Below are 136,523 nucleotides of genomic sequence, written 5' to 3'. Positions count from 1 at the left end.
AAATCTGGAAAAGCAAAACATAAAATGACCTGCAATGTTTAAAACAAAAAGTCATAAAAGTGATAATCCTCCTCACCAGTTCATTCAGTTCCATGGAATTAATTCTTGATCTTGACCTTTTGTTAGTAGTTTTATGAAGCCATCAGTTTCTTCAGTAGAGTTCTGTAAATTCTTACCCAGTTGAATGATATGATCTAAAAGTTTATCAGAAACCTGTAGTCTAGAGAAAGTGTCAGATCCCTTTACATGAATCTCTCTGAAGAGGAAACATTAATAAAGACCAGAGTAAAGCAATGTGTATAAATGAAAAAAGACTTAAAATGGCTGGTTAAAGACCTGATCGCAATGCAATTGACAAGGAAATTAAGTTATTTCACTGACATATAGCATTTTAAGATAATAACTAGAATTATGACTGATGACATTATACCAGGATATACCAGATTTCCAGAAATTTCACATAGTTTCAGAAACATACTTAACATATACCTACACGGACACAACATAAAGGAGGCTTAGTATTACTTCTTGTTTGACAATGCTTCCCGTGTAATTTAATATATCAAATAAGCCTAATTTGTTTAACATCTCCTTTTTATAAGGAGAGAGAACAAATCTTTGAGTTATTTCAGGGGCCCTCTGAAACATCTCATACCTCAAAGTTAGTTCTAAGTCAAAAAGACTTCATTTAGGGGCTTCCCTGGTGGCGCAGTGGTTGGGGATCTGCTTGCAGATGCAGGGGGCGCGGGTTCGTGCCCCGGTCTGGGAGGGTCCCATGTGCTGCGGAGCGGCTGGGCCCGTGAGCCATGGCCGCTGGGCCTGCACGTCCGGAGCCTGTGCTCTGCAGCGGGAGAGGCCGCAGTGGTGAGAGGCCCACGTACCGCAAAAAAAAAAAAAAAAAAAGTCTTCATTTAAAATTTGATTCGGGGAATTTTGCAATAAATACCAAAAGTTTTTAAAAAAACACTTGGTCAAATAGGATCATAGGTAACTGTGAAGCAGTGCTTAGTTATCCATTTAACCAAAATAACAATTAAAGACTTCACAGGCAAATATAAAAAGTTATGTATATTGTAAAAAGCCTGAGCTATACAATATAGAATCTTTGTTTTTCTAGACAGATTACATTAAAGATAAAGAAAACCTTTGTCTACAATTTCTCATTGAGATCAGACCAATAATCTAAGAAAACTTTTCCTTTCAACAGAGAAAACAAAGTTTAATTTTGCACCAGCTTGCTTTTGATATTAAAAATCATTTACTTAATTGAATTCATTCCAATGTTAGCCAGTTCTGACCATATAGAAAATTCCTTTCTAAACGTTCGCTTTTTTGTTTCATTTCGTTTACAAACCTTCTATAACTTCCTATATCCATATTGTTTGTCCCCTGTTTTCTTTCCCATTTAGAAATTACCAGCTTTAGAACAAAGTCACTTTTTTTCCCTTAACAAGATGCATTTCCATTCCTTAGACTTTTTAAAACAAATTGCCTTGCATGTGAAGATGTTTTTCTTATTAATTTTGGTAGTTTTAATTACATATATTAATTAGAATTTTAGCCCTTAGAAAACTTAATTTCTAGTAAAAATTAAGAAGTAGGCAATTATGGACTGTCTTTTACATTAGCATTCTGTAGATTGGCAAATTTATAAATACTTTTTACAATTTCTAGAAACATGTACTTTCTCACAGATAATTACTCCGGGTGGCACCAAATATATTTACTAATAGCCCCAAATATCTTTAGTTTCTCTGTACAAGGAAGCCTATGTTCAGTAATTAATGTTTCAGCATCTTATTTTGGGGGGAATGATCTAGATATTTAATAAATTTCTGTCATTTAACCTAACAAAACTCTAAAGTTTCCAGTTACCAAAAAGAATGGAGAAAATATTTTTAAGTATCATAAAACATAAAGAATTCACCTAACAACCCTTATCTCATTTACATTTAATTCACTTATGAAGAGATCATCATACCAACTTTTTTTTTCTTTTGGCTGACAAATTTTATAACAAAGATAACATGAACTTTTTGACTTTTAGTAAACCTAGGTATTGATACAATAAAAGTATTATACTTAATGTTGATGCTGAAGAAATGTCTATATTAATTAAACCAACAAACTTAAACTAGTTTTAATAACAAATATTAATTTAATACTGAAAATTTCCCAGATCACATGAACCTGAAATTCATTTGGTTTAGTTTCTATTATATTTCTAAAAATTTATATAAGCACTTAATTTTCTTTAAGTCAATTACATAGAGCCCTTTGACAAGTTAATTTTGGCAATACCCTCCAGAGGTAGAAACATACCATATCCGTAAGTACATACATAGACATTCACACAGTCACCCAGACAGACACAGACAGAGATCTCATAGTTTCCATTTTAAAACTTTTGTCATGAATCACGTACAATACAAAACTCACTAGTTTATAAATAACAGTTGGAATAAATTAAGTCTACTCACTCGGATGGCTAAAGTCTTTTATTATCTGTGGAGAACACTTTTAAGATTTGTATTTGCCCTTGACAAAAGGCAGGTCACCAGGGGGAACAATGGTGTGATTAGAGGAGGGGGCTGGGGGTTCAGTTCAATCACCAGTGGCCAGTGATTTAATCAATCAGGTGATGAAGGCTCCAAAGCACTGAAGAGGACCGGGCTGTGAACACACGGAGGTCTGGGAGACTGCACTCCTGGAGATGGCATGGGAGCTCCTGACCCTTTCCCCACACATTGCCCCAGGCATCTCTTCCACCCGAGTTACATCCTTTTATAATAAACTGATGATCTAGTGAGTAAAATGTTTCTCTGAGTTCTGTGAGCCACTCTAGCAAATCAAACCCCAAGAGGGGATCTTAGGAACCTCCAACCTATACCCAGCCGGTCAGAAGCACAGGTGACAACCTGGATTTGGGATTGGCATCTTAAGGTGGAGATGTGAGACTGAGCCCTTTACCTGTGGGGTCTGATGCTAACTCTAGGCAGGTAGTGTCAGAATTGAATTAAATTTGTGAGACACCCAGGTAGTGTCTCACAGGAGAATCACTTGGGGGTGTGGAAAAAACCACACATTGGAATACCCAAGAGAAACAAAAATATGTCCACACAAAACTTGTAATATTCACAGCAAAGTTATTCATAACAGCAACAAATGGAAACAGCCCAAATGCCCAGCATCTGATGGATCAATAAACAAAATGCTGTATCCACACAATGGAATGTTGTTTGGCCATAAAGAAGCATGAAGCAGAGATGAAAGCAGGCTCTCAAACAGGTACTTGCACACCTGTGTTCACAGCAGCATCATTCACAACAGCCAAGAGGCGGCAACAACCCAGGTGTCCACAGATAGATGGACGGATGAGCAAAATGTGGTCTGTGTGTACCGTGAAATATTATTCGTCCTTAAAAAGGAAGGAGATTCTGACACAGGCTGCCACGTGGATGACACTTGGGGACACTATGCTCAGTGGAAAAAAAAAAAAAACAGAGACAAAATGTCACACACCGTAGGGTTCCATTTATGTGAAATGTCCAGAATAGGCAAATCTAGGAGGCATAAAGGAGATTCGTGGTTGCCAGGGGCTGGGGGCAGGGGAGGGAGTGGTCTATGACCGCTAAGGGTGCAGGACCTCTTAGGGGTGGGGGATGTGCTCCAAAGTGGATGGTGGTGATGGATGCACCACTCTGTGGATCCGCTAAAAGCCGTTGAACTGTAGGCTCTAAATGGGTGGGTTATATCTCAACAAAGCTGGGGGAAGAGGGGAGGGGGAGGGAAGGGAAGCAAACCCCGGCTGGAGGGCTTGGTGGGCGGAGCCCCGGAGGCTGGGATGACCCGGTGCAAGGTGATGTGGGCGGGAGCGGGGGACGTGGGAGGAGGGGAAGACTGGGGTCTGGTGAGACCAAGAGCCACGACGACAGATCCTGAAGAAGGGCTGCTAACTGACCACCAGAATCTCTCCTTCCCTCTTCCTTTAATCAACTAGTTAGGAAAGACCTTCCCCAGGGACTCTGTTCTCTATATAAAGAGAGTGGCCACGTGCTGATGAAGGAGTGGGTTCTGACCAGCCCTGAAGGGAGAAGTGTTCTGGCCACTACTTTTTCCTGGCGGGACTGACCAGCGGTGGCCAGACACACCCCCACCACCCTGCACTGGGAGGGTAACGCCCTGGGTTGGCAGGGCCGTAGAAAGACCCACCAGGGCTGTGAGAGACATACCCGTTCCTCTGGTTTTGGTGTCTGTCACAGCAGAAAATCTTTATTGTGCATATTTTAAAGGTCATATTTGTAATTTCTTACCCCGCTGGCCTTCTCTTTGACCCCAGCCTGAATTCTGCTCTCCTGTGGCTAATACCTAGAAGCAAGAAGTGTGCCCTGGTGTGGTTTACGGGTAGGCATGTGAAAAATGGCTTCTTTTGTGAAACCTCACTTTCTGCAAGCTGTAAGCTGGGTGCCCCCTTGTGTCCTTACTCAGCTCTCGCCCACCTGGGCATCCATTAAGGACATGTGCCTCCTGGGTGCCAGCCTGAGGACTCCCCTGAGCGCGGTCTGGGCTTCGACCTGTCCCTGGAATGATGTAGGTCATTTTTTTTTTTTTTTTTCCGTAGAGAAGATGCAGGTGCTGGCACACTGACCATGAAGGTGGTGAGGGACCCTCTCTGTGCCTCTGGATCCCAGAGGGGTCCTGCATCCTGGGAGCAGGATAAGACCCCCTGAAGAGCGGTGTCACTCTCTCCACAGACCTTGCCCCAAGCAGCTTCAGCTGGGCTTCCAGAGTCGCCTGCCAGACGGAGTTTGTGTTGCACTGAACAATAAAACATCCTGAGCATAAAGCACCATAGTGCTGCTTCCTGGATGGAGAAGAGAAGCCGGTGTTCCATGCCAGAATGTGACTTCCTGGTGATACACAGAGTCCAAGAAGCAGCGGCCAGACTCTTGGGGACCAGAGCCACAGCGGACCACGCTCTCCAGATTCCAGGTGGAAAGACGCGGCAGAGGTGGGTCATTTCACTGGGCCGTGTCAGTGCCCAAGCAACCAGGACACAGAAGTAACCTGTGATCAGGAATAATGTGGAGTGTGGGTTTCCTGGAGCGGCCCTAACAAAGGCCTACAGATCAGGGGGCTTAAACAGCAGACACTCACTGTCCCCAGTCCTGGAGGCTAGAATCCGAGATCCAGTCGTGGGCAGGGCTGGTCCTCCTGAGGCCTCTCTCCTCGGCGTGTAGATGGCCATCTCCTCCCTGTGTCCTCACGGGGTCGTCCCTCTGTGTGTGTCTGTGTCCTGATCTCCTCCTCTTCCCAGGCCTATGGGATTAAGGCCACCCCTAATGGCCTCATTTTACCTTCATCACTCCTTTAAAGACCCCATCTCCAAATACAGTCACATTCTGAGTTCCTGGGGTTAGGACTCCAGCGTATGAACTTGCAGGGACACATTCAGGGGTTAGGGGTAGGGTTAGGGCCTAACATCAGGCCATGACTTAAGACATTTTGTACAAAAGCAGTGAAGCCCCATGGAATCCCGAGTGCCAGAACGTGCAAGTCTGTGTTGGCCGGAGGGCCTCTGGGCCCTGTGCTGGCCCTGGCGGGGACACCTCGCGGACACCCCGTGAGCAGTGGCCGTGCACTGAGATGCTGCAGCTTCAGGTGGCGCGCTGCATCCCCTGGGCTGGGTGTGTGGGGAGGCTGGACCTGCGCCTGAAAAGAGCGTCTTTGGCCAAAGCCCCCTTAGCAGACAGCAGATTGCCACTTCTCTCTTGGAATCGCTTCCAGGGGGTGACGTCGGGTCCGTCCTGCCCCGGGTGTGGCATCTCCTGTCCTGGCCAGCCTTCTCCAGGTCGCTGGTCACCACCTCCTGTCCCCTCTCACAGCAGCTCTGTTCCTGACGATCAGAGAGGCAGGACACAAGACAAGAGCCATTCTTCCCTGGAATGCGTCACCGTCCTGCGGAAGGACCCACTGGAATCTTGATTTTATGCCCAGGAAACCTCTCCCGCGCTGACCCCCCACCAGCTGCGAGACCCTCCAGCACGAAGCACAGGTCACCTGGGTGCCCCTGAAACAGCGCCCGGGGCAATGTTAAAGTGCCTCCGTCCCTTCTGTGGAGCCAGAGAGCCGGCAGGTGATTGAATGCGATCAAAGAGTGGATCTTCACCCATGCCCGACTGGCACCCACGCGTGGCAGCGGCGGGACCCTGGCCCCCTCCCTTGGGCTCTAAGGCTTCTTCGACGCAAAACCTACCCACAACACCAGGGCGCAGAGTGGGGCTGTGTCTGAGTGAGAGGCCCCCACTGCTGTGTTTCTTGCTTTCTCTTCTTCTTTTCCCCACTGTAATAAAATACACGTAAGATTTAACATTTTTAAGGGTACATTGTCCTTAAGAGCACTCACATTGTGTTACCATCACACCATCATCTCCAGAGCTTCCCATCTTCCCAAACGGACACTCTGCCCCCATAACACTCACTCCCCTCCCCTCCCCCAGCCCTGGGCACCCACCGTCTACCTCCTGTCTCTATGGATGTGATGACTCTGGAGACCTCATGGGAGTGGAATCACACAGGATTTGGCCTTTTGTGTCTGGCTAATTTCTCTGAGCATAACGTCCCCAAGGCTCATCCAAGGTGTAGCCCGTGTCAGGATCTCCTTCCTTGTCAAGGCCAGGTAATGTGCATTGTGTGGATGGACCACATCTTGTTTACCCCTGTTTTGCTCTTAAACAGCCTCTTACAAATCCCAAAGGTGAACCCAGGGCTGTGAGGTGTCAGTTAGGTGGAGCGGCAGCTGCTCCTTGGCTCAGGAATTTTGCCCCGGGATGACTCATGCGCTGAGTACCCGCCATACCTGATTTAGCAGAGATTTGTATGAGCTCTTGGACTTGGAATCAGTGCTGCAATGGGGCAGGACCTTTGGGGGTGGCGGGACGGGGGGAGCACAGTTGCACCCCGGGATGTGAACGCCGAGAGGGGGGAATCCTCCTTGGAGCAGGTGTCCGTGTACTTGCTGGCTGCTGGGGCCGCTCCTGGGGTCGCCCTCCCCGTGGCCCAGGCTCTCGCAGGTCAACAGGGACACAGAGATGACCGTCTGCTCCCTGGGCTCTGCTCTGTGCTTCCTTCCTGGGAGCCCCGTGTCTTAAGTCCTGTGAAAGGTGTCCCTCAGTGTCAGCCTCTCAGCGCCCCGAGCTGACGTCTCCCCACCACTGGGATTTGGCCTGAGCAGCATCTGTCTCCAGACCTTGTAGGCATGGGCACCCCTACCCCGGGCGTCCCCCCCACACGAACCCAGTGTCAACCCCACTCGGGACACCCTGCCCTCCTGCACCAGCCCTCCTGTGTCCCAGCCAAGGTCACAGGACTCAGGGAGCACAGAACAGTGCGTGTGTGAGGTGAGGGAGCACCCATAGGTAAACCTGCAGGTCAACAGGGGCAGAGGTCAGGGCTCACGTGACCCAGGGGGGCTGAGGGGCTCCCTGTCCAGCGAGACTTAACAGGAGTGTACTTAACACGGCAGTGTGACTTTTCCAAGGGAAAAATGTGTGTGTGTGTAGTGTGTGCGCACGTGTGTATGTGTGTTTGGGGTGGGAGGGAGTAGGTCAGACTTGGAAGGAGGACTCGAGGCAAACGTGCTGGCCCCGGTGTCAGAAGTCCTGACCCGAGGACTTGGGATGGGCAGGGCCAGGGTCTCCCACCCCTGGGAGGCGTTATTGGTGGCCCCAAACATAGTCCACATCTGAACCCCCAGAACCTGAGGTGACCTTTTTTGGGAAAAGGGTCTTTGCAGCTGTGATCAAGCTAAAGGTCTCGAGATGAGGTCATCCTGGCTCACCAGGGTGGCCCTAAATCCAATGACAGGTGCCCTGATGAGAGACGAGACAGAGTGAGGAGGAGGCCCGTGAAGACCAGGCCGAGGTCGGGGTGACGCGGCCATAAGCCCAGAGATGCGTGGGGCGCCCAGCAGCGGGCAGAGGCGGAGCGTGACACTGGGACACCTCGATTCAGACTTGGGCCTGCAGGATGGGGAGAGGATGAACCCCTGGCCATATTCCAAGTCAAAAGACCCCAAACGCACCCCTAAGAGTGCCGACCGGCCAGAACGAAGATGATCTGACGGACACTGGATGGTCCACGTGTACGTCTGCTCACAGAGGGAGGGTGAGGCCCCGCATCCTGGGTCCTCTGGTCACGTGGTGGGGTGCTGGTTTTCCCCATCAGTTTCATGATAACACAGAGCTCACATTTCCTGACCCTGAGCCAGGGTCCCCAAGACGCTCTGCAAAAATGACCGCATTTGACCTTTGTGGAGAAAACCCCATGGGGTAGGTGTTCTCTCATTTTCACAGGTGAAAAATCAAGGTCTAAAGATTGGCACCGGGTCATGCAGCCTGTGGTACAGAGCCCAAGTCAGAGCCCACCTGTCTCCCCTTTTCAGTGACGTGGCAGAAAAACACAGAAGCTGGCATGACCAACTCCCGGTGACCGGGGCTGCCATCTCTGTAGATCTTTGTGTCTTTGTAAGAGGTTAAACAGCCTGCCCAGCCCCAAGCTCCCTTCCCTGCTGGTGTGGGCACAGTGGTCCCCGCGGTGGGTCTGCTCTGTAGCACCCCCAGGCCGCAGGTGCAGCGTGGAGCTGCTCAGCCTTCTCTCGCCCGAGGCAGAGTGTGTGGCACACACACTTCCCTGTGCACACGTCTTTGTGAAACGTGTGTTTTTTGCACTTCTTTAGACCACGTGTGGAGGTCCAGCTCACGTACAATGACGGCACGTATTTAAACTGCTGGTTGATAAGTTCTGGCTTTTGCAAATGACCCCAAAAGCATCGCACAATCAAGATAATGATGTATCACCCACTCCCGGAAGCTTCCTGTGCCTTTGTCGTGCCCCTCCTGTCTGTCTGTCTGTCTGTCTCCACCCTCTCTCTGCCAGCTCCTCCCCACTCATCCGCTTGTGTCCTCACAGAGGAGTTTGCATTTTCCAGAATTTTACGTATTTATTTTTGGCCGCGGGGCTGCAGGATCTTAGTTCCCAGACCAGGAGTGGAACTCCTGAGAGCGCCCAGCCCTAACCACTGGACTGCCAGGGAGCTCCCCAGAATTCTACATATATGGACCCATACACACCGGCAAAATCATTTTGTGATTCATCTTTGCTGCTCTGTGTGCCAACAGCCCCTGCCCTCAGGTCACCCAGAAGTACCCCGCTGGGTGGACCTTCCAAGGTTTCTCTCTCCACACTTTGGTGCACATTTGGGTTTTCTCCAGTTTGGGACCATTACAATTAAAGCTGCTGGGAGAATTCTCCATGTGACACATGCTTTCGCTCTCTTAGGGAAAGAGCCTGGGGTGGAATCACATCGTGGGCGTAAGTTTAACCTTGGCGGAAACTCAACAACAAGCAAAGAAACCTTTTAAGAAGCTGCCCGACTGTCCCCCCACCCCACCCCACCCCGTAGTTGCACTTAGTTCTTCCACGTTCTCTGGGCATAGGCAGTCTTTTTCGTTTTAGAATTTAGCCATTTAATAGTGTGTAGCGGCACCTCACTGTGATTTTAATTTGCATTTCCCTAATGCCTAATACGTTGAACACCTTTTCACATGCTTATCTGCCCCTATATACCTTCTTTCATAAATTATTCAGATCTTTTGCCAATTTTTTATTGTGTCGTTTATTTTCTTGTTACTAAGTTTAAAGTTCTTGACATGTTCTGCATACAAACCCTTTACTAGATGTATGATTTGCAAATATTTTCTCTTGGTCTATGGCTTGTCTTTTTATTTCTTTAACCATTATTTCTAATGGTCTTTAGAAGAGCAAAAGTTACTAAGTTTACTTAAGTTTACTAAGAAGCACAGTTTACCATTTTTTTCTCTTATGGATTGGGCTTTTGCTGTTGTATCCAAGAAATCTTTACCTAACTCAAGATTACAAAGATTTTTCTCCTATTTTCCCCAGGAAGATTTATATTCTTACATTTTACCCATGGACCTATGATTCATTCTTAGTTAATTTTCTATAAGATGTGAGATACCAATCGAAGTTAATTTTTTTGCATGCAGATATCCAATTGTATATGGATACCCGGCACTATCTGGGAAAAGACTACCCTCTCTTCTGACACACTGGAAGCTTGGAAGTTGCCGTTCTGTGCTAACAAAAGTAAAAAGCGGAACAAACAAAAATCAAAAACTCTTCTTTGATCCATAGAGGAGCGAGGTCACAGGGCAAACTACTGTCCCCCAAATTGGAGAGACAGACAGGCGCACAGAGGGAGTCGGGGTTTACCAGTGCAGCTGTCTGCATGGGAACCAGCACTGGGGTAGGAAGTCTGGACTGGAATTGATAAATGGCTGAAGGCTCGGTGTGGACAAACCTGAGGGATGAAAACTCCAGGGGCACTCGGTCAGAGGGTCCCCTGACCCTCTGAGGGAAGAGGGCACTCGGGCAGAGGTCAGAGGGCACTCAGTTAGAGGGTCCAGGAGATTCACCTCCAGGAGCACCACCAGGTCCTCACAGTAGACACTGGAGAAAAATTCCTGGTGCTTCCATCAGGGGGAGGGAAAAGGATCCATTCTGAAATGGATGGAGAAAGACACACTACGCTAACCTGAAGCAACGGAAAGCAGGGGTTGCTGTATTAATTTCAGGCAGAGCAGACTTCAGAGCTGGGAAATTTATCAGGGAAAATGATAAAGCATCAATTCTCCAAGAATACATAATACTCCTTAATGTGTATGCACCGAACAACAGAGCATCAAAACACACGAGGCAAAAACTGATGGACAGGCTTCCCTGGTGGCACAGTGGTTAAGAATCTGCCTGCCAATTCAGGGGACATGGGTTCGAGCCCTGGTCCGGGAAGCAACTAAGCCACGTTGCAACACACATGCTGCTCAGCAACTAAGCCTGTGAGCCACAACTACTGAGCCTGTGTGCCACAACTACTGAAGCCCGCGTGCCTAGAGCCCATGCTCCACAATAAGAGAAGCCACCGCAATGAGAAGCCTGCGCACCACTACAAAGAGTAGCCCCCGCTCGCCACAACTAGAGAAAGCCCGCGTGTAGCAACAAAGACCCAACTCAGCCAAAAATAAAATAACTAAAATAAAAATATATAAATATTTTAAAAAAACAAAAACTGATGGACCTGCAAGGCGAAACAGATGAACCCACTGTTACAGTTGGAGACTTCACACCCCTCTACCAGAAATGGACAGATCCAGCAGGCAGAAGACAAGTGAGGACATAGCGGAACTCAACAACACCAGCAATCAACTGGATTTATCTCTGAGTATTTAATTTCGGGGATGCTTTTGTAAATGGTATTGTTTTTAATTTCAGTTTATGAATGTTCAGTTTGTACTGCTAGTATATAGGAACACAGTAGATTTTTGTTTACTTCCTTTAACGCTGCAAACTTGCTAAACGCACTAACGAGTTCTAGTAGCTGTTTTGTAGGCTTTGTAGGATTTTTCAGGTACATGATCATTCTGTCTGTAAGTGAAGATGGTTTACCTTGTTATTTTTCAAGTGGGATGCCTTGGTTTTTTTTTTCTTGCCTGATTGCCCTGGTACTACCTCCATTCCACGCTGAATAGACGTGGTGAGCGCAGACATCCTTGTTTTGTTCCTGTCTCAGGAAAAGTATTCAGTCTTTCACCACTAAGTATGATATGTCAGCTGCATGTTTTTTTGTAGATTCCTTCTATCAGATGGAGGGAGTTCCCTTCCGTTCACATGTGCAGAAAGTTAACATATGGAGTGGAGTTTGGAGTTTGTCAAATGCTTTTTCTGCCTTTATTTGGACAACCATCTGTTTTTTGTTTTTTGCTTTTGTTTTCAGTTTATTAATGTGGTAGATTGCATCGTATAATGATTTTCAAAAGTTAAACCACCCTTGCACTCCTGAGTTAAATGCCACGTTGTCGTGGTAAATCATCCTTCCTATATGTTGATGAATTCAGTTTGCTAAAAATTTTGTTAAGAATTTTGCATCTAGGTTCATGAGGGATATTGGTTTGCGCTTTTCTTTTTTGTAATGTCTTTGTTTGGTCTTGGTACTAGCATAATGCTGGACTCGAATGAGTTGGGAAGTATTTTCTCCTCTCTTCTTCTCTAGAAGAGAATTTGTATAGAATTGATGTTATTTTTTTCTCAAATTTTGGTAGAACTCAGCAGCGAAGCCATTTGAGTCTGGAGTTTTCTTGGTGGAAAGGTTTTTAATTTAATAGAGAACTGTTCTTCATGAGGGAGCTTTGGTCATTTGTATCTTTCAAGGACTTTGTCTATTTCACTCTATTTCATTTAACCTAAGTGAAGTTGTTCATAACATTACCTTACTATTCTTCTAATGTTTGTAGAATCTGTAGTGATGCCAACTTTATCATTCCTCGTATCGGTAATTCATATTTTTTAACTATTTTTTTTTCCTGATCAGTCTGTTTAGTGGTTTATTGATCTTCTTTAAAAAATGAGCTTTTGTTTTTACCAATTTTCTCTGTGGTCTTTCTGTTTTCTATGTCATTGATTTCTTCAATGACTTTTTTTTTTTTTTTTTTTTTTTGGCTGTGGCCCTTGGCATGTGGGATCTTAGTTCTGTGACCAGGGATAGAACCCGCACCCCCTGCAGTGGAAGCACAGAGTCTTAACCACTGGACTGCCAGGGAAGTCCCTCTTCAATGACTTATTTCCTCCTTATTTTCTGCTTACTTAGAATTTAATTTGCCTTTCTTTTTCTAGTGTCTAAAGGTGAATGCTGATGTCAGTGATTTTCTAACGTAGGCATGGATTTCCCCTATGTAATGCTTTAGCTGAATCCCACAAAATGTAATATATATTTATCTTCATCCAGTTGAAAATGCTGTCTAACTTTCCTTTTGGTTTCTTTGATACATGGGTTATTTAGCTGTTTGTTATTTAGTTTCCAAATATTTTGTGCCTTTTCCAGATACCTTTTAATTATTGATTTCTAATTTAATTCTGTTTCAGTCAGAGAATATACTTTGCATGATTTGAATCATTTTAGACTATTTTCTGGCCCAGAACATGGTCTATCTTGGTAAGCGTTCAGTGAATACTTAAAATTGTGTATTATGCTGTTGCTGGATGGAGTTTTCTACAAATGTCAGTCAGATCAAGCTGTTGATGGTGCTGTCCTGGTCTGTCATCCCTTTACGAGGCTTCTATTTGTTCCACTGAATACGGAGGGGAGGGTGTTGAAATCTCCAACGACAGCTGTGCGTTTGTCTCTCTCCCCGCAGTTCTATCCGGTTTTGTTCCAAGAATTCTGAAGCTCTACAACTAGATGTATAAACTTTTAGGATTTTTATGTCCTCTTGATAAGCGTATCCCTTTACCATCTAAAACGACCCACTTCATCCCCGGCAATTTCAAGGCAAAGCCTTTTGCGTACTCTACTCAGTGCCCTGTTGGTTATGTGGCCTTTTACCCTGACTAGTGGGAACAGGAACTATTCCTGCCCCGTTTGGCTAACGGTATTATTTCTGTAGCTCTTTCAGGTGGCGCTCTCTCCTGCCTCAGCAGTTTCATCCCATGTGTGCTCCGGTCTGTATTCAGCTGAAGTCTCCAGGGGGAGTCTCTGCAGATAGCAGTCCCTTCTCCGTGCAGGAACTCCCCCCGGCGAATGCCAGCCTCCCCGGCCTCCTCAGGCTCCCGGCCAAGTCCCCTCAGCTCAGGGAGACCACTGCCCTGCCCCTTGGTCACCCTCCCTGCCCTGCAGCCGGCAAGCTCTCTCCGGGCAGTGAGCAGAGGCCGTCCTACAGCTGAGCTCACTTGTTCCCCGTCCCGCAGGGACCACTGACCCTCATTGCCTGATGTCCGGTGTCTTGAAAACCTGCTGCTTAATTATCTTGTGTGGATTTTAAAAATTCATACAAGCTGTTCTACAAAAAACTACTTTATTGTTTCTCCCTGTCGCATTGCACCCATAGTGTGTATGTATCACATTCTACTGATTCATCCCCCTAAAGATGGGCAATCAGGTTGCCAACTCTGCTACACAAACAACAAACAGCCTTGAATGCGTCTCTTGTGGGTCAGAGTGAGAATGTTCCGGAACATATGCTCAGGAGAGAGCTCCTGGGGTGTGTCTAGTCCACTAAGCCCAGCTGCGTTACTCCTCAGAGAGCCTCTGCCAGCCTCACAGGAGCCGCCCTTGCCTGGGTTCTCACCTGCCCTTGGTCTCCCTCCCCTCCTAGTTGTTATTTTTCTGATGGATGTAATGTGGTGTCTCATTACTGTTTTATTTCTCTTACTCTTAGTGAGTCTGAAAACCCCTTCCCATACCTGTCGAGCCTTTGGGCTTCTCCTTTTTGAACAGCCAGTTTACAATATCTGTCCATTTACCATCTGGTCTCCTGTTTCCTTGTGATTTATGGGAGGTGTTTCTATATTCTGGACATTCATTACTCGTTGGTGTTAGACACTGAAACATTTTTGTCCTTCACTTGGCCATTATCCCTTCTGTCAGGCAGATGACAAACGCATGTGCCTCATGGGACCGTATTGTAAATTAAATGAGATAATACACACCGAGCACTTAGATCAATACCTGACACCTGTGAAACATGCAAAGGTGTTATTTATCATCACTGTTACTCAAGAATCCCATCCAAAGACATACAAAAAAACTATCAGGGGCTCTTGGTACATTGGGATGTTCCATGAATACTGGGACCTGTGGGTGCCATTGTGAGTTGAAACCTGGACCCAGAAAGGCCACGGAGAGCTCACCTCCCATGACAACATGGAAATGGACTGGGGAACAATGAGGATTACACAGGTAGATGACATCGCCCAGGTGACACACAGGGTCAGGGTCCTGAGTGTTGGTGTGGGGTCTCTGAGCAAATGTAAGCAGTTAGGGGGAGGAGCTGGTGTTTAAGTTAGAATTCCCTTCACAGTCTACATTTTCTACAGGAATTCACTTGGCTGGACCCCTGGCCTCCAGCTTTGTCCCTCTTGCCATTCTCCTGCCAAGGATGTCTTCTCTGGCCACCTCTATGGCCATACCACTCCACTCGGTAAAGCTCCATGAGGATGGCTCACTATTACACCTTGCTTTGGTCCTAACCCCCACTCTAGGGTTGAAACCTCCTTTTCTGGCCCACCTAACTCTCACTTTTTCTGCCCATCAGCTCCCTCTGCCTTTCTCAGGGATATGTGGTCAGCACCCTGGGGGCCAGGTGGTCCTGGTCTGCTGAACAACTTGTCCTCATGTTTGACTTACCAAGTGTCTCTCCTTTCATCCTACATGTTCTCTCCCAAGACTTCAACTGCGGCTCAACCCTTCCCAGATGGAGCAGAGGAGGTGCCACCTTTTTTTGATTTAATCCTTTACCTGACATAGGTGTTGAATTCATCAAATAGTCACTGGATCAGTTCCACCAGGAATTGCTTTTTTGTTCAGCATAAGGTAGGGGTCCAATTTCGAGTTTTTTCCTAAGTAGAGCCAATTGTTTTAGTACAGAGTATTAGAAGATATTTCCTTTCCCAACTGCTCAGCAGTGCCAACACCCTCATAAATCAAGTTTTCAGATTTTGTTCCATTGGTGAACCTGTCTATCCCCATATCCATACCATAGGCTCAATTACTGTAGTTTTTGAGTACATTTGGACACCTCCTAGGACAGTTTCCTCCTTCTCCTCTTTCTTCTCCTAGAATGTTTTGGCTATTATTCAGCCATTGTTCCTCCATATAAATTCTAGAATCAGCTTGTTTAATTTCTTTTAAAAAAAACCTGTTGGGATTTTAATGAGAATTTCTTTTGTAGAGCAATTTGGGGGAGAATGGACATATTTCTGATACTGAGCCTTCCTATCCATGAATATGGTATACAGTTCTCAACTTATTCAGGTCTTCCTTACGGTCTTTTAATAAAATTTTATAATTTTTCTTTAACACTTTAAAAAAAGTTATATTTTGTCTCTTCTTTTTTTTTTGCCCTTTTCAATGGTATGTTATAAAACTGTATCCTCTGGTTATTGCTGATATTTAGACGCACATGTAGAAGAGTCTCTGTTTGGCCTCCCAGATCCTCTCCACCTTTCTCTGCCTTTCTTTGTGCCCCAGGAAGTGTTTGTCTACAGAAGGCATCACCTGGTTAGGTTAATGGTAGACACCTGTAGAGATTAGAGATGAGAGAGGTCAGGGTGTTTATTTCCCCAGGTCCCTCCCTGCAAGCCTGTGGTTGGCAGTGGCTTCACTCCTCTGCTGAGGAAGCCTCTTTCCCTGATTACTGCTTCCTCCTTTCGTCCTTTCAAGGCCAGGAGTGGTGGCCACTTCCTGAGGCTAAAAGAAGTCCCTCATGCTTTGCTTATTCACTGAACTCTGCCCCTCCTTTGTAAACTGCAGGGATTTGCTGACAGCCCTCCGGCGATCTTTCTGTGCACGCCATCTGTTTCTCGCCAGGACCATGACGGATACCATAATTGCCACCAGAAGTGGCCCCAGAAAACAGACTCAAAGTGGGATGCTAGCATTGGGTTGCACATATATTTGATGGGCATGTGGCTAAAATCCTTGCCCCGGGAAATCGAGTACCAGGAGCCTGTGTCATCCAGGGGCACCCCAATTCCTCCAGTTATCACCAATGGTGGCATGGGATGTGGTGCAAGTGGAGGGCAAACAGATGTGTGGCCAAGCGGATTAGATATTTAGTCGCTATGGCAAATGCGGGGTTACAAAGACTATGCAGTGGGCTGGCAACTTCTGAGGGCTCTGGGAAGTACACACAGGAAAAGGACAGTTCACACCTTGGGTGTGTCAGTGCCCTCCAGGCAGGCCACCAGGAACACACCTGTAACTCAACAAGCTGGGATTCTTACTGGTTGCAGCTGAGACCACACACCTGGGGGATGCACCCGGGGACTTAGAAGGTATTAGAAAGGACTCCTTATAGAATTGGGGCTTTTACAGGTGATTCTGGGAAGGGTTTAAGGAAGCGGGGTTTTGCTGTGGATTGGATGCTGTCTGGAAGCTTCTTAATAACTCCCATCTAGAAGGTGAAGCTGTACTGGGAAGTGGCAGCAGTGTCCCAGCTCGGGTGGCGGAGGAGGTCCACCCGTGACTGGAGTGGCCAGCAGCCCTGTCTGATCGTGGTGCCTGGGAAACTGCTTGTGTCAATAGCAGAACACCAGGCCTAGGGGAAGCCAAGCCTCTCTACCTCCTCCTCGGACGGACAACAGCAAAGCTCCGTGGTCTCTAGAGGAAGCTCGGCCAGCAGCCTCGGGGCAGGCCCTGCTGAGGGGCCGGCGGGGAGCAAGGGGCGGAGTGGTCAGCGCGCGGCCTCACCGCGGACACACACGGAGGGCGGCCGCCGCACCGAGTCACTCCGGTCACTCGGCGAGGCGCGGCGGGGCCACAGAACCACTCCGGTCGCAGGGCCAACCGGAAGCACCAGCACCTACAGTTCGCGGCCCGGCCCCACGGCCCGCCCCGCAACAGACCGGCGCGCATGCGCACACTGCCGGCTCGGGAGCCATTTCACGGGGCCGAGGGGCGGGGAGCGACTGCGCAGGCGCCCGCGCCGGAACGGGCGGGGCGGTGTTACGCCTGCGCAGTTGGCAGTGCGGGGGCGGGGCCGGCCGTCAGCTGACTGTGGCGGCGGCGGCCTTGCGGGGTAGTATATAGATCGCGGTTCCGCGCGGAGCGTCGGCGGCGCGTCACCTCTCGGAGGGCGAGGCCTGAGGCCGGCCAGACCATGGCGACCACCGTCAGCACGCAGCGCGGGCCGGTAGGCTCCGGCTGGGGGCGGGCTCCGCGGCCTCCGGGCACAGGGGAGGGCCCGACGCCGTGCTCCGGGCAAGCGGAAGGGAGTCCCGGGACGGGGGCGGCCCCGCACCGGGTGGGTCCCCGTGTTGGGGGAGGCCCCGCACCCAGTGGGTCCTCAGAAGGAGGAGGCACCCAGAGAAGCACCCTGAACCCTGGACAGGCTCTTGGATGGTGGAGGCTCCCAGGCCTGGCTGTGTTCCTCGGTTTCTTAAGTGACAAATGAGGGGTTGGGAGCCGCGAGCTGGGAGTGCCCTTCCGCCCAGCCCTCGCGTCCTGTCTTCTAGCTCAGCTTATGGTGTCACTGCGGGCGAGCGAGTCCAGACGGGCGCGGGCCGGCTCCTGGGGACTCGCCTCCAGCCGGGCGTTCAGACTGGGTTGGGGCGCGTCCTCAAGAGTAGTGTGAGGTTTTTATCACAGCGGCTTGAAACGTACAGTAGACGAACATCTGGGTCCTTCTGAGTCGGGACGAGGTTCTGTGGACACTTTGATGTGCCTTCTCTCAGAATGCCGCTGCTGAGGGTGAGCCCCCGGCTGCCGGGGCTCCTCGCCCTCGAGTCGGGGTTGACAAGTCTTGTTTGTGTTTCTCCCGACTGGAGAGGAATCCACAGAACGTTTTTCCGAGTTTGAGGAAGACCAGGTCTTGTTAGAAGCCCCCTGGACACAGATGCTCGTTCTGAGCGTTTGAATGGGACTTGATGGGAGTTCCTAGCCGACTTGGGTGTGGAAACGCCCCAGAGTCAGTCGAGTATTTCTAGACTCGGATTCTCAGCGTTTCCACGTCTTCACCTTCACTGCGTACAGTGAGTTACAGCAGGCCGAGTGTCCGTCAGCACTTTCTCATTTCTATGCACGTGGCTCATCAGAGCAGCACAAGGAGCAAATTAGTGTCTCCCCCGGGAGGGGAGCGGTGGCGTAATGGGCAAGCGGCCCGGCCCCGGTCCTGGCCTGTCACGTGTCCTCAGCCTGCTGGGAACTCAGATCCCTTGTCGGGAACCACAGGCAAACACACACAGCCGGCTCGGGGCCAGGCGAAGGGAGCGCTTGGTGAAGGTGGGCCCCTCCTCTCACCAAGGGGGACGTTGGCCATGTGCTGTGACAGGGCTGTGACAGGGCCGGGGCGGTGGACGGTGTCCGGACTTGGGGCCTGTGCTGTCGGGGTCTCGATGACCCGGCTGTCTGGCCCTGTGCGGTGCTTCCCGGCGTGTTCTCTTGTCGAGTGGTCGTGGGCCTTCTGTCCGTGTGTCGTGGGCCCCATGCGTAGACCAGCAGGTGTTTGAGGGCTGCCCTCCATGACCTGTGCTCACGCAGTAAGGTTCGGTCTGGGCCAGAGCTGCTGGGGGCTCAGGGGTCTTGGGCGCCCTGGAGCCTGTGCGGCTTGCTCAGCTGGCGTGGGTGCTCTCGGTATCTTGGGTGGCACCGTATGGTGACGCCTGCCATCAGGGTCTCACAGAGCATCCACTCTCAGACCTCGAGGTCTGAATTCTAGTTGGGGTGAACGGTGGCCTGCCTGGGCCTGGGCCGGGGTCGGGGTGAGTAAGGGTCTTGGGGCAAGGGTCTCTGACTGGAGACCTGATGGGGGAGCAGGAGCTGTGGGGTGGTGGGAGGGGAGAGCATGGAAAGCAGAGTGGGACAGGATCTGGGAGATGGCGGGCTGCTGCTTCAAGGCCAGGAAGGGTCCTGAGCAGGGGTGTCTGTGCCAGAGGGCGGGGGCTGGCCAGTGTAGGTACATCTGGCCTTGAGTTTGATCTGGTTGCTACAGTGTACTGTCTACTGGTTTTTCTTTTCCCCCCTAATGTTTTTGCCTGGTACACATCCCCGCGTTTACACATCTCCCCGCTGGCCCACCCTCTCTGGGTTAACTGTACTCGTAAAGGCTTTTTTGCCAGTTACCAGGCTTGGAGAGCCCTTCCTTTAGTGGTTTTCGGGGTCTGGTGGAGACCTCTTCCTTTGCCAGGTGTACAGACTTGGCGTTGAAGGAGCTCCCACGTGCTGTCGTGTGTGTGGTGCGGTGGAGGCCCCGCGGGACGGCGTGGTTTGTGGCAGAAGCTGCGAGTCCCGCTGGGGCATCCGGCAGGTGCTCCCCATGCCGGGTCCTGGCTGGGCGGCTCTCCCGAGTGTCCGCCCTCGGCCGGGGGGGCCCCAGCCCTACCCACACAGGACGGGGTTCAGCCTCGGCCCAGGGTCACTCAGCAGGGCTCCCAGGGCCTGGATTCACGCTCGCTTGGGCTGACTCTGAAGTCTGACCGTCTCTTCCCGCTCGTGGTGAAGGAGGGACAGGCAGAGTCTTCGGGCATGTGGAGCAGAAGGGGGGTCCCACGGGTCTGGGGAGGTTCCCTTTGTCCCTGAGAAGGGGAGCCTGAGGGGCTAGGAATTTGCTTACATTCCAGGAGACGTGGTGTTTGCGCCTGCGGGTTAGTCTTTCCCTGAATGGCCGCTGAGCGATGCCCAGCCCTGTGCTGTCTGTCTGCCCACTTTCAGCAGTGCTGGTGTTTCTGTTCTGACAGCCCTTCTCCATCCCGTGATTTTGTCTGGTCCACGAACTATTAAAAAGTACCCGATGGACACCCACAGGAGTACCTGTGTGGGGGCCCCTGCCTTCTGAGGTAGAACTCGGGTCAGGGGAGGTTTGCGGGACCCGCTGCTGTTGCCCACAGTGCTGCCGGCCAGCTCGACGGGACGGCGGCCAAGGCTTGGTCACAGGCTAAGATGTGTGGTATGTCCCATTGAGTCCAGGCCAAAGGGGGCCAGTAGGGACCACTTGTCCTGCTTTTGGAGATGCTGGTTGATCAGTGTGGCCCTTCCTTCCTATCACATCTCTTCCCTCGTCAGGCCTGAGGGTGAGCTGTCTGGTGATGCCTGGGTGGGCGGGGATGTCCAGGTCCTCATCAGCCTTGCACAAATGATAATTGACTTCACTGGGGATGGCAGAGGGTGATAGTTGAATTTTTTTTTTTTCCGGCTGCGTTGGGTCTTTGTTGCTGCGAGCGGGCTTTCTCTAGTTGTGGCAAGTGGGGGCTACTCTTCGTTGTGGTGTGTGGGCTTCTCATTGCGGTGGCTTCTCTTGTTGTGGAGCATGGGCTCTAGGCGTGCGGGCTTCATTAGTTGTGGCACGCAGGCTCAGTAGTTGTGGCGCACGGGCTTAGTTGCTCCGCGGCATATGGGATCTTCCCGGACCAGGGCTCGAACCTGTGTCCCCTGCATTGGCAGGTGGATTCTTAACCACTGCGCCACCAGGGAAGCCCCTGATGTTTGAATTTTGTCACTTGTTCTGCATTTATTAGCTGGACCTGTTTGTATAGATGAAGGCTGTCTGGTTGTCCTTAAATACAGTCTGTATGGGAAAGGCAAGACAGCTGCTTAGTTCTTTCTCTTTCATTTCCAATGATCAGAGGAAGGAGTTGTTTTTCTTTTTAGGCCTGCGCTTGACCTTCTCTTTTTCGGGTACAGTTGTGGACCCGCACTGTTGGAGTCTGGACCATCGCCCGTGTCCCCGTGAGCGCTGCTCTGGATTCTCAGGGTGAGTTAGGAGCACATCCTGGTTTAGGATGGCCCTGTCTTCCTGTGAGTTGGACCTTTTTGCGTGTGGTGACCCCTCTGGCCATGCCCAGGCCTTTCTTGTTTGGTCTGATGCCACGTGGCAGCGCCAGCTTTCTTCTAGGGAGTGCTTGCCTGATGGGGTTCTCATCGTCGGACCACATCTTTCTGACCATGTGCGTCAGGTTGGTCTGTTGTCAGCAACGTGGAGCTGGAGTGTTAAAAAGTCAAATCTGAAGTTTGTCTTCTTTGTTTCTTAGCTGGAATGTGTAAGATAGTTTTATGTGTATAGTTATATACACACACTTTTTGTTCCTAACGCTTTCTTTTGTGCTTTTATTTGTCTGTTTTTGTTTCTTTTTCTCTCCTTGCCTTCTTTTGGATTGATCAAATCTAGTTTTTTAAGTTCCATTTTTTGATTTCTGCTTGTTTGGAAAACACATGTTGTCATTCTGTTCTCTTGGGGTCACCCTGGATATGCTAACGTATGGACTTCACGCTGCAAGGTTAACCCTCGTAACCGCCCTCCTCCTGATGGGTTGCTGCCTCGGGTGGCCTCTGCCCATCCTCCCAGGGGCAGTGTTACCTCGATAAGCTGGTGCTTGCTCACAGGCACTGAGACATGTGCTGCTTCCTCTAGTTCCTGAAAGGTGTGTTTGCTGTCTGGGATTCTGGGCTCACAGTCTCCTTCTCTTGGGACGTGAACGTCCCTGTGTGGCATCTGCCATTGAGCTGCTGGGGGCAGATTCGCCTGTGCTCCAGCCCTGTGCCTCTTCCCGCATCTGAGAGCACCCCCAGCCCCTCTTCCCGTTCCCCCGCTCTGCTGTCTGTCGGTGTCTGTGGCATCCGTCTGGGCATTGTGGCCAGCAGCTCTGTGCCCGTGCCCTCCCGTGTACACGGCCTGGGGACTGCCCGGCCCCTGCGTTACTTGTTGTTTCCCAGACACCTGGCCGACTCCTCGGGCTCCCCGCGTGCAGTCCTGCCTGCGTTCCTCCTGTTCCGCCCACCTCCCTCTGGTGATTCTGCTTCTCCACCAGCTGGACAGGAGCTGGGTGGGAGGATGGCGGTGCGGGGCTCGGGGCCCAGGAGGGGCAGCTGCCTCAGCCGACAGTGAGAAGGTCCTGCAGGGCGGGGAGCCGCCTGTGCTTTGCGAGGGGCGGGGGGACCGAGTTGGGGGGGTGCTCGGGCGGGGGCCCCGCAGCGGCTTGTCTGGCGGGTTCATGGTGGGCACGGCCGCGGCAGTGGGCACAGGTGCGATGGCCTCTCCCTGCCCAGGGTCGCGTTCTTCACACGGGTTTCCTTCCACGGCTCCTGCTTCTTTCTGTGCATCTTGCTCCCTCGGGGGTCTTGGGGGGTGTCAGCGCCCACCCCACTCATCCCCAGGCTTACCATCCTGAGCGGCTCCCTGTCTCCCAAGAACATGGCACACGGACCCGCCCTTTCCTTCCCTGGGACCCTCTCTGGCTTCCCCGTCCCCTTGGGCGGCCTCGGGTCTCCTGCCCACTCAGCCGCTCCTGTGGTTCTGCCTCCCAAGCAGGTCCAGAATCGGATTCCTTCTCGGCCTCTGCTTCACCCACACCAACCGCACCCCTTCGACTGGTCCCGCCCGCCCCCACGCCACCCCCAACCCCCACTGTCACACGCTGGGGCCGGGCGCCAGGCAGAGCCAGATGTGCATGCGCGCAGCACCTCACCTGCCCCAGCTGCTCACCTGCCCCGGCACCTCACCTGCTCCCTTCCTCATCTCTGAGTCAGAGCCCATCAGTGGCCTTGGTGCAACACTCCTGTCCGCCGCTGCACCCTCCTGCTCTCCCTCGCTTCCTCTGCTCCTGCCACCTCCCTGCCTCAAGCTGCCTGGCAGGCTCCTGGCCAGGCCTGTGCACAGGGCCCTCCCGGGCTCTGCATGCCCGACGCCTTCATGCCATTCAGGCCTCTGCTGAGGTGGCATCTTCTCCCGAAGCTGCCTCAGCTGTCTACACCGTCTTACCTCACCGGCTGCTCACCTGCCCCGGGGTGCTCACCCTGTGTTTATTTACAGCGCTGCGACTTTCAGCAGTTATTTGTCTTCTTTTGTTAAGCTACGAGCACCACGGGAGCAGTGATTTCCCCCCAGCATTTGGCGTGAAAATCCGCACATACGGTGAAGTTGAAAGACTTGCAGTGTGATGCTCGGCCCCGGCGCCCCTTGGCCCATTACTGGCTGTTTCATCTTACTCAGATGTGGACAGGGTGATCCATCTTGCTCGCACCCGGACCCCGGGCTGGTGTGAGAGGCTTCGGAATCCCTGGGTGAGGCCCCGTGGAAGCCGCTGGCTGGCCTGTCAGCATTGTGGTCTGGTCCTCATTTGGGCCAGTGGCGTTGTCTCTTTCGCTGACCCTCCGGCGTCCTCGTGCTCAGTTAACGCCGTGTCTCGGTCCCCTCGTCCGGAGTTTGTGTACACTGTGTCCGGCAGGGCTGGGACAGCCAGACGTTTTGTCTTGAATGGCCTACCCAGGTTTGGGTCATTTAGAAAGCTGGGGGAGGCCTGAGGGATAGGAATAAGGGAGGAGAGCTGACACAGAGGTTTTTACAGTGAAACCTGGAAGAGGATTGTGGAGGGAGGGGACGAGGGGGGAGGGACGAAGTGGCACCCTCTGGGGAGCCCCCCACGGCGCTGGTGGTCCCACCCTTCCCTCCCTGTTGCTTCTGGGCTTTTTCCTCTTTTCCCGTTTCTTGAAACCAGGTCATCGGCAGGAGGTGCTGGAGACGTGAGGAAGGAGCAGGGTGTGTGTGTATGTGGGGGGCGGTGACTCGTGCGGAGACCCATCCCCGTGGCTGCAGGTGTCGGCTGGCAGTTGGAGTTTTCCTCGTAACTTTCTTTGGGAAGATGCTGAATTGATGGAAGAATGTCAGTGACCCGTCCCGTGACTGGCAGGTGTCCCTTAGGCCTCAGCGGGCATGTCCTGGGGCCTCTCTGGGGTGGGATGCGCTGGGATGAGCGTGCAGCCTGCTGCTTGCCGCAGGCCTCTGAGGCTGCTGTGCAATGGGGCCTATTGGCTGGTGGGGCAGCCGTCAGCTGCCCCGGGTGCTGAGCCCCATCACCCTGGGCCTCGACCCTGCTGTTGTCTCTGGCGGGCGGGCCTAGGGCAGGTGTCCCCAAGGTGCCTTCAGCGGGTGGCCCTGCAGACCTGGAGGCTCCGGGTTCAGTGTTGGCTCCTCCTCCCTGGGCTAAGGTCCCCCCTCCCCCGCCCCTCACAGGCTCTGACCACGTGGGATTGGTTTGTTGTGCTGTGTCCCCCTCCCTTGAGGCCTCAGCGTGGCCCGCTGTCCCCACGTGGCCCCTGCGTGGACTGTGCTGAACCCCAAAACCAAGACGAGTACAATAAAGAGGGAACATAACCCCTAGGAGTTTCATTTCATTCTAGTTTCATAACCTCTAGGAGACAGACGGGATCAGTGAAGGAACAGAGACGCCTTTCCTGACCTGTCACTCTCGCCACTGAATGTCCCCACGCGGCCTGCTCCCTGTGGGGTCCTTGGCGCCGAGGTGGGCAGTCACTCCTCAGACCAGCAGGCGGGGGTGTGGTCTGTGCACCAGCGACCCCTGGGAGAGTCATTTCTGTAAGATGAGCACCGGGCAAGCGGGGCTGTGGGCAAACGGCAAGGGGCCCGAGGAGCTCTGGATGGGGTGCGTCTGGGGGGTCACGGGGGCCTGGCCTTGGCGCTGGCAGGAATTGACAATTGGCGTGTCCCCGGCATCTCAGCCCTCCTGAGGGCTGTGGCCCACGGGGTGTCACCACCCGCCTTCCTTTGAGGGCCCGTCCTGGAACCCACTCAGCTGCACTTCACGTCCAGGAAACGCAGCCTGCGATGCCCTGTGGGGGGGGTGGAAGGCACCGCGCTCCTCTCCTGGCAGTGCCGGGGCCTCTGGGGGGCAGCCTCCGGGGGCACCCTCCCCTGCCCTGGGCTGGGTCCTTGATGCAGCGGAGGTGTGAGACGCACAGCTGGCTCCCAGACAGAGGGTCTGGCGGGGCGGTGGGGGGGCGGTGGGCACGACTTGCTTTTAGAGAGAAGCAGCGGGAGCGCTAGGCCTCCGGGTGCAGTCGGCGTGCGGGCTGCTGGGAGCCAGCGAGCGCCCTTGTGTGTGCTTCCATCAGCCTCGGTGGGAGCGCATGATCTCCAGGCCCAGACTCTGCCGGGGACCTTCGATAGGAAAGGTGCTAGGGGCGCTCGCTGGGGGAGGTGCTCTCCCAGGGGTGCTGTGAGCTGGGCGGGTGGGGTGCTGTCTGGGCCCCTGCCTGGTGCCGTCTGGTCCGTGCAGGAGAGACCTCCGTGTCATGCGGCGTCAGGACGTCAAGTGGTCCCTGGCGGCCGCTATAAGCGCAGTTGCCAGAACTCGCTGTGACACGCTGGGGTCTTTCTTTCCGTGTTCCCTGAAACCGCCCAGTTCTTCAGGGCTCCTGGCTGGGGTCTGCGACGTCCCCTGGGCGGCTGAGGGGGCCTGTGGCTCCGGTTTCCCCCCCAGCGGCCAGACCTCCGTTGTGGGTCCTGTGGCTGCTCCCTCCCATTCACCTGGGCTCTGCTCGCACTGTGGCCCCTCCAGGCCCGCACCCCCCCGCCCGGGAGCGAGCAGCGGTGCAGCTGTCCAGGGCTCTGAACACCGGGGGGTCAGGCCGTCTGGCTGCGGGCCGTCTCTCCGCGCGTGGTCTCCTGCGGTTTTCTTGGGAGTCGTCACTTTTGGAGCCCCCAGGCTCTACCGGGCTCCACACTCAGGTGTGTCCCTGGGGGCCGGCGCCTCCCCATCACTTCACCTGTCCAGGGCCAGGTCTCCGGGCTTCTGGTGGTTAATCTGTTGGGTTCTTGGTCTCTGGGGCGTTTTTGCATGTGAGCTGTTTCTCATGGAGACGTTTGAAGGGTATCAGCACAGAGGCCTTTCCAAGTCACTGGGCATCCAAGCTTCAGGTTTCACCCCGCGAACAGCGCTCACGGTGGACAGGCCTTGCTTGCGGCGGTCCTGGTCCTGGGTAAAGGATCATGGACACGCGGACCAGAGCGTGTGAGGTCCCCAGGCCCAGTGAGGACGCGAGGCCTGCTTACAGGGCGGAGATGCACTCGGGCCTCCTCAGAGCCCCCCGTTTGCTGAGCGTCCTGCTCCTGAGAGCGCAGGCCCTGCGAGGGGCCCGCAGGGTGGGGATCCTGCCACGCGGACCCTCGTCCTGTGGGGGGGTGGCGCCCAGCTCTGACCGCCGTGCTCTCCGCAGGTGTACATCGGAGAGCTGCCTCAGGACTTCCTGCGCATCACGCCCACGCAGCAGCAGCAGCAGATCCAGCTGGACGCACAGGCTGCGCAGCAGCTGCAGTACGGAGGGGCACTGGGCACTGTGGGCCGCCTCAGCATCACTGTGGTGCAGGTGGGTGTGGCCGCCTGCGGGGGGGAGGGGGCTGTGGGGGGAAGGGGGCCGGAGCGGGCGGGGCTGGGCCTTCGCCGTCATAGCATGTTTCCACGTGGACGGGTGGGGCTTCCTCTGATCCCGTTTTTCCGGAAACATACCTGGTGGAGAACGATGGATGAGAAGATACTGACGATCCCCCGGGTTTTGCCAGGAAGAGTTAGAGAAGGGGTCCCGCCCTGCCGGTGCTGGGGAAGGGGCAGCGCAGCTGCTGCCGGGTCATCCCGGCCCCCTGGAGAACCAGATGTGCTGTCAGGATGGAAAGGGCGTTGCCACGTTGCTCTGACGGGCTGCGTGAGGGCGCGGGAGGCAGAGACGTCTGTCCATCCGTCCATTTGTCCGCAGCAGACACCAGGGCCGTGCCTGGTGGGTCGTTGTGCCCAGTAAGCTTCGGGGTGACCTTCCTCAGACACTCGTGTGCCTGCAGCGCAGCCCAGTTGATGTCTCAGGGGAGCCACTTGGAAGCGGGCAGGCCAGGCCTCCGTGTCCCCTCCGTGGTGCCGGGGGTACGGGAGGAGAGCACGGTGGCAGACGGGCCTCTGCAGAGGGCAGCAGCTGTGAGCAGAGCGTGGCCTTGGGGCCAGTCGGGGTCCAGGTGAAGGAAGGCGCCTCCCGCACTCACGGGCAGCTGGCCTTGCTCAGACCACGAGCATCGGATTATTCAGGTGGAAAAGCCTTAGCGGCTAGACAAGAGACAAAACAGCTGCCTTGAAGCTATTGAAAATCAAGCCCGTTTCAGACTTTGCTGCTACATGTTTTCCAGAAAATACCAGGGCAGCTTCTAGGAGTTTTGGGGGGAAAATCTGCCGTCCTGAGAACTGCTCTAGTGACCTCACAGTGAAGACAACAGCATGTGAGGGCTGAGGCCCTCTCCCAGGCGCTTTCGGGAAGACATTACCCGTGTGATCCATGTTCGGTCTTGCAGTCATAGGAGCAGCAGGAAGTCAGCGGGTGAGGAGGGCAGGGGCAGGATGGCAGTAAAAGCCTGCGTCGCCCCGAGGGATGGAGTACGGTGCACCGATGGCGAGCTCCGAGGGCAGGTGTGGAGCGGCCCAGTTACCGTGGAAAGTACAGCTTGAACAGGAATTGCCGCCCTGTGCCAGCGCTGCTTCAGGGCCAGGCCCTCCTGGTGCTGCCAGCTGGGGGTCCTGCGGCCTTGGGGCTCGGCTCTGAGTGGGCACCCTGTCCTGAGCTGGAGTTCAGGGCTCCCTCGGGGTCTGTGTCGGGAAGATGTGGGCGAGGCTGGAAGGCCCTGCGCTTGGTGCTCCTGGGGGAGAACCAGCCGACTTCGGGGAGCACCCACATAGGGGCGGGAGGGTGTGTGACCCCAAGGCCTGTTGCCAGCTCCCAGGGGATGGAGGAGCCTCAGCCAAAATGGGGGAAATTACAGGAGGAACAGGCCGGGAAGGAAACTCGCGGTTCCGTGTCGGACACGTTAAGTCGAGGATGTTTTAAAGGTGAGGGGCCAAGGCTGGGAGGCTGTGGACTTCAGGGGAGAGGTCCAGCAGTGATACAAGGCAGGCGTCCTGAGGGGCTCAGCCTGGTCCTGCATGGAGGGGTGTGGCTCTGGGACGTGCGGTCATGGGCAGCCCCGGCCAGAGCTCTGGGGAAGTCAGCATGAGAGGGGGGGATGCGGGGGCAAGGAGGCTCGCAGACAGAAGAGGGGCTTGTGCGGAGCCTTTCAGAGGGGAGAAGAGAGAGGGTGTCAGTGCAGGCAGCAGGGCTTTGGGGAATTTTTTGCTGTTTTTTTAAAAATTGACCTTACTGAATATGGTTTAAGTATGTTAAAATGCACTGATTTGAATTAGCCTGTGTTCCAATGACCTCTGACCAGCCTGTCCACCCCTGTAATGAAGAGAGCTTCCCCAGCAACACAGATAGTTCCCTCTGCCTGTCGGTGGGCCTGCCCTTGACTGCAGTGCTGACCAAACTCAGCCCCCGGGGCACTTCCCAGAGTCTGTCTATTGCCCAGCAGGGACGGGGGTCCCAGCCCCGAGCCTCTGTGAAGCGCAGGCTTCTGTGTGAGCGTTGAGTTCCCATTTCGGAGTGGACTCCCAACTCCCGAGCTGGGTGGAGTCTGCTTTGGAGAAGCTGCCAGGCTGGTCCCTGCACAGCCGCACCGTGGCTTCTCGCAGCTGCCTGCGGGGCTCCTGCGCTCTGGGGGTGGGCGGCTTGGCCCGGCCGGGCTGGGTCTGAGCCCGTCCAGCAGCTCCTGTGGCCTCATGGGCTTCTGGTTTGCGTGTCTCTGATGACCAATGGCGGGGCGCATCTTCTCACGTGCTTATTGGCGTTGAGCTTTCTTCTTCAGGTCTTTTGCCTGTTTTTTAATTGTGCTGTGTTCTCATTGCTGAGGTTTGTGAGTCCTTTACATACTGGACACGGGTTTGTGATCAGACTTGATGCCGCAGACGGGGCTGGTCTGTCTTCCTCCTCACAGTCCTCAGGGAGCCGCCAGCTGTCCTTCCTGGGTCATGCTTTTGCTGACCTTGCCTAAAAGATGACAGAGACTTCTTCTGGTTTTTCTTGTGCAAGTTTTATAGTTTGAGGTTTTACATTTAAGCCCATAATCCACTTGAGTCAGTACTTCCTGACCGACAGCCTGATGAGCTCATCGGTGTTCACCTTTTCTCCTACAAACGCATCCCGGCCATCCCGAGCAGCCCGTCTGGCTTGAGGTGGGCCTGTGACCTATGTGAGATGTGGGTGGGCTCCGCTGGGATGCCCAGGATGAGTCGCCTGCACCCCTGGCTCCAACGCAGCACTGGGCAGGGATGGTCACTGCCGAGAGGCTCCTGCGCGGGAGGGGAGGCTGGGGAGCCAGCACGGCCACTGTCCGAGGGTGCAGGGAAGGCCTTGGCTGGGCCCTGCTTCTCCGGGGTGGCCCCCGTCCCCCTGCTTCTCTTCTCGGTGGCTCTTGGCTCTGTCCCGGGACGGCCTGCCCTTTTCACCCTCCTCCTCTGGGTGGGGATCCAGCCCCTGCCTAGCAGCAGCCGGTGTGTCCTGAGTGTCAGGCACGGCGCCGGGTGCCTTATCGCAGAAACACTGGACCCAGCCTGGACTTTCTCCTCCCTCCTGGGTCCCAGAGCATGGTCGTCCCGGGGATTGGTTCTGGGACCCCACAGATACCACAATCCAAGGATGCTAAAGTCCCTTATATAAAACGGTGCAGTTTTGCACGTACCCTACATACATCCTCCCGTGTACTGAGAGTCAACATTTGATTACTTGTAACACCTAACACACGGTAGATGCTGTGTGCATGCAGTTGTAATACAGTGTAAAGCTATAAAAATCGTTGCTGGTGTGGCCAATTCAAGTTTTGCTTTTTGGAACTTTCTGGAATGTTTTTTTCCTAATATTTTCGATCTGTGGTTGCTTAAATCCACAGATACGGAGGGCTGACGGTTCAGTTACAGCCGTGTTCTGGTGCGTCGGCACCCAGAAAACTCTGGAAGCCGTGAGTGGAAGGGGCAGCCCACTTAGCTGAGCTGCGGCTTCCACTGTGACAGCCGCTGCCCCGTCTCATACGTTGGCTTTATTTCAGGCCAAGTTGGCAAAGAACTACGGCATGACCCGCATGGATCCGTACTGCCGACTGCGCCTGGGCTATGCAGTGTACGAGACGCCCACAGCCCACAATGGCGCCAAGAACCCGCGCTGGAATAAGGTCATCCAGTGCACGGTGCCCCCGGGCGTGGACTCCTTCTACCTGGAGATCTTTGACGAGGTGGGGGCCGCGCGGGGGCCACTCAGCCGCTCCAGAACTTCAGGTTTCTTGTGGCTTTGTGACAGGCGTCCTGGTGTCCCCAGCATAGTGAAAAGCACGTTTCCCCTGCAGAGTCTTTAGAACTTGCATTCAGACACGTCACCACCCTGTGTCCAGCGTGTGGGCGTCACCCGACCAGGCAGGTCAGGCAGCCGCTATCTGTACACAGCTTGGGTGTGATGTGGTCAGGGCCCGTGGCTGGGTGGCGTGAGTGGCAGGAGCCTCCCGAGTGTCCCTGGGCCATCGGGTGCCCTGGGCTCTAACTCAGCCTGGCCCTCCGAGGGCCTGTCTGGGTGTGTCCCACCGCTCCTGAGGCCGGGTCGGCTGCCCCCTCACCTGTGGTCGGCTGACGGGGCTGGGGGTGTTGGGGTGGGCAGCGGGGCTGGGAAGTGGCCACAGTCCCCAGGGTTCTGCCTTCCTCCCTTCCTCCTGGGTCCTCCCTCACACCCGGCCCCATTGCCTCTGGGGCCCTGGGGTGGAGGGGAGGAGGGGAGCGTGTGGTTCGTGGGGGAGCGCACGTCCGCAGGCGCCCGGTGGAGCCTCCCTCCCCCTGCACCCACAGGAGGTGGAGAGTGCGGGGTGGCCCCGGGCCATGCACACCCTGCCGGGAGGGCTAGGGGAGTGGGGCGGCTTCCCGGGCAGCCCTGGGGTCACCGCCATCTCCCGTCGCCCCCCAGCGAGCCTTCTCCATGGACGACCGCATTGCCTGGACGCACGTGACAATCCCCGAGGCGCTGAGGCAGGGCAAGGTCGTGGATGAATGGTACAGCCTGAGCGGGCGGCAGGGCGACGACAAGGAGGGCATGATCAACCTGGTCCTGTCGTACACGGTGAGGCCGGCCGGCGGGCCCGTGGCCACTGGGGTGCCGTTCCCGGGCTTACTGGCATCCCCGCCCTTACTCCCAGGTGTTTCTGGCATGTGGACGCCAGGAGGGGGTGCAGGGACCCCGGGTGGGACCGACTGCCCAGCCTCACAGCCGCTGCCTCTGGCACCTTGTCTCACCCCCTTTCTAGTGCTGGACTGATTCACAGCAGGTCCCAACATCAGTGAGTTTACTCGTGAACGTGCCATCGTGCCTCTGTAACAGACGTTTCTACGTAGATGGCAAGCCATCGTTGTACTTTAGTAACTAAAGAATTATAAACAGAGAGAGGCTGTTTGACCCTGGAATTTAAGCTTAGGTTTCCTTTCTTGAGCGGGGTTCTCTGTTGGTCACGTCTCAGCCGTGGTTCAGCAGGTCTGATGACACCTTCTACCCAAGTCCTCCAGCAGGGGAGCCTTTGGGGTGTCGGTGTGGGCAGGGACTTGATGATGCTGGATGGGGTGCAGGGCCTGGCTGGACCCGCCTCGATCCTGGGTCCAGTGACTGGGCTCCAGGCCCTGTGCTGTCCCTCCCAGGACGGTTTTGGCGAGGCTGGGCGTGATGAGGTTCGGATGTGTGCTGTGTTCTTCTCTGACCCCCTGAATGTCTTTGGTGTGTTTCAGTCGCTGCCGGCTGCCATGATGATGCCACCTCAGCCCGTGGTCCTGATGCCCACTGTGTACCAGCAGGGCGTCGGCTACGTGCCCATCACAGGTGTGTGCTGCTCCTCCTCCCCGGGCGCGTGCCCTTGGGTGTTCGAGCAGGGGGGAGGCATGTGGGGACTCGGGGTGTGTGCTAGAGGCTGGACCTGGTCTTCAAGGGATGCCCGGAGAGGAGAGCCTCCCAAAGCCAGGGGTCCGCTGTTATGTTGGAATGTTACATGCACGTGTAGGAAATAGGGTTTGTTTTTTCTCTGTCGGCACGAAGAAGGTGAGTTGAAATTTATGGAGATGTTGAAATGTGATTTCTAAGCATTTTGAATCACCGCAGCACGAGATCACTTCCTGTTGGGTGGATAGACCCCGGGCTCCAGCGTTACTGTTTCTCTCCCGTCTTTTTACCTTTATGAGGTACTTAGCTTACACGGTGGTAACTTTTCTGAATGAGTGGTTCGCACAGCACAGCAAAGTCAAGTTGGACTGTGGCTCTTCCGCCTTTGGATTTTTGAGCCTTCATGTCAGCCTGTGATCGGCTCCCACCCTGGGCCGTGACGGGTCCTGAGCTCAGCTCGCCCCCCGCGTGAGCCACCATAAAACCGGGCGGTGCATGGGCAGCGGGAGGCTCGGGGCACCGGAGAGACCAAGTGACGCCGAGGATGCCTTGTACACGGTGGTGGCCACGTCCCCGAAATCCTCTGAACTCCGTGCAGAGCGAGGTGAAGACTGTGAGGCCCCGAGTTAACTGCCCTAGGACCGCCCACCTCCCACGTTAAAACCCAAGACCCTCCGGGTGGAAGGGGCCTAAGGAGAGCCAGGGTGTCTCCTAAAGTTTGTCTCGACTGTTCCCAGAAGTGTCAGAAATGCAGGCAGTGGGAGTGTGGCCTGGATGCGAACCAGGCAAGGGCGGATGGCGGGGGCTCGCGGAGTAAAGCTGTCAACCATCCCCAGTCCTGGGTTCCCTTTCCCTCCTCCCCGTTTCTAAAAGGCGGTGGGCGAGCACCTTCCTGGGCTCATGGAACGACCTGGGGGCCCTGGCCTCACCGGGTTTGAGTGCCCACCTGGGACCCAAGCGACCTCTCGCCTCTCAGGACGGCCAGGACTAAAGGCCGGTGGGCAGCGGGTGTGGGCACGTGCTCGGCCCGGCTGGCCGAGGAGGGACTCGGAAGGGCTGGGCTCTGCTGCTGCCTTGGGAGCACGTCCCGTTCCCTCCGTCCCTGGAGGCGGCCGTATGTGTCCAGCGCAGCCTCGGTCGCACACCTGCAGCTGATGCCACCTCGTCTCAACACTTGTCGGCCCTTCTGCCAGTTTTGGTTTGGACAGCGTTGAGCTGCCTTTAAGATCTTCTGACTTCAGACAGGAAAGGAAATCATGTCCTAAACTTCTCAGTCCAGCACTCCTATCCTGATTGGGCAGATTGTTGGTGCTTTTGAGTTTATAAGAACTAATGGTTTTATTTTATTTTATTTTTAAAATTCATTTATTTATTTTTGGCTGCATTGGGTCTGCGTTGCTGCACGCGGGCCTTCTCTAGTTGCAGCGAGTGGGGGCTACTCTTGGTTGTGGTGCGCGGTCTTCTCATTGCGGTGGCTTCTGTTGTTGTGGAGCATGGGCTCTAGGTGCACGGGCTTCAGTAGTTGTGGCCCCCGGGCTCAGTAGTTGTGGCGCACAGGCTTAGCTGCCCCGCGGCATGTGGGATCTTAGTTCTCGACCAGGGCCTGAATCCGCATCTCCTGCATTGGCAAGCGGATTCTTTTTTTTTTTTTTTTTTAATTAATTTATGGCTGAGTTGGGTCTTTGTTGCTGTGTGCAGGCTTCAGTAGTTGTGGTTCGCGGGCTCTAGAGCGCAGGCTCAGTAGTTGTGGCACACGGACTTCGTTGCTCTGCAGCATGTGGGATCTTCCTGGACCAGGGCTCGAACCCGGGTCCCCTGCATTGGCAGGAGGATTCTTAAGCACTGCGCCACCAGGGAAGTCCCAGAACTAATGATTTTAAATCCCTTTCTACTTTTCAGAGAGGTGTTTGACTAGGCTCTGTACTCTGTTAGGCGTGAAGTCTCTGTTAACACTCTCCTTCCTTACGTTTGTCTGGGTTCCCCCACGAGACCATCTCAGGACAAGGAGTCAAAGCTTTGACTTGGGGTCCGGTGGCACCAGGTGCTCGGACTGAACCTTCCAGCAGTTGAGATGCCGTGAGGTTCTCAGTTGTCACCTGTGTCTAACAAGGGAGTGAGGGGACATGGCTGGTGTGAGGGAGTGATACCAGGAGCCCCTCGTGTAGCTGGCGGGGCTGGGCATCCGGGGCCAGCCCGGGGCCCCACGGCCTCTGCTCAAGCACACAGACCCCGGTGCGGCAGTGCTCGTGAGCGCCTCGCCTCGTGGGTTGTCTGCTGCCACGGGGAAGGCTGGGCACGCGCTGGGCGAGTTTTCTTTCCTCATCAGTGTCTGTCTGATTGTGATGTGAGTGCCAAGCTGGGAAAGTCTGTTCTGGAACGTATGACAGAGGAAACGGCGTGAAAGTCTCAGGTGTTAGGGCAAAGGAGCATAGACTGTGTTTGCTGTTTCATTCTCAGGTGGAGGGGACTGTTTTGTGGCCTTTGATGGATGAGAATTGACCCCTGTGGTGTAAATGCACACGTTCTTAGGCTTGTTTTTGCCCCTGCCACCCCCGCTGTGAAGTGGGCTCATGTGAGATGCCGGCAACCGAGTGGCGGGGGGCTGCTCGCCCCTGGTTTCTCACAAGCGTCTGGCCAGTTTCTGAGGTCACATTGGGAGACAAGACCTGGGGGGCCATCCCCCGGGGCGCTACCACCCGCGCGTCGGGGGCGCTGCTTTCCCTGAACCCCGTCTCCTGCTCGCAGGGATGCCCGCCGTGTGCAGCCCCGGCATGGTGCCCGTGGCCCTGCCCCCAGCCGTGAGCGCCCAGCCCCGCTGCAGTGAGGAGGACCTGAAGGCCATCCAGGACATGTTCCCCAACATGGACCGGGAGGTGATCCGCTCTGTGCTGGAGGCCCAGCGGGGCAGCAAGGATGCGGCCATCAACTCCCTGCTGCAGATGGGCGAGGAGTCCTAGATGTGCCCCGCCGCCAGCCCTCCTGCCTGCCTGCCTGCCCGCCCAGCTCCCAGGAGCACCGTCCCCAGCAGATCCCCGTGACCGCGCCCTGCATAGCCCCTTCCTCGGACGTCTGTGTAGCCCAGTCCACACCCTTGTTCAGGATGCATGTGGTTTTCGGTTCCTGCAGCCGTTCTCGACGTGGTCGGGGTGGGTGGGGGCCTCTCCCGCATTGGTCGGAGGGCCGTGTCCCGTGTGCGCGCCCGCCTTCCCGCCATCCCGGGAGGCTCTCCTGGGAACAGCTGCCCCCACCAGGGCCTTTGTGCCGAGCCTCCTCTGGTTTGATTGGTGGCCTGCGGTGACGCGACCTGATCGGGTAGGCCCATTAACGCAAGGCACACAGAACCCACTGACCGCGGGTTTGGGGTCCCTTAGAAGTTTCAGCTGAAAACTTATCTCCTCCCCTTGGTGGTGTTCGTGGGCTGCTTACCACCGTCCAGCCTCGGCTGCGGAGCCCAGCCTGAGTGCAGAGCAGCCGGGTCTGGGCGTGGTGTCGGGAGCCCTGGCCTGAGCCCAGGGCCCTGCGTCTCTCCTGCCTCGCCTGCCTCTGTGTGACGTTGTCCCGAAGGGTCGCCGCTCCCCCCCCGGGACGCCCTCTGGCAACAGAACTAAAACTGGGGCTGTAAGAAACAGATCCAGTCTTTGTATTTGCTTATTATTAAAGGGCATTTAGGAACTCCTGGCTTACTACCGATGTTAATTTAGGGAAACTGGGTCGGGCCCAGTCCTGTGGATCAGTTTGGGTGACAGAGAGGGCAGCCTGGTGACCGTCAGTGCTGGCAGGTCTTCCCAAGAGGCAGGAGGCGCCCTGCCGTGTGGATGGCGCCCTGGCCCTGGCTCCGGCCGCAGACAGAGAGGACGGGGACAGGCTGGGTGATGCCCTGTGGAAATCAGAAATCTGATTGGTGTCTCCGAAGTGACGCACTGTGCTGTGATCACTGCGGTCCGTGGTCCGCCGCGGTCACCGCTCTGTCTTTGGAGTCGTTGCCCACCTTTGGACACAGAGGTGGATCCCAGCTATGTGGACACCCGTGGAAGGTCAGCCCGAGGAAGGTAGGAGGACTCAGGCTCCAGTCCTTCCCTCCATGTAGGTTAAGTGTGGTGCCGCTTTCTGTCTCCCCCGGGCGTGCCTGGTGGCCGCGGGTCGGGGAGACCTGCGTTGGTTGGTGGGTTCGGACCACTTGTGCCTTGGCCGCAGGCTCTTCTCAGATGCTTGAGAGCGATGGTTCCTCGGCTGCAGCCCTCGACTGTTGGGCGGTGACCTGACCACACTCAGCACAGCTCCACACAGGCCGGGCCCCCAGCCCCAGGTGACCCCACGCTGCCCCAGCCGCCCCGCCCGGGCCTCCGTTCGTGGGAGTCTTAGCTTCAGGGCGGCTCCAGACCTGCCAGCTCTCACGGTCCTTTTTCATGGCTGCTGCTGCTTTACTAGGTCAGAGGAAGGTCGTGCCTTGTGAGGCCTTTGTTCAGGCAGACGCTCTTCCTGCCTCAGCTTCGCCTTCCTGTCCGCGCTCGCCATCCAGGCGGCCCCGGGCGGCGGGGGGTGCTGTCTGGCTCGGGCGCCCGTGGCTGCTGGGCCCGGGGCCGGGGCACCGTGCAGCTGGCTGCTGCTCTGTGCTGGTGAGGAGAGAGGCGTTTCCAGCAGGCCTGCCCTCCCTCCCGTTCCAGGCGCCCTGCCGGGTGTTGGCAGAAACGGTCCTCAGAGCTTGGCGTTTCTGATCATTCTGTTGGGGTCCAGGGTCCAGATTCCTCCTTGATTGTAAGATACGTTTTTACTTTTCAGCCTTCTAATTTAATAAATGGTCTGTGTAAAATAGAGAAGTCAAGTTCTCCAAGGAGAGTTTACTATTTTTGTTCTGTTTTAACTCGGCTCGTAACAAGCAGATGGACAGCAGTCGCAATAAACTCACCAGCAAACTAGTTACAGGGCTCGGAAGTGAAGGCAGAGAGGGCACAGGCTGGATTCTGCCTGGGAGCCTGAACTATTCCCATGCAGCGTGGGTTTGGTTTCCTGGTTGGGCTGTGGAGGACAGGCCCCAGACGCTGTGCTCCTCTCCTGGTTCCCGAAGCACCGGCCTCTCGTTCCTTTGTTGTCCTGTTTGTAATTCTTCTCCAGGCCATCCCGACCCGGGAGTAGGAACCGAACATGGGCCACAATGTGTCTCCCCTTCTAAGAGGGCCCACGACGCCCGCCTCAGAGCCAGACCCCGAGTGCAGGGTCCGGCTCGGGTGCTGGGCCCCGCGGCCCTGGAGCGCACAGGGGTGGGGCTGGCCCAGCCCCGAGTCAGCAGGCACTGGCCCCACTGAGGATGTTGCGCAGCCGGTTGGGGGCTGGGAGGGAGGGGACCCACTGCCTTCGGGTACGCACCCCCTCACCCCCGTTATTCCCCTGACAGTTTTCTCAGGCACCCTCCTGCCCCGGGTCAGTGTCACAGTGAGAGCTTGTGCCCAAGGCTGAGAGGAGTTGTGTGCGGGTGGGGCCCGGGCACCAGGGACATGACGCAGAGGGTAGGGTACGCTCAGCGCTCGTGTGTCCCGGGTGCTCGGCCCTGCGTGTGGGGCGTGAGCTGCCGTGAGGCGCAGCCTTGGCTGGTTGCAGTGCTGGCTGAGGAGGGGACTCGGCTCACAGAGGGAGGGGGGAGCCCCTCCCCACTGCGGGCCCGTGTCTGCACCACTTGCAGCCCGGGGAGCTCCAGGTGAGAAAGCCGCTTGGTGGAAGCAACAGCGTGTTGTTTCTGGAGGAGCCAGTGTCAGTCCCGGGGCGCCAGCTCAGACGCAGGCGAGCGGGACCCCGCCCATCCCAGCCGCCAGCCTGCCCTGGAGCAGCACGTGAGGACCTGCAGTGTCGTGGAAACAGGATAAAATGCAAAGACCAAGAGAGTTAAAAATACCCACACAGAAATGGAGAAGAACAGATAGAACTGTTGGAAATGCAGATACAGTCATTGCAGTTGACCCCTTGGTGGGCAGGCTTTTGGCAGATTGGACGTTGCTTAGGGATGGTGGTCCAGTGAGGGCTGAGGAAGCCCACTGCGCGCGGGGCCCAGAGGAGGTGGGGGGACGGTTGGTGCCTCCGGTAGGGAATCCTGGGAACCCCAGGGAACACGAGGTAGATGTGCATCGAGTGTGTGAAACACGCCTGAAACTGCCGAGCTGGGTGTGGGCGGGGGTGTTACTTTGGGGTCGGCTGGTGGGGCTGGGGACGGGACGAGGACGTTACCCAGGTACGCGGCCTGCCCACGTCTCAGGGGCCCGCCACCCCTCGCGTGGGCGTCCATCCGCAGCCGAGTGCGGGCGCCGGGCAGTGGGTACCGGGCCGTGGTGGTGACACTTCCGTCTTTCACGTCAGAGGTCAGAGATGGCCCTCCTCGCGGCCAGCCCATCCCAGTTACCCGTTCCAGGGCTGGGGAAATGACCAGTGGGTAGCTGAGTGGCCCCATGAGCCCCAGTTTTAAAGGAGCCTTGGCCTTGCTTTGGGCCCCTGCGGTCAGTGGTGGCGCCTCTGCCCTGGGGCTGAATGCCGTGAGCCCCTCTGGGAGGGGGTAGGGACCACCGTCCTGTCCACTTGCCCTGGTGCCTTGGGGCTCTCCCGAGGGAGCCCAGCCTCTCCTCCAGCCGATGGTTCTGGTCTGAGGGCCGAGCAGGTCTGGACCCTGGGGGAGGGGCCGTGGCCCCCACGAGGAGGCCGACAGCTGTCTGTGCTCTCACTTGGTTCTGTCCTGAGTCCACGGGCTGTCAGCGGCCCGTCCACCTTGCCCCCGTCACCGCAGGAGCCACTGCTCAGGGCGTCCGGTTGTCTCTGCTCCTCAGCGCCCCGCCCCCATCACCCTGCTGCTGGGGAGCCAGCCCCGTAACGGCATCTGCTGTCTTCAGCCGCACTGCAGGGGTCAGCCGCGCTGGTTCTCAGCTGTGCAGGCGCCCTCTCACCTGTGCAGTGTCCCCGGGGCCCTGCTTAGCCTCCACATCCCTTCCTCAGCCACTGCGAGGGCCCTTCTGGGCTCTCCACCCAACGCTGACTGCAGCCAGTTCCGAATTTCCAGGAGCCCACCCGGCAGCGTGGCGAGTCTGCTCCTAGGACACTTGCTCCTGGGTCACAGCCAGCCCCCCAGATGCTTTCCCAGTGCCTGCAGCTGCAGTGTCACCCCCCACCCCAGGGCCCACGCTGTCCCAGCCTCCACGCTGACCCCCCTGCTCAGTCATGGGCAGCGAGGAGTGGGCTGGCCCCGCAGCCATGGGGGCTCCGAGGATGGCTATCGCAGGTCCAGGCTCCCTTCCTCTCGGGGCTTCCTGGGGTGGCAGATGCTGCTGCCCTTACGTTGAGCTCCAGTCCCAGTGCTCAGGGCCCCCCCCTCAGGCTGCAGGATGATGGCTTGTCCTCAGCCGGCCCAGGAGGCCCCTCACTTCCCACCAGGAAGTCTGGAGACTCTAATGGGTCGGCCGAGCACCCTGGCAGCGGCTCTGGTCCTTCGTCTGGGTTCCCACGTCTCCTGAGTGCTAGGAGACGGCACAAGGCCCAGATCCTCACCCACGTCCCGGCCAGCCCTGCAAAGGGAAGACTCCAGGACCCAGGAGCTCAGAGAGGCCTCCTGCCGAGCCTCCCGTCCCCCTGCAAGGCTCCTGACCTCCACCTGCTCCCCATGGCTAGCGGGGCAGCTTCCCAGCCTCTCTGGCAACTCCCCGCCCTCCCCATACCCAGCCTCTCTCGATTGGGTCATCCAGACGCACCCGTTCTCTTTCCTCTGCTTGGTGTCCATCCTGCTGGGATGCTGGGCGGTCAAGCACGGGCTTCTGCCCGCACAGCAGGGCTTGGTCAGCACTTGTTGGACGAACAAATGCAGGAGGGATTCTGAGCTCGGCCAGTCCCCCTCCCCGCCATGGCCCCAAGGGTGGCAGGACCTCCCTGGACTGGGCTTCTGGGTTCACGGGGCCCCCAGAGCGCACAGAGTCTGGGCCTTCAGGGCCGTCTTCCCTGTGCTGACAAGGAGAGCGATTTATTATCGTTTCTCTTCCATTTTTATTTTCAGAAGTAATGTTCAGAGCATCCCTTGGAACTGCTGATTTCTGAAAAGCAACCTTTGTGGAAGCAAAGGTTGCAGCCCAGTTTGACGTTTGACTTGTTCTGGAGGCAAAGCCCTGCGTCCAGGGCCGTAGTCCCCTAGCGCTCAGCGAAGCTGTGTCCCCATGACCCCGAGGGCGGAGGGCCGGAGACAAACCAGCGCGGCGAAGCAGAGCGCGGTGCTGCTTGGGATGAGCATGTCAGTGGTGGTTTTGCTTGAAAGTTTTCTGTGCTAACGAGTCAGTCTAGTGAGAAACACGCGGTTCCCTGAGTGCAGGCGTCACTGTGAAGCGCATTAAACTCAGTGATAACAAAACGTTCATTCAGTAATTTGTAACGTTGTCACTAAGGTAATTATCTTCGGTGTCTATTAACTGTTAGGTACTGCCCAGATTAAAGCAATAAACCTCATTTAGGACAAAATGGAAAAGTGAAAAATTACAAAAATTGCAGTGCAAGGGTTATTAACTCCGTGTGGAAGAGCGGTTTTCTTTCTGACATACAGCTGGCCCGCTGTTCTTCCTGTGGACACCCAGGCAGGATGGACAGAGCGGGTGGCCTTCACACCAGCGCAAGGAAACGCGTCCGGCGCTGGCCGAGGGGCGTCCTGGAGGAGGGCCCGGCTGGGGCCTTGGTCTGGGAGGGGCTCTGCTGAGCTGGAGCTGTGGACGGACCGCTCGGCAGCCAGGCTGAGCCCTGGGCTTGTGGGCGGGAGCTCCGCCCCCCGCAGAGCTCCATGACCCCTGCTTCCACAGCTCTGCTCTCAGGCCCCAGACAGGCTGGGAAACCAACGTGACTTGGGTTCAGCGAGGGAGCAGATTGGAGGGCGAGCGAGGACGTGACCCCAGGGTACCCGGACAGCAGGAAGATCCGTGCCAGGCGCCCTCCACACCCCTCCTAGGATGGAGCTAGGATGAGTTGTCTCGTAAAGAGCACTGGCGGAGTTCTGGAAACGTCTGTGACCTGCCCGGGCCCCACGCCCTCGGCCCATCACGAATCGCACAGGAGCTGCCCCCGACGAGCCTGGCAGCAGAGCTGGGTCCACCCAAGCTGCAGAAGCCCATGCGGGGTCCAGGCGGGCCGCGACACCAAGCAGAGGCTGAGGGCACCCGGCGTCCGCTCTGATGGGTCAGGGAGCCCAAGTTCTGGGTGGGGTGGCACAGTGGGACCCCCATCAGGGCCCTGAACTGAGGGCTGGACCTGGCTGACCAGCGGTGAGCCTTGCCTGGAGCAAGATGGGAGCACAGAGCCGCCCAGGGCTGAGAGGCAGCACCTGTCGGTCCCAGGCCCGTGTCTCAGCCCCGCTCAGTGACTGGGGGTCGTGGCCTCTGGAGGGAGGTGGGGTTGCAGCTCGTCCGGCATCGACTTCAATAATAACATAGCCAGTTGTTTCACCAGCCAAAGTGAGTTTATTCGGGAATAGCAGAGGAATTGCAGTTCAGTATCTGTGAACCATGGTGGCCCACAGGCACATCCAGAGAACAAGGAGGGGGATCTTGCTTTTATGGGGAAAAGGGGGAGCTGGGAGGGGCTGTGATAACCAGAGCCCATTGGAGGAGCTGGGGGTCCGGAGTAAGGAAGCTTCCTGTGGGCTGGGCCGCTGCAGTCTCTGGCTGGGCTGCTGTGGGAGGAGAGAAGTTTCCTTCCTCCTGCTGGGTGGTCAGGTAGAGATACCTTCCTGTTGGGGGCGTGCAGGGGGACGTCTCTTCATGTTTGGAGTAGTTGATGATGCACTGAGGGCGTGAGAGCTTCCCCTGCAGGCCTGTCCCGACTCCAACTTTAGCTCAGTTTCCTTAATTAATTCCACACCAGGCAGAGAGCGAGCCTGCAAAGAGCATATCTGGGCACTGGTCTCCAAAGTGAGCTCTAGTCTGTGACGGGTGAAAACACTTCACACACGTGAGCTCTGGTCTGTGGAGACGGACACTCATTTTACAGGTACCTTGGAAACACGCTTAGTTTTGTAAGAGGTACGTGGGTTTAAGGAAGCAGTCGTGCCCTGAGAATGACTGAGGTTTAGGAAATGCTGTTGTTTTACACGTGGGTTAACAAAGACTAAGGCTGGGGCATGACTTGGCCACAGCCCCCCACCCCCATCCCAGGAAATCAGACTGTGAGACACAGCAAGTTGACAGTTGACTCCAGTGGTGACCAAGGGGGGCAGCCGGACTCACCTGCAGTGTGTCTGTAACCTTGTCAGCCCTCCTGGACCATCTCCGGCCCAGTCCCAGGGTGGCCTGCCCTGACCAGACCTCGGTGACATGAGTAGGAAAGGCCACTAAAGAGACCACAGGCCCCGCCTTCCCTGGGAGCTGAGGACCCCCGCCCATGGGGGACAATGTAAATCACTGTGGCTGCCGTTCCCTGGGTGGGCAGGCGCGCACAGAGCGCAGAGGCAGGTCACGTGATGCAGGAGGCCCCCAAAGCCCCCCGCCCCGCACACGCTCTCCAGGCTTCCTTGGCCCTGGCCAGCACCGCCTTTGCCTCCCCGGTGGAAGCCCCGCCCTCTCGTAGCTGCCCCCCGCCCATTTGGACACTCAAGCCGGGGCACCACCCCACTCTTGCCCCCAGCTCGTCCCACCCCATCCTGTGCTGGCAGTGTTCACTCTGGATGGGGCAGCAGAAGAGAAAGGCAGCAATTCCTGCCCTTGGTGGAGAGAGAAGCGAAGGTCAGATACACGGCAAGTTGACGTGTGACAAGTGCCTGAAGGAGGTGCCCCGCAGAGGCGCAGGGAGTGCTTCCCACACTGGTGACCTCTGTGTCCCCCCGTGGGCCTCCCCTCATTGGCTCGTCCGGTCTTTCTGCAGCTGTGAACCAACTTCCTTACAAAACCCGCGTGTTTGAACCTTCGGATGACCCCTGACTCTGGCCAGTACTCCCACAGCCCAAGACTGACCCTGGGGGCCTCTTGCCTCCTGCCCCGCCTGTCCCTCCCGGGGGTCCAGCAGGGGTGTGGCTCTGGACAGCCGGGCCCACACATGGAGGGGAGAGTCGCCAGGACCAGGAAGTGTATGTGATGCTCGGTGTTTATTTTCAAAGACTGGGGCTGGGTGAGCAGAGGGGGTGCTGTGGGGTGCCGACCCCACCGGGGCCCGTCCCTTGGCCCTCGTAGCCTCAGGCCGGGGTCCAGACGTGGGCAGGTAGCTGGCCTTGCCTGGACAGGCCTCAGTCTGCGCTCAGCTGCAGGAGGTGTCACCAGCGGGCACCTGTGCACCACGGGGCTTCGAGGGGCAGTGGGGGGCACACAGGCCCGCCGTGGGAGCAGCACAGTGGTGGGTGTGCAGTTTTCTCTGGGGCATCCCTCTGACACCAGGACGGGGGTGAGCCTGGGTGGAGTGGGTGCTTGTGTTTCAGATGAGGGTCAGGTCCCGAAGGCCAGGCAGGTGGCCAAAACAGGCAGGAGGGGCTCTGAGGGCAGCCCCCCCTCACCTGGGGTCCTCCTCAAGCCGACCCTCACTACGCTGTCACCCTCCAGGGCCTGGGTTTCACCTGGGGCAGGTGTAAAGTGGGCGGGGACAGTGGTATCCACGGAAGGTGTGCGTGGGCTCCCGCGGTTTCCGTGGTTGGGTGGTGGGTGTTCTGGCTCCAGATGGGGCAGGTAGGGTGGGCGTGCGGGTGGGGGTGCGTCAGACAGTGGTGGAACCATAGATCGGGAAGCTGGGGGTGCTGTCCTCGGGAGCCTGGGCCGAGGAGACGCAGGATGGGCCACAGCTGCACTCGTCCACGTGGGTGTAGGTGTGCTGGAAGGCCGTCCCGTTGGGACACTGCATGGTCACCACCTCCTGGTGGGCCCTGGTCTCCTGGCAGCAGAAGCACGGGCACTGCGTGGCCCGGGCCCCCGTGGAGTACCTGCAGATGCACGGCCCTCAGGACCTGCCCACTCAGCCACAACCGCCCGGACTGCCCGGCTCCTGGTTTCTCGGGGGTCGGGAGGCAGCGGCCCCGTGCCTGTTCCCTGAGTGCTCGGGGCTTCTCTGTACTGGCCCGGGCAGCACTCTCGGTCACTTTGAACCCCGACCTTCCCCAGCCAGGCCCCCTTTCTTTCCCAAAGCAACTCCTCTGACTTGCTGACCCTGTCAGACCCCTCCTCCAGGAACCTGCCCGGGGCCCTCCAGCCAGGCCTGGACCCATCCTCCTGCCTCTTCCAGCCCGTCTGCTCACAGCTGGCTGCAGCCCGGGCATCGGGGGTGGGGCGGGGCTCTGCCAGCAGCTCTTCCCTGACAGTCTGGTCCCCCTGGGTTCTGTCCGTCCTGCACGTGGACTCTGACCTTGGGGTGGCAGCCCTGGTGCCCTGCCCCACGTGGCCCTGCCAAGCTCTCCCAGGCCGGGCTCTGGGGGTCAGGGAAGGCCCCAGGGTTGGTGCAGCCCTGTTGGGGCGGCGCTTCTTTCCTTCCTGTAGCAAGCTGGGCCATCCAGCCCCAGCCCCGTGCCAGGTGTCCGGCCAGGGACACGGACACGTGGGGCACCGGGTGGTGTCCCCGTGTGTCCCGGGGGTGGGGGGAGGCGCGGGCCGCTCACCGGGACGCTCCCGGGCAGAAGCCCTCGCAGAAGGGGACGCTGACGGCGGCCTGGGTGGCGCAGCCCCGGTGTCGCAGGACCGTCATGCTGGCGCGTACCTGGCAGGAGTCTGGGCAGACGAAAGGCGGTGGAGGCGCATCTCTGAGGTCCCCGCCCGCGCCGCACCCCCACGTAACCTCCCGCTCAGGGTCGGGTTCTGGCGGCGGGATTGGCTTCGGGAGGAGTCAGTGGGCGGGGCGGGGCGGGGCGGGGCTGGGGGGCGCGAAGGCGGGCCTCGACTTACCCACTTCCTCACAGGAGTAGCAGCAGCCGATTTTCTTAAGGATGCCCTGCGGGGGAAGGGGGACAGAGGGCGAGCTGGGGCAGGCGGGGCCTCCTGGGGTGGGTGTGGGCGGGGCTCCCAGGTGGGTGTGGCTCTGGGCGTGGGCGGGGCCTCCGGGGCGGTCCTGGGCCCCAGACACACACCCTGCAGCTGGACACGTCCGGGCACGCGACGGGCGTCGGGGTCAGCATAGGGGGCCCGTTTTCAGCCTGGCAGTGGTACAACGTGCAGTTGTCCACGAGGCTGTTGACCCAGGTCTCGTTGGGCTGAAATAAAAGGGGGAGAGTGGGGGCCGGGTTGAGGATTATCTGGTGGGCCTAGAGGAGCTGGTGGGGAGGGTCTCTGGGGCGTGGGGGTTGAGACTGAGCCCCCCTTACCTGAACCAGCCGGCCGTCGGACGTGAGGCAGGCCGTCTGCACGCACTCCCCGCAGCACTGCCCGGCCACCCTCGAGTACTGGAAGCCCTGGGTGTGGGGGTGGGGGGGTCACGTCCCTCAGCCCCAGCCTGGCTCGTCAGCCCTCCTGCTCTCCTGCCCATATCCCAGGGGCCCAGGGCCTCCCTAGCAGCACCTTTCCTCTGTGAGGCAGTGTCCCTGCCCTGCCCCAGTGTCCCCTCTTGGCCTCACCCCTGCTTCCAGCACCTTCTGCACTTGTGCCCTCCAGGAACCTGATCCCAGCAGCCTGCAGGTCCTGCCCCTTGCCCAAGACCCCTTACACCATCCTCCTGCTTCACTCCCTCCCTCGGGAAGAAAAAAAACCCAGTGAAGCCTGAGCTGGAGACCCTTCCTGGACCCTAGGGTATGGTGACTGGGGGCTGCCCCAGGGGCCTGGGTCTGCCCAGGAGGCCGGCCTCACCTGGGGACAAGTGGTGTTGCAGGCATCCTCCTCACACTGCACGGTCGGGTCATGGGTGTCCCCGGACAGGCAGGTGCACGTGTGGCAGGGAATGACCGCTGGGAAGGTTGCACCGACCTGCAGTGGAGAGGGCGAGGGGAGGTGACACAGAGGACCCTGAAGGGGCACCAGGGCCAGGACCTCTCCCCGTGTCGGTGAGGCCCACAGAGCAGTCTCTGTCCTCTTCACATGGGATTATGGATGTGCCCCCTGGCTGAGCACAGACCAGGGCAGGCAGGGGCCCCGGGCAGGCAGGAGGGCTGGGAGGGTGCAGTCCTGCCCCGAAGCTCTTGCTGGGAGAGCTAAGCTCCCAGAGGCTCTCTACAGAAGGTGCGTGTAAAGGGCCCAGAGCCTCGACTCACCTGCTGTCATGGCGAGAGGGGCTGGAGAGGGCTGGGCGTGGGGAGACAAGGAGTGGACACGGGGCATCCCTCGGCGGATGTGCCCAGGCCCGGACCCACTCTCCGCCCTACCCCGACCGCCTAGCTGAGCCCTTACCCCGTAGACGGTGCCGTTGTAGGTGCACAGCTGAGGCCCTGGAAGGAAAGAGAGGGCTGAGGACCTGCCCAGGCAGCGGAAGGGAGTGTTCAGAACCCCCAGCCCCACCCCCACCCCAGAGACTCACGGCAGCTGAAGGTGGGGCAGCAGCTGTCCTCCGCCTGGGTGCAGGCCAGCTCCTCTCCCGGCCTACATTTGGGTGGGCTCTGGGGGCACGTGCTTGTGTTGCAGACTGTGGGAAAGTTGGGGGGCTGCCTGGGGTGTCCCTGCCCTCTGCCCTCTGGCTATTCTGGTTCCCAGGGTAACATCTACCCACACTGGACCAAAGAGATCCCCCTTCCATGGGAGCTGACGGCTCTCTGTTGCCCTTCTGGGTCCCCACGCTTTGTCACCTCCCCGGTCTTCCCCAAGACCCTGGGTGGTACCAGGGCACACCAGAGGTCACCAGCTTCATTTTTAGGTGGAAAAATGAAGGCCCAAGAGGCCTCCCCACCTCGTGGTCCAGCCAAGTCCAGCTAGGACCCTGCAACCCTCCTCTGCCCTGCAGGCCTGCCGGCCAGGCGGCCTGTGCCCAACACCGTCCTCTGCTGTCTCTCCGCTCCACCCGGCGCCCCGGGGTGCAGGCCTCACCACACAGAGTTTCCATGCAGCAAGGGTTGTCGGCCAGGGGCCTGGTCTGGGCCACGAAGCCGGCCCCGCCACATTCCTGTGGCTGGTCCCGGGCCTCGCACTGCACAGGGGCGCACTGCACCGACACGGAGCCTTCATCACACACGCAGGACTGGCAGTTGCTGATCCACCGCTCTCCGGGCTGGAACAGACCAGGTCGGGGTCCCCCAGGGCTCCTGGGTGGTGCCCGGCCTCTGGGGCTGCGTCCAGCAGCGGGTCAGGCCCCAGCCCTCAGCATGCGGGCTCCGCCCTCAGCCTCCCCCTCTCTGAAGCAGGCGTGTGACGGTGATGCAGCTCACGCTGGGGTGCCCACACCAGCCCATCCCTGGCCCCGGTAGAGCTGCCGCCCTGAGATGGAGACCCCCTCCCTCCTTCTGCTCAAGCAAGGAGTCAGGCAGCTGTGGGCGGAACACTCACGAATTTGGGAAACCCATCTGGTCCCACGCAGGCTGGGAGGGAAGGATGGGGAGAAAGGGGGTCACTGGGAGCGCTGGGGTTGGGGCCCAGCAGGCCTGGCCACCCCCTCCCCCCAACAGAGACCTCTTCTTCCTGCTGGGGACAGAAGCCCCCGGAGAACTCGAGGGTGGTGGTCACTTAGGAGGGGGCTCAGGAACGCTCAAGCCCACCCTGCACCGCTGGCAGAACTGGGTGGGACGGGCCCAGGCCGGGGTCTGCCCGCCCCGTGGCCCTCCCCATCCCGCTCTGCGGGGCTAGGGAGGGCCCAGGTGTGGGGTTGCTTACGGCACTCGGGCACACAGATGTCCGTGTGTGAGTTGAACAGGATGTGGCCGTCGGGACAGAAGCACCCCTCTGCCTGCCCCCCGCTCGCCGGGCTCTGGCTCCTGCAAGGCGACCAGGGCAGTCCAAGGAGGAGTGCAGTGGGCATGGTGGGGGGCTGGGGTCACTCCTGAAGTCCAGGGTCGGAGGTCAGGGTGGGGGAAGGGCACCCTGAGATCTGGGGCTTGGGGTCCCGGACCCTCTGTGGGTCTCCTCCTGGGTTCCCCCAGACCATTCAGGCAGGCCTGGGAGGCCTGCTGTCCCCACCGTCCTATCCCGTCCCTGTCTGCTGGGCTCACCTGGAGTCACAGGACTTGGGCTGCACGGGGCCACACGGCTTATACACCTTGGTGGGCGGGCAGGTGAGGTCTGCAAGCACACAGAAGGGTGTCAGGTGGGCCAAGGAAGCCAGGGCCCCCGGCGGCCACACCCGACTCACCACACAGCCCGCTGGTGGCGTTGCGCCAGTCGGGGCACACGCCCCGGGCACGGCAGAGCACAGAGTAGGCCTCCAGGCTCTGGCAGAGCACGTCAGGGCGGCTGGGCCTGCAGCTGTCGCTGACACAGGTACTGAAGAACGGGCCGGGCGGGATGAGGCCGTGGCACCCGGCGAAGACCCTGCAGGCAGGGCCGGTCAGAGGCCAGGGTGGATGCCCTGGGGGGTGGCTGCCCCTGACCTCCCAGGCCGTGCAGAGGACTCACGGGCTCAGCATCAGCTCGCAGAGGGGTTCCAGGGGGCACGGAGTGGAGGTGGGTGTGCTGGGTGCCGGCGAGCTGGAGCTGGTGGTCGGGGGCAGGCCGGTCGGTGCCCAGCAGCCCTCCCCGCTGCTGTTGGGGACCAGCCAGTACCGGGCCATGTCCTGGCAGGTGGGGGCCGTGGTGCCGTCGGGCCGGCGACAGTCATCCCTGCGGCTGTTGGTGCAGGTGCCTGGGGAGGGCGGGGCAGGCGCATCACTGTGAGGGGGGCACTGGACCATCCTCTTCTCCCCTTCCATCCCCCCGACTTCCCTGGCAGACAGTCAGCTATGAAACACTGCTTCCTGCCCGGAGCAGGTGGCAGGGGGAGCAGGTGGGAATCTGTGGCGGGGGCAGGCGGTCAAGAGCCAGGGCCGCCTGGGGGCGTGTGCCCGCAGCGGTGGTGCCCGGCCCCTCGCTCCCCCAGCAGGTGTCCTGCGGGTCCCTGCTTACCACACTGGCCCTCGGTGTTGTAGCTGAAGCGGCTGTAGGACAGCTGGACCTGGAAGACCCGCCCGTTGAAGACGATGCTCACGCCGATGGCGGGAATCTTGAGGCTCATCGCCGTGGCCCCCGTCTCCGTCACGGTCAGGCCGTTCTTGCTGAAGCTCTGGCTCACCCGCGTTTGGCCAAACAGGATCTGGGACGTGACCGGAGAACCCGTGACTTGGGCCGAGGGGCACGGGCTGGCCTTTGGGGCTTTGCCTGTCAGACGCTGGGCCCCCTCCTCGGCATCTGCACCCCGAAGCGCAGATGCCCCCTCGGGCCTGGGTCACAGTCGGCGCATTTGGGTCCCAGGGTGCTCTTGGCCGCGGGCACCTCCCACGCTCCTTCCTTGCTCAGGAGTCACTGTGCTTGGGGCCCCAGGTCGCCGTGCGCCCTTTGCCTCCCCTGAGGCCCCATGGGAGCTGCCCTCTGCGCGGGGGAAATGCTCTCTGTGTGCACCAGGGCTCCTGGGCCTCTGCCGGCCCCTGCCTTCCCTAACCAGGTTGGGACAGGCCAGTGCCGCTCTGCTGCCTGCACTCACCAGGCTTTCCTCCTGCCCGTCGGCGCCAGGGGTGGTGGTGAGGATGATGTCCATGGTCTCATAGTGGACGCTGAGGGCGCGGGGGCAGCTGGCGGCGGCCTCACAGTAGTGGTTGTGTAGGAGGATGCTGAGGTTCCCGTGGCGCGGCTGGATCTCCCGCATGAGGACGTGGGTGCAGTTGTCCAGGAAAGAGTAGGAGGTGCCGTCGAAGGTCTCGTAGTGGGTGTCCCCCCAGCCGCTGCAGGAGCCTGGGGGGTGTGGACGGGCCTTACCCAGTGCCACCCAGAGCTGCCACCTTGGGGAGTCACTCAGCCCCCAGGGCCTCAGTCCTCTCGCTTATGACATGGGTATAGCAGGTTGGATGGGGGCCCCGAAGACGCATCCACCCAGAGCCTGCGAATGTGACCTCCTTTGGGAAAAGGGTCTTTGCAACTGTGATTAAGGATCACGGGGTGAGGTCATCCTGAGTTACCAGGGTGGCCCTAAATCCAATGACAGGTGTCCTTCTAAGAGACAGAAGAGACACGGCGAGGAAGCCGTGTGATGACTGGGGCAGAGGTGGGAGGGACGCGGCCACAGCCCAGGGTGCCTGAGGCCCCAAGTCTGGAAGGGGCGGACAGGACCCTCCTTTAAAGTTCTGGGGGGAGCTCAGTCCTGCAGACACCTTGATCTTGGATTTCTGGTCTCCAGGACTGGGAGAGAATCACTTTCTGTTGTTTTGAACCACTCAGTTTGTGGTCCTTCATTTTAGCTGCCCCAGGCCCCCCGGGGGTTGTAAGATCGCCCGCTCCTACGTGCTGCTGCATGGGGAAATCTGCTCAGGACCCCTCAGGTTACGATCCCCTCCTCTCCCTGATCTCAGAAACCCCCGGCTTCCCTTCAAACCGCCAAACCTGATGGGGGGTGGGCTCAGCGATCCCGGGCATCGGGCATGGGGGACATGTGCGTGTCCCAAAAGCCTGGCGGCGCATCCCCTCCCCACCCCCCCGCCCCCAGCGGCAGGCTCTCACACTCGCACTCGTAGCTGTAGTCACAGGGCCCATCCCCGTTCTGCACTCTCACGGGCAGGTGCCCGTTCACGCAGACGACGTGGCCCATTGGCTTCGGCCCCAGCAGGGCGATACGGTTGTCACCCTCACACCGAGCCACCATGCAGTCCTCCAGGGTCCAGGACTCATTCACCTGGAGAGAAGGGCAGAGCGCTCAACAGGTGGGCTTGTGAGACCCCCCCTCATCGCCGCTGCCTCAGGGCCCCCTCGGCCTGGGCAGGGCTGCCCCCGCCTCCTTGCCGGGCCGGTGCTAACCAGGCCCAGACCCCGCGTGCCTCCCTCCAGCCAAGCTAGCTGTGGAGCGGTCACCGAGGGGCTGGGGGTTGTGCCGTCACCCTGATGGGCACCCGAGGCCCTGTGCACACAGAAGGGCCTGGCGCTTCAGGGAGGAGGCGGGAGGCACACCTGTCGGGGAGGGATGGTGCGATTGCAGCCGGGAACTGGGGTGGATGGGGGAACAGAGGCCGAGGTCCCCGAGGGTGAGGAGGTGGGGCAGGTGCCCTGGAAGCGGTCGATGCCGCAGCGCTGGTTGCAGATGGCTAAGAAGTGGCAGCCTGCTCCGTCGGTCTCGTTGTAGATCATGTCCCCTACGAATACAGAGACACTGGGTCAGCCAGGGAGGGGGGACAGGAGGGCGTCCCCAGACAGGCAGGCACATGGACGCGGCCCGCGGGACCCAGCGTCCAGGCTGCAGGTCTCCACTCACCTGGTAGGAAGAGCTTTCCGAAGGCGTGGCAAAGGCAGGCTGTGGTGGGGCTGGGAGAGGCGGTGGAGATAGAGAAGGTCCCTGGGCTGCCAGAGGTCACCCCGGACCAGGAAGGGGTGGTGGGTGGGGACCCGGGGGCGGTCGATGTGGGGGAAGTCAAAAGGGGACCCGTAGGAGAGACACTGGGGAAGCCTGGCTTGGTGGTCATGGGTGGGGACCCCGGGAAGGCAGAGGGACTAGGTGTGGAGACGCTCTCGGTGGTCCCAGGGGAGAAGGGACCTGTCACACTGGTAGAGGTGTAGACACTCTGCGTAGTCCCCGTAGAGGAGGGACCTGTCACACTGGTGGAGGCATAGACCCTCTTGGTGGTCCCCGTGGAGAAGGGACCTGTCACACTGGTAGAGGTGTAGACAGTCTGCGTAGTCCCCATAGAGGAGGGACCTGTCACACTGGTGGAGGCATAGACCCTCTGGGTTGTCCCCGTGGAGAAGGAACCTGTCACACTAGTGGGGGTGGAGTCCCTCTTGATCGCCCCTGGGGAGGAGAGGTGCGTCTGGGTGGTGACCTTCGATGACAGCCTGCCAGTGCTGGTGCTGATGGTGGAGGGTGAGGGGGCCGGCGTGGTGGACGTGGGACCGGCGGGGCTGGGGCAGTGGCTGTGGTCGCAGCAGAACACGCGGATCTCGTAGTTGAGGCACATCAGGCTACTCTGGTCTCGGTTCCGGCACACCAGGCCCTCCTCCAGCCGGCACTGCACCACCTGGCCCAGATCCTGCAGGGCCTTCTCAGGCAGGGCCTCAGCCCGACACTGCAGCTGCAGAGGCTGCTGGCAGATGGCCCCACCAGCCGCCTGGATATTAGCATAGGTCTCGAAGTCCCCCCCAGTGGCCCCTGGCATCGGGTAGCTCTGGTCCAGCCAGTCTGTCCAGGCACAGCGAGGCTGACAGGCTGTGGACGTGATATCTGAGGCTGTGGACCTGGTCTCTGGGGACGTGGTGACCGACAGCGTATGGGTCTTCTGCGAGGACACCGTGGCTGTGGAGGTGGCCATGGAGGAGCCGAGGGTGGTGCCTAGTGAGGAGGTGCTGGGCTCATGCATGGGGGTGGAGAGGGAGGCTCTGGTGCCTGCCCCTGTGCTGGAGGTGGCCTGGCCTGTGCTGGGTGTGGTGATGGGGGGTCCAGGTTTGGTCTCGGAGGGACTGGTGGGGAGCTCTGTGACCTGAGGAGAGGCCGTGGGGTGCAGGGAGCGGGTGTAGGTGGTAGCTCTAGTGTTGGGCGTCACGGGGGTGGGGAGCGGGGTGGTCCCGAAGGTGGTGTTGTGCACGTCCGCACTTGAAGGGGCCGTGGTGGGGGCACCCGTCTGGGTCGTGGCAGAGGTCGAGGGCCATGGCACCGTGGCTGTGGAGCTGCTGGTGGCGGGCAGTGTGGTGGAGGTGAGGTGGGGGGTAGCCGTGGGGGGGCAGTGCCGGACATCATCGCAGCAGTACACACGGATGTTGTAGTTGAAGCACGTGGTGAACTGCCCCCTCTGGTCTTTGTTCCTGCAGACCAGCCCGACCTCCAGGCTGCAGCTGAGCACCTGCCCGATCTGATTGATGCTCACCTCGGGGTTGCTCTCCGCCCGGCATTCAATCTTCTGCGGCTGCTGACACATCTTGCCACCCGCGGCCCGGATATTCTCATAGGTCTCCATGTCTCCGCCCCTGACCCCCGAGGTGGGGAAGTCCACATCAAACCACTCTGTCCATTGGCACTTGGGTTGACAACTGGTTGTGCCCTGGCTGGTGGTGGCCCCAGTGGTGGCCGTTGACCCCAGGGTTCCTGGTGTGCTGGTCTCAGGGTGCGAGGTGGACAGTGGGCCCGTGGAGGTGGTGCCCGTTGTGCCCACTGCTGTTCCCGTCAGCAGCTGAGACGTGGAGGTTTGCGTCGTCACTGACTCCGGGGTGGGCCCCCTTGAGGCTGTGTGAGTCGGGAGGACCGACGTGGCAGACACTGGGAGAGTGCCTGTGTGGCTGGGCCACGAGGATGTTACTTGGGCTGTCAGCCCCGTGGAAAGGGAAGGTGCTGGTGTGGCACTGCTGGCGGGGGACCTGGTCATTCCTGTGCTCCCTGACCAGGTCCTAGAATGCGTGGCTGGTGACACAGCAGTGGTGGTGCTGGAGGCAGTGGGGGATGTGGTGGCTATGGCAGCAGAGGTGGCTGCTGTAGCAATGGCGGCAGTGGAGGTGGCTGCAGTGGTGGCTGTCGCGGTGGAGGTTGTGGCAGTGACGGTGGAGGACGTGGGGGCTGTGGGGGTGGCGGCTGTGGCAGTGGAGGTGGCTGCAGTGGTGGCTGTCGCGGTGGATGCGGTGGCAGTGGGGGCTGTGGCAGTGGATGCGGTGGCAGTGGGGGCTGTGGCAGTGGATGCGGTGGAAGAGGGGGCTATGGCAGTGGATGTGGTGGCAGTGGGACCTGTAGAGGTGGGAATGGTGGTTGTGGCAGTGGATGCAGTGGCAGTGGGGGCTGTGGCAGTGGATGCAGTGGCAGTGGGGGCTGTAGAGGTGGCCACAGTGGTGACTGTAGCAGTGGATGCGGTGATAGTGGATGCGGTGGAAGTGGGGGCTGTGGCAGTGGATGCAGTGGAAGTGGATGCAGTGGAAGTGGGGGCTGTGGCAGTGGGACCTGTAGAGGTGGGAATGGTGGCTGTCGCAGTGGATGCGGTGGCAGTGGGGGCTGTGGCAGTGGATGCGGTGGAAGAGGGGGCTATGGCAGTGGATGTGGTGGCAGTGGGACCTGTAGAGGTGGGAATGGTGGTTGTGGCAGTGGATGCAGTGGCAGTGGGGGCTGTGGCAGTGGATGCAGTGGCAGTGGGGGCTGTGGCAGTGGATGCGGTGGTAGTGGGACCTGTAGAGGTGGGAATGGTGGCTGTGGCAGTGGATGTGATGGCAGTGGGGGCTGTGGCAGTGGAAGTGGTGGCAGTGGGGGCTGTAGAGGTGGCCACAGTGGTGGCTGTAGCAGTGGAGGTGGTTGCCGTGGGGGCTGTGGCAGTTGATGTGGTGGCACTGGGACCTGTAGAGGTGGGAATGGTTGCTGTGGCAGTGGATGTGATGGCAGTTGGGGCTGTCGCAGTGGATGTGGTGGCCGTGGTGGCTATGGCAGTGGATGCAGTGGCAGTGGGGGCTGTAGAGGTGGCCACAGTGGTGACTGTAGCAGTGGATGCGGTGATAGTGGATGCGGTGGAAGTGGGGGCTGTGGCAGTGGATGCAGTGGAAGTGGAACCTGTAGAGGTGGGAATGGTGGCTGTGGCAGTGGATATGATGGCAGTGGGGGCTGTGGCAGTGGAAGTGGTGGCAGTGGGGGCTGTGGCAGTGGATACAGTGGAAGTGGTGACTGTAGCAGTGGATGCGGTGATAGTGGGGGCTGTGGCAGTGGATGTGGTGGCAGTGGGACCTGTAGAGGTGGGAATGGTGGCTGTGGCAGTGGATGTGGTGGCAGTGGGGGCTGTGGCAGTGGAAGTGGTGGCAGTGGGGGCTGTGGCAGTGGATACAGTGGAAGTGGTGACTGTAGCAGTGGATGCGGTGATAGTGGGGGCTGTGGCAGTGGATGTGGTGGCAGTGGGACCTGTAGAGGTGGGAATGGTGGCTGTGGCAGTGGATGTGGTGGCAGTGGGGGCTGTAGAGGTGGCCACAGTGGTGGCTGTAGCAGTGGATGCGGTGGCAGTGGGGGCTGTGGCAGTGGATGCGGTGGCAGTGGGGGCTGTGGCAGTGGAAGTGGTGGCAGTGGGGGCTGTAGAGGTGGGAATGGTGGCTGTGGCAGTGGAGGTGGTGGCAGTGGGGGCTGTGGCAGTGGAGGTGGTGGCAGTGGGGGCTGTAGAGGTGGCCACAGTGGTGGCTGTAGCAGTGGATGCGGTGGCAGTGGGGGCTGTGGCAGTGGATGTGGTGGCCGTGGGACCTGTAGAGGTGGGAATGGTGGCTGTGGCAGTGGATGTGATGGCAGTGGTGGCTGTGGCAGTGGAGGTGGTGGCCGTAGTGGCTGTAGCAGTGGAGGTGGTGGCCGTGGCGGTGGAGGACGTCGGCTCCCCGCAGTGGCTGTACCCACAGCACAGCACGCGGATTTTGTAGTTGTAGCACATCTTGAACAGGCCCACCTGCTCGTCGTTCCTGCAGACCAGGCCGAAGCTGACGTCACAGTGCACGTGCTGATTCAGCTCCTCCAGCCTCACGTTGGGGAAGTTTTCGGCCTGGCACTCTATGCCCTGGGGCTGCTCGCACACGGCCCCTCCCGCACGCCTGATCTTGTCGTAGGACTCGACGTCCCCCCCGGCCTCCTCGGACTTGGGGTAGTCCTCGTCAAACCACTCTGTCCACTGACAGCGGGGCTCACAGGTGCTGGTGGCCGTTGACCCCAGGGTTCCTGGTGTGCTGGTCTCAGGGTGCGAGGTGGACAGCGGGCCCGTGGAGGTGGTGCCCGTTGTGCCCACTGCTGTTCCCGTCAGCAGCTGAGTCGTGGAGGTTTGCGTCGTCACTGACTCCGGGGTGGGCCCCCTTGAGGCTGTGTGAGTCGGGAGGACCGACGTGGCCCTCCCCGGGATGGTGGTCTCTGTGGACGCTGGGGGAGATGTGAGGAACCCCGTGGCAGATGTTAGGAGCGTGCCTGTGTGGCTGGGCCTTGAGGATGTCACTCGGACTGTCAGTCCCGTGGAAAGGGAAGGTGCTGGTTTGGCAGTGCTGGCGGGGGACCTGGTCACCCCTGTGCTCCCCAGCCATGTCGTGGACTGAGTGGCTGGTGGCACAGTGATGGTGGTGCCTGAGGCAGTGGGGGACGTGGTGGCTGTGGCAGCAGATGTGGCCACTGTGGCAGTGGCAGCAGTGGAGGTGGCTGCAGTGGTGACTGTAGCAGTGGATGCGGTGGCAGTGGGGGCTGTGGCAGTGGAGGTTGTGGCAGTGGATGTGGTGGCAGTGGGGGCTGTAGAGGTGGCCACGCTGGTGACTGTAGCCTTGGCTGTGGTGGCAGTGGTGGCTGTGGCAGTGGAGGTGGTGACAGTGGTGGCTGTAGCAGTGGAGGTGGTTGCCGTGGGGGCTGTGGCAGTTGATGTGGTGGCACTGGGACCTGTAGAGGTGGGAATGGTGGCTGTGGCAGTGGATGTGATGGCAGTTGGGGCTGTGGCAGTGGAGGTGGTGGCAGTGGGGGCTGTGGCAGTGGATGCGGTGGCAGTGGGGGCTGTGGCAGTGGAAGTGGTGGCAGTGGGGGCTGTAGAGGTGGGAATGGTGGCTGTGGCAGTGGAGGTGGTGGCAGTGGGGGCTGTGGCAGTGGATACAGTGGAAGTGGGGGCTGTGGCAGTGGATGCGGTGGCCGTGGGGGCTGTGGCAGTGGATGCAGTGGAAGTGGAACCTGTAGAGGTGGGAATGGTGGCTGTGGCAGTGGATATGATGGCAGTGGGGGCTGTGGCAGTGGAAGTGGTGGCAGTGGGGGCTGTGGCAGTGGATACAGTGGAAGTGGTGACTGTAGCAGTGGATGCAGTGATAGTGGGGGCTGTGGCAGTGGAGGTGGTGGCAGTGGGGGCTGTAGAGGTGGCCACAGTGGTGGCTGTAGCAGTGGATGCGGTGGCAGTGGGGGCTGTGGCAGTGGATGTGGTGGCCGTGGGACCTGTAGAGGTGGGAATGGTGGCTGTGGCAGTGGATGTGATGGCAGTGGTGGCTGTGGCAGTGGAGGTGGTGGCCGTAGTGGCTGTAGCAGTGGAGGTGGTGGCCGTGGCGGTGGAGGACGTCGGCTCCCCGCAGTGGCTGTACCCACAGCACAGCACGCGGATTTTGTAGTTGTAGCACATCTTGAACAGGCCCACCTGCTCGTCGTTCCTGCAGACCAGGCCGAAGCTGACGTCACAGTGCACGTGCTGATTCAGCTCCTCCAGCCTCACGTTGGGGAAGTTTTCGGCCTGGCACTCTATGCCCTGGGGCTGCTCGCACACGGCCCCTCCCGCACGCCTGATCTTGTCGTAGGACTCGACGTCCCCCCCGGCCTCCTCGGACTTGGGGTAGTCCTCGTCAAACCACTCTGTCCACTGACAGCGGGGCTCACAGGTGCTGGTGGCCGTTGACCCCAGGGTTCCTGGTGTGCTGGTCTCAGGGTGCGAGGTGGACAGCGGGCCCGTGGAGGTGGTGCCCGTTGTGCCCACTGCTGTTCCCGTCAGCAGCTGAGTCGTGGAGGTTTGCGTCGTCACTGACTCCGGGGTGGGCCCCCTTGAGGCTGTGTGAGTCGGGAGGACCGACGTGGCCCTCCCCGGGATGGTGGTCTCTGTGGACGCTGGGGGAGATGTGAGGAACCCCGTGGCAGATGTTAGGAGCGTGCCTGTGTGGCTGGGCCTTGAGGATGTCACTCGGACTGTCAGTCCCGTGGAAAGGGAAGGTGCTGGTTTGGCAGTGCTGGCGGGGGACCTGGTCACCCCTGTGCTCCCCAGCCATGTCGTGGACTGAGTGGCTGGTGGCACAGTGATGGTGGTGCCTGAGGCAGTGGGGGACGTGGTGGCTGTGGCAGCAGATGTGGCCACTGTGGCAGTGGCAGCAGTGGAGGTGGCTGCAGTGGTGACTGTAGCAGTGGATGCGGTGGCAGTGGGGGCTGTGGCAGTGGAGGTTGTGGCAGTGGATGTGGTGGCAGTGGGGGCTGTAGAGGTGGCCACGCTGGTGACTGTAGCCTTGGCTGTGGTGGCAGTGGTGGCTGTGGCAGTGGAGGTGGTGACAGTGGTGGCTGTAGCAGTGGAGGTGGTTGCCGTGGGGGCTGTGGCAGTTGATGTGGTGGCACTGGGACCTGTAGAGGTGGGAATGGTGGCTGTGGCAGTGGATGTGATGGCAGTTGGGGCTGTGGCAGTGGAGGTGGTGGCAGTGGGGGCTGTGGCAGTGGATGCGGTGGCAGTGGGGGCTGTGGCAGTGGAAGTGGTGGCAGTGGGGGCTGTAGAGGTGGGAATGGTGGCTGTGGCAGTGGAGGTGGTGGCAGTGGGGGCTGTGGCAGTGGATACAGTGGAAGTGGGGGCTGTGGCAGTGGATGCGGTGGCCGTGGGGGCTGTGGCAGTGGATGCAGTGGAAGTGGAACCTGTAGAGGTGGGAATGGTGGCTGTGGCAGTGGATATGATGGCAGTGGGGGCTGTGGCAGTGGAAGTGGTGGCAGTGGGGGCTGTGGCAGTGGATACAGTGGAAGTGGTGACTGTAGCAGTGGATGCAGTGATAGTGGGGGCTGTGGCAGTGGAGGTGGTGGCAGTGGGGGCTGTAGAGGTGGCCACAGTGGTGGCTGTAGCAGTGGATGCGGTGGCAGTGGGGGCTGTGGCAGTGGATGTGGTGGCCGTGGGACCTGTAGAGGTGGGAATGGTGGCTGTGGCAGTGGATGTGATGGCAGTGGTGGCTGTGGCAGTGGAGGTGGTGGCCGTAGTGGCTGTAGCAGTGGAGGTGGTGGCCGTGGCGGTGGAGGACGTCGGCTCCCCGCAGTGGCTGTACCCACAGCACAGCACGCGGATTTTGTAGTTGTAGCACATCTTGAACAGGCCCACCTGCTCGTCGTTCCTGCAGACCAGGCCGAAGCTGACGTCACAGTGCACGTGCTGATTCAGCTCCTCCAGCCTCACGTTGGGGAAGTTTTCGGCCTGGCACTCTATGCCCTGGGGCTGCTCGCACACGGCCCCTCCCGCACGCCTGATCTTGTCGTAGGACTCGACGTCCCCCCCGGCCTCCTCGGACTTGGGGTAGTCCTCGTCAAACCACTCTGTCCACTGACAGCGGGGCTCACAGGTGCTGGTGGCCGTTGACCCCAGGGTTCCTGGTGTGCTGGTCTCAGGGTGCGAGGTGGACAGCGGGCCCGTGGAGGTGGTGCCCGTTGTGCCCACTGCTGTTCCCGTCAGCAGCTGAGTCGTGGAGGTTTGCGTCATCACTGACTCCGGGGTGGGCCCCCTTGAGGCTGTGTGAGTCGGGAGGACCGACGTGGCCCTCCCCGGGATGGTGGTCTCTGTGGACGCTGGGGGAGATGTGAGGAACCCCGTGGCAGATGTTAGGAGCGTGCCTGTGTGGCTGGGCCTTGAGGATGTCACTCGGACTGTCAGTCCCGTGGAAAGGGAAGGTGCTGGTTTGGCAGTGCTGGCGGGGGACCTGGTCACCCCTGTGCTCCCCAGCCATGTCGTGGACTGAGTGGCTGGTGGCACAGTGATGGTGGTGCCTGAGGCAGTGGGGGACGTGGTGGCTGTGGCAGCAGATGTGGCCACTGTGGCAGTGGCAGCAGTGGAGGTAGCTGCAGTGGTGACTGTAGCAGTGGATGCGGTGGCAGTGGGGGCTGTGGCAGTGGAGGTTGTGGCAGTGGATGTGGTGGCAGTGGGGGCTGTAGAGGTGGCCACGCTGGTGACTGTAGCCTTGGCTGTGGTGGCAGTGGTGGCTGTGGCAGTGGAGGTGGTGACAGTGGAGGCTGTCGCAGTGGATGTGGTGATAGTGGGGGCTGTGGCAGTGGATGTGGTGGCAGTGGGAGCTGTAGAGGTGGGAATGGTGGCTGTGGCAGTGGATGTGGTGGCAGTGGGAGCTGTAGAGGTGGGAATGGTTGCTGTGGCAGTGGATGTGATGGCAGTTGGGGCTGTGGCAGTGGAGGTGGTGGCAGTGGGGGCTGTAGAGGTGGGAATGGTGGCTGTGGCAGTGGAGGTGGTTGCCGTGGGGGCTGTGGCAGTGGATGTGGTGGCACTGGGACCTGTAGAGGTGGGAATGGTTGCTGTGGCAGTGGATGTGATGGCAGTTGGGGCTGTGGCAGTGGATGTGGTGGCAGTGGGGGCTGTAGAGGTGGCCACGCTGGTGACTGTAGCCTTGGCTGTGGTGGCAGTGGAGGCTGTGGCAGTGGAAGCTGTGGCAGTGGATGTGGTGGCCGTGGTGGCTATGGCAGTGGATGCAGTGGCAGTGGGGGCTGTAGAGGTGGCCACAGTGGTGACTGTAGCAGTGGATGCGGTGATAGTGGATGCGGTGGAAGTGGGAGCTGTGGCAGTGGAAGTGGTGGCAGTGGGACCTGTAGAGGTGGCCACAGTGGAGGCTGTCGCAGTGGATGTGGTGGCCGTGGGGGCTGTGGCAGTGGATGCGGTGGTAGTGGGACCTGTAGAGGTGGGAATGGTGGCTGTCGCAGTGGATGCGGTGGCAGTGGGGGCTGTGGCAGTGGATGCGGTGGAAGAGGGGGCTATGGCAGTGGATGTGGTGGCAGTGGGACCTGTAGAGGTGGGAATGGTGGTTGTGGCAGTGGATGCAGTGGCAGTGGGGGCTGTGGCAGTGGATGCAGTGGCAGTGGGGGCTGTGGCAGTGGATGCGGTGGTAGTGGGACCTGTAGAGGTGGGAATGGTGGCTGTGGCAGTGGATGTGATGGCAGTGGGGGCTGTGGCAGTGGAAGTGGTGGCAGTGGGGGCTGTAGAGGTGGCCACAGTGGTGGCTGTAGCAGTGGAGGTGGTTGCCGTGGGGGCTGTGGCAGTTGATGTGGTGGCACTGGGACCTGTAGAGGTGGGAATGGTTGCTGTGGCAGTGGATGTGATGGCAGTTGGGGCTGTCGCAGTGGATGTGGTGGCCGTGGTGGCTATGGCAGTGGATGCAGTGGCAGTGGGGGCTGTAGAGGTGGCCACAGTGGTGACTGTAGCAGTGGATGCGGTGATAGTGGATGCGGTGGAAGTGGGGGCTGTGGCAGTGGATGCAGTGGAAGTGGAACCTGTAGAGGTGGGAATGGTGGCTGTGGCAGTGGATATGATGGCAGTGGGGGCTGTGGCAGTGGAAGTGGTGGCAGTGGGGGCTGTAGAGGTGGCCACAGTGGTGGCTGTAGCAGTGGAGGTGGTTGCCGTGGGGGCTGTGGCAGTTGATGTGGTGGCAGTGGGACCTGTAGAGGTGGGAATGGTGGCTGTGGCAGTGGATGTGGTGGCAGTGGGGGCTGTAGAGGTGGCCACAGTGGTGGCTGTAGCAGTGGATGCGGTGGCAGTGGGGGCTGTGGCAGTGGATGCGGTGGCAGTGGGGGCTGTGGCAGTGGAAGTGGTGGCAGTGGGGGCTGTAGAGGTGGGAATGGTGGCTGTGGCAGTGGAGGTGGTGGCAGTGGGGGCTGTGGCAGTGGAGGTTGTGGCAGTGGGGGCTGTGGCAGTGGATGCGGTGGCCGTGGGGGCTGTGGCAGTGGATACAGTGGAAGTGGGGGCTGTGGCAGTGGATGCAGTGGCCGTGGGACCTGTAGAGGTGGGAATGGTGGCTGTGGCAGTGGATGTGATGGCAGTGGTGGCTGTGGCAGTGGAGGTGGTGGCCGTAGTGGCTGTAGCAGTGGAGGTGGTGGCCGTGGCGGTGGAGGACGTCGGCTCCCCGCAGTGGCTGTACCCACAGCACAGCACGCGGATTTTGTAGTTGTAGCACATCTTGAACAGGCCCACCTGCTCGTCGTTCCTGCAGACCAGGCCGAAGCTGACGTCACAGTGCACGTGCTGATTCAGCTCCTCCAGCCTCACGTTGGGGAAGTTTTCGGCCTGGCACTCTATGCCCTGGGGCTGCTCGCACACGGCCCCTCCCGCACGCCTGATCTTGTCGTAGGACTCGACGTCCCCCCCGGCCTCCTCGGACTTGGGGTAGTCCTCGTCAAACCACTCTGTCCACTGACAGCGGGGCTCACAGGTGCTGGTGGCTGGGACCACAGAGCTGCTGCCCACTCGGGTCACGGTTGAGGTGGACTTGGTGGATGGGGTCTGTGAGGTGGAGGCTGGCGTGGACAGGAGGGTGGTTCCTCTGGTGAGTGTGGTCTGGGTGAAGGTGGGCAGGGGCTGGGAGGATGGCTGCTGGCTGGTGCCCAGGACCGGGCTGGTGCTGCAGGGCACGTAGTCACAGCAGAGGACCCTCAGCTCGTAGTTGTGGCAGAGCGGGGGGTTCTGCTCGCTGTTGAGGCAGGTCAGCCCGCGGGCCTGGCCACACTCCACCTTCTGGCCCAGCTTCTCCAAAGGCATATCCGGGAACTGCTGGGCCCGGCACTCGACATGCGCTGGGGCCGGGCAGAACTGGTAGCCCCTCTGCCTCAGGTTCTTAAAGGTCTCGAAGTCTCCCCCTTCCATGCCCAGCTCTGGACGTCCACTGTCATACCAGTTGGACCAGCGGCAGTGCTCCTGCACGCACACGGTGGAGGGTGTGGCGACCGAGCCTGTGGGTGGAGTGCCGGGGTCCCCATCAGCCTCCTCTGCATCCTCGCCAGCCACGCCCAGAGGAGTGACTCATGTCCCCTTGCCCCAGCGTTGGCCCCGGGCCATCCTTTGCACCCAGGACACCTGTACCAGGTGCCCACTGGGCTCTCTCTTGGCACCCAGACCATCACCCGGGTCAGGGGCTCTGGTGAGTGAGGCAGGACCAGTGGTGTGTCTGCCAGGCTTACCTGTGGTGGAGGGCGGAACCGCAGTGCTGGTGAAGGTGAAGGGCGTTGTGGATGGGGTTCCGGGACACTCCTCGGCCTTTCGGATGACGGTTCCATTGTCTCTGCAGATGGCAATCAGGCAGGCGCCCAGCCCATCGGTCGTGTTGTAGATGACGTCCCCGTAGGCATAGGTTCTGCCCTCGTAGGTGCACGTACAGGCTGGAGACGGACAGGTACGGGGCTCATTCAGAGCCCCCAGCCCCCAGCCCTCAAACCAACAGGGCCCCGCTTACCCGCGGGGCTGTATGTGCACTGGAGGCCTCTGGAGGTGCAGTCGCTGGGAGGGGGAGAGAGAAGAGCTGAGGGCCAGCAGGGCCCAGGCCTTACTGTGCCCACCCGGCACCGCTTCATGTCCTCCTAGACCCCAACCCCGCTCCACCACTGGCTCACCAGCTCTGGCAGTTCTCTGCCGTGGGGACCCTGGTGCCGGCATCATAGTAGTTTCCATTCTCATCGTAGCAGCCCCCACACTGGGCCACGCACTTCATCTGGTCCTCATTGAAGAACGGCTTGCTGGGCGGGCACTTTGGGTAGCAGCCTGGGGCGGGCACAGGGCAGGGAGAAGACTCCCCTCTCAGGCCGGGTGGTGGGACTGCCCCGGCCGCCACCCGTCTCTGTCCCCCTGTCCCGAGGGTGGGCATGGGGAGGCAGGAGCTCCCTTGCCCCGTTGCCTGCACGCTGTGCTGCGGTGATGAGGCGTGGCCTCCCCCGAACAGCCTGCCCTCACCTTCCAGGCCTGGCAGGTCCATCAGGCAGTGGCCGCTGGGGTTCCGGCAGGTCCTCAGGCAGGGGGCCCCGCAGGGCTGGTAATGCCATTCACACTCCCCGTGGGGGTTGTAGTAGTCACAGAACAGGGCTGAGCAAGGGGGAGAGAGGCTGTGGGCGCCCGCCAGGCCCCATCACCTGACTCCTCCCAGATCCGAGGGGTCTCAGGGCCTGGCCCCCCGAATTCCAGTTTCATTTCTCAGCCCTGCTCTCAGAACTCCTGTCCCCCGCTGAGCCATCCCATTTGGGGGCTACCTGTCTGTCTGGTTTGTACGCACACGAATGTGAGCACATGCGTGTAGTACACACGGGTCACGTGTCCTTACGTGTGCATGCGTGCCCGTCAGGCCCCAGAGCTGGTGCAGCTGCACCTCACGCCGCCACCATGGCCAGATCCCGACTCACGGCAGATGTCCGGGGTCCGCCAGGACACGCACACGCCCACTTCGCGGCAGGCCTGGGCGTAGGCGGCCACGGCCGTGCAGAAGCACTCGCAGTCGCCCCCCGAGTCACAGGCGCACGCGTCGCTCACGCAGGCCTCGTAGTACCTGGTGGAGTCGACCTGGGTGGGGGAGGTGTCTGCTCAGCGAGAAGAAGCCGGCCCCTGGGCAGCCGGCTCCCCATTTGCACGGCAGACCCCCATCTGCCATCTGCGACGCGCCCACCTGGGCACCCACCCCTGCCACTCCTCCCTCACCTCTGCCCGGCCACCTCACTTAGCTGTAGGCCAGCCCCCCCGTGACCGTGCTGTGACCTGTCCTGACAAACGAGGTGCTGTCTCCTCAGGGTCACGGGGTGCCCCCCGCTCCTCCCTCCCAGATGGCAGAGCCCAGGGCAACCGTGTCGCGCAGCTGCCACCACGGGCGGCACCATCCGAGGTGCAGACTGCTGTGTCAGGTTCACAGAGGACTTTCTGAGCCAGCGGGCAGGGCACCTGGGGTGCGGGCGGGGGCTGCGAGCCCGGCGGGACGCGAGGCCTCACGCAGACTGGCCAGCGTCAGCTGCGGACCAGTCCCACTACGCCGCCTGCTCGGCACCCGCGAGTCCCGGGTCACGAGACCGAGTCGGTGAGTGGGCCCTGCGGTCCTTGTTCAGTAGCAGGAAGGGCTTCGGGGAAGGCTCTTAGGCCGTGGCGATCCTCCGCTTCCGTGGGGCCCGGCTGGGCTGGAGGCCCCCTGAGGTTTCTGTCCGTGCTGGGGGCTGGCGGCTCAGGGAATGTGGGGGAGGACCGGGAGGTGACATTGAGGTCCTTCCTGGGTGGCTCACAGCCCCGTTTCCAGGGGATGAGGCTGAGTGCCATCAGGGAAAACAGAGCAGGACTGGGGAATGGGCACCTGCCTGGTGGGAGGTCCACACAGTGTGCCGTGTACAACGGTCAGGGTCCAGGCCATCTTCAGAGGACCAGCCTGGGCCAGACCCAGGCCCCACCAGGAGGGAAGGAGGCAGCCCCAGCAGCCCCTTGGCCCACCTGAGAACGGCAGGCGCTGAAGGTGACGCTGTTGATGATGCTGCACTGCTTCTGGGCCCAGGACTTGCGGTACGGGTTGGCGGTGCAGGGGTCCTTGGGGGCCTGGGCGTCCGGGCAGGACGGGGAGAATTTCCAGCTGTTGCCGAACTCCAGCACGTCGCCCACCACGGACTGGCTCCGCGTGGTGAAGTCGTTGAGGGCGTTGTCGTCAAAGTTCCCGCACAGCCCGCAGACCCTCCCCTGCAGATGGATGCAGAGATGGGCACAGGATGGGGCTGCATGGGGTGGCCTGAGGGAGCAGCACAGAGCCTGGCCTGGGAGGCGTGACTGCAGGCCACCCTATTCCCCCAGGCAGCACCCAGTGAACTTCCAGGAAGGGAGGGTGCACAAGGGGTCCTGCAGTGGGCATGAAGGCAGGTGGGCAGGTGGATAGGCAGGTGGACAGGCCGATACGTGGGCAAGTAGACAGGTAGAAAGGTAAGCAAGTGGACAGGCAGGTGGGCAGGTGGACAGGTAAACAGGTGGGCAGGCAGGTGGGCAGGTGGACAGTGGGGCAGATGGACAGGCAGGCAGGCTGGTGGGCAGGTGGACAGGTAGGTGGGCAGGTGGACAGGTGGACAGAAAACCAGGCAGACAGGCAGGCAGGCACCTGCTCCCCTATAGAACCTTAGCCCAGCGGGCATGGAACAGCGGAGTTCAGAGACCAGGGAGCAAGAGCGCTTTCCAACCAGGACTGACACACCCACAGGACTGACATGCCCACAGGACTGACATGCCCACTGGTCAGTTTGGTCTCAACATGTTGCCCCTTCGGGAACCGGACATGGTGCACGGCCTCCCCAGCCCTCAGCAGTCCGTCAGCTGCCAGATTGCACTGCCGGGCCAGGTCTAGGAGTAAGAGCTCTGTCCCTCCCCAAGGGGGTCCCGCAGCCTGCCCACCCCCACCTTGTACTCCTGGTGCAGCCGAATAAACACGCTGGTCTTCCGGTCCCAGGACACGACCATGCCACTGCGGGTCTCGACGGCCAGGTAGATGCCCATGTAACGGATCTTGAAGGGCAGGTCTCCACCTGGCCCCCTCTGCACCACCTTGTAGGAACCCTCGTGGAGGATCAGCTCATAGTTCTGCAGAGGGGCACAGGGGAGGCGGCGGCTGCAGGCAGCTGAGGGGCCAGCTTTGGGGCCGGAGCCCCCTTCCCCCCGTGGCCCAGGACAGGGACTCTGTGGGTGCTCAGGGGCCCAATGCATGGGGCTGGCATTAGGAATGAGCCGGACTCCTGACACTGTCTGCAAACTTGAGGTGAGAGGCTGGGAGCCCGCAGAGGCTGTGTGGGAAGTTGGGAGCTGTGGGCAAGCAGAGTTGGGCAGAGGGCACAGGAGCTGCAGGAGACCATCCAGCCCCATCTCGGGCCTGCACCCCACTCTTCTGCTGCCTTCCTCACACCTCTCCCCACCTTTGGGGCGGGTGGGAAATGGCCCCCAGTCAGCAGCCCTGCTCTCTGCACTGTGAACTCTGACCACCCTCTGCTAGAAGTGGTCACCCCAGGTGTGGGGGGCTGAATGAAGGCCCCCCAAAAAGACACGTCGAGTTCTAACCCCCAGAATCTGCGAATGTGCCCTGATTTGGAAAAAGGGTCTTTGCAGCTGTGATGAAGTGAAGGATCTGGAGGTGAGACCATCGTGGATTTAGGGAGGGCCCAGATCCAGGGACGGGGGTTGCTACCAGGTCAGACAGGGGAAAAGAACACAGAGAAGGGGCTGTGTGAGGACAGAGCAGAGACCGGGGAGGACACGGCCACAAGCCAGGAGCCCCCAGAATCTGGATAAGGCAGGAAGGACCCTCGCCAGGAGCCTGTGGCGGGAGCCTGGCCTCAGAACCATGAGAGAATTAATTTCTCGGGTTGCAAGTCCCTGGGATGTGGCTGTTACTGTGGCCCTGAGACCCGAGGCCACAGCTGGAGGTCCAGGGGCCCTGGCTGGGGCTCCAACAGGGCTGCAGAGGGAGGAAGACGGTTCCCAGGTGCCCCCACCTCCAGGAAGATCTTGATGGCCTTGGAGCAGGTGACGCCTGTGGTCCCGCAGGGGACGTTCTCGGTGACGATGCGGAAGTTCCCGTTGCTGACATTGTTGCCCGCACAGTAGTCCTGGGAAGGGGAGGAGAGGGACGTGGTCACGGCCCCAGCGCCAGCTCGCTGGCCGGGGGGTGGGTGAGGCGCCGTGTACCGGGGCCAGCATGTGCTGGCCGAGGGAGGGGGCCGCATACCTGGGCCAGCGTGTACTCACAGCTCCCCTCAAAGCTGTAGCGCTCGCCGTCAAAGGTGATGAAGTGGCCGTCCCCGTAGGCCACGCAGGTGCCCAGGCAGGGCCGGCGGCTGCACTCCCACCTGCGGCCCCTGCAAGTGCTGGAGGGGAAGGGAGGTGATGCCCTGCTCAGGCCCCTGCAGGTGCTGCAGGGGAGGGGAGGTGATGCCCTGCTGCAGGGGGCCGGGCCAGGAGACCACCTCACCAGGCAGCCGCGGCAGAGCCCGTCACGACTGTGACAAGGTCGAGGACACAGTGCCTCTTCCATAAAACAGGAACGCGGTGGTGCCCCTCCCCAGGCTGGAGGGGTTAAACGGAGCAGGGAGCTCGGGGCACACGGCATCCGACACCCTACCCCTGGGTTGGGCTCCTGTCTGCAGGCTCCCCTAACCCTTGGCGCCTGGGGTGCAGGGCCCATGGCCCTGGGGGCAGCTTCAACTGGCCCTGCTGTCTGCTGGGCAGAGAAGGCCAGTCCCTGGGCACCTTCCAGAGGACGAACGGGCCACCCGGGGCTTTCCAGGCCTCAGCTCCTCTCCCGCCTCCTGCCAAGGACATCCTGGCCGAGGCCCGCTCGGGCCGCTGTCCCCGTGGCCTCCGCCCACACCGCCCCCTCCGCGGCCCCTCCACACACCAGGTGTTACAGTCGACCCTGATGGTCTCCCCAGGCTTGTAGGCGGCCTCGTTGTGCAGGCAGGGGCAGTCGTCCTCGGCCACACAGCCCCCGCTCCCATCGGCCAACAGCCCCGCTGGGCAGACGCAGCCCGACACACAGTGCGTGCTGAACTGTGGACAGGCAGATGCCCATCAGCGGCTTGTCCGGCTCGGCTCGGGGACACCAAGGGGCAGGGGACGCTGCCCCCCACCCCCGGGCCCGGGCAGCGCTGCCGTGCCCTCCCAGCTGACTCACACAGTCCACACCCAGCACGTGGCAGCTCCGCACACACTCGGCCCCGGGCGTGTCCGCGGAGGCGTTTTTACAGTCCAGGAACAGCATGGGGGCCACGCACCCTGAGGAGGAGACCACGCTGGGTGGGCCGCCCGGCCCAGCAGCAGCCCCTCCCCTTGGTTGTCGGGGGGTGGCGCGGGGCCCTGAGTGGGGGAGGCCCGGGGCGGGGTGGGGGGTAGAACCTGTGCTCCGCTCCACGGCTCCCAGGCAGCTCAGCTTCCCGCTCGCACATGAACTACAAGAGATGAGAACAATGGCTGGTCTGGGCAGCTGCCCGCTGCCCCACAGGCCTCACCCAGATCTCGGCCGGCTGGGCCCCCGGGCCTTGTCATGAGGGGAGGGAGGCGCCTGCTCCGGGGTGCGGTGAGGGCCCCAGATCCCCGTGAACGCACTGAGTGAATGAGCGGAGGTGCCGGGAAGGTACCTGGAGTCGGGCGGGAGGGGATGGGGGAGGCCAGGACAGGGGTGCACGCAGGTGGGCCCTCCAGGGCACACACCGTGCCCGCTACGGGCCCCAGACCCACGGAACACCTTCCCGGGCCAGAGGGGTCCCTCTCAGAAGGGCTAAGGGGTGCACGGGGCTGAACTTCCCTCCCCAGGGAGTCCCCTGTGTTTTAAAGTCCCCTGGGGGAGGCACAGAGATCTTTGTGTGTGGAGCAGGCGGGGTGGGGGGCATGACATCGGGGAGGGGGTGACAGCAGGGAGGGCCCCTTACCACACCACACCGTTGTCGTGCAGGACCTCCCCTGGAGCCAGCACGGAGCCACGCGAGTAGCAGGGGCAGGCCTCCGCAGGCACGCAGGCACCGGTGTCGTCCAAGAAGGTGCCCGAGGGGCAGGTGCAGCCATCCACAGGCACGAAGGCCACGTCACAGGTGACATCGGCCTGGCTTAGAGAGCGGCAGGTGGGCTGGCAGCTGTCCACCACATAGGCGTAGATCTGGGTCTTGGGGCAGCTGCTCACGTACTTGTCTGGGGGCCGGCAGGTGACATACAGGTCAGTGGCCGGGCAGCCCGTCCAGCCCCGCCTGACCACGTCCGAGCTGGGGCTGGAGCGGCCCGAGACTTGGCTTCCCCTCTGGATGGGGTGGGGAGGCCTAAGGCTCTCGCTGAGGACAGGTGGTGGCATGCGCCCCAGGGTCTCCGGTCCCCCCACATCCCCACCCCGCGGCCCGTCAAGCCGGCTGGCGGACACTCACTGCACACGCCGTCCCGCCAGCCGCCGAGCAGCACACCCCGGGCGGCGCAGGCCCGCACGTAGGAGGACAGGGCCGCGCACATGCAGTCCTCGCTCTTCTCACAGTTGCACGTGTCAAACATGCAGTTCTGGGGGGGCATTGGGATGTCAGGGACCCCAGCCCACCAGGGACCCTTCTCTCTGTGTCCATCCTTCCTGGGACCCCTGTCTGGGCCGGGAGACAGGGCAGCGGGGCCTCCCGCGGGGAACTTGGTGTAAGGCCACGGTGGGGGGGCGGGCGGGAACATGCTGCTCTGAGGGATTGGAGAGGCCAGGCCAGGCTGCGGACAGGGTCCAAGGGAGGGGTCTCTGTGGGACCAGGACCAGCTTGAGTTCTAGATCCGTCACGGGCTGAGCTGCATGTGGGGGGAGACTGAAGGCAGGAGATGTCTGGAGGTGAGTTGGATGGGAGGGTGCTGGCAGGGGGTGCAGCCCCCAAAGCGGGCCTGCGTCTTCCAGCTGTGGACACGCACTCCCAGGGGCTGGAGTCACATGCGTGTTAGGGCTTTGGCTTCCAGAGAAGCGGCCTGTGAGCCAACTGTCGGGTCGAGCTGTGTCCCCCCAAAGGATGTGTCCATGTCAGGACCCCAGGGCCTGTGAACATGGCCCTGTTGGGAACGGGGTCTTTACAGATGTGACGAAGTTAGGGTGAAGTCATTAGGGTGGGCCTGGACCAACACACCTGGTGTCCTTATGGAAGAGCTTTGGACCCAGACATGCAAGGAGGAGGCCACGAGGCAGAGGCTGGGGTGATGCAGCCTCGTGGCCCCCAGAAGCTGGAGAGGCAGGAAGGACCCCCTGGGGACCCTGCCAGCACTGTGATTTTAACCTTCTGGCTCCAGGACCTGGGCAGTGGGTAGATGCTTCCAGCTGTCAGCACCCCCAGTCTGTGGCCCTTTGTTACGGCCACCCCAGGCAACGAACACACCAGCAGTGGCCATGTCCCTAGAGTGGGATGACCCTCGGCCACGGAGGTGAGGGCGGTGCTGAGAGAGGGAGCCTGGAGCGGGGCATGTCCTGCCCCCAGCACCCCACCCCACCCAGGGGCTGGCCGGAGGTCTCACCGAGTGGAAGGGCCCAGGGTTGATGACAGAGTGGCAGGACGAGAAGGCCCCGGCAGGGTCGGTCAGCAGGGAGCACCAGTGCTTGGCGTAGTTCTCTGGGGAGGGCAGGCACGGCGGACCGTCGTGGGCACAGCTCAGCGGTCACTGGCGTTCCTCCCACACCTCCTCCCCTGCACCTGCCCACCCTCCCAGCCTCCGCTCGGCATATGCAGGCCCTGTGGGGGCCCCTCCGCTGAGGAAACCGAACTGGGACTGGGGGCTCGCCAGCCACGCCACGTGGGCCCTGCTCACAGGGCAACGGGTGCCTCCCCGGGGGCGGGCCTGCAGCCTGTCGGTGACCCCGCACCCCGCCCTGCTCACCCCCAGCCCCGGCTGCCCCGGAGCCCAGGTGAGACAGACGGGCAGCTCCCAGGCCCGGCCGCAGGGTAACCCGAGGCCCCCCCCACCCCCAGGCTGGGGGTACCATTCTCCACGCTGAGGGAGCAGGGGTCCTCAAAGCTGTTCTTGACGTTGGGGCAGGCGGCCTGGGTCTTCCAGGTGTTGGCGAAGGCGGCGGCCGTGCCCTCCACCACGCCGCTGATGGTCCGGAAGTCGTCGGCCTGGTTCTGGTTGAAGTTCCCGCACAGGCCTGGGGGCGGGGGTTGGGCATCAGCGGGCCGCCCAGCTCAGCCCAGGCTCCCAGGCGCCTGCGGGTCCTACAGGCACCACCACACCGTGGCCCTGCCGGAGAGCCCCATCCCAGGATGTTGGTTCCAAAACCATCTGCAGATGAGCCCTGGTGTGGGGGCGGGCAGCCCCCACATGAAGCCCGCTGTGAGGGCAGCGTGCCCTGCTCTCCATCCTCCCGGGCCGCCTTCCCGTGCCGGGGTCCCTGTTGCGCCCGGGGAGCTGCTGACTCCCCAGTCCCCACCTCTGGCCTGACTGCCCAGCCCCCGCTCCCCCCCCCCACTGCCCCGCCCCCGGCCCCCCAAGCCCACCGCTGGCCTCACCACACATCTGGCCCTGGTAGGAGGGGTCCAGCCTGAGGAACACCTGCATGAGGGGCACCAGCTGCACCTGCAGCTGCAGCCCGAGGCCCGTCTGCACCAGGATGAAGAAGGATGACGGCCTGAAGACGGTGATGTTGGCTGCGGGTTGGGGGGGACGGTCAGAGGCCGCCGTGCTGACCAGCCGAGCCTGAGCCGAGGGCTCCGGGGGCTGCCCGGCAGGAACCCCGGCCGCCCCTCCAGGGCCCGGGAGCTGGGCGGGAATTCACATGTGTGCTTGGGCCGTGACCACTGACGCTACCATGAGGCCAGGCACCGAGTGTGCGCCACACGGGTCCCCCCAGAGTCACAGATGAGGCCCGTGACAGCCCCACCTTGCAGGTGGGAACCCAGCCCTGGGCCTTTCCGGGACTCCCAAGGCTACAAAGAACTAGTGAGGGACCCTGCTGGCTCGGTGCCGCCACCTAGAGGTCCCACCTGGCCGCCGCAGGGCCCGTTCCCTGGGGGCCACATACCCACTGACACGGGCAGCTGCGTGTAGATGGAGTTCACGAACACCCCGCCTTTGGCCTGGATCTGGATGGTCTGGCGAGAGGAGGCGGGGCCGCGGTCAGCGTGGGGTGGAGCCCGGCCGGCCAGCCCGCAGAGGACCGCTGCCACCGCCCCCTCGCAGCTGGGCCCTCACCGTGTCCCCTCCGTTCAAGCTCAGCATCACTGTTCTGAGGCAGTTCTCGTTGTCCGTCAGGCCGCATTTCCGCAGCTCGGCCAGCACGGTGAGGGCGTTGCCTGCACATATCTGACGGGACAGAGCCCGCCCGTGTCCTGGGTCGGCCAGCCCCCAACCCGGGCAGGGAGGGGCTGTGTGTGTGTGGTGCCCTGTGCCCAGGGAGCCCCTGCAGGGTCGGGGGCCTCTGGCACCTGGTCACCTCTGGGCAGCTTGTCCAGACCTGGGAGCCCCTTGGCCCCCATGAATGTGAGCTTCCTCTCAGAATGGAACCCCAGGGGACTTCACCGCTCGGATGGCCGTCATGGAACCCTTCCTGGGGCGGAGGAGGACGGAGGGTCCCGGGAGGGCCCAGCAGGCGGGGCTCACCTTGGTTAGGACATAGCTGCAGTCCCCGTGCACGTCGTAGAGTTTCTCATCATAGGTGGAGATGTGGGACCCGCCCTGGACGGAGCAGGTGCCCGGGCACGGGAGGTCCTGGCACTGCCATAGTCCCCCTGAGCAGGTGCTGGGTGGGGGGGTGGCCGTGACAGAGGGGCCATGGTGAGGGGTAGGTGAGCCCCATGTGGGGCAGGGGCAGGGCAGGGGCAGGGCCGGCCGGGGGACCTACCAGGAGCTGCAGCTGGTGTTGAAGGAGGCCCCCGGGGCGTAGGGGCGGCCGCCGTGCGTACAGGGGCACTGCCGCAGGGGCAGGCAGCCCGAGTGGGTGACGTCGTCCAGCACCGTACCTGGGGAGCAGCGGGGTGGGGGGACACAAGCAGTCAGCGGAGGCTGGGCTCAAACGTTGGAAACACAGTGACCAGATGGGGGCAAAGGCCCAGGTGGGGGTCGGTCCCCAAGGGCCCCGAGGACCTGCCTGGGGGGCAGAAGCAGCCGTCGACGCAGTGGTCCTCGCAGAGCTGGGAGCGCTCAGGGTTGGAGCAGGTGTCCACGCAGGGTGAGCCGCACTCCTGGTATTGCATGTTCAGGGGACACGTCTGGGCTGTGGGGAGGAGGACACAGGGCTTGGCCCCAGGAAGCCACCCTGCTCCCGCCTTCCGTGTGCCACCAGGGGTCCCCAAAGGGGCGCCTCTTGCCCCGTCTAGCCATCTTCTGAGTGAGGCGGGAGGGGAGAGGAGCGTGGGGCCCCGAGCCTCCGAGGGCAGCGCCCCCGCCCCCACCTGGGTTCAGGGGTGAGCCTGGCTCAGTGCGCCCAAGCCAGGTCCTCCCTCTGGGTCCCCGGGGGCCCGCAGGCCTTTCATATTCCCCTCTGATCTCCTGCCCATCCTCTTGCCGTGGGCCTCCCGAGGGGCTCCACCTGCCCGGATCCCCAGCCAGGTGCCAGGTGTCCTGCCTGAGGGTCACCTCCCTCACACTCTCCCCAGGGACCCGGTGTGGGTGCAGGGCCTTGGGCTCCTCCCCAGTGCATGGGGGCACTCACGGCAGAGGTCGGGGCCCCTCCAGCTCTGCGGCTGTCCCCCAGCGTGGGCACACTGGCGAGAGTACTCCGCGAAGGTGGCACATGGGCAGGTGGGGCAGCGGCACAGGTCCTGGGTGCAGGTGGCCACGTACACCTCGGCATCCACCAGCCTGTGGCACGGAGCAAAGGCTGGGCCCAGCAGGGTGTGGCGACAGATGTCCTCCTGGTGAGACAGAGGCTGGACGCTCTGTCCTCTGTGCGGTATCAGTGGGGACCCCAACCCTGCAACCTTTCCCCAGGCCAGGAAGCCCCCTTCCCCTGAGGTTCCAGCCAGCCAGCCACCTGCTTGCCCGTCATCCGTCACGCATCCATCTTCTCATCCCTCCCTCCCTCCATCCACCCATCTATCCTTCCATTCCTCTGTCCATCTGTCCATCCACATATCCATCCATCCATCCCTCCAGCCAGCCAGCCAGCCATCCACCCACCCACCCATCCTTCTGCTCAACTACTGAGAGCTTGCTACTGCTCTGTGCAGAGCTCTGCTTGGTGACCCACGACCCTGGACTCCCTGCGCCCACCCCGGGCTCCAGGACACACCTGCCCACGGTGCGCGTGCCCAGGACGGGTGCAGACCCCATGCTGGAGGCGGCTCAGAGAAGGGGGAGGCGGAGGCGCCCACCGTCAGCCCCGGCAGGGTCAGTGCCGACCTGCCGATGACCGTCCCCCTTGTTTAGCCCCCACCCCTGACTAGCTTCAGGTCCTCATTTAAGGCTCGCGGATTCTGCTGGTTTTGGGGATCCTGGAGCTGCTAGGCCACTTCCAAAGGTGGGGTCCTCCCAGCGCATCGGAGGGGCTTTTGCTCTGGGCTTCCTGAGTGCCCCCCTCTTGGTGAGACTGTGTTTGGGGGGGCAAGTATTTGCAGGGGCTGCGGGCAGGCACTCACCCCATCTGTGCAGTTGTCAGCTGGGGAGGGCAGGGGGTCCTGGCACTGCTCCGTGGGCCCGTCCAGCTTCTGCAGGTTCCCAAACTGTAGAGGGGTCAGCCTGGCATCTGCAGAGAGGAGGCACTCCATGCAGGGGCCCGGAGGGGCGCTGGGGGCAGAGCTCCCGCCCATGCTCAGGACCCCCGAAGCTTCCCTCTGGGGCATCACTGGAAGCGTTGCCACCCCCCGATTTGCTCCCTGCCCAGCGCCCCGGCGAGGCCCCCACCCTGCGCCCCCAGCCTCCCTGGGACCGTACAGCCTGGGCTCGGCCACCTGCTGTGCACTCACTGTGGGCATGGAACTCGTTAATGGCCGGGAGCCCGTTGAAGTCTCCGCACAGGCCGCAGGTCTGGTTGGCATACCTGGGGTCCAGCTCCAGCTGGGGGCGGGGGAGGGGCAGCTCCAGCTTCTGCGGGCCCGGCAGGGCCCCCAGCCCCCATCCACCCAGCTCCCGCAGGGCTCCCCCTGGGTGGGGAGGGCGTCGGGGTGGGCAGCCTCACCAGGGCGCTGTCCTCTCCGTTCCACATGAAGGTCAGCATCAGCCGGATGTTGACCTTGACATAGGCACTGCTCTCCTCCACCAGGAGGCCGGCGCGGCTGTAGGGCAGCTTCTCCCTGGGGCAGAAAGTTCGGTGCTCCCACGGGTCCAGCGCCCTCCCCGCCAGCTCTGAGCCCAGCCCACCCTGGAGCCTGGCCCCTCCACGCCCGGGCAGGCTCACCGCCTCCCGTTGACCAGGATGGACCCATTGGAGACCTCCAGCACCAGCCCCTGCATCTTGAGGATGATGTGGGTGACTGTGGGCCTGGAGCCCACCAGGCCGCGACGGAGCTGGAGGTTGAAGTCCTCGTAGGCGGCACCGCAGTGCGTGGAGAAGACGTAGTTGCACAGCCCGGGGAAGTGGAAGACGTCGCCGTCGAAGGTCTTGTAGTGGAAGTCGCCCCACGTGCTGCACACCCGCCCGCGGTGCGCCGTGTTCAGGGCTGTGGGGAGTGCGCGGTGGGGGAGGGCAGCCTTCCCTCGGACTAGGCCCCCGGTTTCCGGCTGGGGAGCCGCCGCCCCCTTCCTCACTCCCCTCTGCTCCGGATTCTCCCATTCCCCTGACACCAGCACCCGGGTCAGCCCCCAGCAGAACCATCTACAGGGATGGCTCCCAGCCACGCCCAAGGCCCGGCTCCAGCCAAGCTCCAGCTTCCCGGCTGCCCACTCTGTCCCGGCTTTATCCCCAGGTCTGTGACCACCCCCTGAGGCTGGCAAACACCCCTGCCCCCGTGGGCAGTGGGCGGCGACCACTTACAGCTCATGGTGGGGAAGCCAGTGACTTGTGGGATGAAGGTCACACGCTGGGCTGCAGAGGGAGCCGGGTTACACCCGAACATGGCCGGGAAGGGACCAGCCAGGACACCCCTTCCCAGGACCCCCGTCCTCCTCACTGGCTGCCCTGGGGCAGCAGGGAGCCGCAGGCCAACCCTGACCCAGCCGAGGGAGCCCAGGACTAACGCTGTCCCCTCCAGGACCCTACCTATCTGCCCAGGACCCGCTCCTGCCCAGGTCTGTGTGTTTCCCCAGTTGTGTGTGTGTGTGTGAGCATGTGAGTGTGTCCACACCTGCGAGTGAGTGGGTGGGCATTCATGTAAGCACAGACGTGTGTGTGTGAACATGTGTGTGCACACATGTGTGAGTGCATGTGAGCGTTTGAGCCTGTCTGCTCGGTGCCTTTGTTTTCTTAGGCCACCTCTGCTGTCCCGTCCTGTGGGCAGATGGGATCCGGGAGGGTCTTTATGTGATACGTAGCTAATGTGGCAAAGGGTCCACCCCCCACCCCTGCCCAGATCCCCTGCCGGCTCCGTGTGGGGCCCTTCCTACCACCGTCCACCCTCTCACCGTTCATGGTAGCCTCCTGACTCGCCCAGCTCTGTTCCATGCTGCCCTGGGTCTCTGTGGGAAAAGGGAACCGGAGTCCATGAGAAGCCTGACATCAGCCACCTGTCCCTTGGTCTCCAAGGGCTGCAGGATGGTGGCCATGAGAACAGCACCCGATGCCGGGATGGGAGCTTCGGCAGGGAGCTGACCCGCCCTCCCCGTCTGCACCGCATCTCACTGTGGCTCAGGGTAGAATGGAATCAGGAAAAGCTGTTGGCCTCACTGACCCCAGGTCACCCCAGGGAGAGCGTTTGGCCCCATCCACACACCCCTCAGAGAAGGACAAAGCCTGGCTTTGTTGGGGAGAAGGACACACACGGCTGGGGAGGCTCCTGGGCGTGACTTAGCAGAAACCCAAGACCAGAGCCAGCTCCACCTTAGAACTACCAGCCGTGGCAGGTGGGAGGCCTGGGGGCCCTGGTGCTGGCACGGGTCCCCAGGTCACCTGTGTGTCCCCCGCCACCAGGCACAGCCCTCCAGTGTCCAGGTGCCCCCACAATCTTGATGGACAGGACTGTGCCCCCCTCCAGGCCCCTCTGTCCCAGGCTCAGGCTGGGGCACCCTTTTCTCGGGCTGGCACCTCCAAATTCCTTCGTCACGTCTGTGGGGTTCTCCATGCTCGGCCCAAGACTGCGCCTCTTCGGGAGTGGGAGGGGCAGCCCCAGAGGGGTCCCCACGTCCCCGGGGGCGCTGGGGCTCGGCTCCGCAGCTACCATGCCAGCCTCCACTCCCTGTGCGACTTTCCCGTCAGGGACACCGACATGGGAACCACAGGGACTGGCCTGGAATTTCTCTTTCCTCTTAAGGGCCCTAGTGGACTGCGTTTCCCAGAAGCGTGGCTGCTCCCCTGTCCACCCTGACCCCAGACCTGCGGCCCTTCCCGCATGTGCCCGCTGTTGTACCCACCCCATGGTCAAGAAATCAGGGGTTTCACACGGACAGGCTCACATGGCACACCCTCCTTGGGCCAGGTGACCGCCCAGTGACCCTGGGTCCAGTGCTTGGCCAGGGAAGTGCCCACTGCTGACCTCCCCATCACGCTGCGGTCTGGGTGCACATCCCCCTGATGGGAACCCCCCCACACACAGGGCCCAACCTCACCCACCCATAAGGGGGCTCCAGCCCAGGGGACACCCATTTGAGGCAGGAGATAGATAGGCTTCAAGCTAGACATTTACAGTCAGCCTCCTGTTTACATTTCCCGAGGCAGGAGGCAGGTGGGCTCCAGGCTAGATATTTACAACCAGCCTCCCGTCTGCACTTGGAGATGGAAATAACAACAGGAACAGGGTAAATAGCTTTACTTTGTTTCTGGTGGACGCTTTAAGATAACAGTCATGGCAGGGACAGAGAGGGGCTGACCCTTGTTTGAGGGTCACAAGAGGTCACATATTTCCCATCCCTGGGGCAAGGGAGACGCTGCACACACGCAGAAAGGCTCCTTGGGGGTCAAAAAGGAGGGGGCGCCACCCCCTAATAGGTAATGCCAAGGCCTCCCATAGGCCTCCGGGCTGGGATCCATCTTGGCTAAATGTTGCGCACGCATGTTGGGGAGGGTCCTAGGGCGGTTCAGGGTGTGGAAAGGGAAACCGGATAGTTGGCCAGAGGTAAACAAAGACCCAGAAGAACTGCCCTGTATGAATGACTTCAGGGCCTCTTTCCTGGGTTCCTCCTCATTGGGTGGGGGGGGCGCCCACGCCCTTTCTCTCTGGGGGAGGGGGCGGTTAGGATCAGGGCATCTCTGCCCTGCTTCTTAACTAAACAAGCTGTTTCTCTGTGAGCTCTCCCACGGCTTGTGCTGTGTCTCTAGTAATAAACTTTGTACCTGTTTTTACAGTTTTCGCCTCCTTGAGAAATGCATTTTTCAGTGGGGGCAAGGGCCAGGGGAACCTTGCTTCTAGCCTTGAGCCTCTGGTGGACTAGCGGCTAAGATTCCTGGTTTTCATCCAGGCTACCCAGGTCCACTTCCTGGGCAGGGAACTAAGGTCTTGCTTCAAGCCACTGCTCACTGCTCCGTCTCCCGGCCCACGCCCGCCACGGCGCGCGTCTCCTTCTGACAGGAGCACAGACCCATCTCAGGGATTTGCCCCCAGCCAGAGGAGGGGGAGTGGGCTGACGGCGGGCCTGCTGGCCCGGGGCTGAGCGGGTCCACGGCTGGGCCAGGCAGGCTGGCCGGCCACCCAAACCGTGCGGGACACCCACTGGGAGCTCCTATGGAAATGCCCCCGCACCCAGCCCTGCTCACCCTCCAAGGAAGGCAGCTTGGGACAGGGGCTCTGGGAGACAACCCCCTCCCCTTCACCACCTCCCTTTCACAGATGGAGAGAGCCCCGGGCTGGTGCCCACCTGCCCAGACCCCCGAGCTTGGGGTGAGGTGCCGTAGAGGGGCTGCAGGAGCAGTCCGTGGGGCCCGGGGATGGGAGGTGTGGCCCCCGGCGGCCAGGGCTCCAGGCCAGCCCCGCTGGGTGTCACCGGCCGCCCCAGGCAGCATCTTTCGTGTTGACAGTAAGTGTTAGGGCTCACGGTGCTTCCCTGGCTTGGAGTGCCACAGGGCCAGACAGGCGGCAGTCAGGTGAGGAGGATGAGCAAGGCCGCAGGGCAGTTACGGCTCCAGGAGCAGGGCCAGCGCTCGGACGGGGCTGCCGTGACGGCCGTGACCCCGGGCCAGCCCTGGAGGGCGGAGTGTGGAAGACGCAACCCTGCTGCTCCCCCTGCCATCAGGCACCTGTGCCGTCTCCTGCCCGCTCTGCTCTGGGGGCCTCACGGGAACCAGAGAGAACCCCCAGCCCAGGCTCCTCACCCACAGCACCCCCCGTCCCATCCCGGAGGCTGAGACCCTCAGTTTCCCCAGGGGGACCTAACTTCTCCCAACGCAGGCTGGGCGCCCTCGGGGGGGCCTGGAGTCTGGGGCATGCAGGGCCCCACGGAGGACACGCTGTGCCCTGCGGGGGCCGACGACATGGAGTCAGGGGCTTAGACCTTACCTGCCTTCTGCACCAAGGGCAGGACCACGAGGGCCCACGCCAGGGCCCGGCACCCGCTCTGGGCACCCATCCTGAGGGCCGGCACGGCGGTGGGCAGGTGGCGAGGAGGGAGTGGGGCACGATGCTCGCTCCCCTGGGGGCCCTGGGGCTTATATAGCAGGAAGGCTTGGCCCCGTGCCCAGCTCCTGAGCCACGCAGGGTGCTGTCCTCTCCCCACGGCAGCCACGTATGTTTGCTCTTGGGGAGGGGCTGTGGCACTCAAGAGTCTAGAGGAGGAAGGATCTGCGGCTCTGGGCCCCAGAGGTGCAGGACCCCTCCCCCATGCCCCAGCCCGCCGCTCCTGAGAGTCAGGAGAGAAAGCGTGGATGCAGCCGGAGGGTGGTGCTGGCAAAGCCCCCACAAAGCAGGGCCGCCTCGGCCTGCCTGGGTCCCGCCTTGCTGCAGCCCCGCGCCCTCGATAGGATGGGGCTGGGGTGGGGTGCGGTGTGTGGGCAGCAGGCGGGCTCAGACCCCGGGGCAGCACCTCCCGGGAGCCTGGCTGAGGCGGTCAAGGGGGATTGGAGGAGAAGAGGCGGCCGTTGGGGAGCTGCCCAGAGGTGCTCACCACCCCCGTCCCCGAGGGGTGAGCAGGGGGCTGCGAGGCCATCGCTCAGCCTGGCGGGGTGGGGGGGCGGGGCTCCTGCTCACTGTGGGGTGCGCATGCCGTGTATGGAGGGGGGTACCGGTCTGCAGGCTCCTGGGGGTCCCAGAGCTCCCAGCTGTGCCAGCAGGACCCTGCCAGGCCTCTGGGCTCCTCTCTGTCACCAAGGTCAAACTCAAGGGGAAACCGAGGCCCTGAGGATGGACGCCCCGGCACGCACGCCGGGACTGGCCAAGGCAGGGCCAGGGGCTCCCAGCCTGGGTCCTGTTTGACCCTCGCCTCATGCCCAAGGCCGGCTGGTTAACCCCAGGGAAGGGGCACAGAGGGATCCCAGACCCACCTGGGGTCCCCAGCCAACGGCAGGCTGAACAGGGACCCATGTACACAGTGATGTGCCCCCGGGGGCCCCCGCAGGGCTGACAGGGGACACTGGGGGACCGGGGATCTCTAAACCCCAAGACCGGGGATCTCTGCCCCAAGCGGGAGCCACGAAGGCCTGCTCCCCCGACGGGTATGGCAGGTTTTGGGGGGGCCCTGGTCAGTGCAGCCCCCCAGCCACACTCCTCCTCCCCCCATTCCCTCCTCTGGCCACTGGGCGTCCTCACCCCAAACCTGCTGTGTCTGAGCACAGGACGGCTGGGGGGCGGGGTGCACAGGACCGGGCTGTGATCCGTCAGCTGGGCGGTCGGCAGCTTCCAGGTTTTCGTGGTTAACAAGCCCGGAGCACCTGGTACCCACTCCCCCCAGCCCTGCCCTCCGCCTTTGTTTTTCTGATAAGTCCACTGAAGTGGAATTTCTGGGGCAAAGGGAAAATGAACGTCTTTTACCGACGTCATCCCCCCAGCTTGGCCAATGGCCCCACAGGTCCTGCGTCTCCTTTTGGTTCCTGGTGTCTTTGGGGCGTTTCCGGCACCGGCAGCAGCATGGGGGCTCCTGCGGCCCTGGGCCCTGGGTCTCAGCTCGGGCTCAGACCCCACTCGCTGCCCGCTCCTGGGACCCCAGGGCAGGCGCTCAGGCTGCCCTCCAGCTGCCCCTCCCCCATCCTCAGTGTCACCTCCCGGGCTGGGGTTCGTGATCTCCAAAGTTCTCTTTCACAGCCAACCCAGTTGTCCCCTCTGCAGAGGGCACAGCTGGAGGGGCCTCTGGGGGAGGGCTGGGTGGGGCCCCTTGCAGAACAGGCCTGGAGGGTGCGCTGGAACCCCTCCCTCCACCTTCTTATCCCCCGCCCTCCCGAGCTCTCAGGCTGTGCCTGTGCCTGGCCTTCCTGCCCTTGCTCCAGGCCAACGGCTGGTGCTCGAGGCTGTGGCAACTGGTGCCTCATGTGGGTGGGGAGTGCACACAGCCCGGACCCCTGACTCCACCTGAAGGAAGGAAGGAAGCGGGGAACCTGGCCCCCCAGCCTGAGCCCCCGTGCCCGCCTTCTCCCCACTCCCCGAAGGCTCAGCTCTCCATCTGTGCCCCTGGTCCAGAGCCGAGCTGGGCGCCTCCAAGGCTGGCACATCCCTCCGCCCGCCCTGGGTGGCCAGCACCACACAGCCAGCAGAGGGGCCCCGCCAGCCCCAGTCCCCATGAAGTTCGGCCCCTCGCTCCGCACCCCCCAGCACCACGTGTGAGCAGCCTGGGCGCCTCGGCCCTCGAGGACGTTATCTCTTCAAGCTTCAAGGTTATCGTCTGCCCCACCACCACCACCAGCACTCTGGAAGGAGCACTCCATGGGGCAGGGGCCTGGCCCATCTGTTCACAGCTGGCACACAGTAGGCACTCAGTCAATGCCCCGGAAGACTGAGGGGGAGGACGGCTGTGCCGTGGCCCGACGCTGCCCTTTCCCCCCCGGAGCACCATCCTCGGGCAGGGCCGGCCGTGGGGGCCGCCAGGGTCGCAGGATTGAGACATCCCGGATGTGGACGCCAAGCCCAGCCTGTTTGCTCAGTGAGTGTACGTCTTCACAGTTGAGAGAGCCGAGGACAGAAGAAGAAGGAAGCGCAGCACAAGGTTGCTGGGAAGGAGAGCCCAGGCCAGGCCTCCTGGGGCTTGGGGAGGCCGCAGGGACGTGCCAGGGACCTGCCCCGCCTGGGGCGCACCCTGTCCCGCGCTCAGCCTGCAGAGCCCGCAGGCGGACGTGGTCCCACCCCCCAGAAAAGACCCCCCACACACAGAGCCCGGAGCTGGGCTGCCCCGGCCAGTTCCTCGGCCCTGTTGGAAGCCCCTGGAGGAGTCATCACGGAGCGTTGGGTGCCCTTCTCAGCTCACCCCTCCCTGCCCACCGGCCTCTCACCACAGCAGTGCGGAGTCAGGGCCATGGGCACTGGGGTGCATCAAGCCTCAGGCATTTATTGAGTGCTGGCTGTTTGCCCAGCTCCACACTGGACACCATGGAGGGTCCAGGAGTACGAGGTATGGCCCTGGGGGCGTCAGAGGCCTGGCTGGCTCTAGGCCTGCTCAGAGCCCGGCCCCTGGCTGTCTGGGGATGCAGGCCTTCTGCACCTGCTGCCTCTGCGGGGAGTGGAAACCTCCACTTGGCAGATGGGGTGCCCCCCGCCCTGGTCCATTCCCCGGGGAGTGTGGGGGAGGGGGGATCAGGCTCCACCGGGGCATCCTCGTTCCCAGAGCGGCCACCACGGTGAGAAAGGCTGTGCCCACTCCCCTAACCCTGCCCCAGGGCTGCAAGAATGTGGAGACCCTCCCCCAGGAAGCCCCTACCCTGTGTGAAGACCAAGACCCCCCACCCCCACCCAGCATCTTCTTCTATTTCCTGGTCTTCACACAACCCCTTTCCTTGCCCGTTTCCTCTCTCCCTCCCTCTCACCCTCCTTCCCTCCTTCCTTTCTGCCTCTAGCAAATTCTGATGAGCCCCAAGCCCTGGGGATTTGATGTGGCCAAGGAGAAGAGAGGTCCCCTTTGGAGCTCACAGCTCACTGGCCATATAAGGGAGCAGTGAGAGCTTTGAAGGAACCAAAGCTCGCTGTGGGGCTAGGGTGACACTGAGCTGAAGGAAGGGGAAGAGGCAGCCTTTAGCAAATTAGGGAACAGCAGGTGCAAAGGGCCTGGGGCAGGGATCAACATGGCTCCTTGGAGGGTCTGAAGGCACCTGGTGCGGCTGGTACTGGCGCACCTGCAAGAGGGGAGCTGACTGTGGCGTGGGCAAGGCTGGACCAGGGGAGGAGTCAAGGTTTACTTTGAATTTGGGGGGTACAGTTTACTGGAGCATTTAAAGCAGGGAAACCATAGGGGATTTTTTTTTTCATCTGTGTAGAGAAATGTATATAACTTAAAATTTACCATTTTAAGTGTACATTCACTGGCATTAAGTACATTCACGGTGTTGTGCAACCATCACCACTATCATCTCTAGAACTTTTTTTATCATCCCAAAGAGACTCTACCCATTAAACAACTCTCCCTCCCCCCTCCCCTCCCCCAGGTCCTGGCCCAGTCCTTCCTACTTTCTGTCTCTGTGAATTTGACTATTCTAGGTCCTCGTGTAAGTGGAATCATACGGTGTTTGTTCTCTTGTGACTGGATTATTCACTCTGCACAATGTCTGTAAGGTTCATCCACATGGTAGCCTGTGTCAGAATTTCCTTTTTTTAAGGCTGAATAATACTCCATTGTATGAATATACTACGTTTTGTTTATCCATTCATCCTTTGATGGACATTTAGGTTGTTTTCACCTTTTGGCTATTGTGAATAAGGCTGTGACATCATCAATATGACGGTGTAAATATCTGAGTCCCTGCTTTCAATTCTTTTGGGTACATACCTAGGAGTAGAATCGCTAGATCATATCATAAATCTATGTTTAACTTTTTGAGGAATCACCAAACAGCAGAAGCATTTTATGTTCCCAGCAACAGTGCACAGAGTTTCCAGTTTTTCCACTTCCTTGCCAGTACTTTAGATCCCCTCTTTTTTAATAATAGCCACATCCTGACAGGTATGAAGTGGTATCTCACCATGGTCTTGATTTGCATTTCTCTAATGGCTATTGATGTTGAGCATCTGTTCCCGTGCTAATTAGCTGTTTGCATATCTCCTTTGGAAAAATGTCTATTCAAGTCCTTTGCTCATTTTTGAGCTGGGTTGTTTGTTTGTTTTTGTTGTTGAGTTTTAGGAGTTCTTTTTTTTAATTAATTTATTTGGCTGTGTTGGGTCTTCGTTTCTGTGTGAGGGCTTTCTCTAGTTGTGGCGAGCGGGGGCCACTCCTCATCGTGGTGTGCGGGCCTCTCACAGTCGCGGCCTCTCTTGTTGTGTAGCACAGGCTCCAGACGCACAGGCTCAGTAGTTGTGGCTCACGGGCCCAGTTGCTCTGCGGCCTGTGGGATCTTCCCAGACCAGGGCTCGAACCCGTGTCCCCTGCATCGGCAGGCGGAAGGAGTTCTTAATATCCTGAATATTAATCCCTAATCAGATACATGATTTACAAATATTTTCTCCATTCTGTGTTTGTCTTCTCACTCTCTCTTTTTTTTTTTTTTTTGTGGTACGCGGGCCTCTCACTGTTGTGGCCTCTCCCGTTGCGGAGCACAGGCTCCGGACGCGCAGGCTCAGCGGCCATGGCCCACGGGCCCAGCCGCTCCATGGCATGTGGGATCTTCCCGGACTGGGGCACGAACCTGTGTCCCCTGCATCAGCAGGCGGACTCTCAACCACTGCACCACCAGGGAAGCATATCTTCTCACTCTCTTGATAATGTCCTTTGATGCAGAAAGGTTTTAGTTTTGATCTAGTCCAATTTATCAATTTTCTTTTGTTGCCTGTGCTTTTAGGGTCATATCCAAAAATCATTGCCAAATACAACATTACAAGGATTTTTCCCTAATTTTCATCTAAGAGTTTCATAGTTTTAGCTCTTACATTTAGGTCTTCGATCTATTTTGAGCTAATTTTCATATATGGTATCAGATAAGAGTCCAACTTCACTCTTTTGCTTGTGGATATCAAGTTTTCCCAGCACCATTTGTTGAAAAGGCTCCTTTCCCCTATTGAATGGTCTTAGCACACTTGTCAAAAACCAATTGACTGTGTGTGCCAGGGCTTATTTCTGCACTATCTGTTCTATTCCATTGGTCTACATGTCTGTCTTTATGACAGTACCACAGTGTTTTGAGTACTGCAGCTTTGTAATAAGTTTTGAAATCAGGAAGAATGAGTCTTCCAACTTTGTTCTTCTTTTTCAAGAGTAATTTGACTATTCCCTTGAGATTCCACACGAATTTCTGTATGGATTTTTCTATTTCTGCAAAAACACCATTGGGATTTTGATAAGGATTACATAAAATCTGTATATCTCTTTGGGTAATATTGTTATCTTATCAGAATTAAGTCTTCAAATCCATGGATATGAGATATCTTTCTATTTATTTATGTATTCTTTAATTTCCTTCAGCAATGTTTTGTAATTTTTAAAATAAATTTATTTAATTTATTTATTTTTGGCCGCATTGGGTCTTTGTTGCTGCGCATGGGCTTTCTCTAGTTGCGGCGAGCGGGGGCTACTCTTTGTTGCAGTGTGCAGGCTTCTCATTGTGGTGGCTTCTCTTGCTGTGGAGCACAGGCTCTAGGCACATGGGTTTCAGTAGTTGTGGCTCTCAGGTTCTAGAGTGCAGGCTCAGTAGTTGTGGCACATGGGCTTAGTTGCTCCACGGCATGTGGGATCTTCCCAGACCAGGGCTTGAACCTGGGTCCCCTGCATCAGCAGGAGGATTCTTAACCACGGTGCCATGAGGGAAGTCCCAATGTTTCATAATTTTCATTGTACAAGTCTTTTGCCTCCTTGCTTAACTTTAATTCTAAGTATTTTATTATTTTTGATGCTACTGTGAATGGAATTATTTTCTTAATTTCCTCTATGGGTTGTTCCTCGCTAGTGTATAGCAACTTGCTGAATTCATTCATTAGCTCTCTCTTAGTCCATTTGGGCTGCTATAACAAAATGCCACAGACTAGGTTGCTTATGAACAACAGAAATTTATTTCTCACAGTTCTGGAGACTGGAATTCAGCCAGCATGATTGGGTTCTGGTGAAAGCCCTCTTCCTGGTTTCAGACTACCCACTTCTTGCAAAGTCAGCAGGGGCTAGTGATCTCTCTGGAACTGCATTTATAAGGCACTAATCAAAAAAAAAAAATAAGGCACTAATCCCATTCATGGGAGCTCCACTCTCATGACTTAAGCACCTCCCAAATGCCCCACCTCCTAATACCATCACCTTTGAGGGTTAGAATATCAACATATGGATTTTGGAGGGAAACACACCATAGCAAGCTTGAATAGTTTTTGGTAGAATTTTCAGAAATTTCTACATATAAGATTATGTCATTTGTGACCAGGGATAGTTTATTTTCCAATCTGGGTGCCTTTTATTTCTTTTTCTTGCCTAATTGCTTTGGCTAGAACTTCTAATACTGTGTTGAATAGAAGCGATGAACGTATGCATCATTGTCTTGTTCCTGATTTTAAAGGAAAAGCTTTTATCTTTCACCATTAAGTATGACATTAGCTGTGGGCTTTTCATATATGGCCTTTATTATATTGAGATAGTGTCCTTCTAGTCTTAGTTTGTTGAGTTTCTAATCATGAAAAGATTGAAATTTGGCAAATTCTTTTTCTGCATTAATTGAGATGTGGGTTTTTTCCCTTTTCAATCTATTAATGTGGTGATTGGTTGATTTTTGTATGTTGAACATCCTTGCATTCCTGGAATAAAACTCACTTGATCATGGTGTAGAAACCTTTTAATATATTTCTGAATTTGTTTGCTAGTATTTTGTTGAGGATTTTTGCATAACTATTCATAAGGGATATTGGTACATAGTTCTCTTTATTTGGATCAAACATAGTTTCTTTTGTTGGTTTTTTTGAGGTTTTTGATTACTGATTTGATCTCCTTCCTAGTTAAAGGTCTATTCAGTTTGTCTGTTTCTTCATGAGTAAGTTTTGTTAGACTCTGTGTTTCTAGGCATTTGTCCATTTCTTCTAGGTTATCAAATTTGTTGGCATGCAATTCTTCATACTATTCCCTTTAATCATATTTTTAGTATTATTTGTATTATATTTATTTCTTTGTGATTCTAAGCATTTGTGATTTTAGTTTTTAATATACTATATTGCCCTCGTTAGATTATACCTTCATATTCATAGAACAATATAAACTAATGCCAGTAATAATAATATTGTGGTACAGGGTCTTCCCTGGTGGCGCAGTGGTTGAGAATCCGCCTGCCGATGCAGGGGACACGGGTTCATGCCCCGGTGCGGGAGGATCCCACATGCCACGGAACGGCTGGGCCCATGATCCATGGCCGCTGAGCCTGTGCGTCCAGAGCCTGTGCTCCGCAATGGGAGAGGCCACAACAGTGAGAGGCCTGCGTACCGCAAAAAACAAAACAAAACAAAACAACAACAAAAAATAATAATAATATTGTGGTACAAAAGATCCTGAGGCCTTTTTTTTTCAACTGTTTTGAGCAACCATACATGGTATTATATTTTATTTTATTCTATTATTTTAATTTTTTATTTAAATATAGTTGATACACAATATTATACAATTTACAGGTGTACAAATAGTGATTTACAATTTTTAAAGATTATGCTTCATTTATAGTTATTATAAAATATTGGCCATATTCCCCATGTTGTACAATATATCCTCATAGCTTATTTGTTTTATACATAATAGTTTGTACCTCTTAATCCCCTACCCCTATGTTGCCCTCCCCGCTTCCTACTCCCCACTGGTAACCAGAGTCTTTTCTCTACAACTATGAGTCTGTTGTTGTTGTTGTTGTATTCACTAGTTTGTTGTATTTTTTGGATTCCACATATAAGTGATATCATACAGTATTTGTCTGTCTCTGTCTGACTTATTTCACTTAGTATAATACCCTCCAAGTCCATCCATATTGTTGCAAACCTTTAATCACATTTATTTCTATAAAATTGACAGTAATGCCCCTTTCATTTCTGATTTAAAATTTTGATTCTCCTTCCTTTTTTTCCTTAGTTCATTTAGTTAAAGGTTTGTCAATTTTGTTATCTTGTCAAAGAACCACCTTTTGGTTTTGTTGGCTCTCTTTGTTGTTTTTCTATTCTCTATTTTATTTATCTCTGCTCTAACCTTTATTTTTTCCTTCCTTCTGCTAGATTTGAGTTTAGTTTTCTCTTCTTTTTCTAGTTCTTTAAGGTGTAAAGTTAGGTTATTGGTTTGAGATCTTTTTTCTTTTTTAATGTAGGTTTTACAGCTATAAATTTTCTTCTTAGCACTGCCTTTACTGAATCTCCTGTTTTGGTATGTTGTGTTATTGTTTTCATTCATCTCTAAGGATTTTCTCATTTCTTCTTTGACCTATTAGTTGTTTAAGAGTGTGTTGTTTACGTTCCATGTATTTGTGAATTTTACAACTTTCCTTCCATTATTGATTTGTAGCTTCATTCCTTTATGGTTAGAAAAGATACTTTGTATGATATTAATCTTTTAACCTTTACTAAAGCTTGTTTTAGAGCATAACAATTAGTTTATTCTGCAGAATATCCCATGTGCACTTGAGAAAATGCGTATTCTACAGTTGATAGGTGGAGTGTTCTGTATATGTATGTTAGGCATAGTTGGTTTATAGTCTTGTTCAAGTCCTCTGTTTCATTACTGATCTTCTGTCTTGTTGTTCTATACATTATTGAAAGTGTGGTATTGAATTATCCAACTATTATTAGTAGTTTTATTATCTAGCTCTCCTTTCAAGTTGGCCAATGTTTGCATCATATATTTTGGGACTATACATTTTGGTGCATATATGTTTACGATTGTTATATATTGTTGAATTTTTTTCTTTTATCAATAAATAATATCCTTCTTTGTCTCTTATAAACTTTTTTTTAAAAATTTAAAATCTATTTTGTCTGATATTAGTGTAGCCACCCCAGCTCTCTTTTGGTTGCTATTTGCATGAAATATCTTTTTCTATCCTTTCACTTTCAACCTATTTGTGTCTTTAGTTCTAAAATGAATCTCTTGTGGACAGCATATAGTTGGATTGTTGTTGTTGTTTTTAATCAATTCTGCCTTGTGAAAGGAAAGTTTAAATCGATTTACATTTAAAGTGATTACTGATAAGGATGGACTTACTTCTGCCATTTTGCTATTTGTTTTCTGTATGTCTTCTAGCTCTTTTGTTCCTCATTTCCTCCATTACTTCCTTCTTTTGTGTTTAGTTGATTTGTTGTAGTGACAAATTTTGATTCCTTTCTCATTTTCTTTTGTATACATTATGTAGATATTTTCTTTGTGGTCATCATGGGATTACATATAACACCATAAAGTTAAAACCGTCTAATTTGAATTGACACCAGTTTAGTTTCAATTGCATACAAAGCTCTAATCCCATATAGTTCCTTCCCCTCCTAAAGTTATTGTTGTAACAGATTAAATCTTTATGCCTTGTGTGCTAATAACATAGATTTGCAATTATTTTTATGAATTTATCTTTTAAATCATAGAAAATGAAATGTAGAGTTACAAACAAAAATTACAATAATACTGGCTTTTATATTTGCCCACATACTTAGCTTTATTGGATATCTTTATTTTCTTATAGAGCTTTGCTTTACTGTCTAGTCTTTTCATTTCAACCTGAAGGGCTTCTTTTAGCATTTCTTATACAGTAGGTTTAGTTTTTGTTTATCTGGAAATGTCTTAATTTTGCTCTCACTTTCGAAGGGCAGCTTTGCCAGATAAAGAATTCTTGGTTGATTGTTTTTTCTTTCACCCCTTCAGATGTATCATTCAGTGCCTTAATGGCTTCCAAGGTTTCTGATGATAAATCAGCTGATAATCTTATTGAGAATGAATTCTCTTTTCTCTTGGTACTTTTGAGGTTTTCTTCTTTGACTTTCAACAGTTTAGTTATAATGTATGTCAATGTGGACCTCTTTGAGTTTATCCTACCTGGAGTTTGTTGAGCTTCTTAGAAGCTTTCAGCCATTATTTCTTCACATAATATTTTCGCCCCTTTCTCTTCTCTGCAGGGACTCTCATCATACATATGTTGGCCCACCTGATGATGCCTGACAAGTCCTTTAGACTCTATTCACTTTTCTTCATTCTTTTTTTCCTGCTCCCCGACTTTGATAATTTCAATTGTTCTGTCTTCAAGTTCGTTGAGTCTTTCTTCTTCTTGCTCAAGTCTGCTATTGAGCCCCTCTAGTGAACTTTCCATTTCAGTCACTGTATTTTTCAGCTCCAGAATTTCTATTTTTTTAAATAATTTCTATCTTTCTGTTAATATTCTCATTTTGTATATGCATCATTTCCCTGATTTCCTTTGGTTTTTGTCCATGTTTTACTTTAGCTTTTTGAGCACACTTAAGGCAGTAGTTTTAAATTCTTTGTCTAGTGAGACTGATGTCTCGACCTCCTTATGGATGATTTCTATAAATTTATTTTGCTCCTTTGAATGGGCCATATTTTCTTGTTCTTTGTAAGCCTTGTGATTTTTTGTTGAAAATTGAGAGGTAACTCTGGAAATCAGATTCTCCCCTTCCCAGTGTTTGCTATTCTTTTTCTTTTCTTTCTTTCTTTTTTTGTTGTTGAAGGATGTAGCGGCCTATTTGTTTTGAGACTTTTCCAAAGTCTTAATTTTTACAAAGACTATTCCTTATTGTGTGTGATCACTGAATCTTTGCTGGTTTAGCTTGTGTTCAGCTGGTGTTTGGGCAGAGTTTCCTTGAGTAGCAGGAGCTTTCCCAGTCTTCACAGCCTGGCTCTGTCCTTCAACACTTAGGAAGGCTTGCTCTGAGCCTGGGGACCAGCCCAAGATGAAATCTTGCCTGGGCATGAGTGTGTCTTTCTGAATTCCTTCATGTGCATGGCTGCTTTTGAATGCCCGAATTTCTCAAAAAGTCCTACTTCAACTGCTCCAGGCCTTAGATGGTCCATTATATATCTCCAACTGTAATCTCTTGCCCCAGGAGTCTGTGGGTCTGTAGTCACTTCGCAGCTTTTATGAGCAGTGTCTGCCACTTTTGCTACTTGAATTCCAGGTTAAGGAAAACAGAGATGCGTGCCTTGCATCATTCCTTCGTGAATCCACCAGATGTTCACAGTAATTTGCAAATATGGTATTCTCTGCTCCTTCTGGCTTGGGGTGGGGGAGGGGAATGGAACTGGGCTGGCAACTCAAGACCAAAACTGCCACTGCACTGGGGCTGGGCAAGGGTGAGTGAAAATGCCACAGAGCTTTCCTATCCTTCTGAAGATGGCCTTTTCTGGATTGGACATTGGCTTGGTTGCTGTTAACCTCTGACTATCTTCTAGAGCTCTGAAGACAGTTATTCCAGACAGTTTCTCCTTGTCCTTTTCAATGTTTCTGTGGAAAACGAGACCTTAGAGCTTCCCAGCCCACCACAGAGTCATTCTGAAAATACAAGTTCATGAGGCTAAATGGATATAAATGAATAAATGAAAAATAAATAAATGGAAGAAAAGAGAAAGCTCTTCTTACTGAAGAATGCAGGTAAGAAGAGTGGATGTGATTAGAAAAGCATCAGTGGGTGCTAACACTAAAGGGAGTGGGATCCTTACATGGTCCCAAGCCTCTCCCACAAGACCCTTATTAATTCCAAGGGGGGAAATGGCTACTTTCCAGTGGAAAAGCTGACAGACCCACCCTGAGCCAAAGTGAACTCCCAGTGGTGGATCCAACCGACATCACATGCCTCCAGGTATAAGGAACCGAGAAGGACACAGCTTCACTCCTGCTGAGTGTGTACTCCAACCTCGACACAAGGAAGCCACAGACAGACCCAGATTTGGGGGTGCTGCACCACGTAACTGGCCCCCACTACTCAAGAAGCCCAGAGAAAGGCTGGGGACAGATTCCAGGTTATAGGTGACCAAGAAGGCTGCACTCACGTGACGTGTGGTCCTGGGTCAGACCCCAGACTGGGAGGAATGGACACCAGCAGGACAAGCAAGGGGTGTAGCAGCCTGAGGATGGCAGGTGGTGCTGCATCTTCACAGACCCTGCCCTATTTCTGGGAGACACACCCCCATCTATTTAGGATGAAGGGGCAATCTTCTTAAACTCCAGTGATACAGAGAAAATATGTAGACACAGAGAGAGGGGAGGGCAGGCACGGCACAGCCCAAGAGCAAACAGTACAGCAAAGGGAGCAATTACAAACCCTGGAGAATCTGGGCTAAAGGCAGACAGGATCTCTTTATACTATTTCTGCAACTTATCCATAAATTGGAAATTGTATCCAAAAGTTCTTCAGAAAGCTCCATGCTGGCTATGATTTGGGGAATGGACTAGAGGGAGGCCATTGGGGGACCACTGCACCTGTACATGGCAGGAACACAGTAGTGAGGTAGGGGAGGGCCAAAGGGAAAGGGGGGAAGGGGGAGGGGGAGGAAATAAGGGAGAGTGGAGGAGGGGCAGGCACCCTATCTTCTGGGCAGGGCCAGCCTAAGCAGGGGCCCCATGACGTGGCAGGTCCCCAGGCAGGTGCAAGAGGTGCCTCCCTGTCCCCTTCTCCTCCCTCCCTCTCCACCCCTTCTCCCCCTCCTCTTCCCCAGCCCTGTTGTGAATCTCCTGGAGAAGCAGCACTCCCATACAGGGCCAAGGTCTTGGGGAGGGTCACGGGACCCCCCGAGGGGGCAGAGCCTGGGCGAGGGGGCAGGCATGACCCAGTATGGGCAGGCAGATGTGGACAGAGGAGAAGGTTGGGCCCCTGGGCCCACGTTTGCTCAGGATTAAGACAGCATGAGGGAGAATAAACAGTAGCGGGTGGGGTGTCCTGGCCACCAGCAGAGGTGACCAGGTGTCAGTGGGCAGCGTGCCCTGCTCCCTCCAGGAACCCCAGTGTTGACTCGGCACCACAGGCTGGCAGAGGGGCCCGACGCAGCCCCACACAGCCCAGGGCCACACCCCCCAGCCAGTACTGAGGGGCACCTGGCCCTGAGGCTACGCAGGCTGGTCATCCACATCCAAACCCCGCCTGCTGCTCTCTCCCACCGGCCTCAAGGCCTCAGCGGTGACCAGTGACCGGAGAGGGCAGCCGGGGGACACACCACCGTCCTGGGCCACGCCGCCCTCGTCTGGGCTCAGGCCCCGGGGTGGGAGAGGCCCAGCCCTCCTGGGGGTCCCAGGCCCAGGCCTGATCTCTGAGCTCTGGAGGCCCCGACTTCACTCTGCTGCGTTTTCCTGGGGAGGCTGAAGGGGTTCTCCCGTGTCTGGGTATCTTGTTCGTGTTCTGTCAGGGCCCCCGCCTAGCCCCACGTCTGGGATGTGGCCGATGCAGCAAGTGGAGTACACCCCAGCGATGGGTGAGTTTGAACTCTGGACTGTAACAGGAGGCCGGGGGGATGGCTAACAGCAGCGGTCCTGGGCGCCAGGAAAGGCCTCGAGGCGCAGGCTGGACTAGCGGGCCGGGGGGGGGTGGGTTGGGCGGAGGCCTCTTGGGAGCACGGCCGGGGGAGGGGGGGTCTGAGCTGCCTCGCCACGCCTGCCCAGCAGAGCTACTGCCGGGCCCCTCCGAACGCAGGACCACTCGGGATGGACCTCGCCGGCCAGCAGGATGATGGGACCCACAGGGGACAGCAGTGGCCGGAGCGCTTTGCCCACAGCCCCCTGCCCCAGCCCCCTTCCCCGGGAGGCTGCCTGGCCTCTGCAAGAGGGGTTTCTGCCAGCAGAGCAGTCCCTGCCCTCCGTCCCCAGGGCTCTGGTGTCCACGTCTGCAGGTCTGGCCAGGGACTGTGTGAGTGACGCGCACACCCCGGTGCAACGTGAGCAGAGACGCAGGTGCCATGGCCGGACAGACGCCGTCTCCCTGATGCCTAGGGTTGGGGGTGTGGCCGCCGCCCCAGGGGCAGCTTCTGCAGGGGGCCTGGGAGGAGACGGGGGCCGGGGGGAGCTCCCGGTGGTTTCCTGGGCCCCACCAAGCGTGGCTTAGCCCAGAGCAGCAGGACCGGGTCCCTGCTGGTTTCACACACACTGAACCGTCCCCTCGTGGCACCATGGAGGCTCAGCCGTCAGCTGAGGACAGAGCGTGGATGCAGCCAGCAGGAAACAGAGACCCCACCCCAGGGACGGAACTCCAGGCCCCACTTCCTGGGACTGGAGGCTAAGGGTCGGGAGGGGGTCCAGGAAAGGACGGGTCTGGAGACAGGGCATGAAGTCCCTCCACCCGAGGGCTCAGCCTGTGGCCTGCGAGGTTGAGTCTAGGGTCCACGAGGCCAGGCCACCCCTCCCACCTGGGGGTCAGTCTCCAGACACCCAGGCTGCCATGGGGCTGCTGGCTCTGTGGACGCTGTGTGCCCCCAGGGCTGGCTTCCCTGGTGGAAGCAGGAAGGGCTGGGGCCCAGGGCGGGGAAGGGCCCCCGGGAGGGGCTGGGCGGGAAGTGGGGGGGGCCACCTCATGTCCCCGGGGATTTCTTGCCCCTCACGGCCTCCAGTGGGCTGGGTGCCTTGCTCAGAAAGGTCTCCTGAAGTGGGCAGCGCCCGCTGACAGGCTGTGTCCCTGGAGGGCACCCTACCTGCTCCTTCATTTCATGGGCGTGGGGGGCTATGGCACTCACAGGACAGGGTAGCCCCGAGCTTGGCATGGGTGCTGGGGTCCCCTGAGGACCTGTCAACCTGGGAGTGAGGGCACCGAGTTCCCTGAGCCCTGCGGGGGCTGGGGGCGCCCAGGCTGTTTGTCTTGGTGGAGGGGCGGTTCCCATCCAGCTGCGTCAGTTCTGACCTGCCCTGGCGACCCTCCTGCCCAGCCCCCCGGGCAGCCCCCTGCTCGGCAGCTGGACACCCCCGGGGTGGATGCTGCGTTGCGGGGGTGTCCTGAGTCCCAGGCTGATCACTGATCGCACAGAGCACCCCCTGCTGTCAGAAACACACCTAATCATGCCCCTCACCCGAGTTCTGGGCTGGCTTCCCATTTTCGGTTTTGTTTGCAGCTCCAGGCATCTTCCACGTCCCTCTGTCCGTCCTTGCTTGGCTCTGGGAACCATGCTCTTTGGAACCTCAGTCATAAACACATTTTCTTCTGGAAGCCAGGACACAGGGACTTTACAGTGGTAACACGATGATGTTTTATTTTTATTCTATTCTGTAAAGAAATAAAACCCTGGTGTGCCTCTCTATAGGTGGGTTCTATGAGCCGTGAGAAAGCCACGGATGCAGACAGCGACCCCAGCTGTGTCACCCTGTCCACGGACCACGGTGAAGGGGAACCACAGAGTTGATGTCAGCAAAGCCCAGGGCTGTTGCCAGCATCTGGTGTTTTACGTCTTGCAGAAGGGATCTCTCCCCACTTCCCATCACAGAACCATCTCCCACAGCTTCCCTGGGGCTGCGGGGTCCTCACCTGTGAGGTCTTGAGCCCCCTGGAGTCCAGAGCAGAGGAGACCTACCTCCCGCCTCCCTCCCCCCGCCTCCCCTCCCTTTCTTTTCTATCTGCACCCACTCCCTCGACAATCTCCCGAGCTGAAGAACCGAAGCTCTGACTTCTCCCATCTTTGCCTCCCGGTGAAGGCAGTCTCCAGCCCTCGCCCCCCCACTCACATGTCCACCTACCACCCTGACCTCTCCACCGGGCGTCTAATGGCCAAACACAGTGTGACCCCACCAAGCTCCTACCCACCCCAATGCCCTTCCCCAGCCACCCCATCTTTCCCCGGCCCCCGATGGAGGGTGCTGTCTATTCACCCACACTCCACAGCCGGTCCATCGCCGAACAGTCACCTTCACCACTGACCTACCTCCCAGCTCAGACCCCACCTAGTCTCCTGCTTCTTCCCTCAGCCCGTGTGTCTGTCCTCACCCTGCAGTGGGGCCTGAAGGACAAGGCAGGGCTCTACAACCTCTGCCCAGTCCCCCAGGGCCCCTTCACTCAGTGCTAAGGCCTGGTTCTGGCTGACCCTGAGGCCCACTCCGCCTGGCCCGGCTGCCCTCCAGCCCCCTCTCCTCGCCCACCTGGGGCACACCCGTGTCCCTGCAGCTCCGATCTCCAACCCCGCCAGGCCCTGCCGGGGCAGCTCCCCCAGACATGCCCAGGCTCCCTCCTTCCCTCCCTCCCATGACGGCCACTGAGCGGGACCCCACCAGCAGGAAGGGGTTCTCTGCTTTACTCCCCCGTGGCACTAACGCGTGGCCTCATTCCCAGTGATCTGTCCACTCTGCCCGCCATCGCCCGGCTCGTGCTGTGCGTGGCTCTGCGCATGGCCCGGTCGGTCCCTGAATGCGGCTCGCGCTGGATCCCGGGCTGCCACGTGGCACAGCTCCTGGCGCAGCCCTGGCCCCGAGGTGGCTGCGGTACTTCCCGCGCCGGCGGGCAGTGCCCTCGGCTCTTTGTCAGTTGATCCGGATATCTGAGGACCTTTCACGTCCATGCAGATTCTGCAGTGAGTTTGCTGACTTCCTCTGAAGACCGGGCTGTGAGGCTGTCTGGGCCATGCTCACAGAGACGCCTGTGATGGCCCGGGCCCCACGTGTCCCCGCGGGGTTGGCTGTGAATCGCCAATCCGCTGCCCAGGGCCCAGGTCAAATAGGTCAGAGCTGTGACCTGCATGTGCCCAGGACTAGGCCAGCCGCTGGTGCCCCAGCTCTGGCCTCAGACCAAGCAGCCCTCTCCAGTGGTTCGGGCCTGAGTGGGAGTCCAAGTGTCCCTGGATGGGGTGGGTGTGCTGGGGGCAGAGGTCAGGAGAGGGCTGCAATCCGACCTGCTCACCCCAGTCACAGGCTCCCCAGTGTCCTGTGTCCCTGTCCATCTCCTTCCCCATATCCAGGAGCCCCGAGCACCCTTTATCTGGGCAGAAGTTGCCCCCAATCAGGTCCCCCCAGCATGAGGGTGGACGCCCCTTCCCCATCTGCCTGGGGCAGGACCCAGAAATGAAGGGAAGGCCCTGCCAAGGCCAGACTCCACGGGGGCCAAAGGAGGTGGGGTGTGAGCCGCAGAGGCCAGCCCTGGCCCCGGGACCTCTTCTGGCCATGTGTCCCCAGCCCCGTGGTGACAAATCATCCCCCCCTCCCCTCCCAGCATCCAGCAGGTGGGGGCCCCAAGCACAGCCTGGAGGAGCTGCCCTGCAGGCAGAGCCGTGGACGCCTCGGTGGGCCAAACCCAGCTCTGTTGCTCTTCCTGGCACCACATGGCCAGGGCTGTGGGTCTGGAGTGGCAGCAGGGACCCATTATCTGGTTACTCTTGCTGCCTGGTCACAGTTCCAGGCAGGGGAGGGGTTGTGCACTCCTGGGGGGGTGGAGGGTTAATCACTGTGTTGGCGTCTGTCCCAGCCAGAGAGGAAGAGGGGGCTCCCTCCGACACCCGATCCCCTCCAGGGGCAGTGGCGCTGATTAGGGTGCCACCTGCGGCTACAGGGCCAGCCAGTCACTGGGGCAGCAGCTCCCAGAGCCAGAGGGCCGGGAACTTCCTGCTCCCAAGGAGGGCGTCCCCTGGGGGTTGCAGTGACTTCCCTGCCCGGACCTCGTTGCCACGTCCATCCACCTCCCACTCAGGCCGTCTCCTGGGCCCAAGGGGTCGTGGGGTCATGGCTGCGGGAGCCCCTCGGCCCCTACCTGGTCTCTGACAGGAGAGGTCAGGCTGTGAGGTCAGCTCCACTGCCCACACGGCCGGCCGGAGCAAACAGCCGGGTCAGGCGGGCCTTGGGGAGCTGGACCAGGGCACCGGGCACTTGGCGCTCAGGACAGGGCAGACAGGGGTGGGAGTGGGCAATGCCGGCCAGAGGGGTGTAAACTGTAAAGGGCGGTCCTCGTCCTCATCCAGGGTCCTCACAGCCCTGCGGACCTCAAGGGGCGGCCCGGCCTCAGAGGATGTAAGCCGCCTCCCTGGACCCCTGAGACCCCTGACTCTGCTTCCTGAGCCCCTGGCCCAGCCGGAGGCGCCAAGACCACTGTGCTGCCACCTTGTGGCAGTGCAGGGACTGCAGCTGGGTCCTGGAGGTGGGACTTTTGGTGCCACCAGCCCCGGACCCACCGGCCCCCAGGCCCAACTCAGCCCGGCCCCGGTTCTTGTGACCAAGGCAGCGTGAGGTGGACGCGGTGGGCATCTAATTCCAGGAGCCACAGCAGGGACATGAGGACACGAGTCCAGCTTCCTGTGTTTCCACAGTTGACCTCCAGCCAGCTGCCCTCCCCGGGCCTAGGTTCCAGCAGCATTGAGAGCCTGCCCCCCCCGCACCCATGTTGTCGTGGAGGACAGGCGGTGAGGCGTCCGCCCCTGCCCTGCATCCACGCCTGGCCACTTGAGCCCACTGCCCAGTGTCCACAGGTCCCCGAGGCCTTCTCTGGCCCAGCAAAGGGGCCCCAAGATGCACGGAGCAGTGGAAAGCTCGGCGGGGACTGTGAGCCCCAGGGCGACCCTGGTGGCCAGCACCGTCCAGCCTGGCAGCCCCCCGCCCCGTCGGGGTCCAGGCCAGGCTGGCCTCCCAGCAATGGCTGGGGTCAGCGGGCTGGCACCTGACCCCGTGGGCCTGTCTGCTCTGGGTGCCCCTTCCTGGCACTCAGGCTTGGGGAGCTCGGGATAGCCTGTACATTCCTGTGCTGGACCCTGCCCCCTGACCCCTCCGCTGCCCTGTCTGGGCAACAGTCTCCCTCCATGCCTGGAGAGGGACATCCGCACGGCCCTTGCCCACCCTCCCAGTGCTGCTGTGGGGCTGGGTCCAGCCTGAGGCCAGTGTGTCACGGGGCGGGGGGTGTCAGGGACTCCCCTGGGGCCTCTGAGGAAGAGGGTCTGGGTTTTCGAAACTTGGAGGTTCCCAGGGCAGGGGGCAGGGGTCACAGAGGGCAGGGCAACAGCACTCCTGGGGGATTGGTCTCCCTTGGGCCTGTGCGCACACACACACGTGCGCACACACATGCACACAGTGCACTGCACACTTGCACACACGTGCACAGACACAGGAGCACCGCACACCGAGCTTGACTTGGTGTGATGGGAGAGTCCAGAGATTTGTAGAGAGAAGATGGAGCCTTCCCAGTCTGACGGCTCAGCTGGGTGGACTCGCGGGACTCCCACCCTCTGTCCAGCCAAATGCACAGACGACCAGGCAGCTGGCCTGCCCGGCCCCGGGCCCATGTCTGCCCTCTGACCTGCTCCTGGCTTTTATGGACAAGCTTAAAAATCACACAGAGCCCACGAATTGCAAATGCTCCAAGTGTATTTCCGAAACCGACGGCCTTTTCCTGAGGCCCAGGGCCGAGGCAGGGGGGAGGTTCTGCCTCCCAGTGGCCGGCCGAGCAGTCAGTTGCTGCATCTGAGGGACCGCTGTGGATCAGGACCTTACGTGATGCTGAAGGCTGGGGCCAGCAGGCTAGACCCACAGCCAGAGGAGCCTCCCCCACCCCCTGCCCACACGGGTTGGTCCTGAGCCGGCGGCTGCAAGCCCGTCAGGGCCACTGTACACCCAGGGCCGCTGGACCTGGAGAGGGACGAAAGGGGTGGACCGTGCGTCCTAGGCTTGGGTCACCTGGACCGGGGCTCAGGTTCCACTGGCCTTGGAGGCTGAGATTGCAGCGAATACAGACGTTCTTGTGGGCCTGTCCTGGAGGGACAGGGCGGGGCCCCGGCCCCTCTACTGCAAAGGCCGGGAAGCCGGGGCGCCTCTGCTCTTGCGCCTGAGCCCTGCCTCCCGGCTGCGCTCGGCACCCTGCACCTCCCCTGAGTGGCCGAGGCCCCCGTGGGAGTCACAGCGCAGGCGCACGCAGCCGCACTCCTCCACCTCGGTGTAGCTGAAGGCCTGGCTGGAGCCGTCCTCACAGCGCAGGGTCACGTTCCGCAGAGAGACCCGCAGCTCGCGACAGCAGCTGCATCTGTGCTCCATGGTGCGGGCCTCCGGGGAGTACCTGCGGGCAGGGGCCGCCTGAGCCAGAGGCCACGGGGGGCGTTGGACAGTGGCTCCTGCGTGCCAGTCACGGCAGCTGAGGGGCCCCGTGGCTCCTTCTGAGCCCCCAAAGGCTAGGGAGGGGCCCGGCAGCCTCTCAGCAACCACTTGACCACCAGGTCACCAACGGGGACCGCGAGTCTGGGGTCTCAGTAAAGAGAAGAGTGTGAGTCCAGACAGCCCGTGAGCTGTGCTTGGCCTCCGGCCCAGCCCCCTGCTGGCCCCCAGCCCCCCCATCCTGCCCCTGTCTGCCGGCCCCAGGCCCTGCCGTGCAGGAGCCCTCTGTGGGCGGGGGGGGTGTTGCGGGTCTGCCCTGGGCGAGTCAGGGGCTCACGTACATGGAGGTGGTGTCCCCACAGTTGCCCCGGCAGTAGGTGAGGGGCACGGGCACCACGGAGCTGCAGCCTGGCTGCCGGAGGACCTGAAGCTCGTGGTACACGGCGCAGGTCGACCCTGGGGAGGGACACGGGAGGCGGCGCAGAGGTCAGCCCTGGCCGGGCGCCCCCCGCCCCACGCCGCCTCCTGTGTCCCCCTCCCCTGGCAGACACGCCCACTCACTGTTCTGGGCTTGGGGTTGGGGGCAGAAGGGGCAGCAGCCGTCCTCGCTCAGCCGAGCCTTGTCCTGTGAGGACAGAGATGCCGCTGGCGAGGGCAGGGACGCAAGACGGTGGCGCCCACTCCCATGCAGGGCCCGATCCTCCCATGGCCACTGGCGACCCCCCTGGGCAGGGCGGGAGGGCTCCCAGGACTCACCGCGGGACAGCTGAGTGGGGGACACGCCTTCTTCGTGGTCACCACCACGAGCCCATCCTGGTACTTCTCACACTCGTGTGTCACGCAGCGGCTCCCGGGGTCTGACCAGGACTCGCCGGGCTGCAGGGAGGCCCAGCCAGCAAGTGAGTGGCCCTCCCCAAGGCCCCCCTTCCAGCAGGGGAGGGTGCTGCATCCGTTTGTCTGTCAGCCCCCAGCCCACGGGCGTCCAGAGGCTCCCGCGGCCTCTGCTCTGCGCCCGCCTTGCACTGACGGCTCCCCAGGGGCCCCGGTGCACCAGGAAGCCATCCACCCAGCACCCCCGCTGTCGCTGTGCGCTCCCAGCGGCCGCCCTGTGCCGGGGTGGGGCTGGCCCCCCCCGGAGCCTGTGGCCGGCCCCGCCCGGAACTCACCCCAAGGCCCCGTGACCGTTACTCACGTAGAAGAGGTGAGCAGAGCTGTCGCTGGTGTTCATGACACAGGCCACCTGCACGCACTCGCCACAGCACTGCCCTCTCTGTGTCTGGTACTCGAAGCCCTGGGAGGGGGCAGGATGTGTGGCCTGAGCCCCAGCTGGGCGCTGCATGGGGGTGGGAGTGTGAAGTGGGGGGCACTCACCACGGGGCAATGGGTGCTGCAGATCTGGGTGTCACAGCTGATCACAAACGTATCCGACTGGGGGCCACCGGGCAACTCACACCAACACTTTTCGCACAGGTTCGAGGAGACTATGGCACCAGGCTGGGGGAGTCAAGGTGACAGTGTCTGCCCAGCCGGGCCTGGTGCCCCCGCCCTCCCGGACGTCCCCTCCAGGCCTGCCCCCGCCAGGCAGACTCTTCCCCTGAGGTGACCCTCAGTAGTGCCTCCTGGCTGGGGTCCCGGTCTTGGGGACAGAGCCCCAAGGCTGCTCCTCCAGGGAGGTCACATGCTTTGGAGGACCCGGCATGGAGAGAGCAAGGCTGGGGACCTTCTCAAGTTCAGGACAGGGGCCGTGGTCCCCGAAGAACCCACTGCTGCTCCAAAGGCCACCCAGGCCCGCAGGGATGCAGCCTCGGGGAGAAGCTGGCAGGACGGGGGGACTCCAGTCCCTGTGCACCAGGGGGCCTGACCTTCGGCTGGTTCTTACCTGGTACAAGGTGCCGTTGATGCTGCAGACGGTCCAGCCTGCGCGGGGGAGAAAGCAGACCTGCAGACCCGCCATCCCCTTGTCCCGCCAGCCTCCCGCGTAGCAGCTGCCCGCGCCACCACTACAGCATCCCAGCCCCAGGGTGGGGACAGCCTGGCTGCCGCTGAGCCAGGACACTCACTGCAGTTTTGGGTCGGGCAGCAAGCCCCTTCCTTATAGGCCAGGATGGAGCGCGAACCTTCTGGGCAGTCCTCGGGCGGGGGGCAGTATGTGGTGTTGCAGACTGCAGCAGACGGAAGGGGGCGTCAGGGGACCTGCCTCCCTCCCAAGCCTGAGTGTCGCCTCCCCCTGGGGGTCTCCAGGAGTACTGACTACCCAGTGGACAGGTGGTAGGCTCTCCAGGGGATGCCCACCACCACGGGGGACGAGGCTTCTGCTCGGCCCTGACCTCCATGGTACCCCTTACCCTTGAGCCTTCCTGCTGGGGGTCAGCAGCTGAAGCCACATAAAGGGAGGGTATGCCCACCACCCTCCTGGGGTGTGCCCCCAGGTACCAGCACCTCGGGACCCTTCAGGGACAAAGCTGGCCAGCCCTGAGCCTGTGCATGTGCGCCCCCACCCGGCCTGGGGCTCACCGCAAGTGTACTGGGGACAGCACTGGCCGGTCTGCAGGGCCGCGGGCACTGGCACGAAGCCGGGCTCGGGGCAGGCGGGGGGCGGGGCACAGGGCCGAGTCTGGCAGCTCAGAGTCCAGGTGCCACCCTTGCAGGTGCACTCCTGACAGTCCACGCTGACAGTGTGGCCAGGCTGTCAGGGGAAGGACATGGGACCCCCGGGCCGTTGGTCGCCTGCCTGTCCCATGGCACAGTGGGAGGCGGCCCACGGCTGACGGCCTGCGAGGGGTCTTCCAAAGTGTGGGCGGGGCTGAGGGCTGCTGGGGCTCTGGGAGGCCCATGGGGGCCAGGAGGCAGGGTGGGAGGGAGTTGTGCGGGCGGCCGGCCACCCTCCCCACCGTCCCCACCTTCACTGCGTGAGAGCCAGGCGGGAGGGGGTCTCCAGGGAGGGCGGGACGCGGCCAGCCTTGGGGCCAGCACCCACCCTCCTCCAGGGCCGTGCAAGGAGGCCTCCTGAGTCTTTGCTCAGGAAACTCTGGCCCCTCCCTTCCCCTCCTCTGGGTCCCCCAAGGGTGCCACACTCACCTCCACAGGCTCCCCGTGGGGCCCCAGGCAACCTGGAGGGAAAGAGAGGACGTCATCGCTGGGCCTCCATGGCCCCCAGCCCGTCACGGGAAGACCCGGTGTCGGGGGCTGGGGGAAGCCTAGGCTGTGGTGGAAAGCCCTGGGGCCTGGCTGAGAAGCGCAGAGCCCTTGGGGCCAGGGCGTGGCAGCCCCCCCGAGCGAAGCCCCGGTGACGTACTGCTGCAGCTGGCTGGCACGCAGACCTCCGCGCTCGAGCTGAACAACTTCATGTCCTCGGGGCAGAAGCAGCCTTCCGTCATGGGAACGGGAACGGCTTCCGGGAGGGCCCTGTGGGGAGCGGAGGGGGAGCGGGGCCGTGACCTCCAGGGTGGGGAGAGGCGGCCTGGGGACAGGGGCGGGGTGGGGGTGTCCCAGAGGGAGAGGGCAGGTGCTTACAGGGCACTGGCACTGTCGTTCGTGTAGCAGTAGGAAGGAATGGACGGGCCGCAGGGCTGGTACACCTTGTCAGCAGGGCAGGTGAAAGCTGTGCGAAGGGCGAGGCCACACCTGAGGCCGGAGGGCACGAGCAACGAGCCCTGGCCTGGGCCCCGCTGGCTGGAGCTCTTGGCCCAGGCACCTGCTGTGTGCCCTGCACCGCCCAGCCTGTCCGAGCCCTGGACCCCTGCACCCTGGGCCCAGGGGCTCTGACCTGGATGGCCCCTCTTGTCCCTCCAGGAAACAAATGCACTCCATCCTGGGCTCAGCCCTCCTCCTCCCGGAAGCCCATACTGACCACCCAAGCCCACTCATGGATTGCCCAGTGTGTCTGTCCCCTCGAACATGCTGATTGCCACTGCCCAGCGGGACGGGACACTCTGGGGCTGGGGGTGGGGGGGGCACTCACGGCATGTGTGGTTGGTCAGGCCCCTCCAGTCGATGCACACACTGAGGGACGCGCAGAGGGTGGCGTACAGCTCCAGGCTGGAGCACGGCATGTGCACCCTGGGCGTGTGGCACTCGTCAAAGGTGCAGCTTTGGTAGTATGGCCACGGGGGGATCACCAAGTGACACGGCTTGAAGACCCTGCAGCACAGAGACACACGGGTCATGGGGCAGCTCCATGGTGGGGTTGCCAGGCTGTAGGCTTTCCCTAACGAAGGGTCCCGAGGGAGAGGCGTCACTGGGCCGACCTGTGTGCCAAGGGACCCCAGCCTCTGGGGCCATCTGTGTGCGGTGGGGAGGGTGTCTGGCTGCAAGACAGCTTTTCTTTCTGCAAATTCTCCGCTGGGCTCCCCCCATGCCCTGCACGCCTGCGTGCTGCCGCCGGCTGACGGCTTATGCCCGAAGCCACCATGAGCTGCCTCAGAGCCTCAGAGGCCGACCGCCATGATCCCCACTGGGCTCTGCGCCTGGCGTTCCAACAGCTGTGACCCCCTCTCCCTCGGAGCCCCCTGCAGGCCCACCCACTTCTTCCCATCTCCCAGGCAGCGTGGGATTAGCAGGGCTACTCGACACCCCCCACACCCCAGCCCTGCCAGGGAATCTCACTTGCTCAGAATTAGCTGGCAGATTGGCGAAGGTGGACACGAGGTGGGCGTTTTCTTGGGCTCAACTGTGGTGGGCATCAAGGGAGGCCTGGGGCAGGATGGCTGGCCGGGGTATGTCACATTCCAGTGGCCGGGCATGTCGGAGCAGGAGGGTACCACCGCTCCTCCGGGCAGGCGGCACTCGTCCTTCTGGTCATTGGTACAGGTGCCTGGGGCGTGGAAGCAGCGGTCAGTCAGCCGGGGAAAGCAGAGGCACCCTCAGCCTCCCTTGGAGCGTTGGGGGCCGGGCCCCTGCATCTCCACACCACGCTCAGTGGGTTGCTGTGGGACCCTCGGTGGGTTGTGGAGGTCCCCTGACTTCCTTGTGCTTTCTTTTGCCTCCAAGACACTGGGGCAGTTCCCAAAGAGGCCTCAGGTATGGGCCAGGCCCCTGGGCCGTGTGGCCGCACATTCTTGGTGCAGCTGGAAAGCAGAATCACCTGAAGGCTCCGCGCCACATGGGCGGTCTCACCCCCAGCCAAGAATGCAGTTCCTGGAGGGACACACCCGAGGCCGACACTTCTCACACCAGACACTCCCAGCCAGAGAAAGGGCCCAGAGTCCGGAGGGCCAGAGCGGGGCTGGGGCCGGGCGCTCACCGCACTGCCCCTCCGTGTTGTTGGCGAATTTGCTGAAAGGCAGCTCCACGGAGAAGATGAGGCCGCTGAACATGACCTGGACACCGAGGGCGGGGATGGTCACGTACATCTTGGTGCCGATTTGGGAGACGACGATGCCGTCTTTCTGGAAGCCGGGTCTGACCACCTCACCGTTGAAGGTGATCTAGACGGTGACCCAGCGAGGGAAAGAGAACCGGGTGGCGATCAGCCAGTGCCTGGCACCCCCAGTCCACCCGGCAAAAATGGGGGCTGCCCGGAGGGCATCCCCACCTCATTGGTCATCACCCCTCCGACAGGCTTGAGGGTCAGCACGACACGGCCCTTCTGGTACTCGACGATGATGGACTGTCGGCAGGGCAGCCCATCCTCAGCGTCACACAAGTAGCTCTCGATCAGCACCCGGAAGTGTCCGAACACGGGCACGATCTGCTGCACCAGCACATACGTGCAGTTGTCCAGAAAAGTGTAGTATGTGCCATCGAAAGTGACGTAGTGGGGTTCGCCCCAGCGGCTACACACGCCTGCGGGAGGACGAGCCGCCTTACCTGGCCGCACTACGGGCCTCCTCCCACCGCCCCAGGGCTCCCGCAGGGGCAGGTGTGTCCCGCACCAAGGCGAGCAGGCGACTGCCCTGTTGTCGGGACCCACACGCCAACAGCGCACAGAACTCTGTCCAGTAGGTGCCCGAAGCGGCCAAGAGGTGGGACCAGACTCCGGATGCCCCCTTGCGCCTGCGTGGCCCGGCTGCTCTGGGCTTGGGCAGAGTTCCGCCGGGCACCTGGGCAGGAGGCTGGGCGCCACCACCGCTGCCCTGACCTTGGGAAGTCCTTCCTGGGTCCCACCGATTCCATCCCGCTTCTCTGCCATGGCCGCCACCCCAGCCCCGCCCACTCACATGGGCACTCGTAGTGCGGGCAGCAGTCCTCCTGGCTGGTCACCATCACAGCGGGGTAGCCGTTGGTGCAGGTGGGCTTCTGCGCCTTTGGACACTGGCGCGGCCTCACGGTGATGACCCCGTTGCCCTCACAAGTGGCCTCAGAGCAGTTGGGCATGGCCCAGGTTTCGCCTTTCTGCGGAAGCAAAGACTGCTGCGGGGCCTTGCCCTGACCCGGCGCCCACCCCTCGTGGCTCAGAGCTCGCCTGGGTCTCCGGGGAGAGAAGAGCCACCTGGATTGGGACCAACACTTACACCAGGCCTCTCCTCCCCCAGGCCCCACCGAGCGCCCGGCTGACTGGGAGGGGTCCCGGGTGTTGAAGGTTGCCCCCTTCCCCCTCTGCCCGTTTCCACCCTGTTCCCCACCCACCTTTTCCACTCCTTGGCCGTTTGACCCTGTCCGGAGCATCAGTCACCTGCTCTAGCCCCCTTTATAGGCAACGGAGTCTCAACCTCGGGCCCCACGCTCCTGGCACCCCCTTCCAGAAGTTCAGGAGGACCAGAAATGGCCTCTTGCCATGGTCAGCCTACATCAGCCAAGGGGTCACCAACCTTCATGCACACTTGATGCAACAGCCTACTTTGAATGATGCTGAAGGTCCCTGCCCCGGCCCCCCTGAGCCCCCGAGAAGGGCAGCAAAGGTGAGGTTACCGTCCTTGGGGGGACGACGTTTGGGCATCCGCCCTGAGTAACAGTCACAGAGGCAGAAGAGGAGGACACTGGCATGGAGGTGGCCGGGGCAGGAGGGGGCGTGCTGGTGGGACAGGTGTGGTCGGTCCGCCTGACCACGTGGCAGTCCAGGCTGCAAACGGCATAATAGCAGTGTCCGGAGAGGTCTGTCTGTTGGTAAATGATGGATCCTGCAAGAAAAGGAACAGGAGGGCACTAGGAGAGCCAAGAAGCGATCACCAGGAGGGAGTCTAACCAGGCTGGTGGTCCACCTGGGTGCTGGTCTGGCAGGTGGCCTTCCTTCCCAGATGTAGATGGCATATCCTCAGAGACGGCTTACTGCCTTCCTACACACAAGACCTAGTCCTTTCGCAAAGACAGGGCACCCCTCCCTCCCCTTAACACCGTAGTTTTGTGAACAGGACAACAGTGACCAGGGTCAGCACACATCCCACACCCAGGTAGAGTACACATACCTGCGGGGTAGAACCTGTCGGCCACACTGCAGTAGCACGTGGAGGTGGAGGGCGCTGCGGAGCTGGGGGAGGTCACCAGGGAAACCGTGGGGGTGGTGGACTTGGGAGAGAGTGAGGACTGGGGACTTGAAGTCACAAAGGGAGTCACAGAGTTGACAGGGCAGCCTTTCTGGGGCTCACAGCACAGCACGCGCACCTCGTAGTTGAGGCACATCCTGAACCTTCCCTTCTGGTCCCGGTTCCGACAAACCAGGCCCACTTCCAGGCTGCACTGTACCACCTGCCCCAGTGTCTGGATGCTGACATCTGGGTGGTTCTCGGCTCGGCACTCCAGGGCGCTGATGTATTCGGGTCTGTGGCAGATCTTCTCTCCTCTTCTGATGATGTTGCTGTAGGTTTCAAAGTCTCCTCCTTGGGGCTCAGGAGATGGGAAGTCCGCATCAAACCACTTGGTCCACAGGCACTGTGGCTGGCAGGAGGTGGTCCTGGGTTGGGAGTGGGTTGTTTCAGGTATAGTGACAAAAGTTGTGCTGGTTGTAGGAGCTGATGTTCTGCTGGTTGTCCCCACAGTGGTGGTACTGGTTGCAGGAGCTGTGGTTGGGCTAGCTGTCTCCACAGTGATGGTACTGGTTGTAGGAGGTGTGGTTGGGCCGGTTGTCTCCAAAGTGGTGGTGCTGGTTGTAGGAGCTGTGGTTGGGCTGGTTGTCTCCACAGTGGTGGTGCTGGTTCTAGGATCTGTGGTTGGGCCCATTGTCTCCATGGTGGTGGTGCTGGTTCTAGGAGCTGGGGTTGGGCCGGTTGTCTCCACAGTGGTGGTGCTAATTGTAGGAGCGGTGGTTGGGCTGGTTGTCTCCACAGTGGTGGTGCTGGTTGTAGCAGCTGATGTTGTGCTGGTTGTCTCCACAGTGGTGGTGCTGGTTCTAGGAGTTGTGGATGGGCTGGTTGTCTCCACATTGGTGGTGCTGGTTCTAGGAGCTGTGGATGGGCCGGTTGTCTCCACAGTGGTGGTGCTTGTTCTAGGAGCTGTGGTTGGGCCGGTTGTCTCCACAGTGGTAGTACTAATTGTAGGAGCTGTGGTTGGGCCAGTTGTCTCCACAGTGGTGGTGCTGGTTCTAGGAGCTGTGGTTGGGCCCATTGTCTTCACAGTGGTGGTGCTGGTTCTAGGAGCTGTGGTTGGGCCGGTTGTCTCCACAGTGGTAGTACTAATTGTAGGAGCTGTGGTTGGACCCATTGTCTCCACAGTGGTGGTGCTGGTTCTAGGAGCTGTGGTTGGGCCGGTTGTCTCCACAGTGGTAGTGCTAATTGTAGGAGCTGTGGTTGGGCCGGTTGTCTCCACAGTGGTGGTGCTGGTTCTAGGAGCTGTGGTTGGGCCCATTGTCTCCACAGTGGTGGTGCTGAATCTAGGACCTGTGGTTGGGCCCATTGTCTCCACGGTGGTGGTGCTGGTTCTAGGAGCTGTGGTTGGGCCGGTTGTCTCCACAGTGGTAGTGCTAACTGTAGGACCTGTGGTTGGGCTAGTTGTCTCCACAGTGGTGGTGCTGGTTGTAGCAGCTGATGTTGTGCTGGTTGTCTCCACAGTGGTGGTGCTAATTGTAGGAGCTGTGGTTGGGCTGGTTGTCTCCACAGTGGTGGTGCCTGTTGTAGCAGCTGATGTTGTGCTGGTTGTCTCCACATTGGTGGTGCTGGTTCTAGGAGCTGTGGATGGGCCGGTTGTCTCCACAGTGGTGGTGCTTGTTCTAGGAGCTGTGGTTGCGCTGGTTGTTTCCACAGTGGTGGTGCTGGTTCTAGGAGCTGTGGTTGGGCCGGTTGTCTCCACAGTGGTAGTACTAATTGTAGGAGCTGTGGTTGGGCCGGCTGTCTCCACAGTGGTGGTGCTGGTTCTAGGAGCTGTAGTTGGGCTGGTTGTCTCCACAGTGGTGGTGCTGGTTCTAGGAGCTGGGGTTGGGCCGGTTGTCTCCACAGTGGTGGTGCTAATTGTAGGACCTGTAGTTGGGCTAGTTGTCTCCACAGTGGTGGTGCTGGTTGTAGCAGCTGATGTTGTGCTGGTTGTCTCCACAGTGGTGGTGCTGGTTCTAGGAGTTGTGGATGGGCTGGTTGTCTCCACATTGGTGGTGCTGGTTCTAGGAGCTGTGGATGGGCCGGTTGTCTCCACAGTGGTGGTGCTGGTTCTAGGAGCTGTGGTTGGGCCCATTGTCTTCACAGTGGTGGTGCTGGTTCTAGGAGCTGTGGTTGGGCCGGTTGTCTCCACAGTGGTAGTACTAATTGTAGGAGCTGTGGTTGGACCCATTGTCTCCACAGTGGTGGTGCTGGTTCTAGGAGCTGTGGTTGGGCCAGTTGTCTCCACAGTGGTAGTGCTAATTGTAGGAGCTGTGGTTGGGCCGGTTGTCTCCACAGTGGTGGTGCTGGTTCTAGGAGCTGTGGTTGGGCCCATTGTCTCCACAGTGGTGGTGCTGAATCTAGGACCTGTGGTTGGGCCCATTGTCTCCACGGTGGTGGTGCTGGTTCTAGGAGCTGTGGTTGGGCCGGTTGTCTCCACAGTGGTAGTGCTAATTGTAGGACCTGTAGTTGGGCTAGTTGTCTCCACAGTGGTGGTGCTGGTTGTAGCAGCTGATGTTGTGCTGGTTGTCTCCACAGTGGTGGTGCTAATTGTAGGAGCTGTGGTTGGGCTGGTTGTCTCCACAGTGGTGGTGCCTGTTGTAGCAGCTGATGTTGTGCTGGTTGTCTCCACATTGGTGGTGCTGGTTCTAGGAGCTGTGGATGGGCCGGTTGTCTCCACAGTGGTGGTGCTTGTTCTAGGAGCTGTGGTTGCGCTGGTTGTTTCCACAGTGGTGGTGCTGGTTCTAGGAGCTGTGGTTGGGCCGGTTGTCTCCACAGTGGTAGTACTAATTGTAGGAGCTGTGGTTGGGCCGGCTGTCTCCACAGTGGTGGTGCTGGTTCTAGGAGCTGTAGTTGGGCTGGTTGTCTCCACAGTGGTGGTGCTGGTTCTAGGAGCTGGGGTTGGGCCCGTTGTCTCCACAGTGGTGGTGCTGGTTCTAGGAGCGGTGGTTGGGCTGGTTGTCTCCACAGTGGTGGTGCTGGTTCTAGGAGCTGTGGTTGCGCTGGTTGTTTCCACAGTGATGGTGCTGGTTCTAGGAGCTGTGGCTGGGCCCATTGTCTCCACAGTGGTGGTGCTGGTTCTAGGAGCTGTGGTTGGGCCGGTTGTCTCCACAGTGGTAGTGCTAATTGTAGGACCTGTGGTTGGGCTAGTTGTCTCCACAGTGGTGGTGCTGGTTGTAGCAGCTGATGTTGTGCTGGTTGTCTCCACAGTGGTGGTGCTGGTTCTAGGAGTTGTGGATGGGCCGGTTGTCTCCACATTGATGGTGCTGGTTCTAGGAGCTGTGGATGGGCCGGTTGTCTCCACATTGGTGGTGCTGGTTCTAGGAGCTGTGGATGGGCCGGTTGTCTCCACAGTGGTGGTGCTTGTTCTAGGAGCTGTGGTTGGGCCGGTTGTCTCCACAGTGGTAGTACTAATTGTAGGAGCTGTGGATGGGCCGGCTGTCTCCACAGTGGTGGTGCTGGTTCTAGGAGCTGTGGTTGTGCTGGTTGTTTCCACAGTGATGGTGCTGGTTCTAGGAGCTGTGGTTGGGCCCGTTGTCTCCACAGTGGTGGTGCTGGTTCTAGGAGCTGTGGTTGGGCCCGTTGTCTCCACAGTGGTAGTGCTAATTGTAGGACCTGTGGTTGTGCTGGTTGTCTCCACAGTGGTGGTGCTGGTTGTAGCAGCTGATGTTGTGCTGGTTGTCTCCACAGTGGTGGTGCTAATTGTAGGAGCTGTGGTTGGGCTGGTTGTCTCCACAGTGGTGGTGCTGGTTCTAGGACCTGTGGTTGGTCCGGTTGTCTCCACAGTGGTAGTGCTAATTGTAGGAGCTGTGGTTGGGCTGGTTGTCTCCACAGTGGTGGTGCTGGTTGTAGCAGCTGATGTTGTGCTGGTTGTCTCCACAGTGGTGGTGCTGGTTCTAGGAGTTGTGGATGGGCCCGTTGTCTCCACATTGGTGGTGCTTGTTCTAGGAGCTGTGGATGGGCCGGTTGTCTCCACAGTGGTGGTGCTTGTTCTATGAGCTGTGGATGGGCTGGTTGTCTCCACAATGGTGGTGCTTGTTCTAGGAGCTGTGGTTGGGCCGGTTGTCTCCACAGTGGTAGTACTAATTGTAGGAGCTGTGGTTGGGCCGGTTGTCTCCACAGTGGTGGTGCTGATTCTAGGATCTGTGGTTGGGCCCATTGTCTCCACAGTGGTGGTGCTGGTTCTAGGAGCTGGGGTTGGGCTGGTTGTCTCCACAGTGGTAGTGCTAATTGTAGGACCTGTGGTTGGGCTAGTTGTCTCCACAGTGGTGGTGCTGGTTGTAGCAGCTGATGTTGTGCTGGTTGTCTCCACAGTGGTGGTGCTGGTTCTAGGAGTTGTGGATGGGCCGGTTGTCTCCACATTGGTGGTGCTGGTTCTAGGAGCTGTGGATGGGCCGGTTGTCTCCACAGTGGTGGTGCTTGTTCTAGGAGCTGTGGTTGGGCCTGTTGTCTCCACAGTGGTAGTACTAATTGTAGGAGCTGTGGTTGGGCCGGTTGTCTCCACAGTGGTGGTGCTCGTTCTAGGAGCTGTGGTTGGGCCGGTTGTCTCCACAGTGGTAGTACTAATTGTAGGAGCTGTGGTTGGGCCGGCTGTCTCCACAGTGGTGGTGCTGGTTCTAGGAGCTGTGGTTGGGCTGGCTGTCTCCACAGTGGTGGTGCTGGTTCTAGGAGCTGTGGTTGTGCTGGTTGTTTCCACAGTGATGGTGCTGGTTCTAGGAGCTGTGGTTGGGCCCGTTGTCTCCACAGTGGTGGTGCTGGTTCTAGGAGCTGTGGTTGGGCCCGTTGTCTCCACAGTGGTAGTGCTAATTGTAGGACCTGTGGTTGGGCTAGTTGTCTCCACAGTGGTGGTGCTGGTTGTAGCAGCTGATGTTGTGCTGGTTGTCTCCACAGTGGTGGTGCTAATTGTAGGAGCTGTGGTTGGGCTGGTTGTCTCCACAGTGGTGGTGCTGGTTCTAGGAGCTGTGGTTGGTCCGGTTGTCTCCACAGTGGTAGTGCTAATTGTAGGAGCTGTGGTTGGGCTGGTTGTCTCCACAGTGGTGGTGCTGGTTGTAGCAGCTGATGTTGTGCTGGTTGTCTCCACAGTGGTGGTGCTGGTTCTAGGAGTTGTGGATGGGCCGGTTGTCTCCACATTGGTGGTGCTGGTTCTAGGAGCTGTGGATGGGCCGGTTGTCTCCACAGTGGTGGTGCTTGTTCTATGAGCTGTGGATGGGCTGGTTGTCTCCACAATGGTGGTGCTTGTTCTAGGAGCTGTGGTTGGGCTGGTTGTCTCCACAGTGGTAGTGCTAATTGTAGGACCTGTGGTTGGGCTAGTTGTCTCCACAGTGGTGGTGCTGGTTGTAGCAGCTGATGTTGTGCTGGTTGTCTCCACAGTGGTGGTGCTGGTTCTAGGAGTTGTGGATGGGCCGGTTGTCTCCACATTGGTGGTGCTGGTTCTAGGAACTGTGGATGGGCCGGTTGTCTCCACAGTGGTGGTGCTTGTTCTAGGAGCTGTGGTTGGGCCAGTTGTCTCCACAGTGGTAGTACTAATTGTAGGAGCTGTGGTTGGGCCGGTTGTCTCCACAGTGGTGGTGCTGGTTGTAGGAGCTGTGGTTGGGCTGGTTGTCTCCACAGTGGTGGTGCTGGATCTAGGATCTGTGGTTGGGCCGGCTGTCTCCACAGTGGTGGTGCTGGTTCTAGGAGCTGTGGTTGGGCCGGTTGTCTCCACAGTGGTAATACTAATTGTAGGAGCTGTGGTTGGGCTGGTTGTCTCCACAGTGCTGGTGCTGGTTGTAGCAGCTGATGTTGTGCTGGTTGTCTCCACAGTGGTGGTGCTTGTTCTAGGAGCTGTGGTTGGGCCGGTTGTCTCCACAGTGGTAGTACTAATTGTAGGAGCTGTGGTTGGGCCGGTTGTCTCCACAGTGGTGGTGCTGGTTCTAGGACCTGTGGTTGTGCTGGTTGTCTCCACAGTGGTGGTGCTGGTTGTAGCAGCTGATGTTGTGCTGGTTGTCTCCACAGTCGTGGTGCTAATTGTAGGAGCTGTGGTTGGGCTGGTTGTCTCCACAGTGGTGGTGCTGGTTCTAGGAGCTGTGGTTGGTCCGGTTGTCTCCACAGTGGTAGTGCTAATTGTAGGAGCTGTGGTTGGGCTGGTTGTCTCCACAGTGGTGGTGCTGGTTGTAGCAGCTGATGTTGTGCTGGTTGTCTCCACATTGGTGGTGCTGGTTCTAGGAGTTGTGGATGGGCCGGTTGTCTCCACATTGGTGGTGCTGGTTCTAGGAGCTGTGGATGGGCCGGTTGTCTCCACAGTGGTGGTGCTTGTTCTAGGAGCTGTGTTTGGGCCGGTTGTCTCCACAGTGGTAGTACTAATTGTAGGAGCTGTGGTTGGGCTGGTTGTCTCCACAGTGGTGTTGCTGGTTCTAGGAGCTGTGGTTGGGCTGGTTGTCTCCACAGTGGTGGTGCTGGTTCTAGGATCTGTGGTTGGGCCCATTGTCTCCACAGTGGTGGTGCTGGTTCTAGGAGCTGTGGTTGGGCCGGTTGTCTCCACAGTGGTAGTGCTAATTGTAGGACCTGTGGTTGGGCTAGTTGTCTCCACAGTGATGGTGCTGGTTGTAGCAGCTGATGTTGTGCTGGTTGTCTCCACAGTGGTGGTGCTAATTGTAGGAGCTGTGGTTGGTCTGGTTGTCTCCACAGTGGTGGTGCTGGTTCTAGGAGCTGTGGTTGGTCTGGTTGTCTCCACAGTGGTGGTGCTGGTTCTAGGAGCTGTGGTGGGGCTGGTTGTCTCCACAGTGGTGGTGCTTGCTGTAGTAGCTGGGGTTGTACTGGTTGTCTCCACAGTGGTGGCGCTAATTGTAAGAGCTGTGCTTGGGCTGGTTGTCTGCACAGAGTTTGGGCTGGTTGTCTGCACAGAGATTTTGCTGGTTGTAGGAGGTGCAGTTGAGGTGGTTGTCTCCGCAGATGTTGTCCTGCTTGTAGGAGCTGAGGTTGTGCTAGTTGTCTCCACAGTGGTGGTGCTGGTTGTAGGAGCTGTGGTTGGGCTGGTTGTCTCCACAGTGGTGGTGCTAATTGTAGGAGCTGTGGTTGGGCTGGTTGATTCCACAGTGGTGGTGCTGGTTGTAGGAGCTCTGGTTGGGCCAGTTGTCTCCACAGTGGTGGTGCTGATTGTAGGAACTGTGGTTGGACTGGTTGTCTCCACAGTGGTGGTGCTGGTTGTAGGAGTTGTGGTTGGGCTGGTTGTCTCCACAGTGGTGGTGCTGGTTCTAGGAACTGTGGTTGGGCTGGTTGTCTCCACAGTGGTGGTGCTGGTTGTAGGAGTTGTGGTTGGGCTGGTTGTCTCCACAGTAGTGGTGCTAATTGTAAGAGCTGTGCTTGGGCTGGTTGTCTGCACAGAGGTTGTGCTGCTTGTAGGAGCTGATGTTGTGATGGTTGTCTCCACAGAGGTTGTGCTGGTTATAGGAACCGCGGTTGGGCTGGTTGTCTGCACAGTGGTTGCACTGGATGTGGCCTCATGGGAGGTGGTCCCTGTCTGGCTGGTGACACTCACACTTGAAGTGCTGGGAACTGTGGCATGTGTGACAGGGCAGCCTTTCTGGGGCTCACAGCACAGCACACGCACCTCGTAGTTGAGGCACATCCTGAACTTGCCCTTCTGGTCCCGGTTCCGACACACCAAGCCCACTTCCAGGCTGCACTGCACCACCTGGCCCAGCATCTGGATGCTGACATCTGGGTGGTTCTCGGCTCGGCACTCCAGGGCGCTGATGTATTCGGGTCGGTGGCAGATCTTCTCTCCTCTTCTGACGATGTTGCTGTACGTTTCAAAGTCTCCTCCGTGGGGCCCAGAAAATGGGAAGTCCGCATCGAACCACTTGGTCCATGTGCACTGTGGCTGGCAAGAGGTGGTCCCCAGAGGGGACTGCTCAGTTTTTCTGGTTGTGACCCTCGTTTTGGGGGGCACATATGCCGAGCTGGCAGCGCTGTGTTGTGTGGAAGACGAGAAAGTTGCAGTGGTCCAGGCAGTGCTGGTTTCACCTGTGGTCGTGTGTGTGGGCCCAGGTGTGGTAGGGGGTCTGGTCTTTGTTGTGCAAACATCCACCATCTCACAGCACAGGATCCGGATTTGGTAGTTGTAGCAGATGGGGGGCAGCTGGTCTTTGTTCCAGCAAATCAGCCCCACGTTTTTGTCACAGATCAGGTTCTGCCCCAGTGTCTGCAGTGTGATGTTGGGAAAGGCTTCTGCCCGGCATTCCACGTTCTTGGGGTTTGCACAGAATTTATAACCTTTGGATCTCAGGTTCTGAAAACTGTCAAAGTCTCCACCGTCCATCCCGGCCCCAGGGGAGCTGCTGTCAAGCCACCTGGTCCAGGTGCATGATTCCTGTAAACAGGTGACCTGGGTTGGCTCAGATGAGGTTCCCTTCGAGGGCCCTGGAGTTATGGTTGACACAGAGGTTGTGGTGGAAACTGGCGCTGGGCTGGGAGTCGAGAGGGTTATTTTCCCAGTTGTTGAGGTACCTGGGCCAGGTGTTCTGTTCGTCGTAGAGGCAGTGGTTGGGCCAGGTGTGGTGACAGGGGCTGAGGAACCTGTCCTCCCTGTCGGCACAGATGCAACCCCGCTGGTTCCTGGCGTGGGCCCAGTTTCGGTTGTGCTGAAGGTTGCGGGAGGGGTGGTCTCTGTACTGCTCGTGGGGCAGGCCCGGGGGGAGCAGCACAGGACCCTGATCTGGTAGTTGTAACAGCGCCCAGAGGCCTGGTCCCTGTTGTAGCAGGTCAGCCCCACCGTCGGGCTGCACTGCACGCGCTGCCCCAGGACTTCCAGCGGCACCTCGGGGGCGCCCTCGGCTCGGCACTCCACCGCCCTCGGCGCTCGGCACACCCGGTGCCCATAGGCACGGAGGTTCTCCAGCGTGTCGAAGTCACCGCTGTCTGTGCCCCATCCTGGACGGCTGACATCCAGCCATGGCGACCACTGGCACGCCTCCCCACAGCGGGGCCGGGACGAGGGCGGGGCCGAGGCTGTGGGCGGGGTTGGTCCAGGGGATGTGCCCGGGGTGGTGGCCGGGGCCGAGCTCGGAGCGTGGGCTGTCCTTTCGGAAGGGCTGGGGTGTGTGCCGGGTGGAAGCGTCGAGCTCACGACTGAGGGCAGGAGAGAAAGGGCGAGCGTCAGGGGCCAGGGCTCCCCACACTCGAGGACACCCCCCCGCCCCCTCTGTCAGTGTCAGCTGCCTGTCTCTCTCTGCCCACGACGGGAACTTGGGAGAGAGAGAGGGCAGCCACCAAGAGTCCGGGATATGCCCAAACCTGGCAGGGGTAAAGCTCACCACAGCTGAGTCAAGGGGTGAATTAAGCTTGTGTAAAGGAAGCCTGCTCCCCGGAATCTAAAGCCAGAGTTATAGGGGCTCTTAACCCTTGGGGGAAGCTCTAATAAGGCTCTAAGTCACCCTTAGAAGAGGTTAGGATGCGGAGGTGCCTGGCCCTGGTGCGATGCAAGGCGATCAGAGAGCAGTGGATCCAGGCAGGGACTCCCCAGCTGGGCTTCCCGTGGTCCTCTCCCCAGGAACTAACCTGGGATACCTTTGCTCACAGCCCCTGCCCCGTGCTGGGTGCCTCAGCCCTGAGAGCATGACTGGGGACATGGGTCCTGCCAGCCTCAAGGTGGCTGGCCCTTCCTGCCTGCGGGCTGACTGGCACAGGGACATGCCCTCTCCCGTCCTGGCTCCTTCCTGCCTCTCAGGGCCAGGGGTGGGGGGATGGCCCCGCCCGGTCGGCACCCCACGTGTCTGCCTTACCGGTCAGGGGTGTAGAGAAGGTGAAGGTGGTTTGGGGGGTGCGGGGGGTAGGGCCGCAGGCTTCGACCCTCCTCTCGATGGTGCCGTTAGCCCCACAGCGGGCGGAGATGCAGCCCCCCGTGCCGTCTGTCGTGTGGTAGATGACTTCCCCGGGACGGAAGCGCCTCCCATCGTAGGTGCAGACACAGGCTGTGGGGAGGACAGCAGCCAGGCGGTTAGGGGGCCTGGGCGCAGGCAGGGACCCGAGACCCCGGGCACAAGGAGGGCCGCCCACCGCTCACCCTCAGAGTCGTAGGTGCACTGCACGCCGCTCTCAGTGCAAACGCTGTCAACAGAAGGGAGATGAGTCTAGGGGTGGAGACTCACCCAGGGGCAGGCAGGAAGGGGAAGCCCCACTGGGGCCCCTGGGGGCCACGCCTCAGCCCCAGAGGTCACGCCCTCTCAGGGAGCCCTTCCTATCAATGACCAGAGAAGGCAGTTCGAGCATGGCCACTGAGCCCCCTGGACCTTCTGAAGGCCACTCCCTCAGGGAGTGGGTGGGAATAGGATGTCTTCCCAGAGGTCCTTGGGCTGTATCATGGCTCAGCTTCCCCTCTGGCCCCTCCCTTCACCCCCAGAACCCCCACCCTCATCCTGCATAAAGGAAGCTCCCTGTTGGACCCCACAGAAAACTCAGGCTGGGGGACCCTCTGGCCCTGAAGGAGAGAGGCTCTGCTGGGCGGTGGCCGGGTGGGGCCTTTCCCCAGTGGCGGAGGGCTGGGCGGATCCCCCACGTGCTCCAGGGTCCTCGCGGCTCCCGCCAAGCGACTCACCAGTAGTGGCAGTTCTTTTCCGAGGGCACCGCGGAGCCCAGCCGGTAGGACCTGCCCTGGACGTGGCAGAACGTCGGGGTTGGGCATGAAGCTACACATCGCATCTGGTCCTCATCGAAGATGGGGGCCTCTGATGGGCACTTGGGGTAGCAGCCTGGGGACCAGAGAGGCCTGAGTCCCAGCCACACCAACTGCCCACTGCCTCAGCCCCGCCTCGACTCAGTCCCCAGCCCTGGACCCCACCACGCCGTGGGGAGCTTGAGGCTATGGCCGCAAAGGGACCACAAGGGGACAGGAGCAGGCCAGCCTGGCCAAGGGTCCCAGGATCCCCAGGACAAACCTCTGCCCCAACCACCGGCTGCCCAGCACGGCCCCGCCCAGACCAGCAGGGGAGCAGCGCACCTTCCAGGCCGCGGACGTCGTGCAGGTACCGGCCGCTGGGGTTCCGGCAGGTCCTCAGGCAGGGGACCCCGCAGGGCTGATAGTGCCATTCGCACTGGCCCTGGGGGTTGTAGTAGTCGCAGAAGAAGGCTGCGGACAACGGGGGCGGGCTCAGGGCCAGGCGCTCGGCCCAGGGGGCCCCGGCTGGAGTGCCGCCCTTGCAAGGACAGCCCCGGGGGGATCCCCCGTACCCCGATCCTTGACCAAGTCCTGCGAGCTGTTCTGAAGACACGTCCCTCCTCTGTGCCTCCCGGACGCAGCCTCAGAGGACATGGGCCTGGGATACCCAGGGGCAAGAGGGGGCAGTGGAGAGGGGAGCTGGCCAGCTTGTCAGGGACGCCCACCCACTGCAGCCAGGCTCCATGGACGGGGGCCGCTCTGCTGATTCCCTTCAAGCCCTTCCTCCCCTCACACGTTCAATACCACTCTTGTCACTCCCAGTGTCTCCGCCCCACCCTGACGGACACATCCGTGGGCACTCACGGCAGATGTCCGGGGTCCGCCAGGATACGCACACGCCCACTTCGTGGCAGGCATGGGCATAGGCGGCCACGGCCGTGCAGAAACACTCGCAGTCGCCCCCCGAGTGGCAGGCGCACGCGTCGCTCACGCAAGCCTCGTAGTACCTGGCCGACTCCACCTACGGGAGAGAGAGGCTTCAGACGCCGGGGGACCCACCATCCCTGTGGGCTCCGGGGAATCAATGCAGCTTGGTGTCGGCCTGGGCCGGTTTCCCCTGGAGCTCATTGTCCCACGAGCTGGGTCCTCATGGCCACAGCTGGCCCTAGAGGGTGGCAAAGAGCCACTGCTCCCATTTCTGTCCCTTGTCCCCAGGTGCCTGGAGGAACACCCTGCGTACGTGGGCGTGGCAGGCACTGAAGGTGACGCTGTTGATGATGCTGCACTGCTTCTGGGCCCAGGACTTGCGGTACGGGTTGGCAGTGCAGGGGTCCTTGGGGGCCTGGGCGTCCGGGCAGGATGGGGAGAATTTCCAGCTGTTGCCGAACTCCAGCACGTCGCCCACCACGGACTGGCTCCGCGTGGTGAAGTCATTGAGGGCGTTGTCGTCAAAGTTCCCGCACAGCCCGCAGACCCTCCCCTGCAGATGGACAGACGCAGAGACGGCACAGGCTCAGGTCCTGACCCGGGACCCACGAGTGTGGCCCGAAGTGGAAGCAGGGTCTCTGTGGATGCGATCAAGTTAGGATGAGGGCATCCTGGACTGGGGTGGCTGATCCAGTGGCCGGTGTCCTTACAGGACGAGGGACACACACAGAGTGAAGACAGTAAAGGGACGTCGTAGGCAGAGGTTGGGCTGATGGGGCGCCTGGGGCCACGGAAGCTGGAGGAGGCGGGAAGGATCCTCCCCTCCAGCCTCTGGAGGGAACGTGGCCCTGGGGCACCTGGTTGGACTTAGTGTCCAGACTGCGAGAGAAGGGCCACCAGTCAGGGATCATTTCTTCCAGCAGCTGCAGGACCTGGACACGGCCGAGGGTCTCCTACTGTCACCTCCTCTCTATCTCTCTGCCTCTCTGTTTCTCTCTGTTTGTCTCTCTGTCTCTCTATATCTCTCTGTTTTTCTATCTCTCTGTGTGTCTCTCACGCTGTCTCTGTGTCTCTCAATCTCTCTCTGTCTCTCCCCTACCCGCATCCCTGTCTCCGGCCGGCCCTTGGTCTGGGGTGAGGGCAGCGTCCTTCCTGGGCAGGGCCTCACCTTGAACTCGGGGCTGAGTCTGAGGGAGATGCTGGTCCGCTTGTCCCACAGCACCACCAGGCTGACATCCGTGTCTACCACCAGGTAGATGCCCATCTGGCGGATGGAGAAGGGGGGCACCTGCCCCCGTTCCTTCTCGATCACCTCCACATTCCCGTCACTCAGCTTCAGCTCGTAGCTCTGCGTGGGGCAGGGCCAGTGAGTGTCTGGGTGAGGACCCCAGCTACCTGTCGAACGGGTCCATGGCCCTGCGACCCCTGTCCCGGCTCGGCCATGGGAGCGCGGCCTTCCTGGGGGCTCCCCACCAAGCCCCCCGCCCACTGCTCACCCCCAGGAAGATCTTGATGGCCTTGGAGCAGGTGGTCCCGGTGGTGACACAGGGGACGTTCTCGGTGATGACACGGAAGCTGTCCTGGGCGCTGCCATTCCCCCCACAGTGGTCCTGGGGGAGGCCAGGATGGGACTGAGCGTGCACCCCGGGGCAGCACAGCAGGCCTGCGGGACGGCGGGAGAGCTCGGCAGCCACATACCTGAAGCAGTGTGTACTCGCAGTCCCCGCTGAAGCTGTAGCGCTGCCCGTCGAAGGTGAGGTAGTGGCCGTCGCCATACACCGCGCAGGTGGCCGGGCAGGGCTTGTCTGTGCACTGCCACGTCCTGCTCTTACAGGTGCTGGGGCAGGGGCGGCAAGCGTCAGGCCCAAGCCTCCCTCCTAGAGGCCCAGCTGCCTGCCTGGGTGGGGGCAGGACTTGCCGGCTGGGCTGCCCCTCCCGCTGCAGGGAACCCTCCCCCAGGTGGGGTCCGAGCCCCCCACATACCAGGTGTTGCAGCCCACCCGGATGCTCTGGCCCGGCTTGTAGCTGGCCTCGTTGTGCACACAAGGGCAGTCGGACACAGGGATGCAGCCGCCGTCACCAGTGGCCACCAGCCCGTGGGGACACACACAGCCAGGCACACACTGGGAGCTGTACTATGGAGGCAGGGGAGCAGACACAGCTTAGTGTACCCCCAGGGCCTGCAGCAGGGCCACAGGGATAGAAGACCAGCAGCCTGCGGGCAGGGGTCCCCTGGGGCCAGTGAGTGGGCTTCTCCACAGGTGCCCATGAGGGCCGAGGAGGTGTGGGGTTGTTGGAGGGGGGTCGCTGGGGACACTTACACAGTCCATGTCCAGGGTGTGGCAGCTCTTCTGACAGCCAGCCCCAGCGGCCCCAGGCGTGGTATTGCGGCAGTCGAAGTAGACCATGGGTGGGGTACAGACTGGGGAGGGTGGGGCCATTCAGTGTACCCTGACGCCACCTGCCAGGCTCGCTTGAGGGACGTGTTTCCCGACGGCAGAGTTTGGCCGCCCCAGGGTGAGTGTGTGAGTGCGCAGGCAGGGTGCCCACGCTGCTGAGCCCAGAGACGCTGATTGGCACCCACCAGCCTCGCTGACTTGTGGGCATTTAACCCCATACTTTAGGCAGAGATAACCGAGGGCCCCCTCCCTCTCCCTCCCCCACTCCGGGCTCACCTGGAGCTGGGGCATGGCCTCCGATGCAGGTCAGTGTGCCCTGGGTGCAGGTGCTGCAAGGAGAGAGTGGTCAGAGGGCTCCCCAGCCTCGCCCACCCCACCCACTCAGCAGGGGCTCTTACCAGATGACCCCCTGCTCGTGCGTCGACTCCCCATCGGGGACCAAGGAGCCCCCATGGTAGCAGGGGCAGCTGGTGGCCGGCACACACTTGCCCATATCATCCAGGAAGGTGCCGTCAGGGCAGGTGCAGCCGTCCACTGGGACGAAGCTGATGCTACAGGTGACGTCCGCGTCACTCCGGGCCCGGCAGGTGGGCTGGCAGGTGCTGATGTTGTAGAGGTAGGTCAGCGACTGGGGGCAGGTGGTCATGGGCTTTGCTGCAGGATGCCAGGAGGGGGTAGCACTCAGGACAGGGCTGGCCCCCCTGGCTTCCCTGTTCCCGCCAGGCCCTTCGTCCTTGATGGGGTCCCGGGGCACTGGCCTGGGCGCTCCTTGGCCTCTGAGCCTGGCTGGCTGGGGGACGGGGGCCATGGGACATCCACCCTGGGACACTCACTGCACACGCCGTCCCGCCAGCCGCCGAGCAGCACACCCCGGGCGGCGCAGGCCCGCACGTAGGAGGACAGGGCCGCGCACATGCAGTCCTCGCTCTTCTCACAGTTGCACGTGTCAAACATGCAGTTCTGGGGGGGCATTGGGACATCAGAGACCCCAGGCCACACACGGTGAGCTTCCCCCATGCTGCTGCCGGAGCCCCTGCCTCCCCAGAACCCCTCCCCGAGCCTCACGGGGGTCCCACTAACGTGCACAGAGCATCTTGCAGTCACGCCCCTGCTGGGGGGCAGGGGTGCTGGAAGGACCACAGCCCCTCATCTCTGTGACCCAGCGGCCCAGCCCTGTGTAGTCAGCCTTAGACGCCAGTTTCTCATTTGCGCCCTGGGGCCAGCGGGCCACTCACTCCCTGGGTGTAGGCCCTGTGCCTAGCATGGAGCAGGAGGACAGGACGGACTCAGAACCGCAGCAGGTGGGTGAGTGAGTGAGTGATGAATGAATGAGTGGATGAAAGAGTGAGTGAGTGAATGAGTGAGTGAATGAATGAGTGAGTGATGAATGAGTGAATGAATGAGTGGATGAATGAGTGAGTGTGTGAATGGGTGAGTGAATGAATGAGTTAATGAATGAGTGAATGCGTGAATGAGTGAGTGAATGGGGGCGGGAGAAACTGGAGGCTGAGAGACTGGCTGGGCCCAGACGCTGCTGCCACGGCCCTTGGGACCCTGAGGGTGGCCGAGTGGTCCAAGGGCAGAGGCAGGTGGGTGGCATTACCGAGTAGTAGGTGCTGGGGTTCACAGCAGCGTGACAGCGGGTGAAGGGGCCGTGGGGGTCTGTCAGCCGCGAGCACCAGTGCTGAGCGTATTTCTCTGTGGACGGGGAGTGGGGGCCGTCAGCGAGGCTGGACGGTCACGTCAGGTGGGAGCTACATGGAGATGAGCAGCTTTCCTTTTAGCCGGAAGCCCTCATGCTCCGTATGAAGGAGGGCCAGGTGTGAGCAGACCTAGGCTGCTTCCCGAGCGCCCCCCAGCCCGGTCCCCCCAGGAGAGCAGGCAAGGAGGGTGGGCCTCCCCTCCCCCCAGCACCCTGATCCTCTCCTCCCGGGGCTCACCCGGCCAGAACGACGCATGTTGAGTCTGCCTGTTCACCTACCACCTGACTCCCCCTTCAGGCCGGGCCCCCAAGGAGCCCATGCTCAGACCTCTGGCCCAGGGGCCCCGGCACCAGGTTGGCCTGCGGGGCTGCTGGACACACATACCGTTCTCCACGCTGAGGGAGCAGGGGTCCTCCAAGCTGTTCTTGATGTTGGGGCAGGCGGCCTGGGTCTTCCAGGTGTTGGCGAAGGCGGCAGCTGTGCCCTCCACCACGCCGCTGATGGTCCGGAAGTCGTCGGCCTGGTTCTGGTTGAAGTTCCCGCACAGGCCTGGGGGCGGGGGTGGCATGAGGTCCCTGTGTGCTGGGCTGCGGAGGGTGGGCTCAGGTGCTGGGTGGTGACCCTCTTACCGCAGGTCTGCCCCTGGAGCTGGGGCGCCAGCCTCACAAACACCTGCATGACGGGCACCAGCTGGATGTCCAGCTGCAGGCCCAGCTGGGTCTGGGCGATGATGAAGAAGGTGGAAGGTCTGAAGAGCGTGACGTTGGCTGCAGACACAGGGGACCAGGTCTCAGTGAGCGCGAGGGGTGGGGCTGTCAGGGGGCGGGGCAGGGCAGGCGCCCTCACCTGCCGAGAGGGGCAGCTGGGTGTAGATCTGGTTCACAAACACCTCCCCGCTGGCCTTTACCACGGAGACCTGGAGAAGCACACGACAGGGCTCAAGATGGCCTCCCCAGGGCAGAGGAGGGCTGATGACCTGGCCTCCCATCCCCCAGGCTCAGCCTGCTCCGCTAAGCTTTCCGCGAGGACCCGACCTTTTTTTGGCGACATGAAAACCAAAGAGATTTACTAAAGTAAAAAAGTCGACTTCGGCAGAGAAGCTTCCTGGCCTCATGGGGGAGGTGTGGAGGCCCCGTGCCAGTCCCTGAGCTGTTCACTTTGGGGACGGTCACTCAAAAGAGCCACAAGAGGTGGAAGCAGGGAGTCAGTGGGAGGGTCCTCGGGCCATGCCTGGGCCACCTGCTGCCCATGTGGCATCAAGGGCTTGGGCAGAGGTCACTTGCCGTGAAGGACACCCCCAACCCCAGGGTCTGCACTCACCATGTGCCCCCCACCCAGAATCAGCGTCAGGCTCTTCAGGCAGGTCTCACTGTTGGTCAGTCCACACCTGCGCAGCTCGGCCAGCACAGTGAAGGCATTGCTGTCACAGGGCTGGAAACACAGGTCCTCACACAAAGCTCAGTGGGCCCCGGCCCGCCTCATCCTCCCCTCCCCACCACCCGTCCACCCGCCCAGAGCTGGGGTGGTTTCCTGGAGGACTCGGCATCGGGGATCCCAAGGTGGCCCCAAATGCAGCACCTCCATGAAGCCCAGGCTGGGGAAGGACACGTGGACCCACGGCCTGAAAGCTGCTCTGTCCGGGAAGGACCTTGGGGCCATGTACCTTGGCCAGCACGTAGCTGCAGTCCCCGTGTACCGTGTACTGCCTCTCGTCGAACGTGGAGAAGTGGGCACCACCCAACACCGAGCAGGTGCCCGGGCACTGCACCTCCTGGCATCTCCACCGGCCTCCAGAGCAGGTGCTGAGAGCAGGGAGCGACCACGTGGGTGCTGACCCCCAGGAGCAGCCCGCCCCCCGCAAGATGGCAGGTAGACTTGCCCAGGCCTGCCTGCATCACCACATAGACTGGAGCCCATCAGCGCCTGCCCAGAGAGCCACTGGCCTCTGCCCGGGGACCCACGTGGGAGGGGATGAGCAGCACCAGGGCCACAGCCCCCAGAGGGGCTGGCCCGGGCGCATCTAGGGGTACCAGAGGGCAGGGGCCGTCCCTGGGCAACTCCAGGGGGAGGGAAGACAGGGACCCAGGGTCCTACCAGTTGGTGCAGTCTGTGGAGTAGCCGGTCCCTGGAGTGTAGGTGGCCCCGTTGTACACACAGGAGCACTGGGGCACTGGGATGCAGCCAGTGTGGCTGATGTCATCCAGCACCGTCCCTGCAGAGGCAGGCAGGCCACTTGGCAGGTGCCGGACCGTGTCTGCCATGTGGGTGAGTGGAGGGGACAGGCCCTCTGCCCACAGTGGCCCTGCCCTGGAGGGTTCCTCAGACCCAGGGGTCCAGGGACACCTCGGGCCACGTCAGAGGGGTCTTCCTTCCTGAGCGCCCACAATGCATCTGTGTGATTCTGGGAGGCCAGAGGGGGTGGGGCTCCAACTCACCCTCGGGGCAGAAGCAGCCCGCGATGCAGTGGTCCTCACAGAGCTGGGAGTGCTCCAGGTTGGAGCAGGTGTCCGTGCAGGGCGACCCACACTCGCGGTACTGCATGTTGAGGGAGCACGTCTGGGCTGCAGGGAGGAGGACGAGGCCCATGTCACGCCCTGCCCCTGCCTCCGGCCCGAGAAGGGACAGCATGGTAGGGCCGGGGCCACTCAGGGCACTCACGGCAGAGCTGGGGGCCCCGCCAGTCCAGGGGCAGCCCCCCGGCGTGGGTACACTGGCGGGAGTACTCGGCAAGGGTGTGACAGAGGCAGCTGGTGAGGTTGGCCTGGTCACAGTGGCAGAGATCTTGCCGGCAGGCCTCCAGGTAGCTGCTGGCGTCCACCAGGGCGGCACAGTCCGAGAACGGCTGGCTGCTCAGCATCTCCTCGCAGATGCCCTGGGGCAAAGCCGGGGCACTCAGTCCAGGTTCTGGAACATCCCCTGGCTCATGGCTCCCTCCTCGGCTTGTCCCCAGGGCCGTGGGAGCAGGACGCCACCCCCGTTCACTCTGGGACTTACCAAACCGGTCAAGCAGTTCATGGGGGGCTCAGGGGCAGGGTCCTGACACTGCTCCGTGGGGCCGTCCATCTTCTGCAGATTCCCAAACTCTGTGGCGGTCAGCTTGATGTCTGCCAGAAGCACAACACCGGGCTCTTTGCAGGCTCCCAGCGCCCCTCGCTCGGGGGGACCGGGCTCCGCCTGCCTTCTCCTACCACACCGCCAGTTTCAGCGGCGGCTACACAGGACTTTCGGGGAGTCTGGAGATGAAATGAGGAACTCCCGGGCATTCGGGGCTGCAGGGTAGCGGGTTGAGGTCCGTTAACTGACGCTCCGCTGGCCCAGGGCTGGAGAGTGACCCTGGGCCCCTGCCGGCCACTGCTGGGCACTCGGGCAGGCTTCCCCTGAGGGAGTCCCTTACGTATGGGCTCTTGGTGGGGCTTCATGGGCCTGACAGTGGGGACCCTGGGATCGGGGCTGCAGCGGGTGTGGGTCACATAAAAGGCCACTGCTTGGCAAAGTCTCAAGGACCAAGGAGCAGAGACAGGGTCTGGATGGAGGCAGGTCTTCGATTTCAGAGGAGGGTGTGCGATGGGCTCTGAGAACAGGAGGGCTCAGTGGGGGCTGCCCCTCCAAGAGCGTGTGCTGGGTGGGATGGGGTGGGGGTGAGTGCACGTGAGGGCACGCCTTGCGTCTGTGTGTGCTGGGGCGTGCCGGAGTCTGTGCACATGTGTGTGGTGTAGGTGCACGTGCATGCTGGACCTCGAGTGTGTGGGTCTGCGTGCACGTGTGTTAAGACTGAGACCTCTGATTTGGGACCCTGGAAGGCAGGCTTCCAGGGAGCACAGAGCTGGAGCAGGCGGCAGGGAGGGGGCCTTGCGCCCCAGGGCTTACTGTGGGAGAAGAACTCGTTGAAGACGGGGACACCATTGAAGTCTCCGCAGAGCCCGCAGGTTTGGTTGGCGTACTTGGCGTCCAGCTCCAGCTGTAATGAGAGGACACATCAGACTCCAGCCGTGCCAGGGACAGCCCCGGACCAGAAGGACAGACGAGGCTCCCCAGGTGGGAGCAGCTGGGCCTCCTCACAGAGGACCCTCCCCATTTGCTCCACGCGGCTGGGACCCGGAGCAGGGGGTCTGTCCTGGAGGAAGCTGCCCCCGCACGCAGGGTCTCCATCAGGGGTGTGGACCCTGGGGCCCCCATTCTCACTGCCCCGGGGCCGGGGGCATCTGGCTTTCCCACCCTCCTTCGCCCAGAGCACCTTCCTCCCTCCCTGGGGAGGCTGTCAGCCTGGAGGCGTGTGCCTGGTCCCCCGAGCCCGGCCCCCCGCCTCACCAGGAGGCTGTCATCCTGGTTCCACATGAAGACCAGGCCCAGCCTGGCCGCCACCTTCACGTCGCTGCTGCGCTGCTCGATGAGGACTCCGGAGCGGCTGAAGGGAAGCTGAATCCTGCGGAGGGAGGGGCCCAGCTGGGAACGAGGAAGGGGCCGCTTCCAGGGCAGAGGGAGAGCCTGAGCCCCTGGGCGGGGCAGGGGGCCGAGCATGGAGGCCTGGGGGGCACCGCACCGGGCCCCACTCTTGGGACAACTGCACTTCCCTCCCCCGACGGCCCAGAAGCATCCTCGCCGTCCAGGGCCCAGACTCACGGGCGGCCGTTGACCAGGACGGAGCCCTTGGTCAGCTCGACGACCATGCCATCAAGCTTCATGGTGACCCTGCTGGGCGCGGTGGCATTGGGGCCTGGGCCGCGGCGGAGCTGGAGGTTGAAGTCCTCGTAGGCGGCACCGCAGTGCGCAGAGAAGACGTAGTTGCACAGCCCGGGGAAGCGGAAGACGTCGCCGTCGAAGGTCTTGTAGTGGAAGTCGCCCCACGTGCTGCACACCCGCCCGCGGTGCGCCGCGTTCAGGGCTGTGGGCCGAACAGAGCAGGGCCTTTCCGAGGGCGCCGAGTCTGGGACACCCAGACGGCCCGAAACCTGGGCCCTCAGCCACCTGGGAAGCTGCGGTCCCCCTGCCCGCCCCCCCCCCCAGGTGTGACGAGGCAGAGCTCGGCCAACACGGCCCCCCGCCTGGCCTCTCGGGCTCTCACCTCGCACCAGGGGGGTGCTCCTCAGAGGCGGGTGGATGGTCACCCCGCGGAGGGAATTGCCTGTGGAAACAGAGCGGGTGATGCACAGCCCTCATCCCCACCACCCAGGCACAGCTCAGCCCCCACGAGAGGCTTTGGCGGCTCCGTGACTGCTCGCATCTGGCAGACTCCAGATCCGGCTCTGGGTTCTGCCGTGTATATGGCCTCCCGGCTGGTGTGAACACCAAGGCCAGCGGGGACCACTGTGGGCTGAGAGCAGAGCATCCCAGGGGCCCCAGCTCTCACACCCCATGGCCCAGAATGCTGTTTGCACCGGGGCTTCCTTGCTCCCGGAATCTCAAAAATGCCTGAATCGATACCTGGAGACTGTCATGCAGAGTGAAGTAAGTCAGAAAGAGAAAACCAAATATCGTATATTAACGCATATTCATGGAATCTAGAAAAATGGTACAGATGCACCGGTTTGCAAGGCAGAAATAGAGGCACAGACGTAGAGAGCAAATGTATGGACACCAAGCAGGGAAAGGGGGGTGGGATGAATTGGGGGATGGGGATTAACATATATACACTAATATGTATAAAATAGGTAACAACTGAGAACCTGCTGGATAGCACAGGGAACTCCACTTTGCTGTACAGTGGAAACTAACACAACATTGTAAAACTATACCCCGATTAAAACACCAAACAAACACATCAGCAGCTACGGACAATCCCTTGGGTGCTGACGTCAGGCACAGGTGCGCCTCCCTGGGAGCCCCTTTCGGGGACATGCAAACTGAGGTGGCTGGGCCTGTCCCCGAGCCTCCCCTTGCTCTGGGGCGTCTGGCCGCGCTGGGGGCTGACCCTCACCCGTCCTGCCACCCCTGGAGTATCAGGTGTTAACTTCAGGGAGAAAGGGACATTCTGTGAGCCCCCAGCCAGCCTGTCACCCTGTCTCAGCCACGCCAGATGGGGATGGCAAGCAGCCTGCAGGGCCCAAGGTGAGTGGCCCATGGCCCCTCAAGGGCTCTTTGACTGCTGGGGCAGTGGGGGGGCTCTGACAGGTGGGGGGTCCACTCACCGCCAGGCCCCTGGGGGGCAGGAGGGAGGTCCGGGTACGCATAGCCGAGCTCTGCAGCGCTGTCCCGGGCGTGGCCTTTGGGAAGAGGAGAGGGCGCTGGGCCTGAGCCGGCCGAAGGACAGGCACGTCCCCTCAGAGGATGCACAGAGGGAGGGGCGGAAGGTCCGGATGGTGGAGTCCTCTGTGCGGACGGGGACGCTGGGAGGACCTCTTCCAAGCTGCTGAGCCTCGGAGGTCACCCGGGCCCACGGCTGGGCCACCACTCCCTTGACCTCCCCCTCAGGTGGCCCCATGAGCCTGTGGGGGTGTCCCCGGCCCCATGAGCATGTGGGGGTGCCCCCGGCTGGTCTCTCCAGGGGCCATTCCTTCATTCACTGTTCATTCATGCCCACCGAGTGTCCACCAGGGCCCAGCCGCGGGTCCCCTGCTCAGGACCTAGGGGGACAGGCAGGCAGCCCCCGTCCGGGAGCATCCCATCTACCGAGGGAGCAGACAGTAAAGTCGCGAGTCTGCTGCAGCTGGTCCAAAGGCAACCAGAGCTCTGGAGGAAAATTCAGAGCCTTTTGGGGATCTGGCACCAAGTGTGGGGACAGAGCTGCTCCCAACGTGGGGTGCTCAGGGCCACTGCACAGGTAGGGGCCCCATGCCGTGGAGGCCAGGGACAGGCAGTGTCGGCCCAGAGGCCACCCCAAGAACCTCATTTCTGGGGTCCTCAGAGGCCGTTCCAAAGGTGCAGAATGCCACCAGACACAGGCTTGCCATGATCCTGCACAGAGCTGGCATTGCAGGAGGGTGCCCAGCCCCCCACCCAGAAGGGGAGGCCCAGCCCTCCTCTGGATGGGGGGCTGACCCAGGGAGCACAGCTTCACTCACTGGTGTTCTGGCCCCATTTCTCAGATCACCCAGGACAACCTGGACTCATCCTCGCCATGTGTCCAGGGAACATCCGGTGGGGCAGCCTTGCCCGGAGCACTCGAGGGAGAGTTTCCCAGTTCTGGGACTGTCTGGCGGCAGCGGGGGACTGGGGAGCAGGATGTGTGAGCCACCTGGGGCAGTGGGGACCTTGGCTAAGACAGCATGTTCCCCAAGCTGCCGTTCCAGGAGCCTGGGAGCCACCCCTCACCCATCCAGGGCCCTGCTATCCCCTGGGAAGCAGAAGAGGGAGGTGAGGCCCAGTTGGGAAGGGGCCTCCGAGGACCGTGGGGCCTGTGAGCCGCCCTCATCACACCCTCCACCCAGGACTGAGCCCACCATAGAGAACCAGACAGCGAAAGCGAGCTGCTGAACCGGGGATGCATGGGGTGGGGGTGGGGTGTCCCAGGCAGGTGGGCAGCTCTGCCAGGCTGGCCCAGGAGTTCGAGAATCTGCTCAGACCAGGCCTGGCAGGGGGCAGAGGGCAGAGAGCAGCAGAGACGCACGTGTGGATGAGATCCTGCCGCCAGAGGCTCATAGATGCTGGGCTGCTCCCAGCCCTAACCCCCACATGGATCCCGCAGCCCCCAAGAACCCCTCCCCAACCCCACAATCTGGAAGAGCTGCTCACGGATGCACTCAGCTTGACCAGAGCCCAGGACAAGGCCTCAGAGCCGTCTGCTGCCCGCCGGGGGCCAGGGCCACCCTAGGATTTGGGGGGGCCACAGGGGTCCCAGGCCATGGTCAGGGCCAGCCTGGGAAAGCCAGCACGAGCCTTACCTGTGTGCTGGGCACAGGCCAGAGTGAGGCCCAGGGCCCAGAGCAGGGCCAGCTTCCTCAGGCCGACACCCATGGTGTGTGGGGGGAGAAGTCCCCAGGGCAGCCTCTGAGGAGGGCTCTGAGTGTGCAGGAGCCTTTTGTAGTCCCAGAGCTGGCTCCAGCCCCACTGGCCTCACGTGGGAGGGTGGGGCAGGGCCTGTGGTTCCCCTCACCCAGGTAAACAGTGGGCACTGGCTACGGGCTGGCCGGCAGCTGAAGACAGGCAGGGATGGGTGTGTCTGCCAGGTGGGACATGGTCCCTGAGGGTCCCCCAGTCCTGGCCTCAGGCATCCTCCCCCACGCCCCTGCCCCTGGACCTTCCCTGGCACTCTCCCGTGCAGCCGGACCCCTGAGTTCCTGGCATCTGGAGTGGCCACTGGCATCTTCCCTGCTGCCAGGGCTGCTGGGGCCAGCCCCACCCTCACTGGAGAAGGGCTCAGGGCGCGGCACTCCCGGTGACAGGACCCTGCCCCACAGTGCAGCCCCCCGACCAGCACTGCCTGGGAGCCTGGCTGTGCTCCAGCTGGGCAGGTGACCCCAGGCCAGCTCCAGTCACAAGTGGGCCTGTGGCCTTGAGGGGCAGGGGTGGCTGAGTCCACTGAGCTAGAGAGATGCCGACTGAACGAGCCCAGAAACTGGCCCAGTGGTCTTGGCCCTGATGGGCTCTGGTTGAGAAAGCACGCTGGTGTGATGGACACCCGGCCTCAGACAGTGGGTGTGCAAACCCTGGGCCTATCAGGGAGCCAGGCGCTGCGGCTGGACTTCTGTCTCAGGGGTCGGCACACCCACACCAAGGCTGGCGGCTCCACTGCCACAGGTGGGCACAGCCAGGAGCTCTACCTGGGGCAGAGTGGCAGCAAGGTGAGCAGGGGCAGCTGGGCTGGGTCCCCAGCATGCTGGGGTGGGGGCTGGGGTCAGGGGGCACCCTGGAGCTGCTCTGAGCATTTGCTTTTGGCTCACTTGGGGCCTGTCCCAAGCTCCTTCTGGTCACCTTGTTTTTGGCCCCTGAGCCACCCCCTCCTCATGCCCCAAATTGGCCCTGGTACCTGGTAGAAAGAAAGCCTCACACATAACAGGAGAGTTGGGGAGGGACATGGTGGGTGGGTGAGTGAGTGAATGAATGAGTTAGTGAATGAGTGAATGAGTGGGTGGGTGGGTGGGTGATCCCATAGCAGGGACCGTGGATGCGGGTTGAAGGGAGCTGGCGCCACCTCCATGCCCCCCTGCCCCCCACCCGCCCCCCCTGCAGGCTGGTGTATCACATCCTCACCCTCCCCGGCACTGCTGCCTGGCTCTAGAGCTTGACAGCATGTCACCTGGTGCTGAGCAGGGCAGACCCCTAGGGGCAGGCCGAGGGGACCAGTCTGGCTCCAAAGGGCTGTGTGGGTTTTGTGGTTAGGATATTGGACATTGGGAACCAGTGCCTTGGTGGGGAGGCTCAAGGGCCTGCAGCTGGGGGCCAGACCCAAGCTGAGGGAAGCGTGAGTGACACGGGCCTCCCCTCCTCACGACCCCAGGAAGGCAGGGAGGCAACAGGTCAACCAGTGTCCACGCTCCCGGCGTAGGGCACAGACCTGAGTCCACACCTCGCCCCCGACCCATCTGAGTCACCAGGCACGCCCTGCGCCGGGGTTAGCATCCCTTCCCGGGGTGGGGGAACCCCATAAGAGGGACACATGGAGAGGGGGTCTGGAGTCGGGGCAGGTGTGGGACCAGTGACCCAGCCTTGAAAACCAGGCGCCTTCTTCCCTGTGACCTCCCCGCGCCCAGTGGGGGCTGTGGAGGGGTGGGGGGCTGGAAGGGGTCCCTTAAAGCAGTGGGACAGTGATTCCACCCTCGGGCTCTCAGGGCCCTTCACGCCTAGTGAGGGCAGCACAGGGGAAGGGGCACGGCTGGGGTGAGCCTCGGCCACCCTCAGTTTCCTCATCTGAAAAGGGGGTCCATGAAAACCCCTGCAGGAAGAGGGTTCATGTCCAGGGGTTCACAGTAGGGTGCTGTGTGTGAGAAGCGGGAGCCACACATGGGGATGTGGCTTGCCCAGGGCGGTAGCCCCAGAAGCCTTTGTTCTCCCGGGTTCCCGGGGGACCACACAGCCTGCACCTGGGCTGCTGCCAGCCCCCCACCCGGACCTGATAAACTAGCGGGTTTACTGGAGAGCAAGGCAGTGCTTGTTTGGACAGAGGGCTGGGGTCCAGTGCTGACAGGATCGCCCAAGCATTGCCATGGCAACAGGAGGACGGTGGAGGGACGTGGGGATGGGATTCAGGCCAGGCCGCTGACTCACTCTGGCAGCTCTGATTTGGGACCGGAAGCGGGCATCCGATAGCTCCTGTTTGTATGAGGAACTGACCCAGGTGAGGATGAAACGTCCACCAGACCGGACCTGGCCAAGAACAGGGCCCCACGGGTGGGCAAGGAGCCTATGGGTGGGAGGTGTGAGTCCAGCGCTTTCCTCTTGGAGCGGGTGGTGTCCTGGGACCCCGGGGGGCAGCATGTTCCTCACACTCTCTCCTCGGACACATGACATGATGGAGAAGCGACCCCCACGGCCCTCAGGACCCTGGGCTGCCTGACCCTGACTCTGATCCTGACCCTGGCCTAGCCCAGCCCAGCTGTTCCTGGCCAAGGTGACCAAGGCAGGGGACACTGGCTTCAGCATTGCCTGCCCAGGGCTGGCACTCCTCCCCCACGCCTGTCCCTTCCTTTCCAGTTTCTGGGCGTGGCCGAGGTCCCAATGCAGGTGACCTGCAGGGCCGTTGGGGTCACTCTGCTGTAACTGCAGGACCTGGGGGCTGAGCCGTCCCCACAGCCTTCTTCGGACCTGACGCTCCCACCTCCCTCAGCCCACTCAGGCTGCAGGGCAGAGGCTCTGTCCTGGGGGACACAGGTATGGCTTAGGGGCAGAAAAAGGGGGCAGCTTCACAGCCCTTCCCATGTGGGACTCTGTGGGGTTGGCCTCCTCCCCTCCAGAGCAAGGAGGTGAGCACAGCGGGGTCTGACTGGATGCGCAGACTGTCCGGCTGGAGTGGCCAGGGAGCCGGACCCAGACCTCCCTCCCCTATAGCCTGGTGCCCTCGAGGGGCTGCAGTGGGGGGAGATTTGACTTCCACCCTTCCACCTGGGGCACATCTCCAACCCGGAGGTCAACACCCACACCCCAAACGCCAGGTCCCTCCAACCCCCTGCCCTGGGGAAAGAGCTGGGCCTGGACCAGCCACACGTCTTAAAGCAGACAGTCAGCTGTGGCTCCTGTTCTCTGCTGAGACTGCGGAGTGGACGGCTGTCTCCAGGCCCCTCCGGACACTGCAATCCCCGTCTCGGACGCCAGCATTGTGGCAGCCCTGGTGGGCCGGGCACACTTCTTGGAGGTTTCACTGTATAATTCAGTCCATAGAAAACCAAAAACTCCTGAGTGGTAGGAACTGTGGTCATCCCTGCTTTTTGGATGACACAGATGGGAGGCACCTGACCTCAGAGGGACCAACTGGAATTCGAACCCAGGGCCTGGGGCTCCAGACACTGGGAGGAGATGGTATCCTGGCCCTGAAACCCATCAGCTGTGCAGCCCTGGGCCAGCACATCACCCTCTCTGTGCCTCGGGCGTCTCATCTGGAAAATGGTGATCATAGGAGCACTGTTGCCCCAAGGACAAAACCAATTGATGCATCAGGGAAGCATCCTCTGAGCTGCGTCTGGTCCCCCGGAAGAGCCCCTGCCGCCCTCGAAGCGGTCACCTCCAGGAGACTTCAGGCAAGTTAAGGGACCGCATGAAGCTCCCGCTTTCTTTCCTGAAACGGGGTGATGATGCCGCCCCGGGTCATCCCTTCGACTTTCTGCACATTTTAATGCATCTGGAATCTCGGTGCATTGTCAGCCTAACCTGCACCATGAGAGTCAAACAGGCAGCACCTTCCTCTCTTGGCTGCACCTAAAATCACAGCACAGTTTCTCATCAATGTTGGCTTAGCATCCGTGACCCACAGTCACTCCTGACACAGGGGACACCGTGAGGCCGAGGGTGCGGCCTGATGTCATAGATGCAGAAACCAGCAGTTTGGGGAAAGTTTACCACGTATCCTACGTGACAGAGAATGATTTCAGGACAAAGACAGATGGAACCCTTCTAACCCGTGAAGAGGAAGTGGGTGCCACCTTGGCAGGGAGGCGCTGGGAACCTCTGATAGCTTGCAGGAATTACCATGCTGTTGACAGAAAGGGCACGGTGGCTTCAGAGTTGCTCCAAGCTGGGAACTTCCTTGATAAGGAGGACGGCTTGGCTTCGGGGCCCGAAGGGGTGAGAGCCATCTGGAAGATGCCCATGGGTGGGGTCAGCCTCCCCGGGCCGAGGGGCCAAGACCCTCCTGGGACTGGCGGCGGGGGCAGGGGGGGCACGGGGGATGCTCTCTGAGCGGCGGGAGAAGGGAGCGGAGAGTAAACTTGGTTTTATGGCAGGGCTGCACTGATTTGGAGGCTTCCTGCACGTGTTTGTTTATCTGCATCACTGGGGAAGCAGAATTCCTCCCGAGATCTGACCTGGTCCCCCAGATCCACAGCTGTAGATGAAGGACAGTGAGCCCCCCACTTGCCGCTGACAGTGGCTCCCCCCTCCCCCCCACAGCTGAGCCCCTCTCTGCCCAGTGCCGGCCCTGGAGTCCCTCATCTCCCTGGGCTCAGCTCAGCTCCTGGGAGCCCCCGCCCGCCCCCTCCTGCCCCAGAAAACACAAAGGCCCTCAGCCCCTCCCCACCATGCCTTCTTCCTCAGCCTCTGCTCAGCGGTCACCCTTCCACCTCCTTGGGGGGATGGAGGGGACTGTCCGTTGAGGTTGTTCCCTGGAGGCATCTGTGTCCCTCATAGCTTCCCAGGCAGCCTGGGCACCCAGGGGTCAGGTAGCAGCTGACACTACTAGAATCCCCCTCCTCTGCCCTAAGAGCACTGTGCCAGCCCCTCCCCCAAACACCGCCATCTGCAGGCAGGGAACTGCCCGGCCCACTTGCCTGCATTAGGACAAGGAAAAGTCACCCTTGACTGTCCTGTCAGCCTCTAGGGAGGGGGAGGATGGAGCCAAAGTGAGACGCCATCCAAACAACACTGACTGTGGCCCCCCAGGGTCCTGACGTGGAGCAGGTGCCTCTGACCCCAGGACAAAAGAACATCAGCACTCGGGGGGCTGGGGGTTGTCTAATACCATCAGCATGTTTAAAAGGTATTTTTCACAGTGTAAAATCATACTCATAAAAATTAAAGCACCACTTCTGGGTATATCCCAAAAGAATTGGAAGCAGGGCTTCGAAGAGATATTTGCACACCTGTGCTCACAGCAGCCAAGAGGTAGAGGCAACCCAAGTGTCCATCGATGGATGAAGGGATACACATGGTCCATCCACACAGTGAGACATTATTCAGCCTTAAAAAGGGAGGAAATCTGACTCAGGCTACACAGGATGAATCT

General features: G+C 59.9%; 3 protein-coding genes and 1 long non-coding RNA gene across 8 annotated transcripts in view; 2 read left to right on the top strand and 2 right to left on the bottom strand.

Moving 5' to 3' along the window:
- The window catches only part of LOC132493888 (uncharacterized), a 10,754-nt gene extending 4,403 nt beyond the window's left edge, over window positions 1–6,351 (top strand). The window contains exons 2-3 of one of the 2 annotated variants that reach the window (XR_009533025.1): window positions 4,755–5,011; window positions 5,886–6,351. This is a non-coding gene — a long non-coding RNA (uncharacterized LOC132493888). Of the gene's footprint in view, window positions 1–4,754; window positions 5,012–5,787 lie in introns of both variants that reach the window. The other variant, XR_009533024.1, reaches the window with a different exon arrangement.
- An 11,254-nt stretch (window positions 6,352–17,605) lies between these two features.
- TOLLIP (toll interacting protein) lies at window positions 17,606–36,981 on the top strand. 4 transcript variants are annotated; one of them, XM_060104289.1, is made up of 7 exons: window positions 17,606–17,762; window positions 21,215–21,317; window positions 26,576–26,725; window positions 30,309–30,491; window positions 31,208–31,360; window positions 32,017–32,107; window positions 34,910–36,981. In XM_060104289.1, exons 4-7 carry the CDS (start codon window positions 30,333–30,335, stop codon window positions 35,119–35,121), a joined length of 615 nt encoding a protein of 204 aa, XP_059960272.1. In that variant the 5' UTR covers window positions 17,606–17,762; window positions 21,215–21,317; window positions 26,576–26,725; window positions 30,309–30,332; the 3' UTR covers window positions 35,122–36,981. The 4 variants fall into 4 exon arrangements, with proteins under 4 accessions (XP_059960272.1, XP_059960271.1, XP_059960274.1 ...); XM_060104288.1 differs by lacking the exon at window positions 21,215–21,317; XM_060104290.1 differs by lacking the exons at window positions 17,606–17,762; window positions 21,215–21,317 and adding an exon at window positions 23,553–23,623.
- A 6,261-nt stretch (window positions 36,982–43,242) lies between these two features.
- Window positions 43,243–77,323, bottom strand: LOC132493331 (mucin-5B-like). The gene is given in 50 exon segments (XM_060103724.1): window positions 43,243–44,066; window positions 44,736–44,844; window positions 45,019–45,064; window positions 45,201–45,323; window positions 45,435–45,521; window positions 45,913–46,029; window positions 46,450–46,487; window positions 46,577–46,681; window positions 47,080–47,260; window positions 47,536–47,567; window positions 47,860–47,960; window positions 48,195–48,264; window positions 48,335–48,513; window positions 48,598–48,823; window positions 49,084–49,270; window positions 49,658–49,905; window positions 50,668–50,839; window positions 51,112–51,293; window positions 51,413–53,611; window positions 54,461–60,812; window positions 60,814–61,049; window positions 61,052–61,504; window positions 61,595–62,545; window positions 62,774–62,971; window positions 63,046–63,089; window positions 63,203–63,350; window positions 63,540–63,668; window positions 63,983–64,139; window positions 65,046–65,285; window positions 65,991–66,170; window positions 67,076–67,189; window positions 67,309–67,447; window positions 67,978–68,129; window positions 68,254–68,354; window positions 68,475–68,527; window positions 69,008–69,263; window positions 69,491–69,617; window positions 70,593–70,687; window positions 71,056–71,220; window positions 71,582–71,719; window positions 72,094–72,163; window positions 72,264–72,374; window positions 72,672–72,746; window positions 74,648–74,754; window positions 74,975–75,065; window positions 75,187–75,301; window positions 75,406–75,667; window positions 75,982–76,125; window positions 76,569–76,622; window positions 77,188–77,323. Coding segments are annotated over 50 exon segments (16,218 nt in total). The 3' UTR covers window positions 43,243–43,843.
- Window positions 77,324–99,518: 22,195 nt separating this feature from the next.
- On the bottom strand, window positions 99,519–131,107 carry MUC5AC (mucin 5AC, oligomeric mucus/gel-forming). The gene is made up of 53 exons (XM_060103720.1): window positions 131,035–131,107; window positions 129,343–129,417; window positions 128,280–128,339; window positions 127,838–128,099; window positions 127,526–127,640; window positions 127,085–127,175; window positions 126,212–126,321; window positions 125,876–126,089; window positions 125,653–125,778; window positions 125,312–125,429; window positions 124,881–125,019; window positions 124,538–124,648; window positions 124,064–124,133; window positions 123,847–123,984; window positions 123,602–123,766; window positions 123,118–123,212; window positions 122,348–122,474; window positions 121,913–122,168; window positions 121,791–121,843; window positions 121,437–121,537; window positions 121,099–121,250; window positions 120,814–120,952; window positions 120,612–120,725; window positions 120,284–120,463; window positions 119,429–119,668; window positions 119,053–119,209; window positions 118,531–118,659; window positions 118,129–118,282; window positions 117,598–117,641; window positions 117,317–117,505; window positions 115,072–116,663; window positions 113,475–113,781; window positions 112,396–112,514; window positions 107,460–108,069; window positions 106,966–107,174; window positions 106,275–106,449; window positions 105,650–105,900; window positions 105,359–105,542; window positions 104,722–104,929; window positions 104,078–104,256; window positions 103,630–103,717; window positions 103,412–103,521; window positions 103,195–103,226; window positions 102,631–102,802; window positions 102,177–102,278; window positions 101,996–102,033; window positions 101,488–101,610; window positions 101,309–101,407; window positions 100,873–100,992; window positions 100,678–100,741; window positions 100,458–100,572; window positions 99,815–100,081; window positions 99,519–99,657 (listed from the first exon to the last, which is right to left on the bottom strand). The coding sequence occupies exons 1-53, from the start codon at window positions 131,105–131,107 to the stop codon at window positions 99,519–99,521; spliced, it is 9,300 nt and encodes a 3,099-aa protein (XP_059959703.1).
- Between the last annotated feature and the right edge of the window lie 5,416 nt (window positions 131,108–136,523).

This window comes from Mesoplodon densirostris, chromosome 7 (assembly GCF_025265405.1).
Source record: "Mesoplodon densirostris isolate mMesDen1 chromosome 7, mMesDen1 primary haplotype, whole genome shotgun sequence".
NCBI classification, from domain to species: Eukaryota; Metazoa; Chordata; class Mammalia; order Artiodactyla; family Ziphiidae; genus Mesoplodon; species Mesoplodon densirostris.
Note: the sequence above shows the minus strand (reverse complement) of the source record. Positions and strands in the feature narration are given on the sequence as shown.

Excerpts from the sequence above, each read along its gene's own strand:
- TOLLIP (XM_060104288.1), top strand. The coding sequence starts at position 17,730 with ATGGCGACCACCGTCAGCACGCAGCGCGGGCCG. Across the intron at positions 30,492-31,207 it reads ACCTGGAGATCTTTGACGAG|CGAGCCTTCTCCATGGACGA; the intron begins GTGGGGGCCGCG and ends GTCGCCCCCCAG. Across the intron at positions 32,108-34,909 it reads CGGCTACGTGCCCATCACAG|GGATGCCCGCCGTGTGCAGC; the intron begins GTGTGTGCTGCT and ends TCCTGCTCGCAG.
- MUC5AC (XM_060103720.1), bottom strand. The coding sequence starts at position 131,107 with ATGGGTGTCGGCCTGAGGAAGCTGGCCCTGCTCTGGGCCCTGGGCCTC. Across the intron at positions 125,020-125,311 it reads TCCACAGACTGCACCAACTG|CACCTGCTCTGGAGGCCGGT; the intron begins GTAGGACCCTGG and ends CCCTGCTCTCAG. Across the intron at positions 116,664-117,316 it reads CTTCTCTACACCCCTGACCG|TCGTGAGCTCGACGCTTCCA; the intron begins GTAAGGCAGACA and ends TCCTGCCCTCAG.